Here is a 144,179-nt window from a genome sequence, read left to right on the forward strand (position 1 = left end):
TTAATAACTGGTTCGATATAAGGCAGTTCGGATTTGGGAAAGGTTATTCCACTGAAGCTTAACTTGTAGGACTCCAGCAGGATATAGCAAATATCTTGGATTAAGGAGGACACATGGACTGTATTGCGATTGACCTGTCTAAGGCATCTTATAGGGTAGATCATGGGAGACTACTGGCAAAAATCAGTGCAATTGGACTAGACAAAAGAGTGACTGAATGGGTTGCTATATTTCTACAAAATAGATCTCAGAGAATCACAGTAGGTGAAGCTTTATCAGACCCTGTAATAATTACGAGGGGAATTCCTCAAGGCAGTATTATTGGACCCTTATGTTTTCTTATATATATATATATGACACATGGGTAAAGAAGTGGAATCAGAGATACGGCTTTTTTCAGATGAAGTTATTCTGTATAGAGTAATAAATAAGTTTCAAGATTGTGAGCAACTGCAAAATTACGTCAATGTTGTGAGATGGACAGCAGGCAATGGTATGGTGATAAACAGGGTTAAAAGTCAGGTTGTGAGTATCACAAATAGGAAAATTCCTCTCAGTTCTAACTGCTGCGTTGATGGGGTGAAAGTTCCTTATGGGGATCACTGTAAGTACCTAGGTGTTAATATAAAGAAAGATCTTCATTGGGGTAATCACATAAATGGGATTGTAAATAAATGGTACAGATCTTTGCACGTGGTTATGAAGGTGTTTAGGGGTTGTAGTAAGGATATAAAGGAGAGGACATACAAGTCTGTGGTAAGACCCCAACTAGAGTATGGTTCCAGGGTATGTGACCCTTACCAGGATTACTTGATTCAAGAACTGGAAAATATCCAAAGAAAAGCAGCTCAATTTGTTCTGGGTGATTTCCGACAAAAGAGTAGCATTACAAAACTGTTGCAAATTTTGGGCTGGGAAGACTTGAGAGAAAGAAGACAAGTTGCTCTATTAAGTGGTATGTAAATACAAAGTATGAGAATTATAACGTATAAGTGGTATGTTCCGAGCTGTCAGTGGAGAGATGGCATGGAATGACATTAGTAGATGAATATGTGTGTAGGCTATATCTTCATTTTGCAATCTTTCCTACTTTTAAAGTTGGAATTCAAGAGGACAAATTGGGGCAAATTTTTGTTTATAGGAAGGGGATTTAGTGATTGGAATAACTTACTAAAGGAGATGTTCAGTAAAATTCCAATTTCTTTGAAATTATTCAAGAAAAGGGTAGGAAAACTAACAGACAGGGAATCTACCACCTCAGCGACTGCCTTAAATGTAGATCAGTAGTGAATGATACCGTCTGGCGCATTGCCGCGATGACAGCACTGTTTGGTCAGCTTTAGATTAGCCTATGCAAGGATGGCCTTTCTTAGGAACATAAGTTTGTACCGGTACATCCTTATCACAAATGGACATATTAGAAAGATGTTTCTGAAGATCATTTCTGCAGAAACAAAGAATACGATAAACCTTAATGATGGTCCTTGACTGAACGTAACTACTGGGCAATCTTTGTAGTGATGGTCAAGACAGTGTGGTAGTAGGGGAATTTAATGTTCTAATTGCAAGTGGATTATGGTACAAAAAGTATGTTAGTAGCTTTTCCTGTGGAATGGGCTCTTCCTTTGGGTGACTGGGTAACTGAGAGGTTCTTAGGATATATTCCCTGGTGCAGCTGTTTGTTTGAGAGTCACAAATAGTTCTTAACAGGACTCTATGATCCCAAGCAGAAGCTGACCTTTCCATGTTTATGTGGGACTGCCAGGGCACCCAGGGTGAATTTCAAACTTGGCCAAGCATTTTTAGACCAGATGCCTAGAGCCCTGAGCGTATGCAGATACCTGCAAAGTTGGTGTCTTGGCAGATGCAAACTGTATGACAGTGCGGATAATTTTGCTAGTAATGTCTAAATAATGTTTATTAATTTTCACTCAGATATACTCTTATTTTTGCTTGTGGATAGGCAACCCTTGACAGTGGTGTGGGAGAATGGTGATATATAAAGAGCCTTGAGACCATAAAGCCGTAAATCTGACCGCAACCTAACTGGCTCCTGCTTGCAGTTAATGGAAGGAAGGAACAAAGGTCAATACGTCGGTAGTTGTCACAAGAGAAAATCCCTCAAACCTGTGATCGTGGGGGTTCTGGTGCCAGGTATCCGACCTATTGTATTATGTTAACAGATCTATCTGTTTCAATACCTTGGGTGTAATATACTGTAGTTAAATATGTACAATATCCACGGATAGCTATTCGCGGATGTGGATGAAGGAAGTGCGGATGCAGAGCAGATAATATATATTTTTTTGCTATTGGCTTTACGTCGCACCGACACAGATATGTCTTATGGCGACGATGGGACAGGAAAGGGCTAGGACTGGGAAGGATGCGGCTGTGGCCTTAATTAAGCTACAGCCCCAGCATTTGCCTGATGTGAAAATGGGAAACCATGGAAAACCATCTTCAGGGCTGCTGACAGTGGGGTTTGAACCTACTATCTCCCGAATACTGGATACTGGCTGCACTTAAGCGACTGCAGCTATCGAGCTTGGTCGGATAATATTTTGTATATCCGCGCAGGACTCTAGGAGAAGTCCCCCTGCCCCTATCATGTGCTTATCTTAGTGAAAATCCCACTCAGAGTCATCATGATTCAAATTTGGGACAGTAGGGTTGGGAGTTGAACAGCAGCAGGATCTTCATTATCACAGATCGTAGAAAAAAAAAAAAAAAAAAAAAATGGTGTAATGCATAAAAGTTTGGTAATAGGTGTTTCTACTACTTCTGTTACATGAAATTTTGCACAGGATAAAATGTACACAACATAGATACTGTAGTTGAGAATTCAGTTATAGATCTTCCTCTAAGCTACCACTCCACTGCGCACTAATTAAACAGAATCAAGTTACAACTTGTACCGAGTTTTTAAAAATTACAGTCCAGTAATTTCCTGTGATGTCAAGAGAGTCATAACGGACGAGAACGCAACTGAACCTATTTTCTACTTTGTTTATCTGATCCAAGATAAAAATGAAGTGTAGGGCAGCTAGTTAAAAGGATCATTTTAGAATTAAATATTGAGCAATATCTTCAAATGAGAAAGAGGTTTATTTTCATACACCTTTGAACACAAAGATTTGATCACCCTCAAAACGTACAATGCTGTTTAGGTTACACTCACAGTGACATATATCCCAGTGGTTTCAGGATCAAAATTATGTTCCAAATAATTTATCTTTTGAACCTTCTTAGATATTTTACATATGAGGTGTCGAAGTTCAAAACAGAGTTTCAAACTGGACAGGCCCCGGTTTCAAAACCGGAGAAGTTCAAACTATCTTCCAATAAATCATCACCTAATTTGGCTAAATGAACACACATCAGTGTTATAAAATATTCTATGTTATGTGTCTATACAACATTTATCCATGTTTTCTCAGAAACTGGAAAGATAAATATGTCTAGTTTTGAAACTAGACACCTCACATAATCAGGATCACATACTACTAAATATTTCAGTAGCACACCTTTCAGACATCCTACTAAAGTTAACCAAAGTTAACTCTTCATTCCAGGAACTCTGTATAAAAATTCACCATCTTCATCATAGAAACAATCATCAACTCTAAACAAACTGCCTTTGCCTTTGCATGTATGAGGAATTTTTATCCATTCAGGAAGTTGCTTTGTTTCATGTCTAGTACTTGGGACACTTTCTTTATTACCCGGAACTTCTTGAAGAGTCTTTATCGAAAAATTATTTACCGGTACTTTTAAAGATGATGATTTTTCTTTCTCAACTAGGTCCACACTTTCTCCACACCTCAATGTAGCTTTGTCGTCATTTTTGGTAGATTCTGTTTCATTGGCACTTGTTCCCTCTCTACGATACCTATTCAAGATTGACAGCATATCATTCTTTTTATCATCAGGCAACAGAAATGTATCCACATCAGGTGGAACAGAAACAGTGGGTACCTTTCTGGAATCAGGAATTTTGGTATTATTTTCACCTGCTTTTAATGCTTTGTATGATTCAATAATATCTCCAAATTCAGAAGTACTTGCTGAAATTTGCATTTTCTGCTGTGCTGACCCTGAAAGGAAAAGGAGACATATTACAATTCTGTCATTACCCTTTCATTTTTTCCCCTGACAATTGGTAAGAAAAAACCAACAATGCAAAATGAAGACTGAAAGAGTCAGAAGAATACACAAAATTATAAAATTCACTTTTATCTAAGATATTTACAAGATTCGTGAGCACTCGTAGGTACAAAAATATCTTAAGTATTTAAAGATATTCTGATAAGCTATTACTCTCAAATATTCATTCCTCTAAAGACACTTCTTTCTAAGTTTCAAAAAATATAGTTAGTTTCTAGCATAATATTGACACAACTCAGCATGTCACCATAGACAATGAATTCAATGTCAATAGGGCTGAATGTCATTCTCTCCTGCATCACCCATCATGGTGTACATTGGACAAATGCACCTGTACAGAAAGTAGGGGATTTGGATTTGAGTTTCAAAGTCTTAGTTCCTTCACCTTTGATAAAGACGATTTTTAAATGACATTTTTCTATAGCAATTACCAAAAATAAAAAATATTGTAATTTTCTGACATGGTTATTAGACCAAGCAAATTCATAAAATTCAGACCTTGTCTGATTATCATCTCTATAGACATCCAATTCAACAGAGAAATATCCAAATGAGATTCTCTTGTCTGCCAACTTACATGAGTGAAATCAGTTAACACACTAGTCCAGAGAGACAATTTAATTTTCAGTCTCAAGGGTAGCAACATTTTCAGCTCTCTTGCTTTAGATAAAAAATGTGATTATGTTGCAAAAGTTACACAGCCTAAGCATGTGGGCACAATCTTTCAGGAAGAGTGTTGAATTTGTGCAAAACTACAAGCCTAGTAGTGAAATAGTAGCCGATATGTACCGGGACTCGGGAGGTAAAATGACGAAGTAGAAGAGCAATTGGTCAGGTATAGAACCATGCTATATAATGCAGATATGATTGGTAAGTTATACCACAAATGTGTCACTGAATATCAAGTTGGACATTGACACTGACAGCTCGGAACTTGCCACTTATTGCATAAGACCAATTTTATGTTTTTTGCCTGTATTGAACTTACTAATATTAGTTACAATTTCTTGTTATTATATCCACCTATTCAATACATAAAATTTTTTATTGTCTCTAAAAGGGCATTTACCACAATACAAACATTAAATGAGACATGTTTTGCTCGTTATGTCGAGCATCTTCAGCCATTTTGTACAATTATCTCAAGGTTGAGTTTTTATATTAAACCTTATTTTACAATTATTTGTTCATTAAAATGTCATTACCCTTTCATTTTTTCCCCTGACAATTGGTAAGAAAAAACTAACAATGCAAAATGAAGACTGAAAGAGTCAGAAGAATACACAAAATACAAATAAAATACAAAATACAATAAAATATCATTACTATATAAAAAGTAAACATGAGGAAGTAACAGTTAAAATGGATTTATAATAGACTAGATGTTAATCACAGGAAGTTGATGTCCAAGTCAAAGTAATGGACCAATTAAGTTGTAAGATTTGGCTGAAAATTCCAGTTTTTTCTAACCAGCTAATGTTAAGTTATTTATCAGAGTATAAATGTTCATATGAAGATTAATGAATTAGAAGATATTCTCATTAGATGAGATTTACACCATTACTAAAACCCCAAAATACCCTCATAGCTATGTGAAGAATTGCAACCTTTCTTATCAACCTTGTTAATATGATTACCCCTGTTACGGAGTTTTGGTGGATCAGCAGAGGTGAAAGAAGGTGCGGGCTGGAATGGGTCTAACTACAAGTTCGAAAGTTGAATTAAAATTTCAACAAAGGTTATATTTTCAAAACTTAACAATGGTGACATAGAATTTTGAGCGTACAACAAATAACAACCAGTTAAATCAGGTACACAATCTAGAAGTCAAAAAAAAAAAAAAAAATTAACCAGTTTCCACTAGGGAAATAACAAAATCAGGTACCAGAGTAGCTTTACAAGGAAAGCCCGATTTTCGGGTTCTTACCAGTTCTGGGATTTGTGCCCCAAGTTACAATTCCTGAGCCCTCAGCTCACAACCACACGTACCCAACGGGCAGAAAACCCTTCATTACATGGAGCTCTTGCTCCCACTTTACATCTCAAGCCTCTCTAAGGCCCATTCATCATAACACCATAAAGAGCTGACCCGCTCTCAATTTTACAAGCCTATCAAAGGCCACAACAAACTTCACTCCTAACTGCCCTCAAGGCACACATACAGTGAAACAGGGGTATCTAATACCCAACCTACAGGGCCTTTGCATGAAGAAAACAAAACATCAGGATGAGTTACTGGCCCAAAATACAGAAAGAACTGGAGGCGTGAGCTTGCACTCCTAAATACACTTTTTAAAACCTAAGTGGCTCTAGGCCGATACACAGGGGCTAATCCCAAGCTAGGGAGGTGACCCATATGAGAAAACTTTAATACATTAAGGAAAAGAAGAAACGGTTATGAAAACGTAGTCACCTCAATTTCAAAATGAAGGGGAGTTCGAGAGGGTAAAGCACTCTCTATCCCCGCTTTACAGTGAAAGAGATTTGTAGTTTTCACATAGACAGAAGAGGAATTTACATTTTAAAGTGGTAGGTTACATATTAAAGGTTTCGAACCCTCCCCGAGAGTTAAACTGCTCAGCTAGCAAGAAATAAAGATGTTAAAAGGCCATTACCTTGTTGAAGAGCTGCTGCTTGAAGAAAGAGGCGCTTCCCGCCCCCTGCTACATATCCACACACTAAGCTAGATGTTACTGAAGTGGCCAGGAGACCAGAAAATCAGCAGTTTTTATACCCTTGTGGAAAATTCGAGACCTTTCAGGAATGAGTAGACACCCCCCCTCAATTTTATTGGTAGACAAATAATTACACATGGAAATTCGAAGAAGAAAGCAATGATTGGATGAAAATTAATTACAGAAATTCGTGATTGGCTAAATTCAAAACAGGCGGATAGAAAGGATTAATGTTGCCAACCCACAAACCACAGAACAAAATTTAGTAAAGACAAAACTTATGAATACAAAATTTATTCAAGAAGGTACATTCCTTTACACCAGAGTGCGTTATCATAGTTTTTGGTAGAGACATCTGTTAGAGAATGTCCACACTTCTTGATCCATGAAAAACAAAAGCAAATCAAAAACGCTCAGTGACATCTTCTGATAAACCGTAGAATTAGTTCAGTTGTAAAGTTCAGAGCTTCTCCTGTAGAGGAGTTTCAATTGGCGCAAGATTTGAACTTGCGTCGTAGAGGTGTACCGCCCGGTACAACCCCCAATGAAGATCATTCCTTATATTCACACTTAGGTACTTACAGTGATCCCTACGAGTTACTATCACCTCCTTAACACATTAATTAAAACTGAGGGGACTTTTCCTCTTGGCGAAATTATAATCTGACCTTTCACCCCGTTTACCATAATACCACTGTCTGCTGTAATGGCATGGAATGACATTAATAGTCGAATAAGGCTGAGCGGTGTTTTTAACAGTAGGAAAGATCACAATATGAAGATAAAATTGGAATTCAAAAGGACAAATTGGGGCAAATATTAATTTATAAGAAGAGGAGTTAGGGACTGGATAAATTATTAAGGGAGATGTTTGATAAACTTCCAACTTCTTTGAAATTATATAAGAAAAGACTAGGTAAACAACTGATAGAGAATCTGCCACCTGAGTGAATGCCCTAAATGAATATCGGTGGTGACTGAATGAAAGTCTCATGATTTGTTACTTCTCTCTTGAATGGACACAGTGATATGGTATTACCAACTAATAAGCATTTTTTTTACGAGTTTTTTTACGTTGCATCAACACAGATAGGTCTTATGCCGATGATGGGATAGAAGTGGGAAGGAAGCGGCCATGGCCTTAATTAAGGTACAGCCCCAGCATTTGCCTGGTGTGAAAATGGTGAATCCACGGAAAACAGTCTTCAGGGCTGCCGACAGTGGGGTTCGAACCCACCATCTCCTGAATACAAGCTCACAGCTACATGTCCCTAACTGCACAGCCAACCTGTTCGGTTATTGTTTCTACTTCCCAGCTTCATTAGGAGGGCAGGCTTCAACACTCATTGAGGGACCATCTTGACAGATCTTCAGTCTTCTTATGGGAAATGTATAAGAAGAAAGCCATATGAACAAAGGGAAAAGGAAAGTAAAAGAAGATGAAGATGAACACAGATGGTAAAAGAATATGAACACAGGACAAACACAAAGAGGAGGAAAGGAACCCAACAGGTCAATACAAGTAGGTAGAAAGACAGGAAGAGTGAAAGGAACACCCAATGACATGTCAGCGTGAGAATGGAGAAACAGAGAGAAAACAAAACAGGACAATCTTCATACACTGCTTCTAGAGACAGATTTATGTAAGTAGGTAAAAATGACTCATTGGGTTCCTTTACTCCTCTTGTGTTTGTCCTGTGTTCCTATTTTTTTACCATCTGTGTTCATCTTTTCCTTTTTGCCTTTTCTCCTTCCTTTGAAATCTGGCTTTCTTCTTATCCTATACTAGCTGTAGTACTCGTCATTGACTGAACAATTACTTAGCATCTAGGCCTAATAATTATCTTTTTGTCCTCAGATTCTGAGGCGCATAAGTGGGCATGCCTCTCTCTCCCTGTCAGCGGCTGGCTTGCTCTCTGTGGCAGTTTGCATTTTCATAGTTTTTTGTATTATTGATGATCTTGATTATATCTCTTCCTTCTGCTATACAAGAAAGCCAAGATAGGGTTAATTTTCAAAAAATACCATAAGATGTACAAAGCCTTTAAAACATTACCGGAATGATCTTAAGAGCAACTCTCTTTACAGTCTATAGTTAGTTATCAGCTCTTCTTAACCTTTCAAAACTCCCACTGATATTTTCCTTACTTTTGGCTGTATTCGGAAAAATGGTATAGCACAAAAAATGCCATGAGCTATTTTCTTGTTAAACCAACTGTAAGAGCGATACATCGATTTTTGTGCTTTATGCCCCATCTGAAGCACACCCTCCTCCTGAAATTTTTGAACAACTTATAGCTAAGATCAGACTCAACCTTATTCTAAACTGAAATACCAAGTTTCATTAAAATCCATCCATCCATTTGCCCATGATGCTGTGACACCAGGCTTGATAGCTGCAGTCGCTTAAGTGCGGCCAGTATCTAGTATTCGGGAGATAGTGGGTTCGAACCCCACTGTTGGCAGCCCTGAAAATGGTTTTCTGTAGTTTTCCATTTTCACACCAGGCAAATGCTGGGGCTGTACCTTAGTTAAGGCCACGGTGGCTTCCTTCCCACTCCTAGTCCTTTCCTGTCCCATCATCGCCACAAGACCTATTGGTGTCGGAGTGACGTAAAGCAAGTTGTAAAAAAAAAATTTTTTTTTAAATGCTGTGACAGACACATACAAATATTAAACAATTCGATACAGGTCATTACAATGACGTCATTATCCTTGTCAGAATACAACGTTAAAAGACTGGAATGTACCAGTAGGCATCAGAACAATATGAACCAGAGGAATGGCATGCTAAAAAAAAAGTTATCTAACTCCCCAGCTATTTGCCGCCAATATTCAGGCAGGTTCTACTTGACACGCAACAGTAATATAACATCTATCGGAGATTAGTGGCAGCACAAGAGACAAAGCACATTACAACAAACAACAGTCAATGCAATGTTATTGTAGGACTTTCGATATCATAGATCTTCACATCTAGTTTTCTTCTGTGATATTAGGATATCCAATGCAAAGGGAATCCTTCTTCCACCTTTCATGACGTTCTTCCATGACTTTTTCTCATTTTGATAGTCTTTACAATTTCCTTTGCTGATATGGGCTGATGAGTACATGGTTTTTCACCTTAAGACAATCATAATGAAAACACCACTATCGTCAGTTAATACAACTGAACAATATGTGCATGTCATCGATGCACAGCGTTGCTCACAACAAAAGTCTAAATTATTAATATCTCTGTCATAGCCGGTATGGTAAAACTGCATAAGACCTAAGTGGTCTTTAATTGTATTAACTATAACTTTTGTTATATGTAATGTTTATCGATGGATAATTGAGCATTATATTTTAGCCCTATCCCTAAACTACCATTTCACCCAGCATGAATATAATTTATAGCCTAACTGGTAGTACCTTATATCCCAACTTTGTATACCAATTTTAATTAAATTCTGTTCATCCATGTACACTGTACATACATACATACAGACTGTCAGAGATGATGGAAAATTAGATATTGTACTTCCTACTTACTGTGGACACAACTGAAACAGAATTTTTTTTTTTTTTTTTAATTCTCAGTGATGTACAGTCAAATATCTTATTATATAGATTCCAAACATCAATACTAAAGATCTGTCAGGATGGCCCCTCAATAAGTGTTGATGCCGCCCTCCTTATGAATCTGGGAAGCAGAAACAAGCTAGTCGGAGGCTGAGAAGAAGTGCATGTGGAAGAGCTGGAATTGATTAGGGGAGAGCCAATCTGTCTCTAGATAGAAATGTATGATGATGTGGAGATTGTCCTTGTCCTTTTGTGTTTTCTTTCTATTTCTGCCTCTTCCCCAACTGACATGTTATTAAGTTTTTCCTGTTGTGTGTTTCTTTCGTTGTTATGACTTGAACTGCACCTGTTGTTCCTTTCCATTAGTTACTTACATTAACCCATTGGGTTCCTCTCCTCCTTTTGTTTTCGTCCCGTGTTTCTATTCTTTCAACATCGGTGTTCATCATCATCTTTTTGTCTTTTCCTTTGTATATCCAGCTCTCTTCTTAGCCTCCATTTCCCACATGAAGACTGAAAATCTATCAAGATGGTCCCTCAATGAGTGTCAAAGCCTGCCCTCCTGATGAAGCTGGGAAGCAGAAATAAGCTCATCATGGGCTGAGAAGAAGTCAATGTGGATTGAGAGGGGAGAGCCATCTTCCTCTAGACAACATTGCATGAAGTTGTGGAGATTGTCCTAGATCTTTTTTTCTTTTTTTTTTTTTTCTTTTCTATTTTTCCCTATCTCCACACTGATCTGTCATTGTGATTTTCCTGTTGTGTGTTCCTTTCATTGTTCCTCTCTTTTCATATATGACTGAGTAGCTCAGGCGGTACAGCGCTGGCCTTCTGAGCCCAACTTGGCAGGTTTAATCCTGGCTCAGTCTGGTGTCATTTGAAGGTGCTCAAATACATCAGCCTCATGTCACTAGATTTACTGGCATATTAGAGAACTCCTGAGAGGCAAAATTCTGGCACCTCGGTGTCTCCAAAAACCCTAATAGTATTAGTGGGATTATTTTCTTTTTTACAATCTGCTTTACGTCACACTGAAATAGATAGGTCTTATGATGACGATGGGTTAGGAAAGGGCTAGGAGTGGGAAGAAAGCGGCCGTGGCCTTAATTAATGTACAGCCCCAGCATTTGCCTGGTGTGAAAATGAGAAACCATGGGAAACCATCTTCAGGGCTGCCAACAGTGGGGTTCTCCCAAATGCAAACTCACAGCTGCGTGACTAACTGAACAGCCATCTGCTTGATAATTAGTGGGACGTAAAATCAATAATATTATTATTATTAATTGCACTTTTCTATTCCTTTCTTTTATCTACTTAAGTTTAGTCACATAATGTGGGTTGTTTGTGACTAAAATTAAAGTTCTCAACATTAATCTTACTGTAACTTCTGATGATGATAATACTCATTAAAATTTATCTGGAGAATAAATATTTACTCGCGTATTCTGCCTGCTGTCAGCTCTTGTTGGATACAGTACTTTTGAATCCATCTCTTGGCACAGGCCAGAGCAAAGTGTAGCTTCCACTTAAGTCCTAGTCTCATCCATGGCTTTGACAATACGGAAGCTGCTGGAGTATGGGTTGTGCTGAGTAATGACATTCAGGGCACATCCAGTGCATCTGAGGGTTGTGGAAGGTGCTTATAGGGTTAGTCATGCTACAATAGCACCGTCTAGCCCAGTGAGGAAAGCAATGGCAAACTACCTCACTCCTCGTCTTGCCTAGTACGCCTCATTTTGGTGCTGCCTACTTTTACAGCCAAAAAATGTGGGTCCAAAATGTGATAACCTCAAATTTTGTGCAGTGAACACATGCCTGCTAGGCTATAAAGAGCTATAAATTGTACATGTAAACATTCTACTCTATTCTTTAACAAATTTATGAATGTATTCTGAGTTTTACTGGCTATTTTCGTTCAAAGCCACTATTTATAAATTTAAAAAGACAATAAATGATGAACACAGGACTTTTAGGCCTACATATATTGTAAATATAATCAGTTTTATTTATCTATTAAGCAATATTAACACAAAATAACGAAAAAGAACTGAATGGCCAGTCACTACAGTTGTATCTGACAGTTCGGAAAACACGTGAACATCGCCGTACCTATGTTGCCAACACTCAGCTGATGCAATATGACCACGGTGCATAGCCCACATAAAATGTAATACTCAGGAAAGCTAATGAATCATGAGGGAAAATAAATTCACAAAATATACACTTGCTAACAACATCCGACACTAAAATGATAATACAAGAATAAAAGACTGAAGAAATAACGAATTACTTACAGCTAAGGGATGGCACAGGAAGTTATGGCCTACAAAGGAAACACTCCATTGATCTCGGTTACTTTCTTGCCAAGTGTCTTTCCCAAAATAAACTGAGACATGGTATACACAGACGAACTAGATACACTAACCAACACATGAATATCAATAAAACTACAGTTACAATGAACTATTAAACCTATTAAAAAAACTATATGCTGTGAACTACGCTATCCTAGTGAGATGAAGACTAGAAGTAACAATTTAAAAAACACAAATTACTGATGAAAATGCACAAGAACGTGAACCGTATCGAATACCACACACACGTCAAGCGAGGTAGCTTAACCACGTGGTGAATACAGGTGGCAACTAGGTTACGAGATCACGTTCAATATTAAAGTCTTTGCGCTCGACCAATTAAATCGTGCTTGATACCTCTTTCCATTGTGAATTCCTTCGAGGTTTAACCATTTATCCTCACTATACCTATAAGCCTCCTGTATATACTTTTAATCACCCTAGTCAGTTTGGGGTAATATGTGCCTTCTGTAAAGCCATCCATAGCTCTTCTCTCGGTACTCTGTCAAATGATAAGTAACTATTTTCATTTTGACTGTACTGAAATTCAATATATTAAATGTTTAACAATTAATTTAATGAAAACCACCTATTCAATGCTATAATACAATCGTTATATTTAAATATAAGTATTTATGGCTGATATTGCCTGCAATGACAAGCGAGACATGTACCATATGCTTAAACTTTAATATAATGACTTTAATAGTATTCAATAGGTGGTTTTCAATAAATTAATTGTCAAATGCCGACTTCAAATTGATCAATGCTGCAAATAGGTCTCCTTCCCGATTTAGGATTTTTCTGCTGCATTTCTCAAACAGAAGATCCATCTTGTGTTTGCCGATGGGGTCTAAACCCAGCCTGTTCTTCTTCCACTTGCTCTCTAAGTCTTATTATAGTTGAATATAAGTTCTGGAGAACTGACACGAAGCATATTGCTCTGTAATTATGACAGTCAGTTGAGCTTCCCTTCTTCCGCTTCCAATCTCCTGGTATTTTCTCAGAGCCCCAGATCCATTTCTCTAGTTCTCCCCTCCGAATTTCACAAACTCCAGGTGAATATTATCCCAGCCTGCTGCTTTACCAGCCTTGATTGCCTTAATTCCCTCATGCACTTCCGTCAATCCAATACCTTCTTCCTTTTCCCCTTCTCCACTGCTATCCTCTTCCAATAATGTCATACCCATCATTCTATTGCTTTCCTTAAAGGTTTCTGAGTAATATTCGCTCCACAGTTCTAGGATGTCCTTTATGTTGGTTTTCAGCCTGTATTTTTATCCTTAATGTTTCTGATTTTCTTTCCCCTTTTTACCTTCAAACTTTTCACCACATGCCAGAACTTCCTTTGATTTTTCTTATAAATTTCTTTTTTTTTTCCCCTTCCAAACTGTTCCCAGGATTCCTTTTTAGCTTCCTTGACAGTTCTCCCTGCTGCATTTCTTAGTTGTACATATGTTCCTTTGTCTTCCTCACTTTTGGATTTCATATATCTTTTCCATGCTTTCTTCTTGCCTGCAACCACTTCCTTTGTGGTTTTGCTCCACCATCTTGTCTGTCTCCTACTTCCTTTGACTCTGCCGATCCCGCACACCTGCTACCTGGTTAATCGTCTCTTTCATCACCTTCCATTTGTCTTCCACGTTCCACATACCTCTGTGATTTTGCTCCTTCTGTATGAGTTTATCACTCAACTTATTCTCATACTTCCATTGCTTGGAAATATCCTTTAAGGCAGATACTTTCACTTTGACATAATTAATTTTTGTTGATTCTGGTATATATCTGAACTGGGTTTCCATTACTAATAAACGATGTTCAGTGTTCAGTTCCGCACTGCGGAATAACCTCACATTCATTACATCATAGTGGGTATTCTTTGTGTACACATAGTAGTCTATTGTATTTCGTACATTTCTGCTTATTGCCTCAAAGGTAATTTGGTGGATCTGTTTATTTCATTATCTATGCAGAACTCAAGCCTTCTCTTCCCATTGCTGTTCAGACTTCTCTCTGCCCCATACCTTCCCAAGCTTCCATGACCAGAACTCATGTTATTCCCAATTCTAGCATTCCATTCCCCATTATAATCACCGATTCTACGGTATCTCTAGCTTTGTCCAATGTCCTCTGGAGGGCAGAGTAAAATATCTCCATTTCTATCTCATCACTATCTTCAGTAGGAGCATATATTTGTATCAGAGCAACTTTTCAGTTATTTTCCAGATCCAGATCTAATCTCATTATCCTTGGGCTTACTGCCTTCCAATCCACCACTTTATTACTTAATTGTTCACTTGCGATAATTCCAACTCCTTCTTTAGCTCTACTTCTCTTATCTACTCCTGAATATCTCAGAACATATCCCTCGTCCAGTTCCATCTCCCCTGTTCCCTTTTTCTTCACCTCACTGATCCCGAGAATTTCAAGTTTGTACTTCCTCATCTCCTCCACCACTTCCACTTCCTTGCCTGTCAGAGAGGTAATATTCCAGGTTCCGATTCTCATATTCTATTTCTCGCCAATTCGTCGTCTTGTGATCCATTCAGCTTCAAATCTAATATTTCTCTGATCTGTTTAGAAATTCACTCCATATGGGTAATTAACCCTGTGATGGAGCTAGGACAGTAAGAGGGCTGCTCCCTTAAAGCCTCTGTCCTTGCTTGATTTTTTTTTTCAGGGTTTACTCCCATAGCCTTTGCGTCAAAACCCTATCCACAAGTCAGTGGATTGTCTCAGTTGATTCAGAACCAGTCCCCAACCGGGCCTAGACAAGGCATGGAATGCGTTTCATTATCATTAAAAAAACTTAATTTTGTTCGTTGTCTCCATAATTTTATTAACGCATAATATGATTTGTCGGGTATGTTGATGAGTAAAATACTTTAATCATTATGATTAAATTGCTTTCATCGCATTTTAAACCTTGCTATATTAATGCAACATCCGTGAATATTTCTTAATCAAAGTAAACTTGTGTCCTCATCCTGAGGCGGTGAAGCTCATTTCAGGCACGCTCCTTAAAGAGATGAGTTGCATGTACCATTTTACTGCATACCAATCTTCCTGCTATTCTACAATCTCTGGCAATATTGGGAATCGAACTTGGGGACCCGAGGACGGCAGCTAATAGTGCTAACTGTTAAGCTACAGAGACAGACATCCCTCAATTATAAGACAGAATTATCACACGACTTTGGTGTGGGCTTGAATCGCACAGGTCAGATGGACGAAACTTGAACTCTCTCAGTGTAAGCTGCAGGGAATGGAGGATTGCACTTCTGCCTTTCTTCCTGCAGTGATGCCGACCAACCGGCAATGGAACCAACAGTAACAACATTCATCATATTGACATATAAAGTTAAGAATTCAAAGCATATTTTCATAAACCCCCATTTGAGTCATAAGTACTGATTATATCAGCTTTTATGGAACATTTTAAGTCGCATTTCATTCACTGATGTCCGACTGCGAGTTTACGGAAGAATACTCGTCACTTGCATTTTCTGACATGTTGATAATTATTTCATCCCTGGTAATTTTCCATGACACAATCGTGCCTTCAATAATAGTCTTCCCCGAGTACTCACCCTAAATACATAAGAAAAATACTGTAAAATCTATGCTCTAATAATAATCACAATAATGAAATGTGTTTAACAACACTTTTTTAGGCTCCTGTGATGGGCCTGGAATACCCTCAGCTCGTCGGAGATGTACAGGTTACAAAAGAAAAGGTGTATCCTCTGAACAGCAGGGACATTTGTTCAGCCTAAAAGTATAATTGAATATTAATTGAATGGAACTGAAGCTCAAAGTAGTTAAGTCCTTTAAATCAGTTATCTTACTCATAATTAATTCAATTCCTTAACACCTACCTTGATAGTCTATAGTTGGAAAGTCAAGAATAAAAAAGTAGTAGGCCATTTCTCCACTTACGGTAATCTACCTACGAACTCTGACAATATTCTGTGCTGCTTGTACTGCTGTAGTGGCTGTCGCAGTTAACCCATTCCGCTACAGTGACGGGTAAAACCGTCAAGAGTTCCGCATTCATTAACATGCAAAGACAGGTACAACCGTCCCCATGTATTCAAGTCAGAAATACGTCTACCTGACCATCAATTTATTTTGATTGAGATGTACTTTAGAATTACATTCTTACGTAGTGCTAGTGTGTTTACATGCCAATGTTATTGTCCAAAGGCCATATCGTCAATGTATATTTTTCTTCTAATGTTGGTCATCTTGTTCTTGAAATGAATGCTACTGAGCAAGATGTTGTGTAAACGTTCCTAGGAGGAAGAGGAAAGAATTCTGCAATTTCTTCTTGATAGTTTTGATGAAGATATCTCGGAATTATCTGATAGTAGTTTTAGCAGTGATAGTGCGTCTGAGAATTGTGACTCTGTTCATGAAAACGATACAGGATGAAGATATTTCCGTACATGACCTCACCACATCGAACAAATGGAACTGGAATTTGGCCAGTAACGTTCCAAAAAGCAATGTAGGTATGTGAAAGGGTACAAGAAATTGTACATCTGCATGATAGATGTGACATTGTAGAATTCTAGCTACATATGTACATGTCACACAGACCACGAGGAAAAAGAGACTGAGCTTGTCATCATTCCGGGTCAACGATGCGGAGCAAATTCTGGAAGATGTCACCCTTCCCGATTATGCCACTAGAGGATGTTCATCTCAAGGTAGCACACCAATGAGACTACAGGGAAGGCACTGGGGTCATTTTCCTGAGAAGATTGATCCTACAGCAAGTAAATCAGCCCTATCAAGGAGATGTAAAGTCTGTTTTGAGCGTGGAATCCGGAAGGAACCTTGCTTCGAGTACAACAAATGCAAAGTTGCCCTCCACGTGGATGGATGTTTTAAGGTGTACCACTTTAAAAGACTTCAATTAACTGTAGAAAGTTAAACTGTAACCTAAAATGTTGTTAGTTTGATGCTGTATGCTTTTTTAACCATCTTGGCATCCATAACTTAAAAAAAAAAAAAAAACCTGCACATTCCAAGGTACAATTTTCAAGGAAAATAATTGCATTGAATGGGTTAAAGTTGTCAGCTCTGCACACATCAGTCGAGCGGTCAGTGCAAAGTTCTCCCGGTAACTCGATTTCTTCTCAGGGTATTCTATCTATCGCTCATAAAATCTGAGATTTTATATGTGTGTTTTTTACGTGGTTTCGGAAGAGACTCGATCTGCTGAGACACACATCATGGGGAAACCTATTCGCTCAAGTAAGGACCTGCGGCCGAAAACCTCAAAATGAATCTCTCTCTTATGTCAAACTCATCAGTTACTTATATCTACAAGACTTATTAGCTAACTTACAAACTAGCTGTTACCCAAAAAGAATTCATAACACAGACACTTCCAAAAAGAAAAGTAAAAGAAAATTTATTGAAATAAATCATGTTCAATGTAAAGTTAAATGTGAATTCTGGGTAGTATTATCTTAATAACATTTATGTATAAAGGATTAGAGTCAGCGCTGGCTCAAATAAAAGTAAAATAATTAAGATTTTAAATTATTTACACTCATTCTCATTCAATGTTCAAGTTCACATTGGTTATTTACTCCTATATTCATAGCCATGTTCTGAAGTGTAATTGATTTACTTTAATTATATTTAAGAGATCGCTGAGCAATCACGGTCTCCATATAAATACTCGATGTGAATACTGTCACGATAATTATATTAATATTCTTACCACATTTAAGTCAATTCACTGTGATAAAAATGGATGGTTTTGCTAAATTGAAACGTAATAAAAATTAAATAGGATAAAGTCAGATTGCGAATGTAAATCTGATCATATCTTTGCGTATGTATCTCCTAAACAAACTCTTGCGTGAGTATGAAATCGTAAAACTGCTCTCCAAATTTTCCATTCATAAATCTGAACTCTGAATATTTGGTCCTTCATCTAGAATACTGATAAATAACAACTTACGGGCTAAGACAATACCTCCCTAAAACCTACGACATATGGCTCCTAACTAACCATTTTCCTATACTTTATATTTTAAACACTTCAACTCAAATCATATCTGCGTGAAAATAAATGAACATCTATCTAACTGTTTAAATAGTTTCCGAACCACACACTCCTCCACCAATGGCTCAATGTGCTTTAGCTATCTCATATTACTCAATATCTCTCATGTGTACGAGCTACTCAACTCGTATGGTCAGTACAGAATGAAATTAATACGTATTATATTGAAATGTCGCCGCACCAAAGAATATCACATGTGTACTTAGTCATGAGCCTAGTTAAACCGTCTGTTATAGAACTCTCTCGTATTCGGTACATATCATTTACCAATGTCAAATAAAAACTGTCACGATTCACAATTCTACCATAATACATGTCAATCTTACCTTAAAATGGGTCATCTGCGCGCTGTTCACTCTTTTGACATATTCTTTCCATATGACACAGAAACTCACCTCATGTTAATCTAACGCAACGTTTCCTCGACGAATTGCAATTCTTTCTCATACCGCAGCACATAAACAAACATTTTCATTTCAAATATTCCTTAATATACTCCAAGAAATAACCATATTTTAACACCATTCTGATATACATTATCATACCACCGGCATACTTATTGCCGTACGCATATAGCCGACTACAACCAAAGCTATACGCCAAACATTTTAGAATTGCCTTATTATAAACGCATTTTAATAACCTCTTATCTTTTAACAGCAGTTGGAGTTCAATGCCCTCTTTCTATAAAGAAAGGAATACGTAACTTAACTATATTCATCTGTGTCGCACAGGTAAATTCGTGACGTAATCATTGTACAAGTAATACGAGATTAATCGAAGTTTCACTAGTTATATAGACTCATTGCTATTAGATCTTCACACGTATCACTTCTTTCATTTACTCATGCTAGTTTCTGCTGTATGTATGCAAGTGCGGTAGCGTATATGATATAATAGAATTCTAATTCTACACTGCCATCTTATCTTATAGCCTTAAATATCTCACACTTCACTTTATGATTCACACACGTTCTTAATTAATTCATAAATATCACCAATTAATCAGCTCATGCCGAAGTTAGAGTGAGGGTGTAAATTGCAAGAAACTACTCTACTAAAAAAATGTATGGACTTAGCTCGTCAGATGTTATGTTTGGTCTGGTTGTCGCTCCATTCCTTGGTTGTGATTAGACCCTCTGTTAGGATCTGGATCTCCGGTTGGACAACGTCTTCCCGGTCATTGGCTGGTCATATGGCTGGCTGGTCCAATCCTCATCGTCTGGTCCTCTGGCTAGCCGGTGCCCATCCTCATCGGCTGGTCCTCTGGCTGGCCGGTCCAATCCTCATCGGCTGGTCCTCTGGCTGGCCGGTCCAATCCTCATCAGCTGGTCCTCTGGCTTGCCGGTGCCTGTCCCCAGTTCAGTCCATCATGTAGATTTAGCAAGCAGTCATCATTCCAAATCTGCAGACAGCGTAGAAAATTCCTTTTGCGGAGCAATCAGTCATGATATATTCCATTGTTCTACTGCTTATTCTTAACGACGAAATTTTCTTCGGTTGGGATTTCTCCGTATATATATATTAAGTTTATAACAACAGGGGTAACTTTATTCCCATACGAAATTATCGGTCCTCCGATATAGTGAGTCCTTCTTCTTCAATCGCAGAGTGGTTGCTCACCGGATCCAAGTCAGATGTATCTCACCGCGATTTACTTATTTTTATAATATCTCGTCTCTTTTATAATGTACGCCGGTGAATTATTTTGACAGATTTGATCGTCGATCGTAAAATAGTCAATATCTTCTTCAGAATTTTAGGATAATCTTCAGATGTAAAGCTTAGCTTGTACTTGCGTCTTTCTTCTGCCGTTGAAATTTTTAGAGTATTTTTTTTTTAACAATTAGTCCGCTGCTATATTTTTTTTATAAAACAATCCAACTGAGCCTCTACTGTCCTGCAGTGTCTTCCAAATCAGTCCGTTCCGTGACGTGCATGGTCTCCTATATACCACATTAATGAGAAGTTCATTGCCTCAATAGATCGCATGGGCCATACCTTCCTACGCCGCCATTTTGTAAATGGTCTACGAGATGCGAACGGGCACATTTACTCCCCCGTCACAAAGAAAATATATTGGTCACGATATATTTTCTCATTGATAACTTGAATCTCAAATGTGACTTTGCATCTCGTATATATTCTTTGCCATTCCAATACTGGGTATTCGATTATCGAATATCAGCAGATTGATATCGATTCTGTTTTTGTTGTACTAGTTTGTTTACTTCACCCATGACCGTGTACACAACAGCTGATTTTCTTCATTCCTTCCAGTCCTAATAAAGATATTTAATCATTCCTCCTGCCGCATTTTATAATGGTACGTCGTTTATTGGTTCTGGGCTTTGTTGTTTCTTAAGTTCTGATTTCATAGGCTCATTTTCTTGAAAGTAAAGCTTGATGTTGCATGCATTGTGTATGTTACGGTATTTCCCATTTAAACTTGCTATTTCATAAGCATTATTTCCAAGCACGCGCTCGATTCTGTAGGGACCATTGTATAGCGGCAGAAATTTAGCACATATTTTAGCTGGTGCATTTGATATTGGAGCAGTTTTGACTAGAACTAGATCTCCTTGCTTGAAAGGTGCATGGAACTTCTTATTCCGTACTCTTCTTAATCATTTTTGGGATTGATCCTTGAGCCTCTGTTGGATCTTTAGAGTTATTTCTTGGGGATCTGGCTTCTTCTCTAGCTGCATAGTAAAAATGCTGTGCCAAGTTCTCTGTGGGTGGACATTTTTATGGGCTACGCTAGGAATCTGGGCAATTGACTGGTTAACGGTATTGTTCAAACTTTCTGCTATGATGTCGAGCATATCTATCCATTTCCAGTGTTGTTGACTGCAATATATTCTCCCGAATTTAGCGATCTCCTTCATATACCTCTCTACGGGGTTCGCTGCTGGATGACGAACTGAGCATAACGTATGCTTGATGCCCTCATTTCTCATTCGTTCACGGAACATAGTTGAGGTAAATTGTGTTCCCCTATCAGTGAGGATCCTCTCAGGTTTTCCCATTTCAGAAAATGTCTTATTAATGAGGCCGTGTATAACTTGTTTGGTATTGGCTCTCTGGATGGCTTGCAATGAAATATATTTAGAGAATATGTCGATAACCACTAGTATATATTTCTTTCCCTTCCTAGCAGTGGGCAACTTTCCAAAGATATCTATTGCATAAATTTCCTGAGCCCTAGATGGTATAATTGGGATCGGTTTATGACCGCATACGTAATTGTTATGCTTTACTCTCTGACACACATCGCATGTTTTTGCTATGCTTCTGACTGATCTTCGTAATCCTTCCCAGGTGAATTTCTCCATTATCATTCCAATGACCTTGTCTATGCCAGCATGTCCGGTCATTTCGTGGGTATGCCAGATTAATTCTCTCTGTAGCTCTTCTGGTATTACAATTCTTTTACTGTGGTTGTTCTTGTCCACTACTTTCAGTAGTAACCCATCTACGATTTCATAGTTCCTTGTGAATTCTGGCGCTGATTCCCTGTTCGCCAAGTTATCGATGATGATCTTCAATTTCTCGTCGGATTCCTGGAATTCTCTCAGATTTTCCAACTTTCTTAGCAGTTGTTCGTCTCGAGTATCCAACTCAATTGCTAGAACATCTTCTTCACTTTCTTGCGGGTTTCTGCTTAACGCATCAGCTAGGATGTTTTGCTTTCCACTACAATGTTCGATCTTTAGGTCAAACTGTTGCGTGAATAACATCCATCGCGTGATCCTTTCGCTGATCATAACGGCTTTCAACCCGAAAGTCAACGCCTTGTGGTCTGTCCTTATCGTTACTGGGTACCCATAAATTATACGTCTCCATTGTTGTAATGCGTGCACTATCGCTAGAAGTTCGAGCTCAGTAGTGGTATAGTGTTGCTCGTATTTCCTGTGTTTCCTACTGGTAAACGCCAGATAAGTTAGTTTTTGAATCTCGTTATCTTCTTGATATAGGCAGGCTCCTATACCAACGTGCGATGCATCAGCTTGAATTATGAATCTCTGTTGATAATCAGGATATCCCAGTTTGATACTCCTCTTCATCAGCTATTTCATGTTGATGAAAGCTTGTTCGGCCTCATCATTCCACTTCCACTTGTTGTTGACCTTTAGCATGTCCTGTAATGGTGCAGCCGTCTCTGTGTAACCTTCGCAATGGTCTGAGAAGAATCCAGTCATCCCAAGAAACTGCCTTATATGCTTTACCTTTGTCGGCCTCGGGAAGTTGCATATAGCCTTTATTTTTACAGGATTTGGTCTTATCCCTTCTCCGTCGATCACGTGGCCTACAAAAAGCACCTGGCTTTGGCAAAATTTGGATTTTGACAGATTTATTTTGAAGCCAGTTTTCTGTAAGTTACTTAATAGCTTTTCCAGCTTGACACAGTGTTCTTCGAAGGTAGAACTCGCGAAGACCAGATCATCGAAATAGCAATTTACGAACTCCTTTACTTCACTCGTTAGGCTCCTGTCTAGTGCCCTTATCAATACTGCCAAGCTGACTTTCAACCCAAAGGGTAGCTGACAATAGGCATATGTTTGGTTATTAAACATGAAACCTGTTAACAACCGTGACTTCTCTTCAAGGACGATATGGTGAAATGAGGCCGTGCAGTCCATTCTCGTGAAGTATTTCTGACCTCGAAATCTCTTCACAATGTCCTTAATCTTGGGAGCCTGACTATACTCTGGAATTAGTCTGCCGTTTAGCCTACGAGCATCAAGGCACAGACAGAGTTTTCCGTTGTTTTTCCTTACAATAACTATGGGATTTAAGAATGGAGTGGTGGTCTTCACGATCAATCCATCAACTAACATTTCTTCGATGATTTGCTTAACTTCAGTGAAATATTTCTCTGGCACATCATATATTTTTCCCTTATAAGGCGTCCAGTCAGTAACCATCAATTTGTACTTGTAGTTAGGGATTTGCCCAGGTTTATCGCTAAATACTTCAATATATTTACTTATGATGTTGTACAGTGTTCGTTTTTCTTCTGCTGGGACCGCAGCTTGAGCAATAGCCTCCCAAATCTCAGGTTTTTCGCAGCTTTCCTCTTCAATTGCAATGATTTCCTCAATTCTCATGATCAATTCCGGCTATATTTCTGTGCTAAGATCCTTTTCTTCTAGTCCTTGGCTCTCTCCGTCCAATAGATCCACTTCCTTTCCCTCGATCTTCAACCATTCGTTCTCTTCAAGTGTGTCACTAAGTTGGATCCTTTCTACGGTTCTATTTCCATCATTTTCTACTACCGGGAATCGAACTTCACCTTTTTCCATGTCAATTGTCATCCAAGAACTTATCACGAAGTCTATCCCAAATATAACGTTGTATTTTATTTTTTTCATAACCATGAACGGGTGCTCGAATTCGTATTTTCCGATCTTTATACTTAAGTAAGCTTGTATCTTGCACTCTACTGACTTGTCTGGAATGATACCTCGGATTTTTACGCCAGATACCGGTATGGTCGGTATTACTATTTTCTGGCTTAGCTCTTGGAATAACGTATGTGACATTACACTTATGCTGGCTCCAGATCCACTAAACAGTACAGCCTGATGTCGAACACTTTCACGACTATTACTGGTAACTTGAATTTAGGTTGGGTTTCGTGACAGGTATCCTCTCTAATTAAGTCCTCGGGCTGGATGTCCCAGTGAACTACCCAACTGCGAATTTTGACAATATTTTCCAACGGTTCATTATTTACAGTTTCTTGACTTGTTAATTCGCCATCAGCGTTTTCTTTCCGCTCAGATGGCTGGGAGTTGTCTGTGTTCCCTTGGTTCTCATGCTTTTTCCAGCCTTCTTCTTGTCTCCTTCGTTTATAATTTTGGAGCTCGAGACTTTCTGCGCCTTCGAGGTCGCCGTTTATATCCTTGTTTTTGATGGCTTCCTCCCATCGGCTCCTGTTTTGTCTCTGCTCCCTGAGCTCTTGGACATATCGTCTATTCTCTTCGTTCTGATTATATTGGGTTGGTCCTCTCCTCTCATGGTATCGCCTCCTGTTCCTGTGATATGGTCCACTTCTATTGTTCCCATATCGAGTATTATTCCTGTACTGGAAACTATTTCTATTTCCTATTTGCCCATATATTCCATGCTGCTCTCCACTGTACTGGCAATAACATCTCCTCGACTCCTTATCTTGGGCTCTGATACAATTTTCCGCCCTAATCTCATCAGCCTTATCTACTCCGCGGTTGGTGATTTTGGGACTAATTGTATTAACTGCCTCTATTTGTCTAAGATTTCTGGGGTTCCTCTCTATTAAACACGTTGACGTTAGGTCAATCTGTCTCAATCGTCTCTCCATGTCAATGGCAGTTTGTATGTCAGAGGCCGCTAGTAATCTCTGTACTTCAAGTGGCAATTGCCTCTGAATGGTTTTAATCGCCTCCAGTTCGCTAGGCGGAGAATCCAAATCTTGAAATCGATGAAACTGGAACGAAAAGAAATCGCTGTAGCGAGTTTGGCCAGCAGTTGAGAACTTCCTCGAGTACAGCTCTAATCTTAGCTGTTGCTGGATCTCAGTATCCCAGAACTTTCTCAGGAAGGCTACCTTAAACTCATCATGGTTGTGGAAGGTATACTTGAAAGCCTGGAACCAAATGTTTGGGTTTCCGTCCAGATGTTTTTCAATAATGCGCAATTTCTTTTCTTCTTGAATCTTTCCTTCTTTAAAATATTCCTCAATGTCCCTAAGGAATTGCTTCGGTGAGGTCTTAGCCGAGCCGTCGAAATGTTTCGGACGGTCATCGTAGTTTTTAATGATATTAATTATTGTGCTTCCCTCACTCTGGTTACTTCCGTTTAACATCTCGATATCTCTCCTAGTTGGGTCGCTTATCCCTGAAGGTGCGTTCTCACTCTCACTAATTTGTACTTCGATTGCTCTTTGCCTATCGCTAGAGCTTGAAGCCATAGATTTCGCCGTGTGCGTTTCCACCTTCATCTCCTGTATTTCCCTTCTAATCTGTTTCATCTCTTCTTCTGTCCTCTCGATTTTCCGCTCCGATTCAACCTTGTTGTCTTCTATCTTCTGTTTCAATTCGTCTATTTTCTGAGCTACTTTGCTTGCAGCTTGGTCATATTTCTCATCTAAGTCTTGTTGCCTTAGATTTAATCCTTGCATGCCAGTTGTTATATCATTTATCTTCTCTTCTTCCAATTTTCTGATGATTTCTTGGCTCTCTGTTACCTTTTCATTTATTTTATTTATTTCCTCGTGCATCTCTCTATTTCTATTTTCCATGGTTTCGGTCAACCTAGTCTGCATATTTTGAATTTCATTCTTAACTTCATAAATTTCCGACCGTGTTTTCGCGGTTTCTTCAGTCACTTCTTCTTGTTTCTTGCTTAACTCATCGATCATCCCTTTGTGTTCATCTTCTATTTTCCTAACGAATTCTAGAAGAATTCCTTCTGTTTCAGCTGATCCTCTCTTCTTTCCTCTCTCATCTCAACGATGCATCTCTGGAATCTTGATTCCCGTTCCTGTTCTTTCTCTTCTTGCTTCTGTTGCCATTCTTCTTGTTTCTTATGCAACTCTTGCATCAATTCATAATGTTCTTTCCTTCTTTCTTCGCGTTGTTCTTGTTGCCATTCTTCTTGTTTCTTTTCTTGTTCCTTTTGAAATTCCCTAAACCATTCTTGTTGTTTTCGTTCCTTTTCTGTCCGTCTTCTTTCCTTCTCTTCTTCCAGCTTCCTCTCTTTCTCTTCACGTTCCTTTTTCTCCTTCTGTCTTTCTTCTTCCAACCTTCTCTCTTTCTCTTCTTGCTTCTTCTCTTTCTCTTCACGTTCCTGTTTCGCCTTCTGTCTTTCTTCTTCCAACTTTCTTTCTTTCTCTTTACGTTCCTGTTTCTCCTTCTGTTTTTCTTCTTCCTGTCTTTTCAAATATTCTTGGAACCATAATGGAGCTCCATCCTGTTTTTCTTGTGCTCTTCTCATTTCCTCTTCCTGTTCCCTTCTCGTCTGTACTCTTCCTTGTGTTGCCATCTTTTGTCGAGTTCAATATAATCGGTACGATCTCTCTAAATTTCTAATAAGTTCTCTATTTTGCTAAAAATTCCTCTAATTTGCCTAACAGTTCTCTAAGTTCATACAATATCACATATAATATCACACAAACAACAATTTCTTAGTCTAGCAAGTTCAAAACAGTTCAAAGTTTGCACCTTATGCACTATTTTAAAGTTTTTCTTATGCACTGAATGATAATATAGATGGACCTTCCTGGAGATTGGCACCATCCCACCAGATAGACCATCGACAACCGGACCACAAGTTCAGATTTATGATTTTGATCTCATTTCGGAACATGTTACAAGAGAAAGAAATTAAAATTCCGCTATGCGGCATCCAATATTTACATGTATGGCCATCAGCCTTTACCATAGTTAAAGTCAACTAAGTGTCAATTCATGTATACTTAAAAATCACCCTAACCTTCATTATTGTCGTTAAAAGAAAGCAATCATCTAATAAATAACAGTAATTCCTTATCATTATCTATTCCTACTGATAGACTTGTATCTATATCCACCTTCCATCTTCTTTTCCTAGTATCGTTCCTATTATGTGTCCATTAACTGCTACATTCCTGGGAATTCTCCTTGTTACGTCATTTCTTCATTATAACATCTCATGATCGGATAAGTTTCGCCTTAAACAACCGTATCAACTGCTCATAATACACAGTTCGCTTCTGTATAGCTTTCCCACGGTGTCTTTCTCTTCAACAGGTCCTACGATGTGGCAGTAATTAAATAAATTAATCAATACATTGTTGACTCTTTTTCTTTGCCCGATACCTACATTTCGAGCTTCAACACTGGACTGCCAATTAAGTAGTGTGGGTTATCAGACCATTTCTTACTCTCCCGCGGTGTCTTTCTCTTCGTCGAGCTTGACATTGAGGTGCCAATTAATATTGCCTTAGGCGGTCCTTTACTTGACGTTCCCGCGGTGTCTGTCTCTTTAATCGCCCCACGTTGGTGCGATATTAAACTTGCTTCACTTTGGAGACCATTTCCAGTACCTTTCTCATTAATTGCCCCACGATTGGGCAGCCATTTAACTTGCACCTGTCAGTCGTGCGGTCAGTGCAAAGTTCTCCCGGTAACTCGATTTCTTCTCAGGGTATTCTATCTATCGCTCATAAAATCTGAGATTTTATATGTGTTTCTTTTTTACGTGGTTTCGGAAGAGACTCGGTCTGCTGAGACACACATCATGGGGAAACCTATTCGCTCAAGTAAGGACCTGCGGCCGAAAACCTCAAAATGAATCTCTCTCTTATGTCAAACTCATCAGTTACTTATATCTACAAGACTTATTAAGCTAACTTACAAACTAGCTGTTACCCAAAAAGAATTCATAACACAGACACTTCCAAAAAGAAAAGTAAAAGAAAATTTATTGAAATAAATCATGTTCAATGTAAAGTTAAATGTGAATTCTGGGTAGTATTATCTTAATAACATTTATGTATAAAGGATTAGAGTCAGTGCTGGCTCAAATAAAAGTAAAATAATTAAGATTTTAAATTATTTACACTCATTCTCATTCAATGTTCAAGTTCACATTGGTTATTTACTCCTATATTCATAGCCATGTTCCGAAGTGTATTTGATTTACTTTAATTATATTTAAGAGATCACTGAGCAATCACGGTCTCCATATAAATACTCGATGTGAATACTGTCACGATAATTATATTAATATTCTTACCACATTTAAGTCAATTCACTGTGATAAAAATGGATGGTTTTGCTAAATTGAAACGTAATAAAAATTAAATAGGATAAAGTCAGATTGCGAATGTAAATCTGATCATATCTTTGCGTTATGTATCTCCTAAACAAACTCTTGCGTGAGTATGAAATCGTAAAACTGCTCTCCAAATTTTCCATTCATAAATCTGAACTCTGAATATTTGGTCCTTCATCTAAAATACTGATAAATAACAACTTACGGGCTAAGACAATACCTCCCTGAAGCCTACGACATATGGCTCCTAACTAACCATTTTCCTATACTTTATATTTTAAACACTTCAACTCAAATCATATCTGCGTGAAAAGAAATGAACATCTATCTAACTGTTTAAATAGTTTCCGATCCACACACTCCTCCACCAACAGCTCAATGTGCTTTAGCTATCTCATATTACTCAATATCTCTCATGTGTACGAGCTACTCAACTCGTATGGTCAGTACAGAATGAAATTAATACGTATTATATTGAAATGTCGCCGCACCAAAGAATATCACATGTGTACTTAGTCATGAGCCTAGTTAAACCGTCTGTTATAGAACTCTCTCGTGTTCGGTACATATCATTTACCAATGTCAAATAAAAACTGTCACGATTCACAATTCTACCATAATACATGTCAATCTTACCTTAAAATGGGTCATCTGCGCGCTGTTCACTCTTTTGACATATTCTTTCCATATGACACAGAAACTCACCTCATGTTAATCTAACGCAACGTTTCCTCGACGAATTGCAATTCTTTCTCATACCGCAGCACATAAACAAACATTTTCATTTCAAATATTCCTTAATATACTCCAAGAAATAGCCATATTTTAACACCATTCCGATATACATTATCATACCACCGACATACTTATTGCCGTACGCATATAGCCGACTACAACCAAAGCTATATGCCAAACATTTTAGAATTGCCTTATTATAAACGCATTTTAATAACCTCTTATCTTTTAACAGCAGTTGGAGTTCAATGCCCTCTTTCTATAAAGAAAGGAATACGTAACTTAACTATATTCATCTGTGTCGCACAGGTAAATTCGTGACGTAATCATTGTACAAGTAATACGAGATTAATCAAAGTTTCACTAGTTATATAGACTCATTGCTATTAGAGCTTCACACGTAACACTTCTTTCATTTACTCATGCTAGTTTCTGCTGTATGTATGCAAGTGCGGTAGCGTATATGATATAATAGAATTCTAATTCTACACTGCCATCTTATCTTATAGCCTTAAATATCTCACACATCACTTTATGATTCACACACGTTCCTAATTAATTCATAAATATCACCAATTAATCAGTACATGCCGAAGTTAGAGTGAGGGTGTAAATTGCAAGAAACTACTCTACTAAAAAAAATGTATGGACTTAGCTTGTCAGATGTTATGTTTGGTCTGGTTGTCGCTCCATTCCTTGGTTGTGGTTAGACCCTCTGTTAGGATCTGGATCTCCGGTTGGACAACGTCTTCCCGGTCATTGGCTGGTCATATGGCTGGCTGGTCCAATCCTCATCGTCTGGTCCTCTGGCTAGCCGGTGCCCATCCTCATCGGCTGGTCCTCTGGCTGGCCGGTCCAATCCTCATCGGCTGGTCCTCTGGTTGGTCGGTCCAATCCTCATCGGCTGGTCCTCTGGCTGGCCGGTGCCTGTCCCCAGTTCAGTCCATCATGTAGATTTAGCAAGCAGTCATCATTCCAAATCTGCAGACAGCGTAGAAAATTCCTTTTGCAGAGCAATCAGTCATGATATATTCCATTGTTCTACTGCTTATTCTTAACGACGAAATTTTCTTCGGTTGGGATTTCTCCGTATATATATATTAAGTTTATAACAACAGGGGTAACTTTATTCCCATACGAAATTATCGGTCCTCCGATATAGTGAGTCCTTCTTCTTCAATCGCAGAGTGGTTGCTCACCGGATCCAAGTCAGATGTATCTCACCGCGATTTACTTATTTTTATAATATCTCGTCTCTTTTATAATGTACGCCGGTGAATTATTTTGACAGATTTGATCGTCGATCGTAAAATAGTCAATATCTTCTTCAGAATTTTAGGATAATCTTCAGATGTAAAGCTTAGCTTGTACTTGCGTCTTTCTTCTACCGTTGAAATTTTTAGAGTATATATTTTTTTAAACAATTAGTCCGCTGCTATATTTTTTATAAAACAATCCAACTGAGCCTCTACTGTCCTGCAGTGTCTTCCAAATCAGTCCGTTCCGTGACGTGCATGGTCTCCTATATACCGTATTAATGAGAAGTTCATTGCCTCAATAGATCGCATGGGCCATACCTTCCTACGCCGCCATTTTGTAAATGGTCTACGAGATGCGAACGGGCACAGCTCCGATTACGAAGAGTACCAAGCTCTGCTCATCTGACACAAGGGAGCTGAGGGCTCAAGAAAATATGCACAAACTTGTACACATATTTGTACGACATCATCAAAGCTGCAATACGGCCTGTAGTACCCGCTATGAAGTGGAATAGTTGTTGTTGGTCTCTGCCAAATTACATTAGGGGGTCTTATACACGTATTTACTTTTTTCTATTTTCTTTGTCTCAAAAAGCCGAGGTGGTCTGATAGGGGAGGGGGTCTAACACATGAGTAAATACAGTAACATTACCAAATGAAGTAATACTTACATAAGTGTGGTGGAGGTGAAGTGACAGTACTTCGAGATGCAAATTGCGACACATGGCGTTTCAATTCATCTGACATACTGAGTGAACCTTGTTTAAATAATTTCCAGTTGTTCAAAACAGTTTCATTATACTTCTTTATCCTCTCTGGGCTTGCAGCTTTCCAGTGTGACTTCAAAACTTTCTGCAACATACAGTTATTTTAAATGGACTAATGCAAATTATTCATAAGACAATTCATATCATAAGTAGATCTAAAGAGAAATAACATGCTTAATATTCAGAAGAAAGCATTTTTACTTCTGAACTGATTCTCATTTTGAGTTAACAATGCAACAATCAAAGTAAATCAGCATACTTGGCACATAGTGCAGTTTAACACTTTTAAAGATAACAGACATAATGATTTCTGTGTGCACTACATATAGAACAAATGCATTTGAATACAAGACAAATCTACCACAATCATAAGCCAGCCCACTGGCCTCTTACCCAGAGGGCCCAGGATCGATTCTCAGCAGATCAGGGATTTGTTGGGATCTGAGGTCCATCCTCCCTACTTGAGAACAATTGGAAAGCTATCTGACAGTGAGACATCAGACCCTGTCTAAAAAAACCAAGAATAACAGCCAAGAGGATTCATTGTGCTGACCACATATCACCTTAATCTGCAGACCTTCAGGATGAAAAGTGACTTCTTGGTAAGCCAAGGTCCATTAGGGCTGTAGTGCTGTGGAGGATGGGAGGTTACCATCATCACCATCATCAACATTGTCTCATCAAGCAGGTGATATTGGAATGCCTGATATCTAGACAGTCATTTCAGCACTCTGCAAGTGGGTTTCCCAAAATTTCACCATTCCTGTAGGCAATATTGCTTGTATGACTAATAAAAATTTCAATAACCATACCAATCAGTAAGATAGTAACATCAGTAACCCACTGAATGAAGAAACTAGGAGCAGCACACAAGTTAGAACATTTATTATCTATAAATTTCTGCTCAGGGATCCAGTCCTGCATCTGTCACTGGGAAGGCCTATTTAAGATAACTGCTGCCCAGCCTGAATGGGGAAGGTCCTAGAAAAGGTGGTAGTCACACTTGAACCTGGCTGGAAATCTACACCCAGAAGGTCATTCCCAAGTTTTGCAGATGAAAACCAAGAATATACAAACATGACTACTGGAGTGAGGAACATCAGGATTCTACTCCTCAACAACAACAACAACAACAACAACAACAACAACAACAACAACAACAACAACAACAACAACAACAACAACAACAACAACAACAACAACAACAACAACAACAACAACAACAACAACAACTCAGCAACAACAACAAAAGACCAGAGTGAAAAACAGCTCAAATTACCCACTAACTAGCTAGACTGGATATCGAAGTTTTCGCCCTGAGTGAAACTAGGTTATCTTGCTGCTTGCTTGTTGTTTTAAGGGGCCTAACATCGAAGGTCATCGGCCCAACTAGGTTATCTAGTGGGGGATAAATCAATGAGACTATCTCAGGCTACACCATCTTTTGGAAAGGAAATAATGCAGGAGAACTACACATATGTAATGTCAGATTTGCAGTGAAAACAAAAATAGTGAAGAATATTGGCCCATCCTTACTGCAGTCAATGAAAGACTAATGACCCTTCGAATTACTCACTGGTAATAGTTTTATCACCCATCTCTACCTATGTTCCTACTTTCCATGATGATGAAGATTCCAAGAAACAGTTCTACCACCAACAAAACAGTGTTCTTACCAAGATAGCTACTAAAACTTTTGTTGATCTTCTTGGTCTCAGTAGTGAGCACGAATATGCAATTCTGCCTACCTGACCATTTTAAGACCACATGGATGAATCCACACTCCAAACACTGACATCTCATTGACTATGTCATTACTCGGCAATGTGACAAAAAAAATGTTCTGATTATGATTGCACGAAATGTAGATGCCTCCTGGACTGACCACAGACTTCTAGTTAGCTGAATAAGGATCTTCATGCTGAGAAATTGCATTCGGGAGATAGTAAGTTCGAACCTCACTGTCGACAAACCTGAAGATGGTTTTCTGTAGTTTCCCATTTTAATAATAATGTTATAGGCTTACGTCCCACTAACTACTTCTTCAGTTTTTGGAGACGCAGAGGTGCCGGAATTTTGTCCCGCATGAGTTCTTTTACATGCCAGTAAATCTACCGACACGAGGCTGGCATATCTGAGCACTTTTAAATACCACCCTATGAGCCAGGATTGAACCTGCCAAGTTGGGGTCAGAAGGCCAGCGCCTCAACTGTCTGAGCTACTCAGCCTGGCGGTTTCCAATTTTCACACGAGGCAAATGCTAAGGCTGTACTTTAAGTAAGGCCATGGCCGCTTCCTTCAAACTCCAAGCCCTTTATTATCTCATCATCGCCTATTTATGTCGGTGCGACGTAAAGTAACTTGAAAAAAAAAAAAAAATACATCATTATAGACCATTATGCCCTTCAGCGTTCTGTCTGCAAGCCTATGAGAATTTACTAAACGTCGCCACAATCCTCTATTTGCAACTAGTACTGTGGCCTCATTTAGTTCTATACCTCTTATCTTCAGATCGTTAGAAACTGAGTCTAACCATCATCATCTAGGTCTCCCTCTACTTCTCTTACCCCTCATAACAGAGTCCATTATTCTCCTAGGTAACCTATCCTTCTCCATTCGCCTCACATAACCCCACCACCGAAACTGGTATATGTGTACAGCTTTACCCATCGAGTTCATTCCTAACAGCCCTTCTCTAATCATTCTGAGTACCCTCCTGTCATTGTTCCCACCTGTTTGTACCACCAATCATTCTTGCTACTTTCATGTCTGATACTTCTAACTTATAAGAAATCCTGAGTCCACCCAGCTTTCACTCCCTTGAAGCAAAGTTTCCTGAAAACAGACCAATGTAAAGATAGTTTCTTCCGGGAGCTGACCTCCTCCTTACAGAATACTGCCGATCACAATTGCGAGCTCACTGCATTACCATTCCTCCATCTTGATTCAATCTCACTTACTATACTACCATCCTGGGAGAACACACATCCTAAATACTTGAAATTATCGACCTGTTCCACCTTAGTACCACCAATCTGACATTCAATTCTCTTGGATTTCTTACCTACCAACTAATTTTCATACCATACTTAATGCACCTATTTTCAAGTATCAAGATATTAGACTGCAGGCTTTTGGCACAATCTGCCATTAAAACAAAGTTGTCAACATAGGCCAGACTGCTTACTACATTTCCACCTAACTGAATCCCTCCCTGCCACTTTATACATTTCAGGAGATGATCCATGTAAACTACGAACAACAAAGGTGAAATATTACAGCCTTGTCTAACCCCTGTAAGTACTCTGAACCGAGAACTCATTCTACCATCAATTCTCACTGCAGCAAAATTGTAAACATAAATGCCTTTAATTGATTTTAATAATCTACCCTTAATACTATAGTCCCCCAGAATGGCGAACATCATCTCCCACGGCTTTGCTGATGAGACCTAGTGTTTACAGTGCACTAGTCTTCTGGTATGACCGAGCTCGATAGCTGCAGTCGCTTAAGTGTGGCCAGTATCCAGTAATCGGGAGATAGTGGGTTTGAGCCCCACTGTCGGCAGTCCTGAAGCTGTACCTTAATTAAGGCCACGGCCGCTTCCTTCCAATTCCTAGGCCTTTCTTATACCATAGCCGCCATAAGAAATATCTGTGTCGGTGTGACGTAAAGCAGGCTAGAACAATGTTGATAGTTTCATCGTCCTGTCTCAGTCTCATCCTTGGCTTTGACAATATGAAAGTGACTGAGGTACGAGGGACGCTAGTAATGCTATTCCTTATGCAGCCAGTCCCTGCTATGAATTATGAGAAAATGTTGCTCACAGGGTCGGTTGGTGCATGCATTTCAGTGGGCTTGGCAAACTGATATGTAATAGCAAATTACGGCTCAGTGAGGAAAGCAACGGGAAACTACCACACTCCTCATTTCCCTAGTACACCTCTTCAGTGATGCCTAAGCCATCTATGACAGATAATGGTGGAGCTGTTGAGGATTCAACCAGCCTTCAGGCTAAGGACCGAACATACATACATACACCCGTCATATGCTTTCTCTCGATCTATGAAATATAACTGTCTATTCCTCTTGTAGCATACTGAAAATCTGATCCTGACAGCCCCTCTGCAGTCTGAAACCTCACTGGTTTTCATCCAACTTCCTCTCAACCACGCACCCTCTCTTCCAAGATGCCAGTGAATACTTTGCCTTGTATACTGATCAATTAAATATCTTGATAGTTCTTGCAATCCTTCCTGTTCCCTTGCTTATAGACAGGTGCAATTACTGCTTTTGTCCAATCCGAAGGTACCTTACCAACACTCCATGCTAATATTATTCTATGAAGCCATTTCATTTCTGCCTTCCCACTATACTTCACCATCTGGTCTAATTTCATCTATTCCTGCTGCTTTATGACTCTGGAGTTTATTTACCATCCTTTCCACTTTCTTCAGCGTGATTTCATCAACATCATTTGCCACCTCCCCATGAGCTTGGTTGTTCGCGACATCATCAGGAAGATTTTCAAAATATTCCTTCCACCTGTCAAGTGATTCCCTGGGATATGTTATGAGTTCACCTGAATTACCCAAAACATTATTAATTTCCCTTTTCCCTCCCTTCCTAAGATTCTTTATTACTGTCCAGAAAGATTTCCCTGCTGCTTGACCTAGCCTTTCCAGCTTATTACCAAAATCTTCCCATGATTTCTTTTTGGATTCAACAACCATTTGTTTCATTCTATTTCTTTCAGCCCTTGATTGGAGCCATTTCTGATATGCCTTCATTTTATGTTTACAAGCTGCTCTCACTTCATCATTCCACCAAGATGTTCTCTTTTTCCCTTTTCCTATCTTTACACACAGTTGTTCCTAGGCATTCCCTTGCTGTTTCTACTACAGCATCCCTGATGCCACCCATTCTCTTTCTATATCCTGAAACTGCTTACTGATCAATGCACTTCTGTCTAATTTCCTCATCCTGGATATTTTCTACCCTTATTCGTCTGCAGACAGATTTTACTTTCTCTATACTAGGCCTAGGGATATGCACTTAGTTCACTACAGATCAGATAGTAGTCTGTATCACAAATAATCCCCGGAAAACCTGAACTTGAAGTTGGTTAATATATAGTCTATTATGGATCTGGTACCCCTACCCTCCCATGTGTAGTGGTGAATAGCCTTATGCTTGAAGAATGTATTCGTAACTTCTAAACCCATACTAGCACAGAAGTGCAGCAAATGCTTCACATTCCTATTAGCTTTCATATCTTTCCCACACTTACGAATCACCCTTTCATTTCCTTCAGTTCTATTTCCAACTCTCGCATTGAAATCGCCCATTAGCACTATCCTTTCCTTGCTGTTGACCCTGACTATGGTGTCACTCAGTGGTTCATAAAACTTGTCAACTTCATCCTCATCTGCACCCTCACATTGTGAATACACAGACAATTCTCATCCTCCAACTGCCAAATCTACCCACATCATTTGCTCATTTACGTATCAAACGGAAACTATGTTGCGTGCAATAGTATTCCTGATGAACAGCCTTACCCCACACTCTGCCCTTCCCTTTTTAACACTCATCAAGTATCCGTTATAATCTCCTATCGCCTCCTCGTTATCTCCCCTTACCCGAATATCATTTACTTTTAAATCATCAAGATGCATTCTCTTTGCTGACTCAGCCAGTTCTACTTTCTTTCTTCCCTAAGCCCCATTACTATTGATAGCTCCCCATCGAATTCCATTTAGTTCGCCAAGTTGTCTCCAAGGAGTCCTCCACCTTTGAAATGGAACTGGGACTCCATTACTCCCATAGGTTCGAATCTTGTTTTAAATGTTCTGAGTTTTGTAAATTGACTCAGAATACGCCTGAGATGCCCACTCCCATTCCATAGCAACTGGTATCCCGACTCTCAAGACCACTTACTAGGCCACTCAGCCATTGCCCATGGTTCATGAACTAGGGCGTGACTAGGGTAACCCACACCATGAAAAAAAAAAAGAATCTTCATACTTTGAAAACCACAATCTTACTTCTCAAACCGTTCCAGGAAAATTTGAACATCACCATACTTCAGAATACAGCTGTGAGTACTGGTTTCCAAGATGCTCTTATAGATCAGCTAACTAAAATTCTGGTGAATACAAAAGATGTTGAACTACAGTGGACTAAATTAAAAAATATAACTAAAGAGACAGCAGAGAAGGCCGTTGGTTTTGTTGTAAGGAATAGTTTCAAGATAATAAAAAAGTGATTCAGATCCTCCTCAGTGCCATGAGGACTTGTGCCTTGTTCAAGATCAATCTTCCAAGGAGAAGAAAGCATGGTTCGCTCCTCATGAGGTACCCAGAAAGCCACTGACAACACCGCCATCCTAACTGACAGTCTACAGTTCTACTGCTGCTGAAGACTTCCTCCATGTGTGCCACAGCATCCACCACAATAATGGATGGCAGTCCCTCCAACTTTCCAGGACTTTAGTAAGGCTCTCAAAAGTATGAAACCAAGAAAAGGCACCTGGATCCAACAACATTCCCCTTGTCCTCATTCAAAGTGGAGGCTTACCTCTCATAACCAGGCTCTTTTCCCTGATCCTTCTAATATGGGAAACCCTAAGTTCCCTGCTGACATAAAGAAATCAATCACTGTCACCATCTTAAAATTTAAAAAAAATGATCAACGCATCTGTGGCAATTATCGTGGCATATCCCTGCTCTCCACAACTGATAGAATTCTGTTGAATAGTCTCTAGACAGTCTCTGGGAAGGTACTTTCTGAATCTCTATGGGTTTCGTCCCTCCAGAGGCACTATTAGTATGATCTTCTCTACGAGACAACTACAGGAGAAGTGCAGAGAATGACAAAGGCCTCCCCTTTGAGGCTACCCCTTCTCCATAGGAACACTATCGTATGCCTTTGTTAGATCTATGAATGTCATGACCTGATCCTTTCCATAAACCCAACTCTCTTCTATTAATTGCCTCATGCTGAAGATTGGGCCCACCATATATCTTCCACTTCAAAAGCCATACTGTTCCTCTTGCAACTCTCCTTCTACCTTTCTTGTTTCTTCTGGATGTGTTATCAACTCCCCACCATCCTCTTTCAACAGCTTACTATAAGATCTTTCTTTCCTATTACTTTGTATAATTCCATACAGCATTCTTTTATTGCCAGCTCCACCTGTTTCCATCTTTTGTGTAAATTCTTCCCAACTTTTCTTCACTTACTAATTTCTTACATTTCTTTTTATTATCAAGATACTTCCTTTTGTATTCTTCTTTATCTCTAATCCAATCTTGCCATGATTTCTTCTTTTCTTTCACTGATTCTTCACCTTCTCAAGCCACCAAGCTGTCTCCTTTTCTATCATCCTCATTGATATTCTACCATAGGCACTCTTTGTCCCACTTAAAAATGCCTTTTGAAGTTGGACCATTTTCAACATTTCCTACTTTAATTGGTATTTGTTGTTTCAGTTTCTCCAGAAATTCTTCCTGTACATTCCACACTTTATTTTACTATCTCCTTTAATTTTTTCCATTCTCATTTTTGCTTTCACAACCCTACGATCTCCATCGAATGCTTCTCCTGGTAAAGCTGTTACATCCATCAACTGTCTGTGATTTGTCCTTTCCACTAGAAAGTATTCAATTACTAATTTTATTCTTCTATCATTCTAGCCATATCTTTATTTTTCTTTTACAACTTGCTTTACATCGCACTGTCAATCACTGTCACCATCTTGAAAAAAAAAAAAAAGAAAAAAAAAGTGATCAACGCATCTGTGGCAATTATCGTGGCATACCCCTGCTCCCCACAACTGATAGAATTCTGTTGACAGATCTTATGGCAACGATGGGATAGAAAAGGCCTAGGAGTGGGAAGGAGGTGGCCATGGCCTTAATTAAGGTACAGCCCAGCATTTGACTGGTGTGAAAATAGGAAACCACGGAAAACCATCTTCAGGGCTGCTGACAGTGGGGTTCGAACCCACTATCTTCCGGATGCAAGCTCACAGCTGTGTAACCCTAACCGCATGGCCAACTAGTAATTTTCCTGCTGTTTTTCTTTCAAAACCATGTGTTGCCTACACTCATTGCATTCCTCTCACAAAACTCAACTTCATTCCTTTTCCCACATCTGTATGGTACAATTACTGTACTTCTTTCTATCCTTGTTTTTTGTTTCCCACCTGTGCATTTAAATCTCCCATTACAATCATTTCCATATTAGTTATCTCCTTTTCTAGTTTCCTCAAGATTCTCCTGTTTACTCCCTGTCTGAGGTGCATACATTTCTATGAAGTCCATCACTTCGTTCCTCATCCACAGTCTAATTTTTATTATCCTGTTGCCGATGTACACTACCATATCCACATACTCTTCCACCAGTTTTTGAAATTATCAGGCCCACTCCATTCTTTGCCTCTCTGCCACCACTCCAGTATACTGTATATCCTTTTCTCATTCCCTTCTTTCCTTTCTGTTTCCATTTAACTTTGTTCAACCCCATAATATCTATACCCTCTTTCTTGATAACAACCTCCACTTCTTTCCTGTTAAGATCATAAAGTTGATTACGCTCACCTTCATCACTAAATGGCTTAAACAATGTTATGTACTTGCACTAACATCTTTGTCCTGTACCTGGCAGCCATGCTCCATGAAAAACTGTCTGCAAACAACAAAAGTTGTGGAATTTAAGTATAAATTTGATGGACGGCTATTTAATCAAACCTCGCTGGGCTGAGTAGCTCATGTGGTAGAGCGCCAACCTTCAAAGCTCAAGTTGGTGGGTTTGTTCTTGGCTCAGTCTGGTGGTCTTTCAGGGTGCTCAAATATGCCAACCTCATGCTGGTAGATTAACTAGCACATTAAAGTACTCCTGCAAGGCACAATTCCAGCACCTCGGCAGCTCCAAAAACAGTAAAATTAGTTGGAGGGATGTAAAACCAATAACATTATTATTCAAACCAGACTCCAATCCGAAAGGCTTACCAGCCTCACCCATGTAACTGAACTGCAATATGCAGCTGACAATGCTTCTTAAGTGCATACTGGGTGGTTTACCCACCCCTTGTGATCTAGTTTTATGCAACCACCGCTTTTCTCCTACATTCTCTAATACATCAGTCCCTCTCTCTCATCATCAATGTCCCACTCCAGTCGCCCGGGTGTGCCCTCTCTCTAAACTGGGATAATATAACGAGATGTGTGGTTACGGGCTAAAAAACAGCAGGAATTGTGAGCATCTCTGTTAATTCATTATAAGTAAGCCAAATAAACCCATAAATCTAGCCCAGACATGAAGAACATGTACCTTACAACACGAGGTATACACACAGAACAGATATTCTAGGATATAGGCTGGGAACTGCCCACTGCATGTCAAGCCTCACAATAGCTCATTTGGCGCCATGCAAGTTTTTTATTTTTTATATACAGCCAGTTGCCTGGGATGTGGCAAGATTGCATACTTAACAGTTTCCACAGTCTCTGGTTTGTTTATTTGACCCTGAAAAGGGCTATTGGTACAGTGGCATATGGTATGGATCTAGGTTGAAAGAGGCTTGGAAACATCTGATAGGATTTCAGTTACCTATGTTGTTTAAAGCAGCACCTGCTCGAACTGACGAACTCCGTGGTTGACACAGAGCAGCGCGTGATGTTGTAAAGACTGTCTGACACGTTGCAACAACTCCACCTCCAGTGTATGGGATTCACACCAGCATTACTTGATACAAGAACAGGAAAAGACCCAAAGGAAAGAAGCATGATTTATTCTGAGCGATTTCCAACAAAAGAGTAGTGTTCCTTCCTAAAAGAATGTTTTTTTGAGAGTCCACCTTTTCAATACATCATGTTTTTTTAATTGATTTTCATACATATTTTTACATTATTGTTGTGTCTTACGCGGGACATGTTTCACCTAATTTTTAGGCATCTTCAGCTGCTGTTCCTACTACCTAAGATCAAAACAGCCAGGATCCTGGGTTTTATTTAATAATAAAATACTTAAAATGGTTAAGCTGACATGAATTATTTTAGCTAAAAAATACTATATGTTCTGTAGAAACATCCAGCTGGTGTGAATTGTTATGACTAGAGTTGTGTTTACATGTGCTGTATACTGTACAAAAAACATTTAGCTTGGATAAAATTGCTCTGTCTAAAAAAGGTTGAGCTTACAGTAAATTATTATACAAATGATAAAAACATATTTGATGTGCTCCAAAAACTTGTGATGACGTTGGTTGGTTTGGGTTATTTAGTCTGTGAAATCCACTGTGCATGCTCTCACTGGAATCTTCATGGACTTGAGTATCTCCTTGGGAGTACAATTTGGTAGTATTTTGCAATACCTCAACTCGTTAGATCAAAATATAAAATTCACAGCTAAAGATGAAATCCATAAGTCCATAAATTTTTTAGACATTACCATCACACAAAAAGACGACAGTTTCGAACATCACATTTATAGGAAGCCAACCTTTTCACCAAACACAATCAAGAACATCTAATTACATCCCAACACTAAAAAAATGGGCGGCCTACTATACTTTAATACATCGAGCATTTAAAATACCCCTCACACCAAAAGACCTCAACAAAGAATTACAATATATAAGGAACATAGCCTACTTCAATGGGTTTAACATAGAAATGGTCAATCATATAATAAGAAAAATTAGAAATTGACAAAGTTCAAAATTATTTCCTGAAAAACAAAAAAAAAGTCTAAATTTGCTACATTCACTTACAGTAATCCCAACATATATAAAATTTTGAACACGTTCAAGAAACATGACTTCAAAATTTCATTCAAAACACAAACCAAAGCATGTTCCTAAATCACAATAGCGTCAACTCCAACAAAGGATCCGGGATTTACAAACTCACCTGTACCCAATGTTTCATCTCATACATAGGACAAACAGAAGGAAGTTTCTCAACGAGATACTTAGAACATTATATTGAAAATAAACATCATAAATTCTTGCCAATGAGCGTACATATGAAAGAAACTGGACAAGCCTACACGACCGCAGGACAAGATTTAACTATACTAAAGAGGATTTCAAAAAGGCAAATTAATGGATGAATATGAAAACATCTACATTTCCATAGACCAGTTTTTCAACAGAAATCACAATTTAAATGACTTTATAGAGATTAAAAATCCTTTATATCATCAAATCCCAAAATGATTAAAATTATTTAAAATATCAAAAATAAAAGAAAACATGTTCAAAACTCAATAAATTTCCAAATGTAAAATCTCCGCCCACAGGAAAACACCTCCTCTGAGAACAGCCAATACCGCATCCGCCCACCCCTCCCCAACCCACATCCATCTGCGCAACACACTGTCATGACTGTGTGTCGTGACGTGCCTCTTTCATGTCTCAGTGCCGAGCGAACGGATAAGAGCGAGTCTCGAATCCACGACCTCCGAGACTAAGGATAGAGAGTATCGATCTAGAGTTTATATGATCATGTAACAGTGCTTCGAATGTTTGAGTGATAATTTTATTAAGGGAAAAATTCAAGTGTTCAGGGCATAAGATTTCATGTAAGTTTTACATAAGGCAAGTTGGTGCAACGCATAGCTCATGCATGTGTAATGTTGTGAAATAGCCAACAACACGGTGTCAGTGTGAGACAGAAGCACCGTAGAAAGTCCTGAGAGTATTTCTAGAAGCTAGTGGAAGGAAATATCACATAGATTTTTGATGCAGTAAGAAGCCACTTGTTCGAGTAGATTCTATGATACTCCCCATCAGCTAGTGGGAGGAACACGTGAGCCAATCAGACTTAAACACAACAGACTTCTGGAGGAGTAGAGGGGAAAATGTTCGAGAAGCCCCGAGTTGCGAATATAGGGAGAAGTTCTTCGAGAGACGGGAGAATCTAGCTAGCCACTGTGTAAGCAGGGTGTGTGTGACTGTAAACCATAGCAGTGCAGTAAGCTGCAGAATAGTTGTATGTGGCCAGGCAAAATCAGTCAGATATTGTGAAGGAAGCGCAAAGTAAGAAGAGACTACTGTTGATGCAAATCAGCAATCAGTAACGACGAGAATTTTCTAGACTGAATAGGAAGGAGTTTTGAAGGTGCCGGTTTGAGTTCTGGGTTTGCATCTCCCTTTAACTAAACGTCGTATCGCTCAGGAGAAGAGGTCAAGAAAGAAGACGGTTGCTGACGGAAGGACAAACCTTCGACACAAGCTAAGTAATACCAATATAAATGGTCCGTTATTAGACATTATAAATTTTCCAGCTAACTCATTCCTGGCTGCCAGTATATCGCCCCCATGTGCTAGGCTGGGCTCATCAGTTGGTACCTAGCACATCCACCAAGACGCATGGCTGGCAACCGAGCTCGATAGCTGCAGTCACTTAAGTGCGGTCAGTATCCAGTAATCGGGAGATAGTGGGTTCAAGCCCAACTGTCGGCAGCCCTGAAGATGGTTTTCTGTGGTTTCCCATTTTCACACCAGGCAAATGCCGGGGCTGTACCTTAATTAAGGCCATGGCTGCTTCCTTCCAATTCCTAGCCCTTTCCTATCCCATCGTCGCCATAAGACCTATCCGTGTTGGTGCGATGTAAAGCAAAAAAGAAAAAAAAACCCCATACTTAGTGATATATCATCTGATGGCCAAGCAGTCATCAAATTTTAGTGATGGGACAAAGTCTCTCACAGTGCATTGGCACTGCCAGTGGCTCCAATTGACCTACGCAGTGGCCTCCACGGTATGCACTAGCCATGCGTCTTGGTGGGTATGCTAGGTACCAACTGATGAGCCCAGCCTAGCACACGGGGCCGAAATGCTGGCAACCAGCAATGAGTTAGCTGGAAAATTTATAATGTCTAATAACGGACCATTTATATTGGTATTATACATTTACTCATTCGGAACAAATATTTCATATTCCCTATGGGAATCAACACCTATATCACATGCTAAGTAATCACCAAGTTTTGCAGGGTTTGATATTATTGAACTGAAGAGTGTAAATAAACTGGATAGTCAAGGACTTGAGAGAAACTATCTCTAACCAAGAGCTATAAATATACTCGTAACTTCGTTTTTTAATTTGTATTTGTACAGTATGTTCTTATTTTAGATAATACAGGTGAAGGGAATTGTGTGTGTGTTGTAAAGTTGGTCTTGTCATTGTTTATTAACAGCTCCCGAAAATTCCGAACCCAGTCCCTAACCTGTCCAATCCTTAGGATAATGACAACACACAGACACAACACGAGGCGCACGGACTTAGCCATCGCCAGTCAGACAGAAGGTGTCTCAAGAGCAAGCCAGCCGCGAGGGGGTGAGTAAGAGCCCACTTAACACCCCCATTTTATAGTTCAGTTCACTCAAACTTCACAACTAAGACACATTTTTTCGTTACAGACCCTCAAACCTTCAATATCAACCCTTCAAAGAAGCAACAAGACCGCAATAATTGTCACAACGACCTTGAGAAGTCCCCTCTTCAAAACCCACACAGCGAAAGGCAACAAGATGTTACATCATTTTAATCACCATAAAACAACATTCAGACAATGGATCACACATCATCTTACAAAGTCGTTACCAAATTTAATCCCAAGGTGACACTCAAGTTCATGAAGATTTCAGTGAGAGCATGCACATTGGATTTTACAGACTAAATAACCCACACAACCAATGTTCTCACAAGTTTTTAAAGCACATTAATATGTTTTTATCATACGTATAACAATTGTAAACTCAACCTTTTTTAGACAGGACAAGTCAATCAATCAATCAATCAATCAATCAATCAATCAATCAATCAATCAATCAATCAATCAATCAATCAATCAATCAATCAATCAATCAATCAATCAATCAATCAATCACTACTGATCTGCATTTAGGGCAGTCGCCCAGGTGGCAGATTCCCTATCTGTTGTTTTCCTAGCCTTTTCTTAAATGATTGCAAATAAATTGGAAATTTACTGAACATCTCCCTTGGTAAGTTATTCCAATCCCTAACTCCCCTTCCTATAAACGAATATTTGTCCCCAGTCGCTCACAATCTTGTAATGTATTTATTACTCTGTACAGAATAACATCATCTACAAAATGCAAAATATGCAAAATGCCTTATCTCTGATTCCATTTCCTTACACATATCATTGATATATATAAGAAAACAAAGGTCCAATAATACTGCCTTGGGGAATTCCCCTCTTAATTTTTACAGGGACACATAAAGCTTCACCTACTCTAATTCTCTGAGTTCTATTTTCCAGAAATATAGCCACCCATTCATCATTCTTTTTTCTAGTCCAATTGCACTCATTTTTGCCAGTATACTTAGTCTCCCATGATCTACCCTATCAAATGCCTTAGAGAGGTCAAACGCAATACAGTCCATTTGACCTCCTGAATCCAGGATATCTGCTATATCTTGCTGGAATCCTACAAGACGGGCTTCAGTGGAAAAACCTTTCCTAAACCCAAACTGCCTTCTATCAAACCAGTTATTAATTTAGCAAACATGTCTAATATAATCAGAAAGAATGCTTTCCCAAAGCTTACATGCAATGCATGTCAAACTGACTGGCCTGTAATTTTCAGCTTTATGTCTATCACCCTTTCCTTTACACACAGGGGCTACTGTAGCAACTCTCCATTCATTTGGTATAGCTCCTTCATGCAAACAATAATCAAATAAGTACTTCAGATCTCGTACTATATCCCAACCCATTGTCTTTAGCATATCCTCAGAAATCTTATCAATTCCAGCTGCTTTTCTAGTTTTCAACTTCTGTATCATATTGTAAATGTCATTGTTATCATAGATAAATTTTAATACTTCTTTAGTATTAATTACCTCCTCTATCTGGGCATTATCCTTGTAACCAACAATTTTTACATTCTGCTGACTGAACAATGTCTTTTGAAGATCCTCACATACACACTCCCGTCGTTCATTAATTATTCCTGGAATGTTCTTCTTGGAACCTCTTTCTGCCTTAAAGTACCTATACATACTCTTTCATTTTTCACTAAAATTTATATGACCGCCCATTACGCTTGCCATCATGATGTCCTTAGCTGACTTCTTTGCTAGATTCAATTTTCTAGTAAGTTCCTTCAATTTCTCCTTATTTCCACAGCTATTTCTAACTATTTATTTCCAACATGCACCTCCTTCTTAGTCTCTTTACTTCTCTGTTATAATATAGTGGATCCTTTCCATTCCTTGCCACCTGCATGCAAGCTAAACGTTTTCTATATATACCACATGTAAACATTTTTTTATTTTTTTTTGCTAGGGGCTTTACGTCGCACCGACACAGATAGGTCTTATGGCGACGACGGGATAGGAAAGGCTTGGGAGTTGGAAGAAAGCAGCCATGCCTTAATTAAGGTACAGCCCCAGCATTTGCCTCGTGTGAAAATGGGAAACCACGGAAAACCATTTTCAGGGCTGCCGATAGTGGGATTCGAACCTACTATCTCCCGGATGCAAGCTCACAGCCGCGCGCCTCTACGCGCACAGCCAACTCGCCCAGTGCACATGTAAACACAACGCTAGTCATAACAATTCACAACAGCTGGATGTTTCTAACGAACATATAATATTTTTAATTAAAATAATTCATGTGAGCTTAACCATTTTAATTATTTTATTATTACATAAAACCCAGGATTCTGGCTATTTTGATCTTAGGTAGTAGGAACAGCGCCTGAAGATGCCTAAAAATTACTTGAAAAATGTCCCGCTTAAAATACAACAATAATGTAATAATGTGTATGTAAATCAATAAAAAACACAATGTATAGAATATGTGCTCTCTCAATAAACATTATTTTAGAACATTATACATTGCTCAATATGGACCCAACGATGAGATTTTTAACTTGTAAGAGAGTAGTGTTACGAAAATGTGTAAACTTTAAGCTGGGAAAACCTGGGAAAAAGGAGACGAGCTGGTTGACTACCGTGAAGTCTTCTGATTATATTTGAATAAATAACTGAAATAAATGAATAAGAATAATTAATTGAAATGTCTGTAACATGGACACCAAAGTTCACCTAAAGGGATCCCTTGAATTTTAATAGAGCATGAAAATTCTCTCTCCCAGGGCATATACATAAAGCTGCGTACTAGTACATCTGCTTCAGACCTTACCTAACCTTCTGAAAATGAATAAATAGGTAGGAACTGTACCTAGGTTCATCAATAACTCCACTGATTTTAAAATAACTATATTCTGAACAATATCCATGCGTGAGCACCTCATCAACACACCAAAATATACATAGAATACACTCACAAAATACCGCTGGAAGACTCCATATTTACACAATTATCCAACAACAACAACAACAACAACAACAAAAATGGTGGGAACCAAAAGCGAGGACCAAGCTATCATTTGTATTTAGCCCAATGAACACTAATTATAAAACTTACATACAGTACATACATTTGGATAAATACCCTTCACTGTCTCTATATATCAACACCACTTGCAGATTCTCACTACTGCCACTAATTATATCACACTGATATTTTACCTTTATAATTCTAGGTTCACTAATTCTAACATTTGGTTTAAAGATACTTTCACTTAAGCAACACACACTTGTTGTTCAGGCCATGAATTATGGAAAGTCTGAAATACAGTATCCCCATAGTTTTCACCAACATACAAGACACCAAGCCGCCACAAGTGATGTAATACTAAGAGCCTAAGCACTCCACACTTCACATTCCACAAAAATTTCAAGACGACTATGTTCTACAAAAATTTAAAGGCAAGTCACCACTGTTTTCTCACATGCCTATACAGACCTCAGCTTCCCCTTACTCTCACATGGTATGTCTAGACCGATCCTTGCCATCCAATCATGAGTGGAAGATCCCCTTGCCATACCAAGACCACACCCCGAACCTCTTCCGGATCCCAAGACAATAACAACCAGGCCCCGTCATCGGATTCTGGGCTGTTCCACATGACTCACGGAATCGTTTTGAGTTGTAAATAGCACTGTTTTTCCATCTGCTTGTACAAAACAAATTACTCATATCACATATGAAGACCTTCCAGCTTAAAATATTAAGAATAAATATACAAATGAAATAATAATAATAATAATAATAATAATAATAATAATAATAATAATAATAATAATAATAATAATAATAATAATAATAATAATAATAATAATAATAATAATAATAATAATAATAATAATAATAATAATAATAATAATAATAATAATAATAATAATAATAATAATAATAATAATAATAATAATAATAATAATATAATAATATCTCTTAGTTGGGAATACAGTGCAAGGGTGTGATATATGTGCTATCGCAAGCGGTATGTTCCAAGCTGTCAGTGGAGAGATGGTGTGAATGGCATCAGTAGACGAATAAACTTGAGTGGAGTTTTCTAAAAATAGGAAGGATCAATGAGGATTAAGTTACAATTCAAGAGGACAAATAGGGACAAATATTCATTTATAGGAAGGGGAATTAGGGGATGGAATAATTTATAAAGGGAAATGTTTGGTTAATTTCCAACTTCTTTGAAATAATTTACGAAAAGATTAGGTAAACACGTGATAGGAAATCTGCCACCTGGGCAAGAGCCTAAATGCAGATCAATGATGACTGACTCAATAATGCAGTACCCAAACCTCCCAGTCTAACTGCTAGCAGACATTAGTCTCTATAGCTAAAACATGCACTGAATATTCACCCAGGTAGTCAAATCATTTTCAATGTCACAGAAGAAAAATATTTAGAAGGAAGGAAACGAAAATGGGTAAGCTTTCAGAATTTGAGGGGAATCCTTACATGGGGATTTAAGATGCTACTGAGGGTTTCCAATGTGTTATGATATATACAAAAAACAGTGTTCTTTGGCAAAAAGTTACTGCAGAAGGTGTCTCACTGTTAGAGCAGGCATGTTGCAGACAAAAAATTGGAACCCATGTGTAGGCTACTTGGAACCACCGGCAGTGCCAATGCACTATGAGAGACCTACTCTCATTACAAAAAATTGATACCTGCCTGGCCATCACATGATATAGATTCCTATAGGGAACCTGAAATATTTGTCCCGAATGAGTAAATTTATAATACCAATATAAATGGTCCGTTATTGGACATTATAAATTTTCCAGCTAACTCATTCCTGTGTGGTCGCATGTATCACGCGCAGATTGGCTTGATCAGTCATTGCGACATCTCCACAGAGCCAACAGATTTTAAGACTGGAACCGCGGCTGAGTCATTTGTGACCCAGCTGTTAGTTCTTTCTTTTCTATTCTCTGAAAAAGAACTATTTGTATCAAGTGTAGAGCCAATGAACATACCAGTACCTGCATTGGATATATATATATTTTTAATTTAATACACATAGTGTATTTTGATGTAGAATATTAACCATTCAAATAAGGAATATGTGGACAATAGCATACCTGCCAACTTTACAAAACCAAAAATCAGGAGATTTTGATATGAAAATCAGGAAAAATCAGGAGATACAATTGGTCAAAACGGCTTAATCTACATGTCTTGCGCAATACAACACTATGATACATTTATAACACTTATAGTCTCAAAACCCGACTGTTGCTATATGAGACTACAAGCTGAAAATAACACATCCCCCTCTGGGTGGGGGCGGTAGAATAACACCCAAGCTATCCCCTGCCTGTCGTAAAAGGCGACTAAAAGGGGCCTCCGAGGCTCTGAACTTTGGAGCGTGGGTTGGCGTCCACGGGGTCCTCAGCTGAGTCCTGGCATTGCTTCCACCTACTTGTGCCAGGCTCCTCACTTTCATCTATGCTATCCGACCTCTCTTGGTCAACTCTTGTTCTTTTCCGACCCCGACACTATTAGGTTTGCGGGGCTAGGGAGTCTTTCATTTTCACGCCCTTCGTGCCCTTCTCTTACTTTGGCCGATATCTTCATTTTTCGAAGTGTCGGATCCCTTCCATTTTTCCCTCTGATTAGTGTTATATAGAGGATGGTTGCCCAGTTGTACTTCCTCTTAAAACAATAATCACCACCACCACCTAAAAATAACACACCTCTATTCCCTCACAGGAAGTATGTGAGTGAGATTATCAGTCTCTGATAAGCCTTCTGAAAATAGTATGAATTCATGCTCCATATGTATGTATCGGTCATGCACTAAAATGCCATTACTTAGCAAATGCATAGATTAATATATTACATCAAGCCCCGCGCGATTATGCGAAGCACAATGCTATTTGTATCAAATAACTAGCGGTTGTACCCATCCTTTGCTATGGAATTTTGAGAAAGACTGTCCTTATAGTTTTCCCAACTGACGTCAACATAGGTCGTTACAATGATGTCAGTATGAATATCACAATTAAAAGTAATATTATCTTATGAAATATTTGATAACATGAAAAACAGCACATTTTCTCACTTTTAAAGTAAAGCACCACAGTTTCGAACTAACATTCAAAGTTTCAAAAGTAGAATGACCAGGCTGCAGACAGCCACTAACACTCTTGTGTCATTATTCCACTTATGATGATGCTTGTTGTTTAAAGGGACCTAACATCTAGGTCATCGGCCCCTAATAGTACAAAATGTGATGAAATGTAATGACAATTTAAAAGTCCAAAATCATCCACTGACCAGAATTCAAAACGTGCTGTTCCTCACATAGTGGCTACTAACCATAGGCAAGGCACACGCATGGTGTCGCTCATAGAGTGGTACTAATCACAGGTACTGTAAAACTCACCCTGATTCACACGCTGTTGCTACTAATCACTAATATACTGTGTACTTAACATAGTGGTACTACGCGCAAGTAAAAGCGACCCAGCGTGGTGGTACTAATTATAAGTAGTCTCATGGTTCTAATTTAAACATCCGTAGGTTGCCCCTTTTAGTCGCCTCTTACAACAGGCAGGGGATACCGTGGGTGTATTCTTCGCCTGTGTACCCCACACACAGGGGGTTATTTTATTTCGCTCAAGTCCGCCGGCAAGCCGGTTAGGACCCCCCTATCCCCCACCTGGAACGCGCCACGTTGTAATATTACCTCCCTCCCTGCTACGCCAACGTAGTAGGTTCGTGGTTATTCCATTTAAGTGTGCACACTGCTCATTCCAATCACTGTCTCAGAGTAGGGATTGAATAGCTGGAATACTATGATGATCCAGTGTGTTACGTACCAGTAGTATCCGAAAATTTATGAACCAGAGGAATCACATGCTAAATGAGAGAGAGAGATCTAACTCCCCAGCTACTTCCCGCCAATATTCAAGCAGGCTGTTATACTAGGTACGCAGCAGTAATCTCATCTATTGGAGATAAATGGCAGCAGAATACACAAAGCACGTCACAACAAACAATGGTCAATGTAATGTTATTGTTGATCAATTTTATGAGCTGTCTATATTATAGGCTTTCACATTTAGTTTTCTTCTGACTCTGTGATATTAGAGCATCTGATGTAAAGTGAGTCCTCCTTTCTTTTATGACTTCCTTTTGTGTTATTATTCAAGCGATCGTTCCTTCATGACTTTTTTCTCATTCTTATAATCATCTTCACAATATTATTATAGTCAGTACTGGAAAACTGAATAAGACATAAATAATCAGAAATTGTACTCTCTATAACTGTTGTTATGTAGTACTTTTCGATATGACCAATTAGATAGGTAATTAAAAAATAAATTTTGTCACCTTCCCCTAAACTACAATTTTGAACAGGGTGAATAAAATTATTTGTAGCGTGGACTGTAGTTCCTTACTGCCCGACGTTACATACCGATTTTCATTAAATTATTCTCAGCCGTTTTGTCGTGATGCGCGTACATACTTATATACATACAGACAGACATTGCGGAAAATTAAAACGTGCATTTCTCCTTGTTACTGTGGTCACGACTGGTACAGAAATAATATTCTTTATAAATTCTGAGCAATGTACAGACAATCTTTTTTTAAAGTTATATTGAGATAAATGAAAATTATTCAGAATTGTCTCCAAAAGGCTCATAAAATCTCTAGAAAAGTCACTAGTCGTTATCACTGAAATTCTATCACTAAATTACTAAAAAAGACTCCATATCTAGCGCCTAGTCTCTAGAATCGAGTAGACTGATGTGCCAATATAATGGTCCGTTATTGGACATAGACTGATGTGAACGAACACGAACATAGTACGCGAGAACGAGAGACTGACGATCGATATACGCGTCACGATATACAGGTTTCAATAACATCGCATATTCACACACATTTCTCGCATTAATAAATGTAGATATTTCGTTTGAAAGCAGCCAATGAGCGAAGGACTTCCAGCCATTCATGTAAAAAAGGTGAAATGGCGGGATTTGAAAACAAATGTTTTAAGTCCACCAAGAAATAAGCTAAAATCGGGAGAAATAATAGAATAATCGGGAGGCGGGAGAAAACTGTCGAAAGTCGGGAGTCTCCCGCCTAAATCAGGAAAGTTGGCAGGTATGCAATAGGATTGCTCCACTTCGCTGACCCACAACGAGTCCAGTTTTAAGCCGTTACTCCTATGGCACCGCGAATACACAGTAAAGCAATAAAGGCTTCCATCTCCTCCTTTTTTTTTTTAGAGACCAATCATCTGACATCAGTACACACGATGTACGTACATTATGCTGCATATAGCTTATTTGTGGGAATGATACTTCACACGACACACGCGTTGAGAATGCATAATATTCCGTGGCTGTACACGCTAAAAATATTTTTCCTTGCAGAAGGTAGGGAAGAAAGAAATAACAGCTAGGCCACAAATGACCCAGCCACGGTTTGAGTGTTAAGAAGAATTTCAGGAGAGAAAAACGTATTCTCGGAAATGAGTAGCGGCTGACGACGACGATATATGCAAGAAAAGTACACTTAAGTGCATCGAGGTCAATGTTAGACTTCACTCCACCCCACTGTCGGCAGCCCTGAAAATGGTTTTCCGTGGTTTCCCATTTTCACACCATGCAAATGCTGGGGCTGTACCTTAATTAAGGCCATGGCCGCTTCCTTCCCACTCCTAGCCCTTTCCTGTCCTATTGTCGCAGTAAGACCTATCTGTGTCGATGCGACGTAAAACAACTAGCAAAAAAAGAAAAAAAAAAAACTAACTTCACTCCAAGGCCCGGTTTCATCAAGGAGGGTTACATATACTCCAAATCTGGTTTGTTAACTTCGGGTTAATATTTTAACTTGTTCTTGTGATTCACGTGTTTCACCAAGCCATTTTGGCAGAGGGTTAACTAACACCGTATTAACCCTCACTTGAAGCAGTTACCATGCCTGTCAAAGAGGCTGTGACTGAAAATGAGAGTTTATGAACACACTTCTTGCACGGATCTTTTGTTTCATCTTTGCGCAGTATTTTGTTTTTAATATCAATATAAATGATCCGTTATTGGACATTATAAATTTTCCAGCTAACTCATCCCTGGTTGTCAGCGTTTCGCCCCTACATGCTAAGTTGGGCTCATCAGTTGGTAAATAGCACGCCCACCAAGACGCATGGCTAGTGCATACCGTCTAGGCCACTGTGTAGGCTACTTAGAACTACCGGCAGTGCCAATGCACTACGAGAGACCTAGTCTCATTACCAAAAATTGATGCCTGCCTGGCCATCACATGATATAGATGTTGATTCCCATAGGGAACCTGAAATATTTGTCACAAATGAGTAAATTTATAATACCAATATAAATGGTCCATTATTGGACATTATAGGTTTTCCAGCTAACTCATTCCTGGCTGCCAGCGTTTCGCCCCGTGTGCTAAGTTGGGCTCATCAGTTGGTAAACAGCACACCCACCAAGACGCATGGCTAGTGCATACCGTCTAGGCCACTGTCTAGGCTACTTGGAACTACCGGCAGTGCCAATGTACTATGAGACCTAGTCTCATTACCAAAAATTGATGCCCGCCTGGCCATCACATGACATAGATGTTGATTCCCACAGGGAACCTGAAATATTTATCCCGAATGAGTAAACTTATAAGACCAATATAAATGGTCCATTATTGGACATTATAAATTTCCAGCTAAATCATTTCTGGTTGCCAGAGTTTCACCCCTGTATGCTAAGTTGGGCTCATCAGTTGGTAAATAGCACACCCACCAAGACGCATGGCTAGTGCATACCGTGGAGGCCACTTCCACAGTTCCGTGGTAGCCTGAGTTATTCTTTTGTAATTAGTAGTGTTCTGTGTTCATAATAGATTTGATAACATTAATCGAAAAAAAAAAACGGTAGAGAAGAGAAACTGATGTACACATTATTGTTCTTTAGAAAAACATTACTCACAGAGTTAGTCGCTAAGTATCAAAGCATCATAGAATGCAAGAAGACTGAGTGTGTGAGATTAAAATAAAAAGAGGACACTCAGAAATAAATTACAGGGTAATTTAATAGTATTGCCCATGTGACAGTGTGAGCTAGCAAGCAAATTAATCAGTTCTACAAAAATATTAATGCTGTAGCTGGTGACACTTTAGAGACCATTCTGTTGACAGTAGTTTTTGATACCCTAACGTTGTCTCCGACCAATATATGAAACTACCCTGTGGCGTAAAACCTTAATGCAATCAATACCTGCAGTATACAAGAGAGACTTGTTTCTGTTTGTTGGGGTTCCAACCTCCCGCAAATTTTGTCGACGATCTTACGGATGTTTTGTGACAGTTTATAACTCTTCAGAAATTATTCCTTGGATGGATTCTGAAAACAGTTTCTCCTTATAGTCCTATTTCTGTTAGGAACACCATTTAACATACCTAAATAAATTAATTCTGCACCAACACATGATTAACTACAGCCATTTTGCTCTTAGTCTCGAGTCAACAGTTTAACCCAGGTGAAAGGAGGGTTTAACTTAACTCCGACCTTAATCTAGAGTTAAAACTAAGCCTCCTAGATGAAACAGAATGAATAGTCAAATTCAGAGTTAAAACTGTGTAACACGAGGTTAAGCTTTAATCCCCGCTGATGAATCGGGCCTAAGACATTCTAAAAAGGGAGCCACACTGCCTTCATTGCATGACCAAGGGTGAGAATATGCATTTTTTTCTTACAAAACTGTGCAAAAAACTGTATAAACAAAATTGTACAAAATGCCAGGTCGAAACATGTCTATTTATGTGCGAACTTTCATCTTAATTGGACGTAAAAATATATAGTATTGACTACGAGGATTAAAATAGTTTTGTACAATTTTGTAAGAAGTTCAACCGTCAATACGGATTCAACAATGAGATTCATAGTCTGTGTCACCGGTTGGTGGGACGGAGAACTGAAACTACTGTGTGTTTGGAAATGTAAATTTTAATTTTTTTTATTTGTCTGAAGGATTTAATTTTTTTTTGCAACTCTGGACTCTACTGGAATTTTGTGTAACTGAAATATGTTTGTAAAATTTTTTTTAATTATGGAAACATCAAGAAACATTGAACTGTATGAACATTTCAACATGCAAAAGTGTTTTGAAGTGATTTTTTTTTAAAATGTAGTTTATATGTAATCTGATGTAAAATTTGTAAGGTGATTTATTTTGGAGCATCCTGTACCTGTACCACACGTGTGGTTTCCTATGATGAAATTTTGGGTGTTGTAATCATAATGTTCCCGAACTTGTGCAATTGCAAACGATGTTAAAATTACCATATATGGTAACGAGATTTCCTATTGGCAAAAAGGTCCAGGAATCTAGGGTAAGTTTGATCTTATTGGTTGATTGTAATCGGGCCATTTCCGGCCTTGTGGCCGGCTTCGGAAAATGATGCGTGTGCTCGGCGTCATTTTCCATCCGACCGCCCTCGCGAGCGTTCGCGCTCGAGGGCTACCCTCGGGAACTCCTGCCTTTCCGAAGTAAGTGTTATTTCAGTGTTTTTGCAATGTTATTCTCAATGCTTTCTGGTTTCGTTTCATTTAGTTTAATTCCTTTAGTGTTTCATTATTTCTTTGCTTAATGTCATTTTAAAAGTTTAATTTGATGAGTCCGAGTTTACCCTAGGTTCCAATTGCCGTACTTTCAATTCTTTCATCCATTAAATACTTTCGCTTTAAACTATACCTTTAATGTAGCATCACCTTCATTGTTAAATCAAGTTTTATGTTAAGTTACTTAAGTATGTCTTGTTTCCTTGTCGTGGAACTGTATTCTGTAAAACTCTGTCATTTTTAATATAGTTGAGCTAGAGGGTGTTTCTTATAAGTCTTTTCTCCCCCATAACGTCATACGTTCCCATGGACCTCGATAACGGCTTCCCGCTGCTTCCACATCCTGTCTTAGTTGTCATTTTTAGGCCTGTAAGTGTTCCCTGTATTTGGTTTATATGAATTCTCCGCCACTGCGTCATATTTCTACCTCCTTATTCATATTATTTACTACAAGTATTATTATATTATTTCTATATTGTTATTATTATTATGGTAACCGTAATTGTCCCGAACAGCGGTAACATTGTTATTATTTTTATTCATGTACGCGCTCCAAGTCGCGCGGTTACATTTGGTAGCAGAGCGTGGTTATGGAAAGGAGCGAAGGCTTACAATAATCATCCTCGGCTAACTTTTCTAAAATTAATTTTAAATTTTTTAAGTTTGAATATAGGTTGTAAGTGTTTCGTGTGTGTTCTTAATTCCCGCTTTTGTTTTCGTGATTCTTGCGCGAGTTCATCTCACCACGTGTTTTCGTTCCGCGATGTGCAGTCTTGTTTTACGGTACTGTGTTTCTCTTGTAATTAACGGTTGGAGGAAATAGTGCGTCACTATTTGTAACAAGTTTTTTGGTTTCGTTAATTTCAATAAAATTTTTCTGTGTGGCAAGATTTCACTTGACCACGTGTTTTTTTAGTAAAGTGATATCTTCACATGTCGTGTGCTGTGTTCGCGTTCCGAAAGTCTTCTCTGATAAATTTCAATATGTTTGATTATGTCAAGTTTTTTTTTCTTCGATTCGTGTGTTTTTATCGTAACACCTGTGGGATTGCTTGTTGCTTTAGGCTATGTGTTTAAATTATGCTAAGTGCTGTACTTCAGTGCATGACCTAATGTTATCTCCCAAACAGCTGAGTTGCGTATTGTGTTGAAAACAGATGATTGCTTGACTAACTTCCGAGATTATGAGCGCTCAATTCAATCTTATAAAAGTTTCTCGTGTCGTAATCATCTTCTTTTTCTTCTTCCAGATACGTAAATTGTAGTGTGAATTGTCAGAGTGATCATTGTGTTCTGATTGAATTTTAGCACGGAGTTTCCTTAGTTTTTCTGTAATTTCTCTTTTGGTAAATTTTCGGCAACAATTTTAAGGTTATGTTGTGAATTTTCGTCTATTTCTTCGAGTGTTTTCCTGTTTGTAAATCTCGTGTTTCGGCAAATTATTTTCAAAATTTTGTTTCTTGTCGCCTGGTATGTTATATTTGGCAGTATTCCACGTGTGTGATCTTTTAAAGGTAATTTTTACGTCATGTTGTAGCTCTGTATGTACTTAAATTTCCGGTCATGTTGTGTTGTTTTTGGTCTTTTGCTGGATCTGGGTTCGTTTCCAAGTAGGTATGGGACTATTTTGGTGACTGTTTCCCAATTAGCTGCTAAATTACGAAAGTTTCCTAGTTTGTCTTGTGCTTTTCCATCGTGTGTCGGTTTCCTTGTCACGTATATTTATTTACCCGTGTATTCCTATATTTGCTAGGGAGGGTTCTATGAGGACTTGGATAGGCTCATAGGGTGACACGTGTTCACCATATCTTTAGACCAGGTAATGCTGAGGCTCATTTTGGGCAAATTTGACGGGTTACGGATCTGCACTTGTGATTGTGACAGGTTGGAAATCTAGTGTATCTGGTATGAGATTCCTCGTAATCTTTTTTTGGTATTAGGTGCCTAGATGGAAAATGATGTCCCTTGTTATTGTAGAATGAATACTAGGAAGATTTTCTGCAAATGTTCATTTTGGTGTCCTTACGCTGAGCTATAAATTAGTTAATTCTTAGTAGGTCTGCACGTTGTCAAGATTTAACGTTCTGTTAGTTTAAATTTGTCACTAGTGAAATTTTGAAGGTATCGTGATTTAGCTAAGCCTTTTAGTTAATTTTCCTGATTGTTTTGTCTTGTTCGATTTTATCAATGTTAAAATTTCTTGCATTACGGGTTCGTGTCTTCCAAATTTATGTACTCAATTTGTAGAAGTATGGGATTCTGTAGACTGAGTACGGTTCTAAACTTTGTAGCTGTGCTGTATCTGTCCTACGATTTTGAATATAATTGTGCCTTTGGTAGGCATATGTGTGTGTACTGAGACTTAGGGTTAAGGTGCTGAGAGGCCGTTCCTCTTCTAGGAGTACAAAATTGGTCCTAAGAGTCTCATTGTCGTGTGATAAGTTCAAGGGTACTTGAGGTCATGTTCTGATGTTCTGTCCTTTTATTTGTGGGTACTTCTTGATGTGTCATCGCACGGGTGTTTTTGTGTGTGTGTGTGTGTGTATGTGTACTGTGTTTGTATGTCATGTGATGAGAGTCAGTATTGAGGTCGTCCGTGCCTTTTACCATTCGTTGGTTATGCTGATTCAGCGATCGTCGCACTTGTTTTGGTGGTTTGATGTTGTCTGTGTGTATGTCGAAGGACAGATAAGCTTGGTAGTCTTGTGTGTCGTGCGGTTATCTGGTAATCTCTGGTATGAAGGTTGTACTTGTACCTTTTTATTTCTTATATCGCTTTTGTTTTTCATTTTTGAGTTCCTGTTGATAAAGTAATATGATTTTCATTTGGTATTCCTGGCTTGATTGCGCCTTAAGTTGACTGGTGTGACACGTAATACGTAATGTGAGTCTATCTATGTAAAAATTTCATGAGTACATGACAGGGTAAATAAATAGTGACTTACTATCCTCAATTCATTGAAAGTGGTTGCAAGCTAACGTAATTAATTATTTCTCGGTTTTGAGTTCCCTTGTAACATTCTAAATTCTTCCTTTCATTTGTTTCGTTCTGTTCCTTAATGTTGGGTGATTAAGAATGCACACGGTAACTTAATTTGGTAGTTATAAGGAATTAGTTGTAAGCAAATTTTAATTAATTGGCGCGCACCATTTTTCGGGTTTTGTAGTTAATAATTTAGCTAAGTCACTTTAGTTGTAATGGGAAGGGTTATTTATAATCATGTTAGATATAATTTTATGTAATGTCTGTTGGGGTAAGTTTAGAAGTTTATTCATGATTAGTTAGGGATTTTATAATGTTTTTGGCACTAGGGTAAACTCTGGCAAATTTTCTTTTAGTTTTTTTAATTTTCCTAAATTTTGAAATTCTGAAATAGCACTTGCCAGGAGGGCTGGGGTTTCCCAGAAACATGAGGGGGAATCTCCCTAAGGAGGCTTGTTATTGTTAATGAAAAAACACAAAAACCCACCCTCGAAACTCAAGACTCAATAGTTCAGGCCAGTGACCTAAGTTCTTCAGTTCCAAATTTCTGCTGCATATGTTTATGTTCCAGTTACTGCTATGCCACTGACTTTTCGACCTGGGATATCTATTTGGAGTCTGCAACGCACCTATTGGCCACTAATGTCTGATGGTGGAATGGAAAGCTGTTTAATGGTGACAGTAGTCTGTGCTGTGCCATCTGCCTTCGCCAGTTATGGACCTGTTCACTAAGTTGGGTGGGCTGTGCTGAGGCTGTATGTGAGCAATGGTTGGACTGCAATTAGGATGGAGACGTTGGCAACGGCCGCGGTCAGCGACTTCGTTTGACAGCGATACCAACGCTCTACTGGTTTTTGCTTGTATGGACGTTCCTGAAGAGAACGATGATAAGAAATTGTGGTGTGGTGCAATTTGTGGCGTTGTGAAAATATTCTGATCTCCATTAAGCCTCCCATTTTAAGTTCATTTAGATTTTGTTATTTTTGGTAAATTTTTTTTGTCGAGCAGAGCTCGATTTTGGGAGGAGGAGAATGTCACCGGTTGGTGGGACGGAGAACTGAAACTACTGTGTGTTTGGAAATGTAAATTTTAATTTTTTTTATTTGTCTGAAGGATTTAATTTTTTTTTGCAACTCTGGACTCTACTGGAATTTTGTGTAACTGAAATATGTTTGTAAAATTTTTTTTAATTATGGAAACATCAAGAAACATTGAACTGTATGAACATTTCAACATGCAAAAGTGTTTTGAAGTGATTTTTTTTTAAAATGTAGTTTATATGTAATCTGATGTAAAATTTGTAAGGTGATTTATTTTGGAGCATCCTGTACCTGTACCACACGTGTGGTTTCCTATGATGAAATTTTGGGTGTTGTAATCATAATGTTCCAGAACTTGTGCAATTGCAAACGATGTTAAAATTACCATATATGGTAACGAGATTTCCTATTGGCAAAAAGGTCCAGGAATCTAGGGTAAGTTTGATCTTATTGGTTGATTGTAATCGGGCCATTTCCGGCCTTGTGGCCGGCTTCGGAAAATGATGCGTGTGCTCGGCGTCATTTTCCATCCGACCGCCCTCGCGAGCGTTCGCGCTCGAGGGCTACCCTCGGGAACTCCTGCCTTTCCGAAGTAAGTGTTATTTCAGTGTTTTTGCAATGTTATTCTCAATGCTTTCTGGTTTCGTTTCATTTAGTTTAATTCCTTTAGTGTTTCATTATTTCTTTGCTTAATGTCATTTTAAAAGTTTAATTTGATGAGTCCGAGTTTACCCTAGGTTCCAATTGCCGTACTTTCAATTCTTTCATCCATTAAATACTTTCGCTTTAAACTATACCTTTAATGTAGCATCACCTTCATTGTTAAATCAAGTTTTATGTTAAGTTACTTAAGTATGTCTTGTTTCCTTGTCGTGGAACTGTATTCTGTAAAACTCTGTCATTTTTAATATAGTTGAGCTAGAGGGTGTTTCTTATAAGTCTTTTCTCCCCCATAACGTCATACGTTCCCATGGACCTCGATAACGGCTTCCCGCTGCTTCCACATCCTGTCTTAGTTGTCATTTTTAGGCCTGTAAGTGTTCCCTGTATTTGGTTTATATGAATTCTCCGCCACTGCGTCATATTTCTACCTCCTTATTCATATTATTTACTACAAGTATTATTATATTATTTCTATATTGTTATTATTATTATGGTAACCGTAATTGTCCCGAACAGCGGTAACATTGTTATTATTTTTATTCATGTACGCGCTCCAAGTCGCGCGGTTACAGTCTGTAATGAAAATATGCAGATTTGTTTTCAAGTGATGTAATAGTTAGATGCATGTTAATGCTGATCTTAAAACTTTGTTTTGTGGCATATACAAGAAATACAACTGCATATTCCTAATATTTTATCCTCCTACCATCCACCATTATGAAATATCATAATTTAAGGAATACCACTAAAAACTCAAATACTGTATCACCAAAAATTTAGACTTTTGGGTATTGCATTAATGGGTTAACGTTGTAAGTTTATCCGTATGACTGATTTCCGCACCAATGAGTTTCTGGCACTACAAACGCTTCGAGTTCCCAAGTTCATTTCCTCCCTACAATTTTCAACAGCCTTGTATTTTTCACATTTTTCATTTCCCTTCAAAACAGAATAGTAATTTTAATACGTGACTGAAAAACATAAGTATCAAAATTGACCAACAACAGTCGTCAATCTGAAGATTAGGACATGCTGCAGTGAGTTTCTAGAAACATGGAGCAAAGGGTGCAACTGTGTCTACAAGAAGGAAGTAATTTCCAAAATCTACTGTGATAGTATGCTATTATCCCAGCGATACATTACATTTAGAATGTATTTACAAGTTGGTAGTTGTTGTGAGACAATAATGGGGTAACTTTAAAAACTATCTAATTTATATCAATCAAATCAGTCACCACTGATTTGCATTTAACCCGCGATCACTCGCGCTATAAGGTTCAATCTAACATTTTTACAAATTTTGCTACAATTCTCGTTTGTCCTTAGCATTGAATCGATGTCCATTTGAAAATGCCTCACTTGATCCTTTGAGCACGCCATGATGTATTTGTGTAGTAGCTGTGGTATTTGGGAGGGGAGAAAAGAGTGAGGGAAAGAGCGCTCACGCGTTGTGTTAGTTTCTATCTCACAGCGCGAGCAGTCGGGTGTGTCTAACGAGTGAGTACGTTAGGGGAGACCTAACAGCGCGAGTGATCATGTGTGTGTGTGTGTGTGTGATTTTCTACAATTTGATTGATTTATATTCTTATCGCCGGCAATATGAGTGTAAATCAAAGCCAGCAAATCATTAGCTGGTTGTTAGAAGAAGAATGCATCGAGGAACCATCTCCATTATCTGACACAGATGATGCAAGTGAACACAGTGAACACGACACGGCTTCGGAACAGTCAGATGAAAGTGAAATATCTACTGAGAATATTGAGTTTGGAGGTGAACGGTGGAGAATAACCAATGCTTTTTATACTGGCAAAGATGGAACCCGATGGAACATTCACAAATGTCCACAAGCAAAACAGTGCAAAAAAACCTGGTAAAGAAATTGCCTAGTGTAGCTCAAGAATTTGGGGATCACGAAAATGTATTAGATTGATGGAAGATTTTCTTCCCTGATAATTTGATTATGGACGTTGTTGTTTTTATAAACCAGCAGCTACGCGTAATGCATTCACAATATACTCATAAATGAGACTGTCAGGATATTGATTTTCAAGAAATAATGCTTTCTTAGGGCTTCTCTATTTAATAGGTGTCAAGAAAGGTCAACGCCTGAGCACAGATGAATTGTGGATCACAGATGGAACAGCTCCAGATATATTTGTTTCAACAATGTCAAAAAAAGACTCCATACCTCAGTGCAAGCAATCCAGTTTGATGACAAAGCTACAAGAAATGTTGATAACATTGCTCCTATTCATGGAATATTTGAAACTTTTGTAAACTTATGCAAAGTGAGCTATAACATTGGTGAATATGCAATGATTGATGAGATGCTTGAACCTTTTAAAAGTAAATACAAATTCCAACAGTTCATTGCAAATTAATGCTATTTGCTTTACGTCCCACTAACTACTTTTATGGTTTTCGGAGATGCCGAGGTGCCGGAATTTAGTCCCACGTGAGATCTTTTACGTGCCAGTAAATCTACCGACACGAGGCTGATGTATTTGAGCACCTTCAAATACCACCGGACTGAGCCAGGATCGAACCTGCCAAGTTGGGGTCAGAAGGCCAGCGCCTCAACCATCTGAGCCACTCAGCCCAGCAGTTCATTGCAAATAAACCTGCCAAGTACAGAATAAAAATATATGCACTTGTTGACTCAAAGACATATTTCACTAATAACATGGAGATATACGCTGGCAAACAACCTGATGGTCCATATAAGATACCTAATGATCCAAGTAGTGTTATGAAAAGGTTGATAACAAGTGTTGACAACAGTGGGCAAAACATAACAATGGACAATTACTACACTAGTGTTCCTCTTTTAAATGACTTGTACACAAATCACAGACTGAGTGGTGGACACAATACGTAAAAACAAACCACAAATCCCACCAGAGCTACTAAATGTAAAAGAGCGACCTCACTGCAGTGGCATGTTTGCATTTGGAAAGGATCCTAACAAGTGTACTTTAGTATCGTATGTGCCAAGGAAGAAGTTGAAGAAGAATGTATTACTTATCTCAACAATGCACGCAGATGACGAAATAGATGAGAAATCAGGAGACGACAATAAATCAGTAATAATAACTTTCTACAACATGACTAAAGGATGAGTCGATGTTGTTGATAGGATGAAAAGCGAGTACAGTGTCACCCGAGTTAGTAATCGATGGCCATTTACTATTTTTTTGTGGGTTACTGAATGTTGGAGCAATAAATGCCCAGATAATCTACAAAGCAAACACAAATGTAATGGTGCTAAGAAGAAAATTCTTGACTGATATGGCCAAGGAACTGGTAAAGCCTCACATGATTCGTTGATCTTCCATGGAAACGCTACCTACAACACTGCACCAAAAAATAAGGCAACTAACAGGACTTGTGGCTCGTCTTCCAGAACCAAAACCATGGAGAGAAAACAAGGTGTGCTTTCTGTCCACTACGGAAAAACCGATTCACCCTGCATATGTGCAGTGGCTGCAATAGGCATATCTACAATGAACATACTGATTCAACCATTCACATATGCCAGGCGTGCGCTGTACAACCAGATTCAGAAAAATAAACAATGACAGTGATTCAACAAAATGTTGATAAAGACTTAGTCTGCTTTTATTTTCATGTTATTTCATTTTCTGGTATTGTTTGTTTGGGAACAACTATGATTCGTGTTAAATGAAATTTATGTTGATCACGTGAGTTTTGTTGGGATTAATTATGTATTGCTTGTGTGAAGATGCTGAAAAGAACACTAATACCTTAGGAAAAAGTAATCTAACTTTTAAACCGTAAACCAGTATAGACTTCATTAATATTCAAAATTGTAATTGTGATTTAGTAAGCAAGCTGACAAGTTTATAGGCTACTTTTATCAGATGGTGCTATTTCATTTGAAATAAATGTAATGTTTAATTTTAACTGTAGGCCTATGTCGTATTCAATAAAAATGTTAAAATTATCAGTATGCAATAAAAACATTAAAATAGGATAAAAGCAAAAAAGAAACATACAAAATCCATGATTTTATAAGAGAATTACAGATGTTAGGCTCCACCTAACAATACAAGTGATCACATGACTTGCCGAAGCGCAAGTGATCGCGGGTTAAGGCTGTCGTTCAGGTAGCAGATTCCCTATCAGTTGTTTTCTTAGTTCATATTATGATTTTGCCTACTTTTAAAATCTCCAATCAAGTTTATTTATTTATTAATGTCATTCCATGCTATGTCTCTGTTGACAGCTCAGAACATACCAGTTAGCTCAGTAGCACAAAGTTTACATTTTTGTAACACTACTCCTTTGTCCGAAATCACCCAGAACAAATCGTGCTGCTTCCCTTGGGATATTTCCAGTTCTCGAATCACGTAATCCTAGTATGGGTCCCATACAATGGAACCATACTCTAATGTCTTAATATGCCCTCTCCTTTACATACTTTCTGCAACCCAAAAATACCCTCATAACCATATGAAGATATCTTGTAACCTTTAATTACAATCCCATTAATGTTATTTTGGTACCCCAATAAAGATCTTTTTTTATGTTAACACCTAGGTACCTACCTAATAAAATTTGAAGCGACGTTTCCTCTTGGTGAAACTTACCACCTGACTTTTCACCCTGTTTATCATTATACCATGTCAGCTGTCCATCTTGCAACATATAAATGTTTTCTTTTGATTCAAGGCCTAGTACAATGATCAAAGTGGTCTCTAATAATGCATTCAACTATTTACCTGAATGACTGATTCTGTAGCTGGAAAACTGACAGCTAATTTCTCCACAGACCACTCATCAGGATCAGTCTGATGTAAGTATCTAATATGCTCCTGCTCTTCCCATGTCAACAGGTTTGGTTCTCGAGGCTCTTTAAAATATTTTCTACCTACCATTTTCAACTGTCTTTTGTCGTTCTCTTTTTGCATTTCCCTTTAAAAGAAAGAAATAACAATTACATTAAATACAGAAATATCAAGGTAAGACATAAAACATAATATTTTTCACTATAAGTTAATAAAAATATTTTTATGAAATTTTGTATAAAAATTGGTGTTCATATCATCTGTATATGTAAAATAAGAATTTTGTCTGTACATTGCTCATAATTTAAAAAGGATGGTATTTCTCTATCAGTCGTGTCCACAGTAACAAGAAAATGCCCTTTTTAATTTTCCATTAATTTCTGTCTGTCTGTAAACGAATCACGAGAAAATGGCTGAAGAGAATTTAATGAAAATCGGTATGCAAAGTTGGGGAATAAGTCACTGAGTGAAATGGTAGTTTAGGCAAATGCCTGAAATTTAATCCTCAAATATTTATGTTATTAGTAGTCGTATCTTAACGAAAATTGGTAGTCGAAGTCGGGGAATAAGTAGCTACAATTTAGGCCATAAATAATTGTATTCACACTGAGAAAAATGGTAGTTTAGGGGGAAGGTCTAAAATTTAATTCTCAAATCTTTGTTATTAGTGGTTCTATCTTAATGAAAATCGGTATGCAAAGTCGGGGAATAAGTTGCTATAATCTAGGCTATAAATAATTTTATTCATACTGAGTGAAATGGTAGTTTAGGGGGAGGCGTAAAATGTAATTCTCAAATATTTATGTTATTAGGGGTTGTACCAATAAAGTTATATAGCTTTAAATTTCAGATAATTTATGTCTTATACGGTATATTGTTACCGTACCAGCTACGATCACAGAGATTTTCATGAATTTGGATTTTTGTTACTAAGTCCATATCAGCACCGAGTCACGAGAAAATGGGTTAACAGAATTTAATGAAAATCGGTATGTAAAGTTGGAGAATAAGGAACTACATTCTACACTATAAATGATTTTATAAGATGCCCTCATATCACCGAGTCGAAAGAAAACTAAATGTGAAGGTCTACAGTATAGAAAGCTCATAAAATTCATCAACAATAACATAACATTGACCACTGTTTGTTGTCAAGTGCTTTGTGTCTTCTATAGCCACTCAACTCCAATAGATAGGATTACTGCTGCGTACGAAGATTTTTTTTAAAAATTTGCTTTATGTCGCACTGACACAGATAGGTCTTATGGCGACGATGAGATAGGAAAAGGCTAAGAGTGTGATGGAAGCAGCCTTGGCCTTAATTACGGTACAGCCCCAGCATTTGCCTGGTGTAAAAATGAGAAACCACGGAATACCATCTTCAGGGCTGCCGACAGTGGGGTTCGAATCCACTATCTCCCGGATACAAGCTCAGAGCTGTGCGCCCCTAACCACATGGCCAACTCGCGCGGTCGCACCGAGTGTAACAGTCTGCCTGAATATTGGCGGGAATTAGCTGGGGAGTTAGATAACTTTCTTCTTTAGCATGTCATTCCTCTGGTTCATAAATTTTCTGATACTGCTGGTATGTAACACACTGGTTCATCATAGCATTGCAGCTATTCAATCCCTACACTGAGGCACTGACTGGAATGAGCAGTATGCATATTTAACAGAATAATGGCAGAGGAGTGTTCACGGGTCTCTGCGGTCTGGTCATTCCAGCTTTCAAACTTTGGACTGTTAGACCGGCACCATAGTACTTTTAGTTAAAAACGTGAAAACGCGCGGTTTTTCATTTGATTAATTATTTTATATGATAACATTGCTTTTAATTGCTACTTTCCTACTGATGTTTTTGTAATGACCTATGGTGACTTCAGTTAGGAAAACTACAAAGTCAGTCTTTCTGAGAATCCCGTAGCGAAGCATGGGTACATCAGCTAGTCATTCATATTCATGAACCACCATAGATTCCACTTTATTTATATATTTGTATAAAATTATATAACAATTGTGGTAGACATGATATGGGCTTTTGGGCTTATGCCATGTCAAGAAAACAAGGTGAAACTCTTTACGTTTTGCAGAGAACTTTGCTCTGCGTCTTCGGAAGAAAATCTTTACTGTTCATGAGGAAGCCTACAATAATGAGTGTTTGAATTTAAGAATGCTTTACCGTTGGAGAATTGTAGAGATATGCTCATTTGTCACCAGGTGGCTTGCTGCATGCTGGCACAGTGCTCCAAGCAAGAGCTGACAACAACATTAAGCTCCGATTAAGATGTTCTGTCAAACCGTGTGTGCTTGAGAAGTATCAGAGGGGATATCAGACGAATCAGGGACGAATGTGGTAGAAGAAAATAGAAACTAATAAAATATAAAAAGCAACAAAAGACACAAGGGCAAAATAGAACAGAGCTGAAGAATGGCCAACAGAATACTCCTCCTGCAAGAAAACTGGAAAAAACAGTCTGGGTAGCTTATACAGGTGCACAAAGACTTAGAAGCAGTAGGTGTCAAGGAGGAAGACACACAAAACAGAACAACATTTAGAAAAAAAACAAGTTGCAGGAATGAGGGATACACCAGAAAAGCCACTGACCAAGCCACAAATCATCTCGACGGAAGAACAAGAAAGGAAAATCTGAAGGCTTCAAGAATCTTTGCGGAGAGTGCCTGCAAAAAATATTGTATAGCAATGTCAGTATTCATGAACTTCTTGTCTCTTCATCTTCTTAAAATTGTACACTTCAATGTTAAACTAAAAAGGATTCATTTCTGGTTTGTTCAAGATCTAGGGAGTTTAAATACCATACATTTAGTTCAAAATTCTGAAATATCCTTGTTACCTGCTACATGAGCATGGACGCTAGGACCACATGTCACCATTTATTCAACAGAAGTGCCATGTAAATACTGGTAAAGGGCATCACAGACCTGTTATTGCTCAAACTCGTGTGGCTAGAAGCCGCCTGTCCCTCTAAGAAGATGTATTGTCGCCGGTAGCACGAACGGATACCGGATGCGAATATTTAGCAGGCTACAGTCTCGTTCGTTATCGGAATTAACCAGACAAATGGCTCCACCAACTAAGAACGGCCATGCACCACCAGCCACCAAATCAAGAAAGAGCTCTCAATCTGTCAATCCTTCCGGTGTCCGGGCCTGGTGAGGTTTCACATGTTGAGTCAAATTAAGCCGCAGGCTCCACTCCTGGTGGTGCCCTTCCGTCAATTCCTTTAAGTTTCAGCTTTGCAACCATACTTCCCCCGGAACCCGAAAGTTTTGGTTTCCTGGGAGCTGCCCGCTGAGTCATCGGAGAAACTTCGGCGGATCGCTAGGTGGCATCGTTTACGGTTAGAACTAGGGCAGTATCTGATCGCCTTCGAACCTCTAACTTTCGTTCTTGATTAATGAAAACATACTTGGCAAATGCTTTCACTTCGGTCCGTCATGCGACAATCCAAGAATTTCACCTCTAATGTCACAATACGAATGCCCCCGCCTGTCCCTATTAATCATTACCTCGGGTTCCGAAAACCAACAAAATAGAACCAAGGTCCTATTCCATTATTCCATGCACACAGTATTCAGGCCCAGCCGGCCTGCTTTAAGCACTCTAATTTGTTCAAAGTAAACGTGCCGACCCACCTCGACACTCGATGAAGAGCACCGCGGTAGGATTTCATCGGGGTCCGCCTATGGCGCGCAGGAACCGCACGCGGATAACCACGGCGGCTGCACGCTTTCGACTCGCCACCACCGGCAGGACGTCCCACGAACCATGGCAGTTAGACACCAACGAGCGATGTGTCCACAAATCCAACTACGAGCTTTTTAACCGCAACACCTTTAATATACGCTATTGGAGCTGGAATTACCGTGGCTGCTGGCACCAGACTTGCCCTCCAATGGATACTCGTTAAAGGATTTAAAGTGTACTCATTCCGATTACGGGGCCTCGGATGAGTCCCGTATCGTTATTTTTCGTCACTACCTCTCCGTGCCGGGAGTGGGTAATTTGCGCGCCTGCTGCCTTCCTTGGATGAGAATGAGAAAGAGTTTCAAACTCAACATGGTAGGATTTCAGTAACCAGTACAAGGCGGGAAAGGAGACTGGTGCTCTGTTGCTCTCAGCAGCTTAGTAAGGTCACCAGACAATGGTACCAACTGCTGACATAGACACAGGCAGCAAGTTGTAGTTAATTTTTTGCCACTGGAAGAAAAGGAACACAAAATAGGACAACCATAAAGGCAGGTCAGTGTGTGAAGAGGAAGTAACAGAAAGAGGAGACAAGGACAAATACGAAAACACAAAATGACAAGGACAATCTCCATATCTTCATACACTGCCATGAACAAATCAAGAAGCTCTCTCCTCATCTGCCTTGGGAATCAGCAATGAACTTATTGGAGGCAGAAAGAGATTAATGTAGAAGAACTGGGATCACTAAGCCTTCAATGGTTAATTTTTCCAGCTTGGCAACTGGAGCCATGTGTCATCTTTAATATAACAATTCATCACAGGTAGCCCATTCTCACAGACCCACAGGTCACCTGTAGGCATCAATTCAAAAGACCTGCACCAGGCTTGTCCCGAAAACATACGCTAGCCTATATTATTACTTGGAAATAACACACTTTCACCTTGAGACTGACAATGAATAGAGAGTCATGGTTTAGGACAAGGAAAAAAGTGTATCTGTCTTATTTCTGAAAACATTTCCAATATATAGGAAGCAAAAGGAAATGACAAGTGTACCATTTAGTGCAGTTTATGAAATTGGTAAGCAATCTTCTGGCCAAGGGAGAATTAACACTTTGAGGTGACTGTTGATATCACGATCATGATCATAGAATTTTCAGTTTTATGAAGAATCTGCACCATACATACATTGGTGGCGATTTGAATTGCTGTTGTCACAGTAAGAACCTAGTAGTGATGTCACTCAGTTATCATGCTCCAAATTTATCAAGAAATTGAAAACATACATCTGTATGTGATGATGTAGGCATGCTGTGTGTGCTGAACATTTGTTTGGTCCTAATTTCTTTGAAGGATTAGTGAATCAAGAATAAGATTTTCACAAAATGAGTACCCGACTAATTATGTCTGGAGCTGCACACTGGAAAGACCTCAATTAGATTACTTTTCCAGAGTATGAGACCCACAACAAGGTTACTAGATACAAGAACTGGGGTTACGGTACATAAGCCCGCTATCTCCAGTTCACTTGTAGACGCCGTCATAATGTAAAAGGTACAAAGGAAAGCAGCACAATTTATTCTGGGCTATTTCTGACAAAACAGTAATGTTATATGATAGGAATCAGTTGAGGGATGTTCCACCATTCAACACTTTATACAATCTGTATCATTTATACTTTCAATAAGAGCTGTCAGTGGAGATGGCAGGGAGTGATATTAGTAAATGAATAAGCTTGAGTGGAGCTTTTAAAGGTAGGAAAAATCATAAAATGAAGATAAAGTTGGAATTCAAGAGGACACATAGGGGGAAATATTCATTTATAGGAATTGGAATAATTTATCAAGGTAAATGTTCAACGAATCTCCAAGTTTTTTTTTTTTTAAATCATTGAAGAAAAGACTAGGGAAACAATTGATAGGAAAACTGCCACCTGGGTGACAGCCCTAGATGCAGATCCATGACGACTGACTGAGGCAGAATACATTAACTCACAGCTTTGACAACAAAATGTATGCTGGCACACTGTAAAGTTGCCATCAGGAAATGGCACAATGAGACAATTCCACATAACTTAACTCAATGCAGAACTTGACAGACATCTGCACCATAGCTTGGCCAGACCTCCCAATGCCACTGTGGGGTTGGGTTTCGTTAAGAAGACAGTGTTACAGCATGGATATTTTTCTTCAAAGATGTAACCTTCAACTTGTAAGATAGAATTTTCTGCAACGTACCTATATTGTGAGATGAAGTCGCTGAAATCGTCAATGGATTATTTATACTAACAGCCAAACAGTAAACAATGAATACATTTTATATTTTCAGAGTTCAGTTCATCTGGCACACGATACGAAAGTAATAAGTGTATCACACGGCAGTGAGGTTCAAACTGAGGTACCGCCCGACTCATTGGCCGAATGGTCAGCGTACTGGAATTCGGTTCAGAGGGTCCCAGCTGGGTCGGCCTAGGAGCTGGGTGTTTGTGGTGTCCCCAATATCCCTGCAACTTACACACCACACATAACACTATACTCCACCACCATACCACGCAGTTACCTACACATGGCAGATGCAGCCCACCCTCATCGAAGGGTCTGCCTTACAACGGCTGCACTCGGCTAGAAACAGCCACACGAAATTAAAACTGAGGTACCGCCCGAAAACTTCGTGCCTTAATAATATAACAGCGCACGAATGTGCATGAAGTTTTAGGGAGTCAGATATCCTTACTGTACTCGTTCAATGATCTAGTTTGATTTTTTCAGTACGTGAAGTGATATCTTTCACACGGTTTGTCACATAAGTTGCATATGCACTGACTGTTTGGTTCATAGAAGTGTTTTATTTTACACAGTTTGTGGTGGAATCCATGAATAGCGAGTCTTGTGATGGCGCTTTGCATGCTCTGGTTGGGTTTGGTCCAGCCTCTGTCAATCATTTTATCTGTACTATAGAATTCGATCCAGATTTCTTCTCCTTTGCGTTTTCTCTCATTGAGCACATCTTCTGCTGGTCTAGTGGATGGGAGTAGGGATGTCTTTAAGTCTACGATGAGGAAAGTATTGTTGGCTAGTTCGTATATTAGTCTTGATGGTGCATATTTTGAAGTCCCTAATGCTGCTTTCAGGAATCTCGCTTTCACTGATTCCATTAATCTTATGTCCTTCTTTGTTAGTTGCTGCCAGGTGATTGATATTCCATATGTCAGCATTGGTATGATTTTTGCCTTGAATATTTTTTTAGCTGTTTCCAATGAGAGGTTTGTTAGGTTTCTAATTTCATAGATGGCTTTGATTACTGCTACTGCTCTGTCTTTGGCGTGTGTACTGAAATTGCATCCTGAAGGTTGCAGTGTAACGCCTAGGTACTTGAAATTGTTTACTACTTCTAGTTCTTTGTTGTTTAGAACTATGTAGTCCTTTCCGGTAATCCTCCCTCCTTTCCGAAATATCATTTGCACAGTTTTTGTTTCATTTATATGAAATTCATATCTTTTTCCCAATTCTCTAGTTTGGTGATTGACCCCTGTAGTGTTCTTGAATTTGTTGCTCCAACTACCATATCATCTCCATATACATATATGTATATATATATATATATATATATATAGAGAGAGAGAGAGAGAGAGAGAGAGGTGTTTGGGTTTTGTATTGCTCTCGGTATGTCCGATGAAATAACGTGAAAGAGTAGAGGGATCATTGGGTCACCTTGGAGCACTCCATTGGATTGTCTTATGGTTTTGGAAACTGTGATCGAGTCATCTATCGGAATTTCATTATATGCCAGTATGTACTTGCTGAGAGCTGTGATTGGATTACAAGTGCCTATTGTGTTTTCTAATTTTCGTAGCATGAATTCTCTGTTTATCTGATTATTCGCGCCTTAATTAGTTCCACTTTTCACAATAGTACTGTACATAAAATACATGGTGGACTGGTGGTGACAATACTGCGCCTGTAACTGTTTCCCTTCCCAAAACAAAAAAGTAACTTCGCAGCAGCGAAAATTTTTAAATAATAATAAACCTAGGCCTACTTACCTTTCATGCGACGTGTATTCTCTGTTGACAGTCATGAAGTCCGATTCTAATTCATCTATTTCATCGACTGAATCTAAATTCTCCAACGATAATAACGTCAATCGTTTCTGAATACCTGGATTAGTTTTTGATGAACCACGGCACCTAACCTGAACGAAATTGCACACACGGACAGGACGCAACCAGAAAAAACTGCAAAGTTTCATGATTCTGATGCCTAAACACGAATTAACACAAACCTGACCATTCGCTATAAGAATCAAATCAAGGTATACAGAATGTTCTTCTTCTCTTCGTAGTTTATTGCGGTTTATAGGATTTCGCTTGTAGCGCTACGACCAGATGTCCATTTTTGTTTTTATGTCATTTTGTCTTCTTCTTCGTTTATACACGGCCAACTGGATCCCTCGCTGCGCTCCTTATACTGCCTTTGACAATCTTCTTCTTCTTCTCCTCTTGTCTTGTCTTGCGGATATTTATTTGGGACTCAATATATTCTTTCCCAGTCACGAGTCCAATGGAATATTTCACTTATATCACAACAGCACACGGTTACATAATTAATGCCCGGTTTTAGCACGATTACACTTAAATAGATGAACTGAAAGAAGCACTATTATATCGTGTATATGTAGGTTCATGAAAGTATTAACTATTTGCACTGGTCGAATACACATATAACCTATTAATCTTGGACAATAGAATCGTGTTGCACTGTACAAAATTGGAGAGTAATAAAACCCTTGGTGCGAGATCCACTCACCCGGAACATATAGAGATGCCACTTCACAAACATGTCGGGAAAAAAACAACTGAAAATCTAGATCGTAATTACAATTTGATGTGAGTGTTATCAAGGTATTCGTTTAGGATGGCAATGATCATAGGCGAAGGTTGATACAACAAAGCTGAAAGTCGTGTAGGGAAAGGTACGTGGACGTTTTCTGCATTAAAATGGCCTGTTGGCGTGCATACTGGGGGCCATGAAAAAACAAATGGTCACTATCGCCCTGAGGTTCTCCAAAGGAACAAGTTGGGTCGTTCGTAATATGAAATCGAGATAAATATACCGGGGTTAAGGCATGATTAAAACGTAGTCTGATGATGTTAGTAATGTGACGTCGTGTATACGTACCATTTGTAAACCACGGAAGTGTGGGAATACTCGGTTGAATTTGATAGTAATAGTGGCCTTTCGTACGAGCTGATAAACGCCATTTTGTGCACCATGTGTGTTTAGCTTCATTTTTGATATATGGAAAGAAGTCAGAAAACGGGATTTTGATTTGTAGTAAGTTCGTGGTATCTGCACTGGCTTCTTTTGCTGCTATATCGGCCATATCGTTGCCTACGTGTCGGTTATGCCCTTTAATCCATATTAACGTTATAACAAAACCGGATGTTTCGAGTTGAAAAATAAGGTGTTTAACTTCGTAGACATATGTATTTTGACTATGGGCGAAGGATTGGAGAGCTTGTAAGACACTTTGAGAATCGCTGAATATATTTATTTTTTGGATTGCAACTGTTGGACATATAAGAGAGCTTGATATATGGCATATAATTCTGCTGTAAAGATAGTTAAATTATTAGGCAACGGATATTTAAAGCTAGTTTGTGTTTGTGGATCATAAAATGCTGCTCCGACACCAGTAGTCGATTTTGACCCATCGGTAAAAGGTGATAATCTGGTGAGGTTATTGAACTTTTAAATTCCTTAAGAGCGTATAATTTGGGATGAGGCGAATATAGTGATGGTTTTAATGAATCAGAAGGGGCAATGATAATAGAAGGACGGAATGTTTGAATATCGTAGTCATATTGCAAGTTATGAATCTCATTCCGTATTGACGGTTATCACTTTACAAAAGAAAATATTTATAAAATCCTCCTATCAATACAATTCAAGTCATCTGTTAGATGAAGCAAAGTCTATACATGTTTCAGCCTAATCTCAAGGCCATCTTCAGTAGTAAAACAATGATTACATAATATACAAACAAATTAAAAAACGTAATGATGTGAAGTGACAGTGATCATGATTAGTGAGTTAAAACACATTGAGGTGCAAAGTCCTCTCGTCTAATAGATCTTGCTGACTGTTAAATAAAACACTATGCTGAGGAGTGTAGTGAGACCGTCAATACTACGAATAAAACGTGTAACATTTGTAACAAAAAAGTTGTCGTCTCGAATGGAGATGACCTTGTCGGTCTCAAGTCACATTGACAACTCAGCATAGTGTTTTATTTAACAGTCAGCAAGATCTATTAGACGAGAGGACTTTGCACCTCAATGTGTTTTTAACTCACTAATCATGATCACTGTCACTTCACATCATTACGTTTTTTAATTTGTTTGTATATTATGTAATCATTGTTTTACTACTGAAGATGGCCTTGAGATTAGGCTGAAACATGTATAGACTTTGCTTCATCTAACAGATGACTTGAATTGTATTGATAGGAGGATTTTAGAAATATCATAGTCATATGAATACAAATTTACGCGTGGTGTGCGAAGTATAGTCTCAGTAAGATGGTGGAGTTCAGCATACGCCATATATATGGCGGGGTACTGATGATGAGGTGGAGGACGCTGTTGATAATATTCATATAATAATTTTAATTTAGGGACGATAAGGGAGTTCGATCTGCTAATATGTTTAAGTAAGATTTTTTTGAAATTTTTATCCTGCGAATATACAGTGGTTCTTCTGTAGTTTCTACTAGTAAAGCGTTAGTTGGTGTTGTTCGGAGGGCACCCTCACTGATACGTAGTGCTGAAAATTGTAGACGATCCAAAGCTAGTAAACTGTGTTTAGCGGTTAAATCAATAATATGGGTGCTATAATCAAGTATGGACCGAATGGTTGCACGATATAGTTGTAATGCTGACAAGAGGTCAGCACCCCATGCACGTTTCGTTACCGTTCGTAAGATAGTAATATAACGATCAGATTTCCGGATTAAATACTGTATTTGGGGTTGTCATGTAAGTCTTTGGTCGATATATATGCCTAAATATAAGTGTTGTGGGACAAAGGGGATGCTATAGGTATCAAAGTTAATAGGGCTTTTATCAAAGGTTCGTTTATTTGTAAAGATCATCGCGGCACATTTGGCGATCGAAAGTGAAAGACCATGGGTTGTTAGCCACCGAAGGACTAAACTTAAAACGAGAGATATTGTGGCTCTACAATGGTCAATATTGGAGTGAGAACAATAAATAACATAATCATCCGCGTAAGCGAGAATTCGAGCGTGTGGAGTCACAATAGATTCGAGATCTTTCATATAAAGGGCAAACAAAATTCCACTTAGTATCGAACCCTGTGGTAATCCTTGTGATGTGTAGCGGCTTTCAATTGTGTGTTGAGTTGATTTAATGGTTAACCGGCGATTGGTAAATAATTGATTTAAAATAGAAAGGAATTTGATGGGAAATCCAGAAATAAATAATTTATCCCAGAGAATATGCAATAACACAGCATCATAGGCACCTTTAATATCCAAAAAGACTGCCACGGTAGATTGTTTCCGCCATTTTGCCAATAAGATAGGTTCCTGTGTACTATTACCACGTCTAAAAGCGAACTGATACTTAGGTAATAGCGAGTGATATTCCAATAACCACGCCATTCTTTTCATGAGGATTTTACAGAAGACTTTCAATATACATGATCCTAAAACTATACCACGAAAATTTTCAGGGTCGGTAGGTCGTTTTGTTGGTTTAAAAATAGGAGTTATGAAAAAATCGTTCCATGTTGTTGGTACGTGGAATGTCTCAAGAATACTATTATAATATTGTAGTAAAATGATTTGGGCATGAGGGGGTAGGGCACTGAGCATGTAATAAGTAATTGCATCAGGTCCTGGGGACGAGCTATTAACGGTACATAATACAGATTGTAGTTCGTTATATGTAATTGGCTTTAATAACGAAGTAAAAGAACGAGAATTGTCCTGTGAGGTGAGTAGAAATGGCGGGTTTACTGATACTGGGGCGAGGGTATATAAAAAGTATTCTAAAACTTGTCGCGGATAGGAAGTATAAGTTTGGTATTGGAATGTTCGCGGTATCATGCGGATCACGTTCCAGAATTTTGCTGCTGGTAATTGAGGAGTTATTGTAGAAATAAAAGACTGCCAAGCTTTTCGTTTTTTAGCATTAAAGACAAGCTTTGTTTTTGCAATATGATTTCGCAATTGGAAATAATGCTGCTGAGTCATTGATTGGCGGTATTGTTTAAATAATTGTTTTCGCTGATGAATGAGATTGTGACATTCTTTATCCCACCATTTTATTTCGTATTCCTGTGGGTGGGTCGTCACTTTAAGCGGTCGACACGGATGAAACATATTTAAATATTGAATTAAATAAGGGAATAAGGTTAGAAAGGTAATAGGTCACTCGTGTTCCTGCTGCAAGATATGATTGAGATATGATTGATAGTTTGAAATATTGAAATTTTTATAAGATCGGACATTACTTATACATGAAGGTGTCTTAAACGGGGAAATTATTGGGCGATTACTATATGTTATGATGATGGGGAAGTGGTCACTGGTGTAGGTATCAGATAATGTGTGCAGGTGGTGACAGGGACCATGGTTGGACGACATAATGTAAGGTCTACGGCACTGGGTGGAGATCCAGATGGAGTTAAACGGGTCGGGGAACCATCGTTTAAAATAAACAGATTCTGATGATTTGAGGTAGCAAGTAAATTGGAGCCTTTTATTGTATCTATGATACACCCCCATTCAGTGTGATGGCAATTGAAATCACCGAGAATGAAAAGGTGTTGGAATGTTGCAAATTGTTGGAAAAATTGCGTCCATTGATTCTGAGTAATGTAAATGTGGGGGGGGGACAATAGATATTTATAAAACAAGTATTATGGTGTACTATCCCTACTGCATAAGTGTGTGGGATAAAATATTGCAAAGGTAATTGTGTAAAGGGTAATGAAGTTTGTACACATGTGGCGACTCCATCAGAACCATTACCATCGTATCGGAATACTTGATAACCTCTTAATCTGAAAATGAAATGTGGTTGAAACCACGTTTCTTGTAAGCAAATAATATTAGCTTGCGTTTCGTTTATTAATATTTGTAACTCGTGTCGTTTAGAGGTGGCACTTCGACATTTCCATTGGAGTAATGTAATCATGCAAGAATGTTCATGATAGAATCTCGTAGTTTATATAATACATGGTGAATCTGAGGCTCGTGGCTCATACTTTGGATTAACATTACCAGCAATTGCTGGATTTCTTGTTGAATTCGTTCCTTGGTAGGAGGATAGCTTATGTCTTTGGGGGCTGCGGAAGGTTGCTGCCCATTAGATGGTGACGAACTTGATGGGTATGATAAGTGCAGAGGTTGTTGCATGACACTCGTTGACGGGAAGGAATTTACGGGAACCGAAGGCTCATTTCGCAGGATGCCCATGTGTCCTTGCAGTTCAAAGCCGGGCTCGGGTGTAGGAGGGGGAGATTGCATGATGACTTGAGTAAACTTACGTTTACGAGGATTTGGTGTCGGAGGAGATGAGGGATTCGATGGTAGAAGAGGAAACTGTTGTTCTTGTTGTTCGGAATGGTAAATTGGAAGGGCAATTCGAGCTTTAGCTTCGGGAAAAGACAGGTATTCAGTACTCATTAACCTTTTAATGTTAACTTGATACTTGTGTTCAGGACAAGTTGAGGAACCCGTAACATGATTTTTCTTACAGTAGGCGCATTGCGTGAATTGCTCAGTACAAGCCTGGGTTTCATGCTGCTGCGAACATTTCCCACAACGTGCGTTTTTGGCTTGACATTGCCGAATCGTATGTCCATAGCGCTGGCATTTGCGACAGCGAATAGGTGAAAAGATGTAAGGTTCAACTGCCATATACACCTTATATAAGGCTACATGGGATGGGAGCGTTTGAGCCCTGAAAACTATTTTTATAGAACCGGTAGGAAGGTATTGGGTTTCGCCATCTTGAATTGCACGACGATTAAGACGTTGCACGCTTTTAACTGGTGCCTCAGATTCCAGATACTGTAAGATTTCATCATTCGATAGGTCTTTTTCAACTCCACGAATAATTCCGACTCGTAACACTTGTGAAGATGGAATATAAGCTTTAATTTTTAGGGTCTCAAGAATAGGGTTACTCAAAAAGGCATTGGCTTGAGAAGCGGTATGGAAAGTGACTTGTAGTCTATTGCGTCCCTTACGTTGAATAGATTTGACGTTGAACTTAGTTTCATAGAATCGGCGACCAAGTGCCATAGGGTGTAAACTGCCTATGTTTTGATCGTTAATAGATTCAACGAATACAAAGAAAGGTCCATGATGAAAGCGATTATCATATACCGGGGGAGAAGCTACTGGGGACACCTCGGATTGATTGTTAAGTTGTTCTGGATTAGAACGGTCTGCCACTTCCGTACTACGCCTCTGTACATTAGTCTCAGATGACTGAGAACCTTGCTGTTGTGACGTATTACTAGGTAAATCAGTTATGGATTCCTCATCCATGGGTACGACAATCTCACGTTCCACTCTGAGATTATGCCCAGCCACTTTCAACGTTCCGCCACTGCCGGTCTCCATAACTTCTCACTCCTTCACCACACTTAAGCAAAACACAATTGATTACCACTACCGCGCACCACTGACTCGCACAACTAAGGTAGTGTACCGTACAACGATCACTGCGTGACTGTTCTTCTTCTTCTTCATGAAATGTTGTGTTCGGCCGTTGCCTACGAGATATATACAAGACCGGGACATAGATACTAAGCAACGAGCTAGAATAACATAGAAAGGCGGAAGCGCTGCCTGGGTGAAGCTAATAGAACGAACGTCCGCAATGTATCCTGTGGTCACACAAGCAAGGGGGCATGGCCTTTAAATGACAAAAAGTGTAGAAAATACGCATTTTAGAATCACTGGGGGGAGAATTAAAGACCGTTGCCGAAACCTTGAAGCATTAAAGCGAATACCGCCCCTTCGTCATATTGCGGCACAAGACCAACATCACGATCAGTTGATTGTGGGGTAGTTCGAAATCATCGCACAGTGACATACGAATAGGCCTCGAAATCGGAACAAGAGCGTTACCCTGCTTGGCTGTTGTGGTTAAGCGTAAATTAGAATAAAAACGATGGACATAAATATTTGACAGGAAGCTTTAAAATCATAGGGACCTACAATATGTTACAACCTCATTCTGTTCATATTTTTAAAATTAATTCATCCTCATGAGTATTGTGTTTCTTTCTTAGTCTGTTTACCCTCCCGGGTTTTCCCACGGACTCAGCGACGGATCCCACCTCTACCACCTCAAGGACAGTGTTCTGGAGCGTGAGACATTGGGTCGGGGGATACAACTGTGAGGGAGGGCTGCACCTGCTATGCTGAACAGGGACCTTGTGGGGGGAGAAGGAAGCGGCCGTGGCTTTAAGTTAGGTACCATCCCGGCATTTGCCTGGAAAAGTGTGAAACCACGGAAAATCACTTCGAGTATGGCTGAGGTGGGAGTCGAACCCACTTCTACTCAGTTGACTTCCCCAGGCTGATAGAATCCCATTCCAGCCCCCGTACCCCTTTTCAAATTTCGTGGCGGAGCCGGGAATCGAACCCGGGCTTCCAGGAGTGGCAGCTGCTCACGCTAACCAGTACACCACAGAGGCGCCCATGAATACTTTACCACAATAAACGTTTAGTGTAACTATTTATTATAATATAGGGGGAATATCATGTTTCTCCCATTACCCTATCATACTGGGATTACTAGCTGAAAGTTAAGCTTGAAAGTTGTCCATTATGAAGTGTGGAATAGTTTTAAATACCAAGGCAACAGACATCTACAATAAAGGTTGTATACAAAATAGCAGTAAAATAATGTATTTACCACACTTGATGTACGTTTGAAATAAATAAGTGATTTTTGTGGTTACGTTTTCTTGGTGGTGGTGGCCGCTCCATTTCCTTTATTTGTGAATGAAAATTAAATAGGGCTGGAAATATACAGAGCATAAGCAACTGAATTGAGTGGGATACCATTTATCTCTTTTCGCCCTCACAACGCATTGTTCCGTTAATTCCTTGTTCTTTAAACGAAATCTGAAACAAAATTCGACAAATAATTACCGTGGCTATCCGTACTTTCGCTAAGTAAACAATAAAATGGGTTTAATTAAAACAGAAATTACAAAAAGGAATCTCGGCTATAATTCAGTAATACTTACTTAAAGTACGATATATCCTTGGTTGTATTACTCCGATTACTACAACCATACGCTGAGCTTACGGCTGGCATTCTTGAAAGCGAGAATCTATGTTTTCACTTCTTAAAACTTAGGGAATTAAATTGGCATGCACGATCTTCCTTGTCATCTCAACATATGCTCTCGCGCCAATTCGCTTTGTTTTGACAACGGTTGACATGGCTGCCCCTTATCAACTTGCTTCAAGCAGGGAGCGTTGATGTCAGGCCTACAGCCCCTCTATGTTATTCTAGCTCGTTGATACTGACAAATACAGTAGAGACAATACGCGACACTTACGGAATTAGCCTTGTTAAAATGGGAGACAATTCAAGGGTGGCGCTCCTAGTGACTTGAGATGAAAAGTCGCGCTAAATTCAAATATCAATGGAAATGCATATACGAAAATGGATAAATAAATTACGTCTAGAAAGAAAGTATTATTGAGATATTAACTTCGAAGTTGCTCAAGCAATTCTGGATAAACGAATGAAGAATTATTTAAAGACTGAAATTAGACACGACATATAAACAAGATGTGAAATGGACTCCTGTGAAATGGCTTGATCTTTCATTTATGCATTACTTTTGTTTTTTTGCTTTAGCATTCCTGTCTGAACTTTTACGGTTAGATTTGTCTTTTTTTCTCATTAAAAAAACATTGTATCATCACATTAAGACACTTGTCAATAAAAATATCGGCGCATTCCTTACACACGTGATGCAATGACTTAATATTTAAAAGCTCTTTCCTCTTAACATAAAGCCTACTAACAGAAAGAAAGTCTATAAAATCCCGGCTTTAATCTGAGAAGAGGGATAAAAGAATGAAAAGTACGAAAATGTTATCGATAGTGATGCCTTGAGGAATATTTACGTATAATTAGAGTAAAAATGTAAGATACCCTTGGCTGTATAGTCCAGGATTTCTAAAGTCGCTGGCCTGGAAATGATCTGAACAGATCTTATAATTCTTATATAAGCGTAACGTCCCTTCTTTCTTGTACAACTTTTCCAAATCACTTCTGTGACATTTCAAAACCCACAGATCACACCTACGACAACACATCGGTATTGAAGGTTAACTGCTACACTATACAATAAAATATGCGTATTATATTTTAATCCAGTTAAAATATGGGTCGAGCAGGTCAGAAAATTATGAAGTACTATAAAAATCCCTTTGTCACTGGAAGAATATATATACAAACACAATATTACTTACATTTTCTCGTCACTACGGCAGCAAAAGAAAGATCGCGCATTCTTCTCTACTTCATAGTTACTGCAGACAAACACAGCACATATCTTTCCCCTCATGTTGAGAGGAGATATCAAGGAATGACACACGCTACTATTTAATTATGTCAACTCACTGAAAACGCATAAATAACACCAAAAACTTCACACACACAAATACACTTGCTCTTATGACAGAATCAGTAGTTCTCAGGTCTACCCGCTAGAGAGAGTTCTAGCTGAGTGTCGGGTATTGTCTCTACTGTATTTGCTACCACTGCCTTCGTAATATACAGGCCGTACAGTAGAAAGCGCGCCAAGCCCATCAGTTGATCAATTGAGGTAAGCTAAGCGAATGTTACAAATAGTACTTGTGTACGTAATCTATAAGGATTAGGGGCATTCTTTGGATAATTGTGACCGTTGAGAGACAGAAATTTATATTTAAGTGTATTGCATGTTTATTCTTTAAACTTATCACATTGGAATTTACGTAAACAGCTGTTATTAAGATAATGAGACCTCATAGTCTAGGTGAGGTATGATCTTCAAGTGGTGAGTAATGTAAATTCAAGGGTCGTGGAATGTGTTCATTTAATTGTTATCGTATAACACGTTTTCTGGTTATATAATGTGCTGCAAATTTAAATATAGTGTGTGAAAGTTCGCATTTGCTACAATGCTAAGAACTTGTGCGTACCACGGCGAATATACACCTATAATTACAAGTAAATATACATTAATATTTTTATTTTCTTCGTACGAGAGCAGGTTACCTTTATGTAAAACGAAAATCCCAACCGAAAAAATACCCGTTACTAAGACTAAAGGTGTGCGTTTCACACATTTTCCAGAGCTGATGATGAATTCTGCTTTTGACTTTCTTGTTACATAGATTTACAGCAGGGCGTTTTATTGTTAATACAGAACAAACATAAAAGTGGATAGTAACCAATTGAACCTACATACGGTTATTTCTTGGGTTAGTACTGTTGAGTACGCGCTGCCTTTCTCCCCAAATGAATGCCAGTAAAAACCATTCCTCGGCAGTTTCCGTGAATGTGGGGAGTAACTAATAGTGCATTAATATTTGGGAAAACCTGTGCTATTCCTAAACAAAAAATGATACAAATGTTTGGGTGGAAGAAAGGATCTCAAGAAAGGCTTCGAAGGATAGTGCCAGAAGTGTCAAGAAAGAGAAAAACGAAGAAAGCTACTGTATTTATGGCCATCTAGAGGTATGGAAGTAAAGTTTATTATTGTGCATTTGTTGTCTTCATATTTGTATTAATTCATAAGAATTATTTGTTGTGTACACTGACGTGTAAAACACTCAAGCTTTGACCTCCTAGATCGCACTTCAAACCTACTTCTTCTAAAATTACATACACCTGACTTACGAGTTTTATGCGATTATATGTGTTAGTGATCTCACCTGTAATATTAAAACAACATTTGTAAATATTGTAAATATTACAAAAGGTGCAGGCGTATCAAGTTCTTGGATTACACGGTTCGGACGGAGATAACAGTTTGCCTCTTTGTGCGACGTCATTAGAGCTACAGTACGGCCTGTACATCACGAAGGCAGTGTTGCTACTAATTCGCCGCTGAAACGACGGCCCGACCGTGCTCACGGTTAGGCCGCTAGGTGACCGGATTCTGTTCTGCTCTTGGCGGCCTTAAACATTGTGATATACGGAGTAATTGCGAAGTTGTGTTAATTTTATGCAATTCATTGTACGTGTTGATTCTGTCGGTGAGTGTCCGTGAGGTTGAAAAGCCTGGTGCACTGTTGTGTACCTCTATGTACTTATCATACCGCTAAAAGGCAAGAAAATGTGGCATTCCATACTTTTCTTTTGTAGCGTTATTAACAAATACGCTACCTGTGATATATGTATGTACATATATATATGTGAACTATCTACTGTCTACGCAACATATATTTATTTGGTGTCTCTCATCGGAACTGGTATATTGGTAAATTAACTAATTCCTCTGCGGACATTATGTTCACGGGCTAAGTACTTGATTTTCCCGTTCATATGGAACTGTTATTCTACTCTATGGAAAGACTAAAACCTTGAGTCTGGTAGACTTGGTTATTTTAATGCATGAGCGCTATGAACTGTTGGAATATTGGTCATATTTTCTGTTTAAACGTGGCAATTGTGACTTTTCGGAACATTGTTTATTGCTTGGTAATACTTCTACGAGATATTATTACATAGTGGAACGATACATGGACTCCTACGCCATCTGTGAGAGTGGCTAGCAACTTATCTTGGTGGTTCGGCGGTCTCCGCCAGAGCGTGTAGCGGGGTTGAGACTGTGTCGCGCCTAGTGACAATGTGTGAAAGGCGCATTTTAGTAGTTGGACGCGCTCGTGACTGGAAGCTAAGCCATGTCTAACGGCTACGCTGTTACTCAAATAATTATGATTGCCGGTATGGAAGCTGTGGGAATTGGGTGATAAAGGAGAGTATACCTCCCCTAGCGAGGAAGAATAAATTGTGTTGTACAGTATTTAAGTATATTTGTGTTTAGTATGTAAGTCATTCTTAAAAATTCTTATTTGTGAAGTGCCGTAGTTGTTGGATATAGCACGAGGATGTTACCTGGGCATTACTGATCACCACAAAAGTTCGCCTTTAGGTCTTATTACTGTGTATATATCTTTTTTGGTGTAGATTCCGTATTCTATGAGTGTATTTATTGTAAGTGAAGTTAAGCTACTGCTTGATGATGGTGTTCATATTTGAAGTGTGTGCTGCGTAACGGCGAAGTGCAGTGTTTCCTCTAGGTAACAGTCAAAATTCGTTCGTGCCTTTTCTAAATTTTGTGATTCCCTTTGTTAATTCTTGTTTCTGGTGTGTCTACGTGTGTTTTCGTGTATTATTTGATTCATGTGCTGTTTCTTTTGGTAAATTGCATCTTCATATTGCCGTGTTTATTGTGGTGCACACTACCGTCTGTTCTCTCTGATATTTTAGTTCCCATATTATTGTTTTGTGATTCGGTTCGTATGTTTCGGCCTCCCGTTACTCGTGTTACGACCTAACTACTGCGATTGCGCTGAACACCACCCATTTCTTTTAAAGGGCATTATTATTATTATTATTATTATTATTATTATTATTATTATTATTATTATTATTATTATTAGTTGGATTTTTCATTGATTCTTATTTGATTCATACGTATGACTAGGGAATAGAATTGTATATTTCTTGCATTTCTGCGGGTGGTTTTGTTTTTTAATGCCTAATGATATGAGGATGCCTACATTTATTACAACGATGAAATTCATTAACAATGTAAAAGTTTGAAGATTTATTTGAGGGTTTGGGCACCCCTAGTGTGGAGTGGTTGTTGCTTGGGGCTCATCTACTCTTCTCTGTATTGTTGCTTATCTTATCTTATCGCCGTGTGGCAGTTACGAAACTGTCATTGGTCATTATTGTCTGGTGGGCATTAGCATCCGCTGTTGTGGGCCGCTGTAATTATTATGATGTTTTGTTTTGCGGTATTGAGGCAAGATCGTGTGTTTTTCTATCTTGTAATGTGGGTTCCGCCTCATTAAATTGTGCATTTCAGGTCGTGTTGTTGCTAATTACCACATCTACTATGTGGAGTGATTTTATTTATAATTTATTAGTGTTGATTTTATTTTAACTACTGTACGGTATGTGTTTTCATATTGGTCGGTTGTAGTGTAAAGTCCCTTTATTTTCATGCATTGTTTGGTTTACGTTATGTGAGTTTTGTGGGGAATGATCCTTCCACTAGGATGTGTCAGAAGCCCTCTATTAAATAATTTGTTATAAATTTTATTAAAATTTTATGTTTGTTCACGAACACTTATCAGTAATTTATTTAGTTTGCTGTCTGGTGCACCAGAATTTTATTTTACAAAGGAAGAGACTTATTTTAAATAATATTAATTTTATTTATATCTAGATTAGTTATCTGACTTATTTTCAGAGATGCCAAAAAAATTATTTTCTCAAGTTCATTATATTAATTGGGGTCTAATGATTTTTTTATATTTTAAATAATATGTAAAAACGAATTTTCTTTTAAGTATAAATTTAATCTAAAATTTTATGTTGGTGTTATTTGGGCGATGTCTGTCGCAATTCCTAATGATCCCTTCCTCTAATCTTATTTCTTTTGGGTTAGGTCCTGCACTCTTCCATTTTTCCTTGGATGATGTTGTTTACTGTGTGCTTCATTCCCCCTTTTTTCTGTTTATCTTGTATGCGCACGTCCCAATGACGCTTGTCATTTTCTTGTATTGTTTGAGGGCGTTGCACTTTCGGAGTGCGGTTTAAGACAGAAATGCAGGCAAGCTATTTTGAGTCACGAGTATGTACGCAGTTTGCATTATAATACATCAGATTTCAGTTTAAGCATATCAATCAAGCGAATTCTCCCCAACGAAGGTCCATCTGTTTTTAGTGTATATCCTGTTCACAAGAGAAAAGTGTCAAACGCAGGAAGGCTCCAGCTCCAAGAAATTACGTATGGCGATCAAAATTTAGTAAAATTTCTGATTCAGATAACGATGAACATACCATATCTTCAGCATATACCTAATCTACGTCATCCACAAACAAAGAAGTACCTAAAAGTCTCGTTTCTATATCAAGGAAAGGCAACGAGTATCTATGTTAAATCTAAATAAATATATTGATGAGATTTCAAATGACAGATTACAGAAAACAGTCTTATATTGAGAAGTAGGAGACGGTAATGAAATAAGAAAAAACTTGACCAAAAAGTAAATCAATTTGAAAATAATGGTACAAATGATCATTTAGGAGCCTTTATTTCTGTTAGAACAAATTGAATCTTACCGGAAGAAAAAGTGAAATACGGAAAAACGACGCTAAAAATTTGCGTCCTCTGGCATAGGAAAAGCACCTACCGGCTACAGATTTGAGAGCCTTGCACTGATTAACTGTACCATATCAGAAGGTGCTGAAAAATAATAAAGGATATTCTAATGGCGAAACGGGCATAACATCGCTCTCCAAACAGCGGCTTCAATACAAATGCCGCAACATCAGGTCTGTGGAGGAAAAGGTAGGATAGCTGATAATTTATAAGATGGTGATTAAACTCAAAGTTATTTATGACCGCAATCTCGATCAGTTTATCGGATACACTGCGTCAGAATTAGAGACAACGGGAAGAAGTGACAAACTCGGTAATAGACTTCTCTGCTTCTTTCGTGAATTACTTACTTCGTTTAAGCAAAGTGTAAGAAATACATTCTCAAATCTCTTTCGTATCTTCCGAAATTTATAGTTTTAATGAATTTTTATAGGGTTTCGTCCTGGAACGTGTTGCAATGAGCGGGCGAGACAGCTCAGTAAAGAGAACTCTAGTGGATCTTGTCAGAAGTATCTCGATGCTGAGTCTAGTGTGCTCTATTTCCCGGCCTTATGTATCTCGCAGTCAACGATTGGGCTTATTGTTGTTCAGCAGCCATCTTGGAAATATTCGCGAAAAAGTATTCTCCCAAATAAATCACAAATAATAGTAACTAAGCCCAACAACATACAAGAAAAGTCCGTCCGTGTGTCTTGTACGGTGCGGATCGTTCTTTGGTTGCAGTCTGATGTTTGCCTGCGGTGATAAGTAGTGTGTGAACGTTTGGCGAGTGTGTGTCTGTGTAAGCTTTGGCGATGGATACTGATAGTGGAGGAGATGAGGCACCGGATCCCTCATCCAATGCCAATGTTGGTCGTGAAGAAACTGTGCCGATGCAAACCAATTTGATTAATCTCACTTCACATATGAATTCATTACAGCAGTCTTTACAACCTCAACAGTCTAATGACGCTCAGCCACCTCCTCCACCTCCTGAACGGTTTGAGGTTTATCAACAGGCTCATTTTGGTCCATTTATTGTCTTTGTTGAATCAACTAAGTCGAAAAATATTGGTGGGCTACATCCCATGGCGCTTGGGCGTTTGTTTTACGACAATTATATTTTTGTGAAAGGTATAACGCCCAAAGGACGAAATAGATTATTGGTGGAATTTAGTTCCGCGATCCAAGCTAATTCCTTTCTACGTCATTCAATACTTGCAACTCACTCTTTGAAAGTATATATTCCCAGTTCCAATATCTTTCGTGTTCGACTTATACGCGGTGTGGAAAAGAATATTTCTGATTCTGACATTCTTAAATACCTCAAATCTGATGTTCTGGTCAAATCGGTCAAGCGGCTTAACCGTAAGGTTGTGGAGCCCAGTGGAGTGACGTACGTTCCTACTGGAACAGTTAAGATTGTTTTTCGCTCTCAGACTCTTCCTCAATACGTCTCTTTGTTTCAAGTGCATTTAGAGGTTCACCCTTTCATATTCTCTCCGATTATATGTTCAAAATGTCAGCGATATGGACACACGATCAAAAACTGTCAGGCTAAGTCACCCCGATGTGGGCATTGTGCGTTACATCACCTTACATCTGAGTGTCAGGAAAATATTCGTCGATGTGTTCACTGTCAGCAGGAACATTATACTGTCTCATCAAACTGCCCTACTCATCAACAGCAAACTGCTCTTAAAAAGCTTATGTGTACAGAAAATCTATCCTTTTCCAAGGCGTCTGCTAGAAAACACTCGACCCAATTTGACATGTCCAATAATACCCATCATTTTCCACCTCTTCCTTCTACTAGTTCCTCTTCACCTGTGGAAACCCCCAGGAAACGTAAATTTACTCCGGTGGATATGAAAGAGTCCCGTCCTATTCCAAAACCTGGTTTTGATAAGTCTGGGTATCTTAATCTCATCAGACCCACTCCAGTGTCTTAACATACCTCGGTCTTTCCATCCACTTCATCATCATCCTCCCCGTCCCCAATTCCGTCTACGTCCTGTAATTCTCAGTGTTTGCCTTCAGCTTCTTCTCAATCATCTAGTTCCCCTGTGCTACGCCAAAAGGCGCATCTCCAAAGTGGTATTCATCAACTATTTCTACAACTTATTCAATTATTAGGAGACCAGCCATATGTTGCACATACACTTTATAAGCTTCGTGACTGTGTGCACACTATGTTCTCTTTAGATGCTACGTATCCTGCAGTGGAATGCTAGGAGTATTCCTTCTAAACGGTATGAGTTACAATTTTTGATAAACGAAATTTCCCCTTTCATTATAGCCTTACAGGAGACTTGGTTTTCCCCATCCACTGAGTTTTATTTAAATGGCTTTAATGTTGAGCGTTGTGATGGTATTGGTTATGGTGGTGTTGCTTTATTTATTCACCATAATTTATCCTATCAACGTCTTCATATCTCGTATTGTCTACCCCATACATTTGTTATCGGTATCTCATATAATCGCCTTTCCATTATTAACCTTTACTGCCCTCCAAATATTACTATTTCCCATATTCAATGGTGTCGATTCTTGTAGCAATGTTCTTCTCATAACGAGCTTCTCCTCTTAGGGGACTTCAATCTTCACCATTCTATGTGGGGAAGCAGTAGTGATACTTCCCTGGGTTCTTATTTCCTCACGGCTTCCCAATCGCACGACTTTGTCATCTTAAACGATGGTTCTCCCACGCGCCTCACTCCCCCCGGCTCTCCTCCCAGTGCTGTGGATTTATCATTATGTCGTCCTGCAATGGCTTCGGTTGTAACTTGGTATCGACTTTCTGATACACATTCTAGCGACCATTTCCCTATTATTCTTACGTATGGTCTTGGTAGGTTTCCTAGTTCTTCTTCCACTCCTACATGTATCAGTAATGTTCGCTCCCTCCGTCACTTTGATAGAGTATCTTTTATTTCTTATGTTACCCATCGTATTGAGCTTATTTCGGATACTATTTTGTCCTTTTCTACTCTCTTTCAATTTATACAAGATTATCTCGATCTTTACCATCCCTATAAACCTATTTCTTCTCACTCTTCTCGTCCCTATTCCTTTTTACGATGGTGGGACTCAGAGTGCCATAATTTGGTTCTTAAACGACGTCGCTTATTCCGTATATATATACGAAAACACTAGCCCCCCATCATTATTTCCGTCTTAAACAACATATTGCTTACGCTAGACGAGTTTTTCTTTCTAAACGCCGTGCTGATGGCGATCCTTTATTTCCTCCCTAAACGCCCGTACTTCGTCTTCTCATTTATGGAGTGCAATTCGCTCACTTACCCGAGCTTCTCAATACATTCCACCCTCTGTAACCCCTCCACAGATTCTATCCATCCTTCTTAACTCACTCACTCCTGATTATGTTGTCCCCGACTTTACTATCCCCCTGTCTCCATGCTCTTCCCCTTTTTCTGCATTACTCCAACCTATACACCTTTCTGAACTTGAGGCCACCTTGTGTAACGCAAAGAGTTCATCTCCAGACCCTGATTATATATCATATGATATGCTCCAGATCCTCCCTCTACGTGCTAAACAAGCTTTATTATCTCTCTATAATAATATACTTCTCACTACTTCTGTTCCTATCTCTTGGAATGAACTTTTTGGTGCCTATCCCCAAACCTGGTCAACTTCACACTGACTCTAACAGCTTTCGAGGGATTGTCCTTGGTTCGTGTATTCGCAAGACGTTTTTAAAAATTCTCCTTCAACGAATCCTATGGTCTCTTGAATATTATATTTGGTTCCCAAATATTAATTCGCCTACCTTAAAGGTCGTTGTGCTCAAGATGCTATTAACATTTTAATTATAGATATCTTATTAGCGCAAATTCGTAAGGATTGTATTATTGCTATTTTTTGGACATACGAGGAGCTTTTGCCTCTATACCACTTCATCTTCTCTGGACTAATCTCGCACAGAAAGGTTTTCCTGCTCATTTTCTCCACATCTTGCGTAATTTGTTTACGTATCGGAAACTTTCACTTAAATCCACTTATTCTTCTCTTCCTTGTCGTCTGTCATCTGTCGGTATTCCTCAGGGGGACATTTTAAGTGGTCTGCTATTCGCCCTGTACATGAGTAATCTTGAACAATTGGTTACACAAAAAGCTCGCATTTTCTTTTATGCTGATGATATTGTTCTTTATTATTATCATAGTAATGTCGATGTGTGTCGTCATCATATATATCAGCTAATGTAGCAAGTCATTACATGGCTTACTTTTCATGGTCTTCAACTTTCCACCTCCAAATGCTGTGCAATGTTTTTTACCTCTAAGCGTAGGTTTAACTCTGAGCCACTTGTTTTCGATTCTCATGTCATTCCTTTTTGTTCCTCCCATAAATACCTTGGTGTCATGCTAGACCGCTCGTTATCTTGGAAACATCATATTACTCAGTTACGTAATTCTTCTGATACGCATATTAAAATTCTCCAAGTGGTTACTAGACGATCATGGGGTGCGGACCCTGTCACAGCTCAGTTGTTATATTCCGCTACTATTCACTGTAGACTCGACTATTGTACGCATGTTATAGATACTGCGCCGGATTCTTTTCTTAACCACTTAAATACTTTACAATTTAAAGCCCTGAGAACTTGTGTTGGAGCATTGTTGTCTACCCCTACTAATGCTCTCCTTGTCGAGACCGGTGAGCTCCCTCTTCCAATTCGCCGTAAAATGATAACATCTAAATATTTACTTAAAAGATTTGCCCTGGCTCAACACCCATTGCTTCCTAAATTGCAGTTATTAGATGAATACTCTCTTCTTTCACAGGCTCGCCGTCGTAAGATGCCTGCTTTGTTGTATGCATATCAATTTCTTCTCTCCTATAAAAATACTATCTTACGGACTGCTTCTTCTCCCTTCCATACAGTACATTTTGTCTGTTTATTTTTTGTCCCTTCTATCATTATCTCCAGTACATCTTCTTTTTCTTCTTCTATTCCTGGTTTTTCGTTGACTGGCCCTCCTTTTAAAAAACTACGTGTTGCTCTAAGTGATTCTGGTGTCAACGTATATACAGACGGCTCAAAAAACTCCTTTGGTGTTGGAGCAGCGTTCTATATTGTCAATATCAATGTCGCTGAACTCTATCGTTTACCCAGTGACTTTTCTATCTACACTGCGGAAATTTTTGCTATTCGTCAAGCTCTCATGTACATTAAGCATCATTCTATACCTAAAGCAGCTATTAATACGGATTCTCTCAGTGCCGTTCAATCGATCATGTCCTCTCATCTTTCTTTTAACTGGTATTTGTATCATGTTAAAAGTCTAATTTATTCCTTGCATCAATCTGGGGTGGTTCTCACTTTTGTCTGGATCCCTAGACATATAAGTATCTATGGGAATGAACAGGCGGATTTATTTGCTAAGCGAGCTACTCGTGATGGAAAATCCCTACTTAAAGTTGCAGTTCCTCTACCCGATTTTTACCCTGTTATTCAACATTCCGCTTTTCGTCAGTGGCAGGAAGATTGGACTCGATCAGCTTCTTATTAAGGCCGCTATTATTACAATATTCAGCCTTGTATTCCTCCCTATCCTTGGTATTTGAAGGGTAACTATTCTCGCCGTCACATTACCAACATTATTCGTCTTCGCTTTAATCATGCCCTTACTCCTCTGTATAAACATCGTTTTAACCTCTCCCCCACTCCTCCTGTCTATGTGGTACTCCGAATGCTGATGTAAATCATTTATTATTCCAATGCCCTGTGTATGATTCTTTTCGTCCGGCTTTTATTTCTCGTCTTATCAGTCTTCAGAAAGTTCTCCCCACCAATGTCTCCTGTTTGCTTACCGATATGTCTTCTGCTATAATACATGCTGTCAATCAATATTTGGATGACTCTCATATTCATTTGTAAATTACTGTCTTTTTATGGTTCGCTCGGTTACATACTCCTGCTTCCACTGTTTTTTACTTCTATGCACTTCCTTTGTTATGTTACGCGCCATTTAAAATGTGTACATAGACATGATGCTCAACTTTGTTCTTGTGACCTTTGTAGTGAGACTCATTGCGTGTGACCTTCGTAGTGTGAATAATTGCGTGTGATTTCGCATATTAAGTGTAATATCACGATAATAAGTGTAGTGGCTGGGTGAAAAAACAGAGCCCATAACCTCTCCAACAACACCAACAACGATTGGGCTTCCTTGTAATTTTAGCCCAGTCAATATTCTTATGAGAGTTATAAAACATACAGATATGTGTATAAAATAAATAAACAAATGGGAGCACCGTCTTATACACACGGCAGGAAACAGATTATAGACTTGATCTTGTGGTGGCTCCATCTACATTAAAACGACTCGAAAGACTTAGTGATCAATCTTTACATTCTATCTTTGCTCCTTTTAAGTTTGTATAACCTCCTTGTGGAATGTATGTTTATATCGTTGCCTACGTTATAATACAAGGCCTGGAAATAGGGCCCGCAAAACGCTATAGAAGTGGTTACACTGAAGTTCAATGCCGGGCCGCTAGGATCGCCATCTTGCCCCCTGTCTACCAGGCTCGCGCCTTTAAACGTGTTCATTAACTGGGTTGGTTGTGAATGTATTATGTATTTGTCTGATGTTAAGCATTCGCAGTTCCAGTCATGGTTTATTCACGAGAAATTAAAGGTAGTGGAATTTCGTTTCACAAGTTTCCAGTGAATGTTCAATGTTCGAAACATTATACAGAGGAAGTATTACGCATGAGATACGACTTCAAGCTGATCGAAGTAGGCCTCTGTTCCTAAGTTTTGATCCGAGTTACGTCATAAGAATCGGGCGATCCCAAAATTTGTCACGGGACTTTTTTTAAACTACGCTACCGTGACCGGCAATCATTTGAGAGGCATCTTCAAACTCACAAATCTTAAATTAGGAAACCAACGAGGAAAATAATTTGCCCAACAAATTTCACGAAAATGAATGTAGCAAGAGCTAAAAATATTGTATTTTCCCCTGAAACAATCTCTGGTTTGTAAAGTATGGAGGTGGTTTTGTCCCGAGAGCATAACATACAGTTTAAAATAAGGCATTTGTTTTATGGAGCATTTTATTAAATTGTCCAATGCGCATAACGTCTGCAACACCTCACATGGGACATATTCAGGAACGAAAACAAACGAGCATCTTTTAACCGGGCGAGTTGGTCGTACGGTTAGGGGCGCGCGGCTGTGAGCTTGCATCCGGGAGATAGTAGGTTCGAATCCCACTGTCGGTAGCCCTGAAGATGGTTTTCCGTGGTTTCCCATTTTGACACCAGGCAAATGCTGGAGCTGTACCTTAATTAAGGCCACGGCCGCTTCCTTCCAACTCCTAGGCCTTTCCTATCCCATCGTCGCCATAATATCTATCTGTATCGGTGCGATGCAAAGTCACTAGCAAAAAAAAAGCATCTTTTAGTACTGAAGATGAACTCCTCAGTTGGTTAATTAATGATTTCCTGCCATATATTAAGAGACTTAAAATGCATTCAGAAAATGAAAAAAAGAATCATGAGAGAAATGTATGAGGCATAGATCTTGACTACCCAGTCCATTGTGGCCTGCGTAAAATACCTCATAAGTATACATTTGCATTATGCATCGATGAGGAATCTAACGAGCTATGACATCGAGCTCTTCTTCAGCTACCTAAGACGCCAAGCGGAATACAATGACATTACGGTTCGTGTGGCAAAAGAAAAAACAGACTGTAAAGGCTGTTTAGAACATACCTGTTATCCAGCTACTCAAAGTCCAACATTGTGTCTTATTCATTTTCAAGATCGAGGAGCCCTCAGATACCGAAAATCGTCTGTGGCACTTCTGCAGTGAACGACGGAATTTGTCATTTCCGCTACGCAGTACTTGTCCCGAAGAGAGTTACTAAAAGGTGTACGTTTATTTTTTCGAAAGACATGATCAACAGTGAAATTAAGTGTGGAAAGTGTAAAGGCGACAAACCACCTCTTTTTCTACTATGAAAATTTCTGAGACCTCTGTTAGACAACATTGCTTTGAGCCACTCAAGTAGAAGAGAGAAAGTTTTGAAACTTGATAAGAAGCCCCTCAGAAGGAAAGTTTTGAAACTTCAAAGACATATCCAAGCCAATTCAGCACCGCTCTATAAATATAGTGCTGTAAATACTCGCAAAAACATTCAGTTCTTTTTATTTAGGATATAATTTACTTATTGACATATACGGCCATGCGAATACAAGGAGGCAAGACCGCGATCCTAGCGGCTGAATGGTGAACTAGGAAGCAACCCGTTTCCACGAGTGCATTTCAAGGCCTTGTATTATAGCGTAGGCAACGGTTTATATCTGGTTGTTACTTGTGCGTGGTGCTGTGTTAACAATTAATCATTGCGTTTTACAGTTTTCATTCTTGAATAGCAATTTAAGAGCACGAATCAAGTTAGCTTACTCTAACAGTGGTGACCCCGACGTGATTTGAACGACGTGATGAAATAAAAACGTGTGTATACGAGTGTTGTGCAGTGTAACCGTTGACTATTGTGTTTCTGTAAACATGCCTAACGCTGAGAATACGGAAGGAACACTATCAACAGACATTTACGAGAACAGAAATGCACATATCGCACGTAAAATTATGGCTAATGCAAATCGAAGGACAATTCGCTACGGCCGGTATTACGGCAGAATTGACAAAATTTAATTAAATAATAGTGTGACCTCCCCTCTTGGAGAACAATCATTGAACGAGAAATGCAACCATTCAAGCTAAGGGCGCCAATCTTTAAGTTGAGGACTTAAAGATAAAAATTTATAATCAAGCTTGGACGGACTCTTATCACAGGGGTGGGGTGATAGTGCACTAATCATTAAGCAGGAGAATTAGAAATCAAAAGGCTAATTAAGGCAGATTGATTAAATTGAACTAGAAAAATACTATTTATTATATTGAATATAAATGACGACGGTTTAACGAGAACTGAATTTAAAATAGAAAATGAATTTAACAAAAAATTGAATGACTCTACTTCGCGAAAACTTGCAATATCTTTAACTCGCTTGCTCACCATGTTGTCTTGTTCTGCTGGTCCTTGGAAAGCTTCCATCCTTGTGGCGGGAACATCACCGGTCGTCTTTGAGATCTCTTCATCTGCAGCTAAGTACCATTCCTACCTTGCAAACTGCACCCACCACTAATTGGAAGATGACTTCAAAACTAACACTCCCTATTATGCTTTATCCCATATATTGGAGATAAGCCCTAAGTCATAGTTAGAAGAACCACCTTGGGTTATATGGAGAGGATACTCAATTAAGAATCCTTCCAACTTTACTGAAAATGTTCTCTGAAGTTTCATTTCTATCTAGATTAATACTACCTATTGACTTAGACTGGTTCAAACCGGTCTTGTAGCCGAGCTGTACGTACTTCCTGATGAGAGTGGCTATACACCCCTCATTCAGAATTTCTAAGTATCGAGACGAAGAATCGAGTAGAGAATCAAGTAGAATAATGTAGAATAATATCGATCAGAATCACGTAGAAGTCTCCGAAGAAGATCCGTAGAAGATGAAGCCAAGAGCTCCAACACGCCCTTTTATAACCTTCTCTGGCGCTAATTACAGGTCGCTACACGTGGTCCAATCAGATGACACGTCTCTCCCCACTCCAGATATTAGAGTTGACGGGTCTTAACCCTGATATCAACTGTTCTTCTATTAGTCCTTTCACTCAGTATCCATGGCAACATGACGCTCCTTTGAAAATATAGGCGGTGAGCAGTTTGAATAATTCTGGTCGAAATACGGTAGCTTACGTTAGGACGCGTGAACACGTGCTCGCTTTTCCCAGAACTTGGTGTCTAAATTTGTCCTTCCTTCTTCCTCGGTGATGTGGCAAGATAGAGGAAATCTCCTGCAAGTTAATTTTAAACGAATGTCGCAAGAATCTAAGTGAATATTAGGATATTCAGCCCTCGTTTACAAGTCGTAGTTACAAAGTAATGAAATGATAGTGAGAAAATGATTAAACATGAATTATAATACAATTACATACCAAAATAAATATCATGACGTTAAATTTCTGAATTAATTACACATAATAAAATTAACATAATTACACTGTAACGTCTGGAACGTTACAATAGGATCGCTCGAGCCTGATTTCACAGAGCTTGTAAGTGACTTTCTGAATAGACCATTATCCAATACACCTTTTGCAGACCTCAAGTCTCGTCTTATAACTGAATTCGAGGAATCAGAAGGACGAAAGGTTACCAAACTTTTAACAGAAATCGAACTTGGTGATAATAAACCTAGTCAGTTACTCAGAGAAATGCGAACCCTTGCTTAAACACAAGCTCAGGAAGACTTTTTAAGAACTATTTTCTTGCAAAGGCTACCAATAGATTTAAGGTCTATATTAGCATCTTCCAATGTTACACGGGACAACCTAGCAACAATAGCAGACCGAATATTGGATTATTCGAGCCCTAGCATATCTGCTATTCAACCGCAACCGTCAGCATCACTCACCGATAGGATTTCTAGGCTTGAACAACAGATTGAACAATTAACATTATCAATAAATAGTGTTCTGAATCTACCACAGTATCGTTCTCGCTTTAAGTCCCGTTCACCTCACCGTAAACATTACCAACCACGTGGTTCATTATGCTGGTACCATTTCACATACCGACAAAAGGCGAAAAAATGTACTCACCCATACAGTTTTACTCTTACTTCTTCTGATTCGGGAAATGCTCAGGCCCCTCGCAAGAGGCGGCACATACTGACGTGGGCCATGTAAATTCTCGCCGCTTATTCATTACAGACCGCTCCTCTGGCAGGCGATTTCTGATCGATTCAGGACGGATTTGTCCGTTCTTCCTCCCACAGCACAAGATAAAAGCGTGCTTGCAAACGCCTGCTATATGCAGCTAACGGGACACCAATCAAAACATATGGCGAGCGCTTAATTCCACTTGACTTTGGTTTGAGACGATAATTTTTGTTGCCGTTCACAATAGCTGATGTTCAGCAATCTGTCCTCGGTGCTGAATTTCTTAATAACTATGGGTTGTTAGTTGATATAAAACACAAACATCTCATAGATGGCACAACTAATTTATCAACCCACGGACTACCAGTATCGTCCCCTGTCTCAGGAAGTGTTCATTTGCTTAGCCCTCACAACAAATACTCTGTTCTACTCCAAGACTACCCAAGCCTACTTCGAGACAATCCAGCATTTACTGCAACCGACATACATTTTTTCAACACCATCTCTACAATCGGCCCACCAGTCGCTGCCAAAGCGAGAATACCTCCCGATAAACTTGCTCAAGCGAGGGTGGAGTTCCAGAAAATGATCGACTTGGGTATCTGCAGACCTTCGAAGAGTCCTTGGTCCAGTCGTCTCCACATGTTACAGAAGGAAGATGGGTCATGGCGACCCTGTGGGGACTACAGGGCCCTCAATGCCATCACAGTTCCAGACGTATCCTGTACCTAATCTCCAAGACTTCAATACCAGACTATCAGGTAAAACAAATTTTCTCGAAGATCGACTTAATCAGAGGTTTCCACCACATCCCACTCGCTGAAGATGATGTGGCCAAGACAGCTATTATAACCCCGTTTGGTTTATTTGAAATTGTCAAACTTCCATTTCTCTGCGAAATGCTGCCCAATCTTTTCAAAGGTACATGGACTCCATCTTGAGAGATTTGGACTTTGTGTTTTTCTATCTCGATGATATCCTGATTGCATCGCAAAATAAAGAAGAGCATGAGCATCACTTAAAAATCCTCCTTGAACGACTGCATAAATACAGTATCAATGTGAATCTTTCAAAATGTGCTTTTGGTGCCTCAGAAATTTCCTTCCTAGGCTACAGTGTGTCATCTCCGGGCAATAAAACCACTCCCCGACCGTGTTGATGCTATTCGCTCATTCCCACAACCTCGTACTATTGGTGACTTGAGACAATTTTTTGGATTAGTAAATTTCTATTGCCGGCCCTTACCAGATACAGCTACTACTCAACGCTTACTCTTCAGTCTTTGTAAAGACACACGCAAGCGAGATCGCAGAGAGGTTAACTGGACACCTGAAGCAGTACAATCCTTCACACAATTAAGGAACAAATAGCAAATGCCACCCTTCTGGCACATCCGGCAGGTGACTTACCGTTAGCATTGCTGGTTGACGTATCCGACTTAACAATGGGAGCTTCATTACATCAAATCCGTGACACAAAGATGGAACCACTAGGATTCTTCTCAAAGACTTTCTCCAATACACAGAAGAATTATAGCACGTATGACCGTGAATTATTGGCAGTTTATTCAGCTGTAAAGTACTTTCTTCACTTACTAGAAGGCAGAAATTTTACCATCTACACTGACCACAAATCTTTGATGTTTGCTTTTCAACAACGCCTTGATAAAGCGTCGCCCAGACAACTTCGCCATCTAGACTTCATTGGTCAGTTCACGACAGACTTACGGTACCTACGTGGGAAAGGCAATATTCCATCTGACTTCTGTTCACGCATCTCATACATTTCCATTCCATCACAACTATCACATGATGAAATTGCCCAAGCACAGGCCTCTGATGTTGAACTTCGCCAACTACAACAATCCACAGAGACAACACTCAAGTTCAAGACCATTACATCACCATCAAGAGCTGAATTAATTGTTGACGTTTCTACAGGAGAACTCCGACCATTTTTGCCAAGTCAGTTCCGTAAATTTGCAATTAATGCATTACACAATATGGCTCACCCAGGTATTAATGCATCTACCAAACTTGTACAACAACGATATGTATGGCCGTCAATGAAACAGAACATTAAATTGTGAACCAAATCCTGTGTATCCTGCCAGCGTACCAACGTCACGAGGCACACTACCACTATAGGCAGCTATGAACCTGTGGACCGCCGTTCTTCTCATATTAATGTAGACATTGTCAGACCAGTTCCTCCATCTGAAGGATTCACCTACATCCTTACTATAATTGATCGTTTTTCAAGCTGGCTGGAAGCTACGCCCTTCATGGATATAATAGCTGAATCAGTTGCATACGCCATGCTGCACTCATGGATAGCTCGATACGGCATACCGTCTGTTATCATCACTGACCGAGGCAAACAGTTCGACTGTTCTCTTTTCAGTAACCTGATGAAACACCTAGACATTCACCACATCAAAACAACTGCGTATCTCCCTTCTGCTAACGAGAAGATCGAACGTTGGCATCGTCAACTAAAAGTTGCACTGCGTACACAACTCTCCAGCAACTGGATGCCCCAACTTCGGCTAGTTCTTCTTTGTCTCCGGTCTATCATCATACCTCACTTAGGTAGTTGTGTATGGAGAACCAGTGAGGTTACCAGCAGACTTCGTGGAGGAGACGCCACCAATGACAGATGTACCCTACTTTGTCTTGAAACTCAAAGAGCACATCAAGTCCTTACGTACAGTTCAACCAGTGCACCACTCAGTGAGAAAGACATTCATTCCCTCTGACCTTCTAACTTATTCCCATGTATTTGTTCGTCATGATGCAGATCGGAAACCATTACAGACAATCCACGACGGACCCTTCAAAGTGCTTACCAGAAGAGAGAAACAATTTGTGATTCATTTACCCAATGGTGAACAAACTGTAACAATAGACAGACTGAAACCTGCTTTCCTTCTAGATGAAAAATTTCCTTCACAAAATGAAAAACAACAGCCCCCCTACCCAGAACTACAGACCAATCCTCCATCTCCTGCAGTAGAAGAGACGTGTACCCGTTCTGGGCGAACTGTTCACTTTCCAGCTAAATACCTTTCCGTTATCACTGGGGAGGGAGTATGTGGTGGCTCCATCTACATTAAAACGACTCCAAAGAATTAGTGACCAATCTTTATATTCTCTCTTTGCTCCTTTTAAGTGTGTATAACCTCCTTGTGGAATGTATGTTGCAACCCGATAGAGATAAAACAGAAATGATAATCAAAACTCATAAATAACACAAAATTAGTACAAGAAGCAAACAACTTACCATTGAGCAGCAGCAGCATGAAATATACCAGCTTGGAGGGCACAGAACATAAAGGAAAAAGGGCAGGATCATAACTAGCTACTTGAGGTGTTGCCAGGTCAACATTACTAACTACTAAATTAAAGCAAGATTAAATTTCAATAAATTGAACTTTACTTAAAAATGAGGAAAATTTAAAAATTGATGAATGAAACCTGAAGAACAAATAATTGAATTTTAAATAACCTCTTTGAATTATGGATAAAAATCAATTTTTGAAGCAATAAAACTATGAGTGCGCACTCTAATAACAACCTAAAAATATTTGTATATAGTAATAAATAAGTAAATAGAAGAACATATACCCCATAAAAGAAAACAAATTATTTAATTCATTAAAATAAGAGACAAATGTCTATTTTTAAAATAATTAAAATCGTGAAAACACACTCAGATTACAACCTACAGCTTGCATTAAAATCAATAAATGACAAATGTTAGAACGGATCCGTGCTTTAGAAAATTCATTACACCAGTGACCAGTGCTTTTGTAGGCGGGTGTACTACAATAAATCTCACTAAACTGAAATTTGTTTCCAGGCCCTGTACACAAAGATTTCAATCATCCCAGAAACACACCGAATATAAAAGGCAACGATAGCCGATCAAATATTCCACACGTAAATAATTAAAAGAACACAAGAGAGAATAGCACGAACCCGAATAAAATATATGTCTCAAATAATTTACAAATTACGAAGGCAAATACCGGTACTTAAAATTCTACAGAAAACGAACAATGGTACACGCGAAGCATGCAGCTTCCTTAATCCAAGCCAACATCCAACTTAAAAAGAAGAGGCAAGGCCCACAGAAAATTAGCGTGCCGGAGATAAGATAAAAATATGACACGCAATAATGAAAGAAAGAAAACACGGACACGAATTGTCTGAGGAGGGTTAGTGTAAGTATCATCAAGAAATGGCAGAAACAAATTTCAGCTTCCTACAACCTCGATATTACAATGATATAATTATAATGTTTTGAATTTAACATTTCCTCCAACCAAATATTAATAGAGGATTTAAATGCCGGTTATTAAATTTTAATTTTAGGAGGCTCTGGAAAACGGTAATGGCCGAATAAGACTGGAAATAAACCATCCTATTAAGTAATTAAACAATGATCCATTACGAAAACAATACTAGCACACAACGTCTTTCAAAACATTGATAACAGTCCAATGGATACCACAAATATGAACCAAGAAATGTAGAAGGAAATCCACCGATAAAATTAAGAATAGTAATAATAATAATAATAATAATAATAATAATAATAATAATAATAATAATAATAATAATAATAATAATAATAATAATAATAATAATAATAATAATAATAACAATAACTTTAAGAAACAGAAAAAGGTAGCACAACGATAATCTCAGTTAAATTAAAGGAATGGAATAATTTGCCTCGCATCTGCGCATATACCAAATTCCAGAATTACTCCAAAATTTGGGTATAGAATTTTACAAATGTCTAGTTAGGTTACATTTTAATAGTTTGAAGATCCAATTTATATCATTAAAATGTCCGATGCAGTGGGAAAATGATCGCTGGTAAACGTATCCACGCCGGGTTGTGAGTGGTGCCGTAGAACTACGGCATAGAGTTATATCTACCGCACTGGGTGGGGAGCCTGGAGGAGTCAATCTTGTAGGAGAGGCATTATTGAGTATTATAAGGTTATATTGATATGACGCATCTAAGAGATGGGTGCCTTTTGACAAGTCAGAGTCACTACCCCATACTGTATGGTGACAATTCATATCGCCGAGAATGAGGATTTTTTAGGCATGTTCAAATTGAGCGAAGTAGTTCGACCATTGTTCTTCTGAAAGATAAATATCTGGGGGGCATTAGATATTGATAATGTATATGTCACGATAAAGTATACCAATACTGAAGGTGGAAGGAAGTTGAGTAGTAATGTGTAATGATTGATATGACATATTATTTTGAACGAGGAGTGCTAAGAATCATATCCTCGCCCATCATATCGTTCAATATTATAACCTGGAACAGAAAAAAATGACTCGGCAAAAACCATGTTTCTTGTAAATCTACAATCTGGGGGTGTGTTTGTTGAGTAAGTAATTTTAGTTCATGCTTTTAGTTAGGATGCTCCTAGCGTTCCATTGCCAGAGACTGACCATAAAAAGAAAATATAGAGTATACACTGTCTTTTAACATGTGAAGAGCATGAGATACTTGATGGTTATCACCCAGTGGTTGGATTAATTGTGATAGTTTATTGGTAATATCATGTCGTAAATGTAGACGTTGTCGTTGGATATTGTCTACCAACGGTGGTTGTGACACACTTCCGGCCACAGGACGGGCGCCGAAAGCGGGAGGTACAGATGGGGCAGTTGAATGGGAAGTGGATGGCAATGAAAAGTGTTGAGAAGCTGGCGCCCGAGGAGCATGGATGAGATTTAGATAACCAGCTCGGTTATGGTGACAATTCAATGTAGGGCAAATACTACTTTAACAGTGGCAGTGAACACATTGAAAGAATGTTTCTTGACAGTCTTCAGTAGAATGGCTTAATAATTTGAGATGATAGTTATGGGCTAGTGAGTTTTTTTATTGTGTAGTGTGGTGATTATATTTTTTAAATTGTTTTTATAACTCTTGGAATTTGTGACATTATTTTGCGCCTTTTTGTACTTCGAGTAGTAATTTTCTGCAAACAAGAACAAATGTAATGGATGGCTTAAAGTGTTTTCTCGCTGTAAATTCGTCCTAAACAGGAATTTTAATGTATGCGCTAATTTGGATAAAAGGATCCCTCTCTACTCAGCAGGAACTACGGCCTTGAAAATCGTTTGTGAGGTTGATGAGAAATACTTTGGGTGAATTTGCGCTTTCTGGGTTGTTCGGCAGGCATAGGAGATGTAGTCTGAGGTAGAGGGGGAAATTGTTGCTGATGCCGGTCAGGGGAATAACTTGGAAGTTGAAGCTTAGACAATGCGTCATTAAAAGAAATATTTTCCGTGCTCATTATTTTCTTAATTTGGAGTTGGTGTTGTTGTTCGGGACATGAGGTCGAACCTGTCAAATGGGGTCCTTGGCAGTGAACACATTGAAAGAACGTTTCTTGACAGTCTTCAGTAGAATGCGAAAGGGAACATCGACCACATCTAGTTGTATTTACCCTACAATTCTTGTCTCTATGGCCATACCTTTGGCATTTGCGGCAAAGAATAGAAACAGAAATAAAAGGTTCAACCTCCATATAAACACTGTAGTGGGAAACATGCTGAGGTAACGCCTGACCACGAAATACTACTTTAACAGAGCCCGTGATTAGATATTCTGTGCTACCTTGTTGCGTGACTCGACGGTTATGGCGTTTAAGAGATTTAACTGGAATCGTGGATTTTAAGTTTTTTAGAATCTCAGATTCAGTAAGTGTTTTGTCAACATCACGGATGATACCCATACGCATAATATTGGAACTGGGTATGAATGCTTTAACATGAAGGGTAGTGAGCAGATGATTAGTTAAGAAAGCATTGGCTTGCACTGCATATGAAAATTCAATCTGAAGGCGATTACGCCCTTAGCGAATAATGGATTTTACACTTAAATTATTGTCATTAAATTTTCGCCCCAAAGCCTTCGGGTGCAAATGACTGATATTTTGTGGATTGGTAGACTCCACATACACAATATATGTTCCACAGTGAGTACTAGGATATGTTTCAGTTACAACAGGCGGAGTAGAATCAGAATGGGGTGGATCAGTAGATCCTTCCCTATTTTGAGAAGAAGAATTGGGCAATTGATCGGAATCAAGTAGTGAGGTATCATCTTCTATACGGAGTTCTATTTCCCGTTCGACTTGTAGCTGTGACGGATCAGGTGATTCGGCACCCCCACTATGCTCTGCCATATCACTCACACTACACTGTGTGGCACACACTGCACTATACTACACTCGGCCGTACGTTACTCGCAAACCGCACACACTATTCAAGACAACCGGTCACGTCCGCTGCCAAGCAGCAACTACGGCCTTGACAATCGTTTGTGAAGCCCAGCATAAAGATGTAATAAAGCCGCTGGAGCGCTGGCCTACTACTCACTGACAGGAAGATGTGTACTGCAAATTGCCGCATTTCCTTCTTTATTTATATTGTTTTGCTGTCTTAAATACTGGCAATGTGTTCGCAATAAGGTGCTTGTTGGCTTACTAATTTAAGCTGATAGTTATGGGCTTAGTGAGTTGATTTTTTTTATTGTGTAGTGTGGTGATTATATTTTTTAAATTGGGTTTAGAACTCTTGGAATTTGTGACATTATTGTGCGCCTTTTTGTACTTCGAGCAGTAATTTTCTGCAAACAATCACAAATGTAATGAGTGGCTCAAAGTGTTTTCTCGCTGTAAATTCGTCCTAAACAGGAATTTTAATGTATGCGCTAATTCGGTTTTTTAATGGTGTAGTGATTTGCTTTTCTTTAACTGTGTTTGGAAATATTCAAATATGTGTTGCTGTGTGATTTTTGTATTCAGAACAGGAAAAAAGAGCAAAGGGACAATATCATTTCACGAATTCTCTGTAGACCAGGACAAAACTACGGAGTGGCTCAAAGCAGTTAGCACTTTCACCTTACTTTTCCGTTTCTATTTCGGGTATTTATCTTCTTTATTTCTTAATCTGATTACCCCTCCAGGGTTGGCTTTTCCCTCGGACTCAGCGAGGGATCCCACCTCTATGACCTCAAGGGTAGTGTCCTGGAGCGTGAGACTTCGGGTCGTGGGATAAAACAGGGAAGGATGACCAGTACCTCGCTCAAGCGACAGCAACAGCTATGCTGAACAGGGGCCTTGTGTTGGGGATGGGAAGATTGGAAGGGATAGACAAGGAAGAGGGAAGGAAGCGGCCGTGGCCTTGATTAAGGCACAGTCCCAGCTTATCCAAGGTAATCTGAACTTTAACAATTAAACACTGACAAGTAAGAACCATTACTGTTATAACGGTAAAGCCAACGTCAGAAGTGTTGTTACCTGAGCAATGAACAGTTAACAATGTATTTAATCGAAATACTTCTCTCTCACTGAATTTTTTATTTAAAATTATTCTCCTTCTTCTTCTTCTCCTTCTTCTTGCTATTTGTTTTACGTCGCACCGACACAAATAAGTCTTATGGCGACGATGGGATCGGAAAGGGCTAGGAGTGGGAAGGAATCAGCCGTACAGCCTGATGTAAAATGGGAAACGGTGGAAAACCATCCTCAGGGCTGCCGACAGTGGGGTTCGAACACACTATCTCCCGGATGCAAGCTTACAGCTGCGCGCCCCTACCCGCACGGCCGACTCGCCCGGTATTTTTATAGTGAAAGATATGAATGAAATGTAATCTGAAACTATATATATATATATTGAAATTAAAATTTAAACATGTTTGAGTCAAAATACTTATGTTATCCATACAACGAATATAGAAAGAAAGTATTTTTTTTTATATTTTGTCCAGCCATTTTTCTGAGAGCAGCACTTGAAGAATTTTAAAACTCTAATTGAACAATGATTCTTAATCTCAAGGTTAACATCAGAGGACATAAGTATTGTGTAAGTTCTGCTATGTATCTAAATGACGTGATAATAAAAGCGATTACAAATATTCCTCACAGTTAAGGAACGTCAGTTGGACTACTCCATCCCTCTGCAGTTTCATTTCACGATGTTATTTTGGCACATATCAATGAAAGTAGCATTTAGGATTAATCATTTTAACAGTATTAGTCAATGTAACATACTCCTTTATTCCCTAAATTAAGATAAATCGGCAATCAGAACCAATATCAGAACGTCAGATGGACTGCTCCATCTCTCCGCAGTTTCATATCACGGCATTATTTTGGCAAATATCAACGAAAGTAACCTTTAAGAATACTCATCTTAACAGTATTAACCTATCTAAATTTATCTAAATTACGATAAATCGGCAAAGTCAATATATTTTCCATTAAAAAGTATGCATTTCTATCGCAAATAGATAGGCCGCCAGCGCCACGTGTCGAGCTGTGTAACTACTCCGATTACTGTGCGTGGACCCGATTGTCAAGGCCGGTAAGGAGCTAGCTAGAGCGATGCATCAAGTCGGCCGTGGTTTATATATACTTGGACTGTGCTCTTCTTCTTCTTCTTCTTCTTCTTCTTCTTCGTCTTCTTCTTCTTCTTTTCATCTCCTTCGATGTAATTTAATGGGCTTCGCTGAATAGCGGTTTATCCAGTCACGAACCTTATGAAGGAGACGAAAACACAAGTGATAAAATGGAGAATAGAGGAAATTAATTCTACTACTAATCGACAACACACAGGAATATCACAAGGATACAAGGTACAAAGCTTCCGCCAGAGTAACCGTTCTCGGCGACTTGCTACCACACGAACATGCCCGGGTCATCATACAAGGGCGATATAAGACAAGGGGAAATAATTAAAGGAAAGTGTTGGTTTCCGAAAGGAAATTAGATAGGGCTACAATCGTAGAGGCAAGACCAACTACAATATATCAGACCTTAATTCAGCTATGGATAATGGCTAAAATGGCGCCGAGATCGGTTTGTTGAAATGTAAACATGAGAACGTGCGTAGCGTAGCGCCAGTTTAGTTCTTTCTGTTGCTTTGGTTTGATTAGGAAACGTTAGTGTAGTGATGTATTTCTTGAAATTCGGTTTTAAAACTACTTTGATATATTAGTTAATCACATATATTATATACATATATTATAATTATAATTATAATTAATATATATATTATACAATTCCATAGAATATTGTGTACCATATTACAGCAGATACAATCACATTTAAATCAAGTGTACTTAATGCATCGGGATGATGTCATAGTTACAAATATTTTATTAGGGTGGATTAAAATATTCGAGGCTTAATATGCCAATAGAGAGGATGTCTTCCGTGTACTTCATGATCTATTTTTTCCGGATAAAGCCAAAACTCTGTGTTGGTGCCTATCCTGGTACATGTCTCAATGACTATACCTTTGGGGGTTTTAAAAGTGGCAACACCTATGGACTACATCTGCACGCTTGAAGGGAAATTTCTATCATAGTCGACAACCACTATACATCTGCACGCTTGAAGGGAAATTTCTATCATAGTCGACAATCACTACTACATCTGCATGCCTGAAGGGAAATTTCTATCATAGTCGACAACCACTATTACCTACTACGTACTGGTATCGTAACGCAAACTACACCCGTCCACATATCATTATTTTATCTGTGAAAGAATATTATATTTTGTTTGTCAAATTAGAGGACAAGGTATTAACTGAATATACTATCAGTTAAAGTACGTATTTATTTGAGTCCGTATCCCCATTTAAATCTGAAATCATTCATAGTCATGTGTTACCATATTACTCTGTATCATATGAAGTGTTTCAGTTCACTCTTTCAATTATTTTTTCTAAAGCTTCCTCCTTCGCAATGCTCCCATATCGGCTTTCATATTTTCCCCTAAAATCTCAAAAGTTCGTATATCATCTTTTCACGCTTGTAACAACTTTTGTCCTGATGGATCCAAAAATTATTGTGGTGTCGGAGCTGCCTTTTACTACGAACAAACCCAGTATGTTTAATTGTATCATTTAGCGTTACATTTTTATATTTTTTCTGAAGAACTGCTTGCCATACGACAAACGTTAATCTACATAAAATATTCATCGATATATTCTGCCAACATATTTACTGACTCCCTCTATGTGCTCAAATAATTAAAATACAACAAGTTTACTTTCAACTGTTATGTATATCATGTAAAGCACATCCTATTTAATTTACACCAATTAGGTGTCCAAGTTACACTCATTTGGATACCTGCACATAAAAACATACCAGGTAACGAACGGGCTGATCGATTAGCCAACCTACAAACCCGACCACATTTTCTGCTCCAGCATCTGACTTCCTTTCTCTGCTAAAATCCCCAAAAAAACACTCATGGCAACACCTATGGACTACATCTGCACGCTTGAAGGGAAATTTCTATCATAGTCGACAACCACTATTACCTACTACGTACTGGTATCGTAACGCAAACTACACCCGTCCACATATCATTAATATCTTAGGCCTTCGCTTTAATCATGCTCTCACTTTTACTTACCCGGCGCTAGAGTCCTTGAAGGACCTGGGCCTTGTCGATCACTTGTCTCCTCCAGTCGTCTCTCGAAGCGGCCAGCGTTCTCCAGTTCCGTATTCCTAGTCATCTCAAGTCCGCCTCTACATCATCCAGCTATCGTAAACTTGGTCGTCCCACTGAGCGGCTTCCTTCGGGCTTGGTGTCTAACACCTTCCTTGGCACTCACTGTTCCTCCATTCGCTGCGCATGTCCCAACCACCGTAATCTTCTAATATTTATATCTGTAGTTATTGACGGATTCTTATATAGTTCATGCAGCTCTATTGGTCCTAATTCTCCAACCACACTTTTCGTATACTGCACCATATATCTTCCTCAACACTTTTCGTTCCCATGCATCCAAAGTATTTCTGATTTGCTGTGTAATTGTCCATGTTTCCGATCCATACATAGCTACAGGTTTTATAATCGTTCTATACACTGTCAACTTCAGCTGCCTTGAGATATTTGACGATCGTAACAAGTTATGGAAGCTATAATAGCATATGTTGCCTGCCGCTATTCTTGCCTTAATCTCTACTGGTACTACATTATCTTCTGTGACTATTCCTCCCAAATACTTGAACTGATTTACTCTTTCAAACCCTTCAAACTGCTCTGCCCCCCTCCACCTGGTTTTATTTCTGGTGTTGATCATGTATTTTGTTTTCTCCAATCATGCTCTCACATCCCTCTATAAATTTCGATTTCGTCTACAACAGCATCCTCTATGTGGTTGTGGCTCAGCAGATGCCGATATTAACCATCACATGTTTCAATGTCCTTTGTATAACTCCTCTCGACGCCGCCTGTACTCGAGCTTAATAACTTTAAATTATCCTCTGCCAACGTCAATTGCATGTCTGGTATACAATCCCTCCCACACAATACCCAGTATATTAAATCAGTTCTTTGATGACTCTAATATACAACTCCAGTCATTCATTAGAAACATTACTTGACATCATTTCAATTGTTTCGTAATATTTTCCCTTACATTGTGTATACTTCATATTATGCATCTACTTTTTGACACGCCTTCCCTCTTACACCCCCTTTTAACCCACTACCGTCTATTGTCATCTTTCCCCCTACCCCAATCGTGTTTACACTTTCATTGACGTCATACTATCACACCGTTACGAACCTTAGATGTTTGTTTCCGACATCAACAACACTTTCCTCATTCTATCGCTTCAATATCATTTGTCCGGTTATTAATTTCCCTCAGTCCAGCGTCCCACATTCTTTCATGAATTCAACCCCTCAGTAGTTCCACTTCCCTTTCCTACTTAACCTTAAATGTTGACCTGGTTTTGTTCGTTTTGTAAAAAGTCACTGAGATGGGTCACTCTAGCGTGAAGATTAGTATACCTTGTGTCCTTCTGATTTTCCTATATATCCTAAGCATTATATAAGTAATATCACCATCAGTTGCATATATGCTACGTTTTCTAGTGAACTATTTCAAGTGCTTTGGAACCATTTTATGTGTCAACTGCACTCTCTGCACGTCCATGTCAATCAGATAATCTTGCGAACTGTTGTGTGTGTCCTCCGCCGTCTGCAAGCTCCGCAACCCGCCCAGCCTCCGATGCTTCTAGATACCATGAGGCGTGGACTCCAGCGCGCTGACGTAATCGTGAGACGTCAGTCAGCATGTATAAATTGGACGACGTCTTCTCCACTGTAGGCAAGCGGCCACTGTGGATCAGTGGTAGAGTGTCGAGCCGTACCACCCCCAGCCACTGGGCCCCAATGTGGAGTGTGTTAGAGGCATGGCCATCCAGAGGTGGGGTGCCGACTGGAGCCCAGGTGCCGCAGATGCGCCGCCTCCCACTTGTCCCGCGATTGCCCCTATGGCAACGACCCTGCGTACTCCAAGTGAGCCAACTGCGGGGGGGGGGGGGAAACACGCGGCTAATTTCAAAAAATTGTCCCAGCCGCAGAACTTTCGAAGCCGCCAATCAAGGCAAAGGGCCAAAGGGTAATAAGCGTGGCAACCCTAAAGCCCAAGCAGGCCCATCAGGCAAAGGCGCATCACGCAAAAATAAAGCAGGCCAGTCAGGCAAAAAGGACCCTTCAGGTCCTGCAGGTCCCTCAGACACAAAGGGCCAAGAACATGGCCCTTCAGGCATGCAGCGCCCTTCAGGCGTAAGAATATTAAATTTTAAACCTCTACGGACGGTGAATGAACACAACCCCGGGCCCTCAACCCAACCAGCCCCCACCACCGTTCAAACCAAGACCTCCAATCAGAACAAAAAGAAGGCCCAGACCCAGGCAAGAAATCAAAGGCAGGCTAAGCCCACGCAAGCACATCTCGAGCTGCCACAGGCCACCCCATACCAGCTCTACCCCCGCAGCGAACCTGCCACTAGTAAACCGGCATTCGCACCACCGCCCCCAACGCCCGCCCCCCGCACCACACCAACCACAACACCTACACAAGAACAGGCACAGCAGCCAGAAGGGGGAATGGCAGTAAAGGCGTTCAGGGAAAGGATAGAAGAAATCCTGAAGACCTTCTTCCCAAACCTGAAGCTCACGCCAGCCATAACCACTGGGGTTATGATGGCCAACATGCTGCCATTCCCCTGGCTGAAGGACCTGGTTAATGCCATTGTTGACCTCCTAACCCTAGATGGCTGAACAACCAAACGAGGACGATAATAATAATAATAATAATAATAATAATAATAATAATAATAATAATAACACGCAGGAGCTTCGAGTTATAATATGGAACTGCCAGGGCGGCAGGTCTAGGAAATATGAACTCGAAGCCTTCCTAGCCGGGAACACCATACATGTAGCTCTCCTAACAGAAACCTTCCTCCCACCGGGGAAGAAGTTCACCATAAGGGGCTATAAACTACACAGAAGCGACAAGGCTAATAGAGTCGGAGGGGTAGCAGTTCTGGTAAGGAAGGACATTAAACATATGGAACTAGACTTACAAGAGCTGATCGAACTGGAGACATGCGGAATTGCCATGCCAGTGCGAGGAACACTCATCAATGTCATATCGGCATACGCCAGGCCTAGAAGCCTTAACACACAAGACATTGAAATGGTACTAGGGCTAAATCGAAACACGATCCTAGGAGGTGACCTAAATTCGAAACACGCCAGCTGGGGCTGCCTGAAACCTAACGCAGACGGCGAAAGGCTGTACACCCACATGCTATCCCAGGACTATGTGGTAACAGCCCCCAGTGAACCCACGTTCCTAGCGCCAAACGAGCAGGTCGACGTTATATTGGACATAGCCCTACTGCGAAATATTCCTCAAAGACACAGCATAAAAGTCATTAACGACCTAGGGTCGTGGCATCAACTAGTAATATTTACACTGGAAGCGAATCCGGAGGAATATGACAATAACCCCAACCACAGACTCAACTATAAAGCAGCCAAATGGGGTAAATTCGAAAGAAAACTCGATTCACTCCTACAAGGGACTGAGGACATACAAATAATAAACCCAGCCCAAAAAGATGAATCCCTAAAAACACTCATAAATGCGATCCAGGCAGCCACAACAGCGAGCATCCCGGTACTCAAACCTAGAAAACTCACTAACATCGAAATACCGGCCCACATTAAAGATCTAATACGCCAGCGTAACCGACACAATTGCAACTGTACCCGACACCACCGCGATGAAGACCGGATACGCAAGAATGAACTCAGAGTCGAAATCGAAACCGAACTAATGGAGTATAGGTCGCGGATCTGGAATAACAAACCGAGTACGTTTGACACTAATACCAGACTGGTATGGAACTTAGCGAGATATTTCACGCGAGAACCACACGTGATCCCAACAATTAAGGGACCTAACGGACCAGTATACGAAAACCAAGATAAAGCCGAGTTGATAGCCGACTCACTGCAAGAGGCCTTTACACCCAATGACGAACCGTCAGACCCCGCCATCATTAGGCAAACAGAGGCCAAAGTAGCGGAATTCCTAGCAAACGCACCTAAGCCCGAGGTTAAGAAGACTAATATCCACGAAATTAAGTGGATAATAGATCACCTTAACCCGAAGAAGGCACCCGGCCCAGACGAGATTCAGAACAAAATACTCAAAACGTTAACTCCGAAAGCCCTCGCACTACTCACTAAAATATACAATGCAATGTTCCAATTGCAGTATTATCCGGAACAGTTGAAGAAAGCGAGAATCCTTGTATTTGGCAAACCAGGCAAGGACAAATCAAACCCTAACAATTACCGGCCCATCAGTCTCAGTCTCCTGGACGCCCTCAGCAAACTATTCGAGAAAATACTGCTGAAAAGGCTAATAGCACATATCAAGGAAAGAGGAATTATTCGAAATGAACAATTCGGTTTTAGGAACGGCCACTCCGCCCCGCAACGAAATTAATTGCATTTAATCAGGTAAAAGATTAACCGAGTGGAGGAGCAACGCGTGTTAACTCGTTACCTGTATGCATCCGGGAGACGCATGGGTTCGAAGCTCACTATCCTCTGTCCTGAGAATGGTTTTCTGCGGTTTCCCATTTTAAATTCCAGTAAAATACCGGGTCAGTTCCTATTATGAGGGCACATCCGATTCTTTCCACCTACATACCCAATGTCATTCAACATCATTCATTTCACCTCCTGCCGTAAAAGTATGCCAAACAGATTCAGATTCATCTCATTCTTGACGTAATATGACGTAATATGAAGCGGGACTCAATGTGTAGACACACCATCGCGTTACGTGAGAACAACAAAGTAGAGTTTTCTCCAAGACCAGGAACCAGGATTACGTAAGTATAGCAGTTCATGCATTCAGCGTATCACAGGTGAAGAAACAGTACCTCGAATGAACATGATGGATGAGGTGGTACGCATAAACCCTCTTCGACGTTGAAGTCATGTGAGACGAATGGAGGAGGATAGGCTTCCCAGGAGAGTAATGAACTCCGTCATGGATGGTAAGGGAAACAGGGGGATACCATGATGACGATGGTTGTCACTATGGAACAAACATAAGAGAATGGAATGTCAGGTTGGGAATACAAAACTTAAAGAGATAGATCATTTAATGCTCTTATGATATATGTTCTCTCAGGGTGGTAGTATAGAAAGTGCAGCAAAGCTAATACAGTGAACTCGCAATGGCCATCGAAGGTATTCTCTAAGAAGGAAGTCAGCTCCTGGATGAAACTTTCTTTACACCGATCTATTTTCATAAAAACTTCGCTGTATGGGTGAAAACGATTGGTGGTGTAAGGAAAAACTCATTCGTAAGTTGGAAGTAACAGACATAAAATTTAAGACAATTATCGCTGGTACAAAGAAGTTGGAACCTGGCATGAGGGTAAGCAGAATGAAGAAATGAAGGCTAAGTTACGAATGAACTAGGTGGATGAGGTGGCACGCATAAACCAGCTTCGATTTTGGGGTCGTATCAAACGAATGGAAGAGGATAGGCTACCTAGGTGAGTAATGAACACCATCATGGATGGTAAGAGAAATAGACCAAGATGGCGATGGTCAGACTAATAATTTAACGATTGATTTATTCATTTATCGCATGGCTTTCATTGCTGGGAGTGTCCGAGAATATCTTCGACCCGCCAGTTCTATAGCTTTTTTGTTCCAGCACAACTTCTGGGGTTGAGCTATATGTACCACTGTGTGCGGGTGTTGCCTACTGGTATAGGTTTAATTATACGAGCTAAGAAATGAAATGAAATGACAATAGTGAAAGGGCAATGAAGGGAACTACCTACGTAAATCCTTAATGGCTGGCAACAACGTATTACTTAATTGATAGCCAGTGTCCCTGTTGAAATTACTAGGATTTCTACGTATTTCTACAGCTTCCCGTATACTCCTTGACATGTAGTATCTAGTGTGGGTAAGAGCTCAAGCTTCTTTTAACACGACATCATGACCCGATGTTAGCGCGTGCTCAGCTATTGCCGACTTTTCTGGCTGGTTGAGACGAATACTTCGTTCATGTTCCTTGATACGAGTACCAAGGGACCTGCATGTTTGGCCAAGGTATACCTTGCCGCAAGGACAATGAAATTCGAATGCCCAAGGTTGTAAAAGTTGGGGCAATTAGTCCTTGGTTTTATCAGGACTCTGAGGAGTTTTAATGACGGTGCCAAACCCGATTTTTATAATTTGTTTGCGGAAGATCATGGCAATGCGAACTGTAGTGTTATGATTCTGAGGTAGGTAGGCAGTTCCCATCATTTCTTCCTTCTGAGAGATATGCTTGGTCGTTTCTTTGGGATGCAGGGCTGTATGAACCTGCACATCACTGTAACATTACCCCTGAATATGAATTTCAGTGTTTCGAGCTCCACCTGGATATTTGATTGCTCACAAAATTCGTATCGCCTTATTGGTGAATGTAGTGAGAATGCCTTATTTTGTGCTGGATGGTGGTGGGAATCTGCATGAAGATAACGATTTGTGAGGGTGGGCTTAGGTTAGACGGCATATCCTAAGTAGCCGTCCGGTTTCTTTCTTGCTAGAAAATCCTAGAAAGGATGGCTTCCGTCCGACTCCATCCCCATAGCGAATTTAATTGAAGGTTGTTGTTGATTTAGGTGGTTTAGAAGTAGATGGAGTTTCTCAGAATTTTCTGTCCAGAAAACAAATGTATCATCAACATACCTCCGCCAAGTAAGTAGTTTGACGGGCCTGAAGCAATAGGCTCCTCCTGAAAATGATAAATAAAGGAATTAGCTACTACGGGCGAAAGTGACTTTATGAACAGACGGACGGGTTGGCTATGGGAAGTCCACTTAGGACATACCGTCTATCGTAATCCTATCCGTACGCTATCTTCCTGCAGATTCTCACCACCATCCAGAACAGAATCAAGGCATTTTCACAACACTCCCCAAGAGGGAAATACGAATTTGTGAGCCATCAAATATCCAGGTGGAGATGGATGAACTTAAAATCACGGTCAAGTGTAATTGTTACATCGACATGCAGATTTATAGAGCCCTGCATCGCAGAGAAACGACGAAGCAAAGCTCACAGAAGGAAGAAGTGGAGGGAACTGCCTTCACAACACCACAGATCGCACTGCCAAGGCCCTCAGCAAACACATTAAAAAACCGTGTTTGGCACCGTCACTAAAACAGCTCACAGCCTAGATAAAACTAAGGACAAATTGTACCCACCTTTACATCCTTGGGTATACGAAATTTACTGTACTTGTGGCAAGGTAGACATTGGCCAAACATGCAGGTCCATTGATACTCGTATCAAGGAACATGAACGAAGTATTAGTCTCAACCATCCAGAAAAATCAGCAATAGCTGATCTAGCTGATCTGATCTGTCGTCGAGTCATGATGTCGTGTTACGAGATGCTCGAGCTCTTACCCACACTAGATACTACATGTCCAGGATTACACGAGAAGCTGTGGAAATACGTAGAATTCCTAACAGTTTCAACATTGACACTGGCTATCAATTACTGTAAATAATACGTGGTCTCAACCATGAAGTATTTACGTAGGTAGTTCCCTACCCTGTCCCTTCTCTACTGTTTTTTCGTTTCGGTGTTTTCCAAATTCGTACGTTTCTCATCTCCAGATATTTCATTGCAGGCTTGTGACAATGTCATACTTTCATTTATGGGTACAACTGTTATGTTATGTTATGTTATGTTATGTTATGTTATGTTATGTTATGTTATGTTATGTTATGTTATGTTATGTTATGTTATGTTATGTTATGTTATGTTATGTTATGTTATGTTATGTTATGTTATGTTATGTTATGTTATGTTATGTTATGTTATGTTATGTTATGTTATGCTACAGATCTAGCCACCACCGGTTATCAAGCGAGGAAGGTTTGAGATAAGAAATACATCAAGACGAAGGCAACTCAGCCTTAATAAGGGACGACCCAATCCACCCCCGCCCCCTGCCAGCGACAAGGGAGTGGACAGATAACCCACCCCTGATAATACCATTTAATTATACGATGTACTTGTTTTACAGGACACGAGAGCAGAAGAGAGCGGCCCGCACTCTAAAGTTTTAAATGTGTATATGTACAAATTGTTGCAGAGACAAGTGTGTTCCAACAACACCGCATAGAGGGACATCGACAGGCGGAAGAAGATAGCCCCTTGCATTACGTAAGGCTTGGATTTAATTCCCCCCTCTCCAAAAGGAGACTTGGCACCAGGGACTGCTGGCTGCTGGGCAATGGGACGAACCGGTGGCCCAGAGCCCAGACGCTACCAGACCCGAGCCGCACCAGGCAGTGACAAGAAGGACTGATCCCTCAATAACAGAAAATGGCAAGGAAATTGTTATGTTTGCATGACACATAATCCTAACACAACCTCTGGTCTATCTCCAGCCCACATCCTTGCATGTGCTATCAAAAGTAGTCAGGTATTACATGTAGGCTCTTTCTTCTTTCTGCCTATGTGGTTTTCCCTGACCCTTCAATACCATACTTCAACACCATATACCTAACACGCCTGGTAACGTGTCTGACATGGAAACAGGCAGATACTCCTTGTATCACTTCCCACTCTACCCAGCTATCTCTTTTCTACTTATAAATTAATAGCATGTCGGAGGCCATGTAGATTGAGTCGATGGTCACGGCGGGGGAGCGGGCTACGGGGACCCCCGTAAAAAAAATCCACTATAGGCACTCCACGGTGTCCAGCGATCAGACTACACGTATGTCAGACACGGAGGTAACCTCTTAAAAAAGTGTATTGAACAGGTGGACTAATTCTGATCGGGAGGTCTCACCTCAGGTCATCTTCGCCTCAAGTTATCTTGCCTCCCGTATCACCGACATACGTCTTGCCTAGCATTCTGCTACTCATGAACTTTACCACAAGTTCCCTGCAAGTTCTGCAACTTCTGCCTATCATTCTGCTACCACAAACTTTACTCCAATTTCCCTTTATAATTCTCCAAACTACAGATAGTCATCGGCTATCACAAACATTAATTCCTTCGAGCATCCTATCTTATCAAGATAGATATAATGGTACATATAAAATAACAAGTGTATAAATGTACGTATTTCTCAGACCATCAGTCAACTAGTTTATATTGTTATTTTACGTGTACAGCACTTCAAACAGCAAGTCAAATTGCGTTCATATTTGTATATACTGTGTGATTATTTACAAATCAATAAACTTTTATGTTGTGCTCTGTATACCGTGATTCTTGTATACAACATGAACAGCATTGGTGTCCTACTTTATAGGAATTGTGTGCGAGTGTATAACTAGTACAATTATTTATAAGTACTGTGTCTGGGTGACATAACGTGCCCAAATCCATTTCAAGAAGAAGAAGAAGAAGAACAGTACGTATTCACATTGCCAACGATTTGGGTGTCAAAGTGCTTTATGCGAAAATGCATATGTTACCAGAGAAATTCTCCTATTGATTATCTGAAGTGAAACAGATGTAGTGTAGCAGTTTGGTAAATCATTATCTGGGTCATTGTTATGAAAGAATTGAAATTCGTGGCAAGGTTATGTTTTTAATAAATTTCTTGAACGATGTAGGCTATTTTATTTAAAAGCGTATGGTAATAGAAAGGCCATCCGAATAAATGTATTTCTAAAACACGTATTGATTTATAGGAAGAAAAATTACGGTCTGGAATAATTTACCAAGGTTTCCTCCTTCTATATCTAAACCAATTCAATAAATTACCAACTGATTTGAAATCATTTAAGAAAAGACTAGGTGAACAATTGATACGTAATGAGCCACTTGGACGAAAGCCCTAAATTCAAATAATTGATTGATTGATTGATTGATTGATTGATTGATTGATTGATTGATTGATTGATTGATTGATTGATTGATTGATTGATTGATTGATTGATTGATTGATTGATTGATTGATTGATGTAAAGGTGGTACGTATGATAGAATTGCGAAGGGCAGTTCCTCGTTCCTGATAGTATCGTATGAGTAAGGATAATTTGGGAAGGAGGGGGTGGGAGGTGAATGAGAGAGTCCTGAGTATATATTTGGAGGCAAGCAATTTTCCCCTCAAATATAATGGAAATTACACAACCTCAACCAAGGTCGCGTTATTGGGGGAAGATTGCAGAGCCCCGATACATAGTTTAATAGACTGTGCCTGAAGCGAGTCCAATCTAGGAAGCTTCGTAGTAGCTGCATATCAATGAAACTTGAGCCATAATCAAACTTCGAACGAAATGTGTTTTGATACAACAGTAACATGGTACTTCGATCGGATCCCTAAGACCTGTGCCTTAAGGCAAAAATAATGTTTTTCTCGTCAGAGATCGCCCTGCAAGGTATTGAATGTGAAAGTGCCATAATAATATCCTGTCGAGGTGAATGCCTAAGTATTTACTCGACGGGAAAATCGGGATCGAAAAACCTTGAAAGAGGATAAGTGGGTAAGCAGTACGCTGGGACCAAGAGAAAATAACCGCTTAGCATTTTTCGCAGGCCACTTCTAAGTGATGATCTTGAAGGCAAGTAGCCAAATCCAGGAGAGTCGTGTGTAAGGAAGCGTAGATTGCTTCGATAGACGGAAAACTAAGATAAATAACGAGGTCGTCGGCAAAATGTATCAAACGAGCCCGTTATAATTTTCTCAAGGGCCAGCGAATAGAGGGTAAATAAAATAGGACAGAGATTATCCCCTTAAGGCAGTCGCGTAGACGTCATTCGTGCCTTGATATGGGGGAAATATTTTAACTGAAGTGTTCTGTTCGAAAACATGTTCAGGAGAAGAGTAACAAATAGGGGTGGAAAGTTGTAAAGGACACGTGGAGGTCAACGTTGACATAAGCCCCACGTAAGTCAAAAAATATAGCCATTAAGGGTTCTTTCCGACAGCGGGCGAGACTAATGTCGGTTAACAACGAGTTAATAGCGTCAGTCGCAGAACGACCCAGTATAAATGCGAATTGGTATTTGGGAAGGAAAGAATATTCTGAGGACCATTTGAGGCGTTCATGAAGAATTATTTGGAAAATTTTCCGTAGACATTGTGCAAGGTAAATGCCCCGGTAACCCTCAGGAAGGAGAGGGTTTTTACCTGGTTTTAAGGGGAACCAATAAAATTCGTTCCATGTAGGAGGAATCTGAGCAGATTCGAGGCAACGATTGAAAATATGTAGTAAGGGCTGTCGCGCAAATGTATGAAGTTGTTTTAATACCGAGTACGATATATCAACCGGGCCGGGGGCCGATGTGCGGGACTTTGGAATAGCCAGATTTAATTCGGATATATCCACGGGACAAAGGAGCGAAGAAAATTTGTTGGAAATAGGAGGGATATGGAAGCTATACAGCGGGCAGACAAAATTCGGGTTAGTCAATGAAAGAAAAGCATTATAGCCGCCATATTGTATTGAACAGTAAATGGTGTGCGAATAAAATGTTTTGACCGGTGTGCAATCGCTCTCCAGATGTGTTTTGACGGTTATTGTCTATTAAGGGAGGAAATAAAGGATTTCCAAGCCAGACGGCCACCAGAACTTTATAATGTATGTATGCTTGGAAAGTTCCAAATCGTCGAAAGGAGCGAAGTGCTGCTTTCCTTTGTGAAATTAAAGTAGCACACTCATCATCGGCGTGCGTAGTGGATAGTGTTGGGAGCAAAAAAAGTGGCCTTATAGAATGGTACAGGTCTAAGTACTTAGTGTTTATGGAAGTAAAGGTAGTATAGGCCACCTGTTAACCGTCAATACCAGGTAACTCATTCACCAAAAACTGTTGAAACTGGGTAGAATTAAAGTGCAGCATTCTCCTACCCACTTTGACTTCGGCTGGATGACTATCAGCAAGGACAATAAGTATGGGGAAATGATCACTCGAGTGGGTGTTCTTTATTACCTCCCATTCAACTCTGTGTGCCAGGTCACTAGTACATAATGTTCAATCAACCGCACTTTTCTTTTGAAAAGGTGACATCACCCGAGTGGACGAACCGTCATTTAAGATTCGGAAATTATATAGTGCTGTTAATTTAACTACCGTATCTTATTCCCTTTAGGACAAGAGACCTCGCATCCCCAGCTATGATTGTGAAAATTCAAGTCCCCCGCCCGAGGATAAAAGGGCGCAGAATTTGTGAGAAAAAATGTGTCCAATTAGAATATGAGCCTTCAATTTTCGGTGGGCAGTAGAGAGAAGCACATGAAAGTTTGAAACAGTGATTGCGACCACTTGTGTACCAGGGATTCTGTATGGCAAAGGTGTAGAATGGAACTGTAGTTGGGTGGAGACCAAAATTCGGGCCCCATCATAACCATAGTTATTTTGTCGAAGACAAATATAGTTCGGAATATGTTTGGCTGGAGCCAGACAAGTTTCGCTGAGCAAAATTATGTGCGGTTTATAGGAATCAATAAAAAAAGTTCGTGTCGATAACTTAAAAAAAATATGTGCATTCCACTGTAGAATAACCATAATTTGAGAACAGACTGAGCGAAGGAGTGAAGAAGTGACATGATTTTCTCCTGCTTGGTTAGACGCATCTTAGACCATTTCAAGTCATTTTCCGCTGCCCGAGTACATGCCGATTACCGTCCTAGGAAGAACCGGTGTGCGAGTCAGAGAGACGGAAGATATGGAAGTAAGTTCACTCCTGGAGGAGGAAGGCATGTGGAGAATCTCACGGTATCCCCGTACATCGAATCCTGGGAAGGATGGTGTTTAGGCGCTGATGATTGGAAACCGCCGTGAATGTTCTTCTCCTTGACGGGGAGATCGTGGAACTTGAGAACTAGTTCGCGGTAGAGGGGGGAATTGTTGTGGGGACATGAGCAGGCAAAATCGATTTTCGAATGGGGCAAAAAAAGACTCCGAAGGTGAAGTAGTCAATTCTATAGCAAGCTTTTTCTTCAATTCCTGTTGTCGTTTATGCTCGGGGCAGTGAATGGAGCCGACCTGATGGTCCCCAGAACAGTTGAAACATAATCGCCGAGAATCAGTGCACTCGTGTGTCTCGTGATTTTGTGAGTAATGTGAACATCTAGGGCTTTGAGCTCGACAATTTTTCCTAGTGTGACCATGCCGTTGATATTTACGGCATATTGTGGGTTGGAAAACAAAGGGTTCAACTGGGGATTGAACCCTGTAAATAGAAACATATGGAAGTATTGTCTGGCTGCGAAATGTTATCTTAATCCTTCCTGTGGGGACATAGGCGACCTTGCCATCCTGCATGGAACGCATGTTCATACGCTGAGCTCCAACTATAGGTACAGACGATTCAGCGTATTAGCAAGTTTCCTCTTCTGTCAAGTCCCTATCCACCCGTCTGATCACTCGAAAGTTATAGATACAAGCAGAAGGAATAACAGCTTTAAGGTGCTTTTACTGTAAAATTGGACTGGACAGGAAAATAATGGCCTTGGTACGGGAGTGAAATTCAATTTGAAGTCTATGTGTACCTCTTCGAGAGATTTGGGTAACACCAACAAATTTCCGTTGATAAAAAAGTTTGCTTAGCCCTTTCACTCCCGACATATATACTATGAGAATACGGGTGCGTAATTGCCATTTTCTAAGTGATTATGGTCTAAACATTAACAAAAATTAAATTTTTCCCATTTACAAACGCCACTAGGGGTATTTTTTGACCCCTCACAATTGTGAGGGTCAGTAGTAAACCATGACCCTCACAATTGTGAGTATCAGATTCACTAAGGCAATGAGGATGGTTGAGATCTTGCATTTGTCATCCTAAAATGTGTTTCGTGAATGAAATATCAATTTTTGCCATCATATCCTTAATTAAACTAAATTTTTAATAGTTTGTAACCAGAAATATAACAAAGTATAACATAAATATTGATTACAGCAGGATAAGTGTCACTTTAGGATTTGTCTTCATAACGGAATTTCTGCACTGCATTAGTATGTCTACTTCACTGTGTGGAACAAACGGAAACAGTTATTGTATTTATTGAAAAAGAGGTAAACATTGCATTTCATGCATCTTGTACGAGACCTCCGTTGGCAGTCAAGTGTGCAATATAGTGGCGTCTTCAAATTATCTACAACTGGATAATTTTCAAAACTATCAAGTCGTTTGTCTTTTCCAGGCATCCGTTCAGGTATTTCTTGTGGGGGAGAAAGTTCCCCATTCTTCCCATTGAAATCGTCATACCTTTTTCTCTTGGGTCGACCTAGAAGGCCAACTGGAACGCTAGTAGGTCCATTCTCTCTTCTGGTACCTTCCCATTCAATTTGCATTCTGTAAATTTGACTCACCGAAACTGGATTTCCTCCTTCTATAGAAATAAATTCAGGACCAGGTTTACAGTTAAATGTTTTCTTAGACCATGAGACACTTGGCGAAGGAACTGGGTTCACTGGCACTTCTATTTCAGATTCTGAACTAGAACCATCTGCACAAGGTTCTGGTTGCCATGCTGACTGGCCATCACTGTCATCAAATTACTCAATATCTGACGTGTCTAATTAATCTTGAATAGACCCTGGATCATCTAGGAGGTTTTCTAGTACACGTAGCTTATCTCAAAGCTACAGAGACCTTGAAGTACCTTTTTTAATTAGGGGTAGATAATACAGACTGTAATGTAAATTAAAACAGTTATAACTACGTGAAAATATACTGCCAGCAAGCAAAAATACGATTCGACCCTGTAATTAGTAATAGGAACAATAGAAGGTAGCTAGATCTACTTTAATAGCAATAAATGCATGTCTGACGAACTTAACCTCAAAGCTGAGACGTACACGTACACTCCCAACACTCACAAACGTGAGTGCATAATTCATAGATGAATTGAATATCCCAAATACTTTTGGATTGGAAATAAACGTATATAATTTAATTCTAGAGAGTATTACGTTAATAATTTATAACGATATAATAATTAAAAGTACAAATTGACTAAAATAGAAACACAATTACCTCTTTGTGCCATCTTGTCACAAAAGAAGCAAAGAGACTCCTTGTTTTCAACTTTGATTCTGAGGTATACCGCCAGACTGCAGTGGTTTAGCATAAACCAGAACCCTCACTTTCATGTGAGAGCGGAGTAAACGAAGTCAACAAAAAAATCGTATCTAGGCAATGTTAAATCTACACTCACAATTGTGAGGGCAGGGAGCGAAAGTGTTAGGGCCATGGGATGCATACTAGCCACTTTTTTGTCGTCAAGAGATTTCACAAAGACGATATATGGGCCGGTATGGTGTGCAGCGTATAACTTGGCTTCCGATTCAATAGCAGAAGGCCCGTTATTGTTAGTTGGGACAGAGTTACGGTCAGTTAGTGAGGGATCAGTAAGAACGAGAGTCTCCTCCATGGGTATTTCTTTGTCAACTACAACTGTCTCCTCCTCCATATTATTAACCCCACTCGACTCCGCCATGAGGCCAGGTGTGAGGGAGAAAATCAACACATAGGTCAACTACTAGTCTGACTCACCACTCCCAACGAACAGATAGTAAAAATAAAACACAACACCAGTCCGAACACGAATTGCACAACACTCACAGAAAACCGCTAGCACCTCGGTTCACCACGTCCGTTCACCACCGGTAATCAGCACGAACCTTGGACTCTGCACAGTCGTTACCCAGACCGGGAAATACAGCACACTAGACTCGGCCTTGAGATACTTCCGACAAGCGCCGCTAGAGCTCTCTTTACTGAGCTGTCTCGCCCACTCTTTGCAGCAAGTTCCAGTACGAAAACCTATAAAAATTCATTAACACCAGCAACTTCAGAAGACACCAAACATAGGTGAGATAAAAATATACCAAGAGCAGTTGTATGACTTACATTCTAAAACGTGTTCTTACATTTTGCTTAAAGGAAATAAGTAATTCACAAAAGAAGCAGAGAAGTCTATTAGCGAGTTTGTCACTTCTTCTTTTCTCTAATTCTTCCTCAGTGTACCGATAAACTGATCGGGATTGCGGCCATAAATAATTTTGGCTTTACTCAACATCTTATAAATTTTCAGCTATCCTACATTTTCCTCCATACATCTGATGTTGCGACATTCGTATTGAAGCCGCTGTTTGGAGAGCGATGTTATGCCCGTTACGCCATTAGAAACTCCTATATAATTTTCAGCATCTTCTGATATGGTACAGGTAGGCAGCGCAAGGAACTCAAATCGGTAGATGGTAGGTGCTTTCCTATGCCAGAGGACGCATATTTTTAGCGTTGTTTCTCCGTATTTCACTTTTTCATCCCATAAGGTTCAGTTTGTTCTAATAGGAAATGAAGCTAGTAAATAATCACTTGTACCATTTTCAAGTTGGTTTACTTTTTGGTCAAGTTTAGATACCTTAAATCATTTTTCTGATTTATTACCGTATCCTGCTTCTCAACATAAAGACCATTTTCCGTAATCTGGCATTTGAAATCTCATCAATATATATTTAGATTTAACACAGACACTCGTAGCCTTCCCTTGACATAGAAACGAGACTTTTAGGTACTTATTTTTTGTTTGTGGGTGACGTAGATCAGTTATATGCTGAATATATGGTATGTTCATCGTTATCTGAATTAGAAATTTTACTAAATGTTGATCTCTATACAGCCCTTGGAGCTGGAGCCTTCCTGCGTTTGACACTTTTCTGTTGTGAACAGGATATATAATATAAACAGAAGGAACTTCGTTGGGGAGAATTCGCTTGATTGATAAGCTTACACTGAAATCAGATGTATTAAAGTGCAAGCTACATACTCGTGCCTCTAAATAGCTTGCCTGCATATCTGTCTTAACCCGCACTCTGAAGGAAAATTATGGAACGTCACATTTTCGTGCCTTTTAGCGGTATCCGAAGTACTTAGAGATACACAACAGTGCTCCATAACTACGGACACTCACCGACACAAACAGTACGCTCAATAAATTGCATAAAATCAACACAACATCACAATTACTCCGTACATCTCAATGTTAAAGTCCGCCAAGTGCAGAACAGAAACCTGGCATCTAGCGGCCAAAACGTGAACACGGTCTGGCCGTCTTTTCAGCAGCAAATTAGTAGCTATATCCCGGCCTTGTAAATCTCGTAGGCAACGGTACAGCGCACTACGTCCAGTCACTGGGTTGATTTAAGCATTACTAATCAAAGGAACTGTACAAGGGGTAGTGAGAAACTGAAGTACGAACTATTTTATTAGGAGATGTTGCTTATGAAAGATACGTTATGAATATTCTAGGCGTCTATCATACTGTTATGAACAAGAATACATTTGTTAGAGTAAGGTATTTAGCACAGGGACACAGGGTTCTACATCCTCACGCCAGTGTGATCTATCACGGCGGCTTACTACCATAGACAAACATGACCATATCACAAATAAGAGAGTAAGGATCGTCCATATTAAATAGTGATGTTACATTCTTGATAAAAGTTAGTCAGTAACTCTGATAAATGAACTGTCGGATGGTATACTAAATGAGAAATATTGAGAGGAAGTTGAAACCCGAGTGATATTAAGTTGGGAATGAAACGTTGTGCTGTCTTGGATATTTATTACATTGAAACAAGATATGATTTATAGTGCCGACATACAGTAATTACCACAAGTAGACAAGTTGTTATCCTTAATCTTTAAACGATACAGATGTTCCGTTGTAAAGGCATGATTCAAGCCAAGTCTGACTAGGGTAGTTATATGACGTCTAGTGTTCTGACCTTTTGCGAACCATGGTATAATAGCAATTGTATTTTGGGTATTGTAGAAATGTTTACCTTAAAATTGTGCAGATTGGCGCCATTGTTCAATCCACTTTTCTCGGATAACCTTCTTACACAGTGACCATACGTCATTATGTGGGATTGCAATATGATATCGTAGGCCTTGTCCTTCAGCTGCCTCGTTGGCCAGTTTATCGACCATGATATTACCCTCTATTCCAGAATATCATGGAGTCCACGTAAATAGGACAGAACGATTTAGAGTAGTTAAATCATACAGTAGTTTCCGTAGGTTTTCTGTATAGCAATATTCCGCCTTTGTCGGATTTTCTCATGCTTTAAGAACACTGAGAGCACCGGTACATATGAGAGCTTTTTGGATAGTGGAATATTTAATATATATTAACACTTGACGAAATGCAAATATTTCCGCTGTATAGACAGGTGCCAAATGGGGTAATATGAATTGTTTGGATAATTGCAGCTGAGGGGATTAAAAAGCGGCTCCAGCTCAGCGAAATGTTCCTATCGATTCTACAGAGACGGTAATTTGAAATGTAAAGGAAATTAACTGCGCCATCAAAAAATGCTTGGTAGCAATATGATAAATGGACATTGCCCAGCGTCAATTGATGTTACATTTCATGTATCAGGAAAAGTATCATTGTCGTACTGTAAATCTCATGTCGGTCACCAGGGCGAGTTAGGTCGGTTGAGACTCTCTGAATCAAACAAACAGGAGCTGGCAACAAAATTTGCCAAAAAATTCCATTCGATAATATATTGGATGGAATTAGGGATTCTGTCGGTGGTACTGACATAGAGCGTGTGCACTTACTCACTAGAAAGTATCTTTTAAACACTGAGCAGCACTACAATTTAAAGTCCGAAGCTGTACGCCATGGTAACGGCTGTACGAGTGTTGAATCGTGGAACCAAGGGATGCAGGAAATCGGTGGCGTAGTTCGCTTCTACAAAGGACAGGGAATACCTTCTGAAGCAAATCCTGAGCTAAACGAGGAAGATTTTGTCCTCATTATGAATGAAGCGCAGAAAGAAATATTTATTTATTTATTTATTTATTTATCACAAGTCTGTACAGAGTTCTCCTCCATTTTCACAGACACTATACATGGGTGTACATAAATGCATGAATGAGGTTTTTTTTAATGATTCCATAACCGAGTAATATTGTCATGCATGCATGAATAAATGAACAAACACCCCTCTCCCAGCCACGGATAGCCACCAACTGAGGAGAGAGCATTCGGTTGGCAGGATAAATGCATGGATGGGATTATGTATGACTACTGCCCGGTCGTGTTATCCACCCCTGGTGAGAAAAAGGAGCCACCTTCCCAAGGATAACACGTCCGGCCCTTTCCCTTGAGGCCCAAACGGAAGACCCCACCTGATCTAATAGCTGTCAAACACTAATTTCTCACCATTCCCTAATTTCTGCGAGGCACACGTAAACGGAAATCCCGCACTCCATGTGCCCCCCTCCCTATTCTTCTTTCTCTGTTGCATTTAGATCACTCTACATATTCGATTGGGATAGGCCCGTCCTATCCCGTCCTACTTCGGTTATAGCCTTACATAAGTGTATGAATTAATGAATGAATTAATTAATTGGCTATGATTCCCTATCTAAAATAGTGCCCTTTGCACAGGCGGATCGCCATTCCACATGCAAGGGCCATGCCTACGATTATCTACATGAGTGTATGAATAAATGAATTAATTAATTAATTACCAATTCCCTAACTGTATTGAGAAAACACGTATGGATGGATTTATGAATGGGTATATGGATATTCATGCATGCATGTTAGGAAAAAATACTCATCCCTCCCAGTACGGATAACCAGTAACTGGGGAGAGAGCCCTTATTGTGAATTAAATAAATGATTGAATGAATAATATATGTGGAATGAGTAGTGAATGAATGAGTGAATGTTATCAACCTACAGCCACGGATCACCAGCAGCTGAGGATGAAACATTATATCCATTGGGCCCTGTCTCATTACAAACAGTTTGACAGTTAATTACGTTATGGCTTACTAACATATCGACTTTACAGTGCTATATATACTAATATTCCTTTTACTACATAGCCCTATTGGCAATTTCTTAACTAATCGGTTCGCAACACAATCATCCATCCGTAATATGACCTACCCTCATTGTAGGCTCTTTCAACACTCTTCTACATGAATTTCTAATTACAATTAACAGTTTACTGAGATTACCAGGTTTATACCATTCTTTGCTTATCATCTTAATAATCCTATAGCCATTCTCATCCTCATTTATCATATATTGTTCCTTGTTATTCAAAAATTTCCTTCTCACCGCTATGGTTTCTTTACATGATTTCAACATGTGAAATTCTTCTCTGTTTTCACCACAGAGAAGGCACCTTGTTGCATCTTTCACTTTAATCCATCCCCTATTCTTGTAAATTCCCATTAACCACCATATCAAACCCCTGATTTCTCTTCTATTTACACTCACAATATTTATGTTCATATCCTGCCTTATCCTAATAAACTCTGAGAGGGTCGCCTTGCTTCTACACTCGGATACCAACCACTGTCTTTGAATATCTCTGAGTCGTCTAATGATTAGTTTATTCGTTGATCTTTCCAACCTCTCCCAATAACTTCCATATCCCAACCTATCTAATATACTTCTGATTTTCGTTAACCAATACTCTCCCTGGATATTATCTCTCTGATGTTGATATGCGATCTGTAGAAGCTCGCCACCCTCTCTTCCTTTCAATCTCAACAGATATTTCAGAACTCTCTTAAGAACATCTACTTGGATATTTTCTTCACATATTAATCTTACTCCACAATTTGCTGTACAATTTGGTAACCCCATTACAATTTTACAGAACTTACTTATAACCTGATTCAGCATCTCACACTCTTTCTCTACACCCCATAGCTCAGCTCCATAAAGCATTCGATTTTTAACTACGGCTTGCAGGACATTTCTCTGAATCTTATAGTCTATATTTGGGAATTTATTTTCAAGAATTCTAATTACTGATAATGCTGCAAGACCTTTCCATTTGGCTTGTTTTATTTGATGGATCCACTTCCCGTTGTTTGCTATATATACATTCCCAGTTACTCTAATCTATTTGTGACCTCCACTTGACAACCATCAATCGTCCATTGTTCATTCTTCGCTCGTTTACAGCCTTTCTTACAGATCAGAACTTTCGTCTTGGAAATGTTGATTTTTAATGACCACATTTTAGCAAACTCTGTCACAGCATTAATGCTTTTTTGCATGCCTCCGGCCGTTAACGTCATCAGCAGGACATCGTCCGCGAAAATTAGGCCTGGTATTTCTTGATTTACTAAAACTGGACTCATCCAGTTATCACCTCCATGTCCATTTAATATATCGTTTATAAATAACAGAAATAAAATAGGAGATAGCTTACATCCTTGTTTCAAACCCAATAAAGAATCTATTTGACCACATGCTACCCCGTCACCTACCCTTATACTGCATTGCACCCTTCGGTAAACTGCCTCCAATGCTTGCACCATCTTACTAGATACCCCTAATAGGCGTAATTTTGCGAACAATGCACCCCTGCTGACTGTGTCAAAGGCCTTTTCAAAATCTATAGCCGATATATATAATTTTCCTGCTTTCGGTGTTATATACTTATCTATTATTGTTTTTACAATCATGATGTTATCTATTGTTCTTCTGCGTTTTCTGAAACCACTTTGATATTTCGAGAGGATGGAGAATTCTTCCGCCCATTTCACCAGTCTATTTGCCAGAATTCCTGTATATAATTTACTTAGGGAGTCCAATAGTGTTATACCTCTGTAGTTGTTTGGATTACTTCTCTCCCCACGCTTCTTGTAAATTGGACATATTATACCTGTCTGCCATGCCTTAGGAAACTCCAAAGAATCAAATATCCTATTGAACAATTTTACTAATATTTCCAGCATTTGTTGACTTTTTACTGCTTCTTTTCAAAATTCATTAGTTATACCACTGAAGCCACCCGCTTTCCTACATTTGACCTTTCTAATCATTTCTAAAACCTCACATTCTGTTATTTCTTCATCTAAGCAGGGGATACAAATCTCTAAGCCCCTCGAGATATCCATACATGTTCTATTATTTATCCAAGTATCCTGTCCTCCTAGCAATTTATTAAAATAATCAATCCAGACTCCATTCTCAATTTTAACATTGGCATATCCTCTCTCACCTCTACTTATTTTGTTAATTCTATTCCATACCTTATCACTTTGATTATTCTTACAGTCTATGTTTATTAATTTAGCCTCCTCTTGTTGCCATATCCTCTTTTGCTCTACTAACAACACTTTATATTCTTTTCTTAGTTTACAATAGTGTGGCCGAACCTTAGGGTCCCCCTCTTTTCTATATGCCTTTAGGGGTCTAATCACCTCCATTTTCTTTGTTTTACACACATCATTGTACCATCCTTTCCTTTTATCTTTACTATTATTATTCTGTTTCCTTTTCACATGAGCTATAGTTTTAAAGGGTTTCTCTACCAGTTCTACCGCTAAGTCCACCTTACTACTCAGTAACGCAACCTCTATTCCACTCTTAATTATCTGGAATTCTTCTCCCTTTAAATATGACTCTACTCTTTTTGGGGTATTCTCGCACCACTTGTATTTATTGATTATCCTAATATTATCTTTTTCTGTTACAGTGTTACGTTCCTCCTGTTCTTTCTCATACACTTCTAGGGTAACAGATACCGGGGAATGATGTGATTCGGCCCATTCTAATACCTCTATTTCCTTTACCATCTCTAAAATATCTCCCGTACACACAACCAAATCAATTACACTACCTCCCTGCGCTGTAATATATGTTAGCTTTCCCGTTTCATCTCCCCGCCACCATCCATTTAGAATATATAAATTCTCTGCGGTACATAGTTCTAGTAGTTTATCCCCATATACATTACGTTCCTTATCCCGACTGTTTCTGCTACCTCTCACTGGCTCTATTCCTTCTTTACTATATGCTGGAATTGACTCTCCAATTCGTGCGTTCCAATCCCCCAACATAATGATTCCTGCTTCTTCATATTTACCTCTCATTAGGTTAATCTCCTCTATTAAATCCTCAAAAAAGTTCACATTGGTATATGGTGACCCCATCGGATGGTTATATATAAAGGCTAAGCACATGTCTCTCTGTTTACTCCCTTCCAGTTTAAGTTTAATCCAAATTACATCTTGCATATCGTTAGGCAATTCTTCTATCTGACTACTAAACTCTTCCTTTATCAGAAGTGTTATTCCTCCCGGAATTCTCCCTCGAGTCCCTCGTTTTCTTTTTATTACACTTCTCGTAACATAGCCCTTCCATGTTAAAATCTTTCCTTCCGGCATCCATGTTTCTAAGAAAGCAAATATCTCAAAATTTTCCACAAGCTCAGACACTCCATCATTCCCCAGTTTACTTAATATGCCTTCTATATTTACAAAACCAATTTTCAATGCTAGTTATTTCACTTTCCTATTATCTGAGACACTACCTGTTTTACTACGTGTGTTTATTGTTTTATCAATTTGTACTATACTTCCATGAGGGGAACTATAAATTTCCCCTAACTTCTTTCCTTCCCGTTTATTACATTTTCCATCTGAGAACACTCCCTTCTTAGCCCATAAGTCCTTCAAGCTCTGTCCCTGCTTCTTTTTCTTATCGTCCTCTGTCCTGCAGCTGCTTTTTTCAGCTACCGGAGTAGTACACGAGCTATTACCCGGTTCCTCATCAGGTGTTAAACATTTACTTACAGGTCGTCTCTCCGTAGTAGTGGCAACGCCCTCACTGTCAGTAGGTGTCAGCAACCTTGGCGACACGAGCTCTACTCCTGTTTCCTGCACGTCATCATTCTTTCTTCCGTGTTGCGCCGGTACCGCACTTCCTCCTCGCGCCAGGGCTTCCAGCTGGGATGGCGTGTAGTTCTTTCTCCAACCATCGCCTGTGATGAATAGTCTCTTGCCTCTAATAAACGCTGTAAGGCCCTCCCTTCTTGCTCTTCCCAAGTGAAATCGTAGTATTTTAATCTCTTTCCTTTCTTCAACTCCCAGGTCTCTCTGGATCCAGACTTCCGTCCCTTTTAAATTCCTGGCATTCCGGAGAATTTGGTGGGTTTTCATTCCAGATACCAATTGTACTTTAATCGGCCTGTTCCCTTGGATCCTTCCTATTCTCTGCACGTCGTCCACATCGGATTCCGTGCAATTTACTTTCACTCCTTGTGTGAACACTTCCAACACAGCATCTAGTAACGCCAGTTTGTCCTCGCTTCTATTGTCCTTAATCCCATGTATGACCAGACATTTGCTACGTTGGGCAAGCACTGAACTCCGGACCTGCATCTCCAGCTCCCGTGTGCGCTGCTCCAATACCAGTCGGTGTTCCTTAGCAATTTTCATTTCTTCCTGGTATTTATCTAGAGATTCTTTTATACCTGCCATATCACCCCGAAGGCTGTCTTTCATATCCTGAATATCTTTATTCTGTGCCATAATGAGCTCCCTCGTTGTGTCTGTTTGGCTGCCCTCTTTTATCACCTCCTTGATCTTAGCTATATCTTCCCAATTCAGTGGCCCAGGGTTGCTTTCCACTCCTCCAATTATTAATAATGCAGCAATCACTAACGCTGCCAGCACAATTTCAGAGTATTTTATATCACATTTTAAACCACATACCTGATATTTTATTCGATTGTTCCATCGGCCGATGACCGCTCGGTAGAGTTCTATGCTTATTCCCATTATGCTTACGCCACAACACTCAGCACTCCGCACACACGTCTGCTTCGTTTGCAGGGCTCCAATCGACTGGCAGAAAGAAATACATAAACGTTTTGGAAGGAATATTGTTTGTATTGATGGTTCCCATGGTCTAAGTAAGCTTTCGAACTGACTACTCAATCGCACCATATCATTTTATGGTACGCTTGCCAGTTCTGAATTCTTCACGTTCCTAGCGAACTCTTGTATCTATTGTGAGTTGTTAATCTTTCCCATCATGTGTTTTTACCACTACGAAATCTTTCCTTATTCTGGTAGATGGCATTTCATACGTTAGCTTAGGTCAAAGCATTTCCTTTCTGCCCCGTCCTGTTGAGTTATCTTTCTGGTTGGTTGTGTGCAGAGTTTTGACTTGAGAAGATGGAAGGATTGGATTTCCAAGTCGCCTTTGTGCCATATAAAAGATATTTTAACAGATTCAAGATATCTTTGTACATATCTCACCCTTTCGAGAAAGTTAACTGCCTACATATCTCGACCTTTCGAGAATGTTAATTGCTTATGTAATTGAGGTATTTTTAATCTCTTGGTTTTATTAATGCTCTCCTCTGTGCTCACCATGGTTGGGTTAGAAGGGTTTCTCTCATTACACGTGTTTCTAATTTATTTGTGTGTTAACTTTGCTTTTGCACGCTTCTTTCGATATTTTCCTTTACCGATCCGCTATGCTTGTTTTGAGAACAGAAGGTGACACGGATTCATGTGTGTGTACATGAGATTGTTTGCTGTGTGCCGTCCGAGACCTTTCACTCATGTCGCTTCTTTAACATACCGCTTGAGCTCATGTTGTATTATTTTATCGCGTGTTCTGTATATTTCATGCCCAGTACATTTGCGTGGTATGAATAAAAGCTAACAACATGATTGGACTGTTTCTGTGTGTTTTCTGTTTGAGTTCGAGAGCGGAAGTTTATTTTGTTACGTGCTGCGTGTTGTCGTTCTTATACGTCCTTTTTTTCGGCGACCTTACCTCTATGGTCTCAGTGTGAGCGTCGATGGTTCTGACCATTGGATTCGTGATACCTTTTGTGTCTAATTTATTTATTGTTCGTTTCACATTGTCGTCATTGGCTTTCTTTACCTATTTCCTAGTTTAATTTGTTTTATTCTTTTCTGGACGCCTCTCCATTTTATCTCGGTTGTTTTTCGTGAAACCATGGTAACCTCCCCTTTTCTCTTTTCTCTTCGCTTTAATTTTATGACCGCGGTGCACCCTTCCCTCTTCTCCCATTTTAAGCTCTTTTGCTTAATGATCTAGTATTCTCGGGGGACGTGAATTTTTATTGTTGAGAGCTTTATGTCTTACCTTATGTATTGCATGGGAGAATGTTATGATAATGTGCTGTTTCTCCATAAATTTATGGTTGTTTACACCTGATGTGCATAAAGGAAATACTTTGTACCCACCTGAATTTATGTTCTTCATTTAATGATGATAGATGCCCAGCCCTCGTACCTAACTTTTCATCACGTCTTTTATCAAAGTAAGCGACTGTGAAGGTGCGATAAACAGTGAATCTTCTGTATTTTGATTATGGGCCACGTATGATTAATATTATCTATTTGATTTGTGGCTCCATTGTTTCACCTATGCAAACATTTTTATTTTTCCTTCATAATAAATTTATGTTTTGCCCTTATTCCTGTCATACTTTTATTTATTTGCGTCTCTTATACGTGTGTGTTAACTGTAAGAGGCCCGGGTCCAGTTCCTGGCAGTCTTTGCTAGTTTCGACCAATTCCACCGCACTGGGTCTTCGTCGTGTTCTTAGTGTCAGTTTACTACCCTCTTAGTGATAGATGATAAATGTCAGGGTTTCCCTTGCGCTTTCATGTTATCAAATAGATCCGACACAGCAGTATTTGAAATTTTATTAGAAATTCTTTTCCAGACGCGTTGATCCCTAAAGTGTTCATGTTGGACATGGCTGAAACATTTTATAATGCATAGCTTGCAATCATGATGCTCCCCAAGTTTCGTTTATTTTGTTCGTGGCATGTAGATCGGGCAAGGAGAAAAAAACCTCCGCAAAATCAAAGGGCGCGAGATACAAGTTGAGATCTGCGAAGAGCTTAGAGTACTACTGCCTAGGATGCTTCGTAACTTAACAGCTGACCTGAAAGGTGACCCCGACACCAAGGCATTCGGTGAGTACTTTGAGGGTAACTACAAACGCACGGTGACTAATTGGGCTTATTGTCATCGCCTTCTTGCAGGGATCAACACTAATATGCACCTAGAGCTTATGCATGGATTAGTTAAGCTCATTTATTTGAAAGGCAAGAATCACAAGATACTTGGCCTAGTTATCCATACTCTTATGAGATTTGTCCGAGAGAAACTGTTCTATCGCCTCATTTTTCTTAATAAAGGAAAGCTTACGCACAAATAGTCTGCGCTGAGAAAACGGCACCTGAAATCACTGTCACTCTCTTCCGAGGGAGTAAACTACGACGACGGCGTATGGAAAATTCCTTCTGAAAAGCAGACTGAATTTTATGAAGTAAGGAAGGTGGATGGCGAAAACTGTGACTGCAGTTTAAAGTGTACCGAATGCAAGTTCTGCCTCCATGCTTACATTTGTACATGCATTGATTCGTCCTCCAGATTTAATATGTGCAAACACATTCATCTGATTAGAAAGAGTTTGATCAGCATCAGAGACGGAAGTGGTAGGAATGAAAGTGTCAGCCCAGGGGATGAACTCGCTATACAAGAATCGCCCTCTTTTGACGAAAGTGCAGCTGTTTTCAAGGAATTGCGGAATCCTCTCAAGAGAAAACTTGACAGTGAAGTAGAAAAGAGAAAGTTACAACTCCGAGAACATTTTGTAACAATTCTCGCAGAAATCCAGTCACCTGAGCATGCAGACATTGTTGAAATTCAGCTTAAGCCCATAATTTCCATTATCCATGCCCTAAATAAAGGAACAGTACTGCATCGACTTCATCACCTGGAGCAATCAAGTTTCAACTTCAAAGAAGACTGTTCTCCACGAAGAAGGCCCATAAAAAGACGCCGCTGAGTTTACCAAGACCTACCGAAAGCGAGCAAGAAGCTATTGCTTCCAATTTATTGCTACGCTGATCGGTTTAAAGTGTAAATACGGGAGTGTACATAGCGTATGTTAGTGTACATATGTGCGTGTACATAGTGTATGTTAGTGTAAATACGTGAGTATACAGAGTGTATATTATCGTACTGTAGGTGTGTGTCTTCATGCTTGAGTGGGTGACATAAATATAATTTAAGTAAGAATAATCATGTGTACGTGATAGTTGAAGACGAGAGTGAGACTCGTGTGTAAATATCGTACTGAATCATTATCACTTTATTCTGTTATTTTCAGATCAGAAGTGCTCCTGAAGTATACGAGGAGATGTCTGGAGGACAAAAAAGGACTATTATGTAAGCTCTTTATTACGAAAGCCATAAAAATGTGTACTAGTTAATAATTTTGTAGTTACGGTATTGCTAGTTTAGTTACGCTATTGCCTTGCACGACCAGATTATTTTATTATTTTAATAGGTTGAAGTGTTGTTTAAGTTTAAAATTTACTAGGAGATGTCTTGAGGGAGCAAATTAGGTCAGCTCTACATTACAAAAGCCATACAAATGTAGGTTACTACTTAGTAATTATAGTCTCGGTACTGCCTTGTCATTTGGTATTTAATTTTAAATTACAATAAAACAACGTAATATTTGAATACCGGTACTGCCTAATATTTGGACGCTCATATTCCATTACTATCGGAAGGCGCCCCCACTACTATTTGAAGGAGCGCTAGCAGAGCAGCCGAATGACTTCACCCGAGCACAGCCGAGTATAGTCGACGGATCTCACCCGAGCGTAGCCGAGTGGCTGCACATTGTCAGGCGCTACACACAACTGTTAACGCATGGTTGAAACGGAGACGGATGATATTTGTGATGTGACGTCTTATATAAGATCCGTAGAAGTACCAAGGTTTTAGGAGGTATTATAGGTTGGAGTTGATAACAAAAATCGCCCTTTGTACGGGAAGAATTTTGCCATTCATGTTGTCATTTCTGGAAGGCTTCAGTGTGAGGTACGGATAGATAATGTAAAGGAGGAATTGCAATGGAGAGTGGTGCAGTAGATTGATTGCTGCTTGTATAGCGGCAAGATTAACTTTATCGTTGCCAGGAATTCCTACATGACCATGTATCCATACTAAGCTTATGTACGCACCAGCCTGGTTAAGAGAATATAATAAATATTTCACATTATATAAATACCAATTAAATGAAGTCGATGTAGAGAGTAAAGCATGTAAAAATTTTTAGCATCGGTATATACATTAGCTTTTTTATAAGAATTGTTCTTAATGAGAAGGAGAGCTTGACGTACTGCGAATAATTCGGCGGTAAATATAGAACAATGGTAGGGGACATTAAACTCCGTAAATGTATATGGATGGGGTATACAAAGTGCTGCTCCGGTACCGTTTACGGATTTTGCACCATCGGTATAAATGCTATCTTCAACATCAGATACGGAAATTTTAAAGCGTTTAAACTTAGAGGAGGGATGATAATAATTGTGTGTTTAACTTGGAAAGGTATCATTCGAAGAAAAAATAATGGATGTTATAAAACACAAACTCGCATAAGGTATGGAATACATAGGCATACGTAGGAATTCAATTCTCTGTGTACTAATGGACTTATATGCGCTCTATAGGTGAGGAGTTCGATCACCACGTAGAGATTGTTGTGAATAATATTCATACAATAGTTCCAACTTGGGAATGAGTGGAAACTGTGTCATTGTAAAATGCTTGAGTAGATACTTATTAGCGAGAGTCTGTCTACGTATCCATGAAGTATATGCTCCCGTTTCAATCAGTAAGGCGTTGGTAGGGGTAGGTATGAGTGCGCCTATACATACTCGTGATACTTGGAATTGAATAGTGTTTAAGTGTGCGAGCGTTGTGGAAGATGCCACATCCATAAAAATGCACAGTAATCCATTATAGATCGGACGGTAGCACGGCATACAGTAATATCAGTTTTGGGATCAGCACCTCAGCGTCTACGTGTAATCATGTCTAATATTTTGATAAAGCTATCAGTTTTTTGCCTAATCATCGATACATGTTGTTTCCACGTCAATTTGTGAACCAGTATTATACCAAGATAAAGATGTTGTGAAACAAAAGGTACTGAAAATCCTTCGAAAGATAGGGGCAAACTATTAAATGCACGTTTATGCGTAAACAGCATAGCTGCGCATTTAGTAATATAAAGTGTAAAAGCATGATCTTGTAACCAATCTATGACGTCACACATTACCTGAACAATAATCCTCCGACATTCATCTATATTTTTATGGGAAACATATAGAACAAAATCATCAGGGTAATGATGTAATTAGGCGCTCTAGGTCACTCATAAAAAGCGCAAAATATATGCCGCTTTGTATATCTCCCTGAGGAAAACCCCGTGAACATTGTCGACCGGGAATTGATGGGTGGGTTGATTTAATAAGAAGAGTACGATATGTATATAACTTTTACAATAATGTGATAAAAGTGTCAGGGAATCCTTTCGAATCCAGGTATGTCCACAATAGACTCAAGGGTGGATGTATATTGTGTGTTTAGTCCTCAGCCCGAATGCTCGTTGGATCCTTAACAGCTCCACCATCAGCTATCATAGATGGCCTAGGCATCACTGAAGTGGCGTACTAGGAAAATGAGGAGTGATGTAGTTTCCAGTTGCTTTCCTCACCGAGCCAGAAGTTGCTATTACATATCAGTCGGCCAAGCCCACTGAAATGCATGCACCAACCGACCCTATGAGCAATATTTTCACACCATCCATAGCAGGGACTGGCTGCAGAAGGAATGGCATACAGAATCATATGCACCTTTAATATCAAGAAAAACGTAATGGTACTGTGCTTTCTATGACGCGCTAAGAGCAGATCAATGATCAAAATGTTTATGGGATCTTGCATGCTTCTCCCCTTAAGGAAGGCATACTGAGTTTTTGGAAGTAGGTTTTAGTATTCCAATACCCACACTAATCTCTTTAAGAGATTTTTCAAAAACAATTCTGATACATGAGCTTAATACAGTGCCTCGATAGTTTGTAGGTTAGTCGGGGCTTTTCCTGGTTTGAGAATCGGTACTAAATGGAAAATATTCCATTGTGCCGGTATATGTAAGGTGATTAAAATATCATTAAAATGTAAGCAAGACCGTGTGGGCTGAAGAAGGTAGCAATCGTAGCATAGTGTAGGTGATGCTATCGGGCCCAAGGGAGGTACTATTGACGGAGTCGAGTACAGATTGTAGTTCACTGAACTGGACTGGATTTAATAGTGTGGTGTATTGAAAAGATGTGTTGCGGAAATTATGGAAAGGGCGAGGAACTGTGAAATCCGGCATTAGCGAGTTAAGGAAAGGTACAACCGAACGGGTATTATTAGTACGTGCAACCCGTGTAAGAGCGCGAATGGCATTCCAGAGACTGGACGCGGATGTATGTTGATTGAGCGACGAACTGAATGATCGCCAGGAAATTCGTCTTTTTTCATGAACAATTTTCGTGATGCGCGCATTATATGTCTTTTCAAAGCTGTGTAATACTCTACTAGCATCTCCTTTCCATACTGTTGGAATAAGAGTTTCCGCTGAAGTGTCAAAGGTCCGAATTTTGAATGTCGGGAGCCGCCTGTTGCGAAGTTGTTCATGGACAAATGTGCAGTAAATTTGTTCGTCAAAATAACGAAAAGACCGCACATTGCCGGTATGTTGGTTGATATTATATGTCAAGCGGGAATTAGCTTTCCCGTATGTGACGTACATGGAATAGTGGTCGCTAGAATGAGTGTCGCTCAGCGTCTGCCATGTTGTAATGGGGGTCATATGATACCTACAAAGAGTTAGATCAACTGCACTTGGTGGTGCACCCTATGGAGATATTTTCGTTGGGGAACCATCATTTAGAATAATTAAGTAATGTAATTGAGGCTCAAATTGAAATGTGTTCCTTTAGCAGTATCCCGCTCACATCGCCCAATGTAATGACAAACTCTAACCGATCAAATTTACCGAAAAACCTGATCAAATTCAAATTGTTGTGAATGATGCCAAGAACAAACGTGTTAGGAATTTAATATGTAAAATTAAAAAGATCATAGGAAATATGCTTATGAATGAAGATCGCTACTCCTGTACTGCCATTATTATCTTGTTGCTTGAGATTAAATCCTAGAATATGAACATTACTGACAGCAGAAAACCAAGTTTCTTGTGTGACAATTATGTTAGCAAGAGTTTATTTTATCAATAACTGCAATTCATATTTTTTATATATTAGGCTCCTTGCGTTCCACTGTAAAATGCGTATCATAAAGGGCCAACATACAGTATGAGTAATCCTCTCTGGTAGTTGATAAATCACGGGGGAAATCGACGATTCACCTCCCAAATTCTGAAGTAACAGGAAAATATTTTTTGAATTTCCTGTTGTAAATGAGTCCTTTGCATATATAAATGCTGTTCTTGGTGCAGGGTTAGGTAATTAGGACCCGTATTCGACAAAGTATTAACGGTAGAAGTAGAAGGTAGAGCTGTGTTTTTGTGTCTGAGGCGGAACAACTGCTCGTCCCGAGGGGATGTTCTCGTGACGTAGAAGTGCCATATAACCCTATTTATCAAAATCTGGTGCCGGCATGAGTCTTGAGTCTTTCTGGACTACCTGTGTAAACTTCATTTTCCGCGGATATTCGTGATAATTGGAAGTAGAGGGAGTATCTTGAGAGAGGGGTTGAAAGTCCTGACGATTTTTTGTGGGTAATACTCTGGAAATGCGATTTTCGCTTTAGCCTCTGTAAATGAAATTTGCTCTACACTCATCACTTCTTTGATCTTCTGCTGATATTTCTGCTCCGGACATATCGATGCTCCAGTTAAATTGTTACCCTTACATTACGCACACTTGTGATATTGTGCCATGCACTGCTCAGTAGTATGCCCCTGTGTACATGTTAACCAGACATGTTAACCAGACATGTTAACCAGACTTATCCGGTGGCTTTTAAAGTACAATAATATATATCCTTGTTCTATTTCTGTTTTCGAACTGACCGGGCGAGTTGGCCGTGCGCGTAGAGGCGCGCGGCTGTGAGCTTGCATCCGGGAGATAGTAGGTTCGAGTCCCACTATCGGCAGCCCTGAAGATGGTTTTCCGTGGTTTCCCATTTTCACACCAGGCAAATGCTGGGGCTGTACCTTAATTAAGGCCACGGCCGCTTCCTTCCAACTCCTAGGCCTTTCCTATCCCATCGTCGCCATAAGACCTGTCTGTGTCGGTGCGACGTAAAGCCCCTAGCATCCATCATGTTTTCGAACTGCGGCCGAAGATGTCCGTATGAAGACGAATCATGTACCAATAAGTTAATGTTATTCTGAAGGGAATAAATGTGATTTGTATTGTAAAGGTGGAATTCTCCCAAAAAGTACCATAAGAAGATATACAAGAGCATTTACAATAGATTTAGCCATACTGTGGAAATATCAAGCTGTGAGGACATCTTAGAGCGCAGGATCTGTGCAAGTTGTTTTTATTCTTCCTTTAAGTTCTGGGTCTAGATATGCTGAATTACATTTTAGTAAAATCTACTGTCATTTATCAGTGATACAATCTCGCAAGAAGAACGTCTTACACTATGTCAGCAGTGCCATATGCTTGACGTGGGCTACCACTAGACTTACGTTAGGTACCTCCTTTTCGATAGTTGGTTAAGTCAACGTCAAGCCTTAAGCAATTTAAGCCACCGGAGTAGCCTGCTGTGTTGTATAGCGGCAAGATTAACTTTCTCGTTGCCAGGAATTCCTACATGACCATGTATCCATACTAAGCTTATGTACGCACCAGCCTGGTTAAGAGAATATAATAAATATTTCACATTATATAAGTACCAATTAAATGAAGTCGATGTAGAGAGTAAAGCATGTAAAAACCTCTGCCACTGCCAATTCTCAACGCTTGATCAGTGGGAAAGGTAGCCTAGGATCTAGCAAATTAAAGCCTGGCTTTGTGGCTAGATGGGTAGATTACTTGGCTTTGGTCCAATGACCCCGGTTCAATTCTTGTAGGCAACCTCCTCGTAGTATTAATTTCTGTGGCTTGGAGACTGGGTGTTTGCGACATCTTCACCATTCGTTTCATCCTCATTAACTTACCACTGCCTGGTGTCATTTCTTGATGGATACAGTACTTTTGCATCCATCTCATGGTGCAGGCCAGAGCAAAGAGCACGATCACTGTTACTGAG

At 39.3% G+C, this 144,179-nt stretch overlaps 1 protein-coding gene and 1 long non-coding RNA gene across 2 annotated transcripts in view; both read right to left on the reverse strand.

Moving 5' to 3' along the window:
- Positions 1-3,089: 3,089 nt before the first annotated feature.
- On the reverse strand, positions 3,090-74,068 carry LOC136858361 (neugrin). The gene is made up of 4 exons (XM_067137843.2): positions 73,656-74,068; positions 65,839-66,031; positions 31,312-31,492; positions 3,090-4,097 (listed from the first exon to the last, which is right to left on the reverse strand). The coding sequence occupies exons 1-4, from the start codon at positions 73,859-73,861 to the stop codon at positions 3,559-3,561; spliced, it is 1,119 nt and encodes a 372-aa protein (XP_066993944.2). The 5' UTR covers positions 73,862-74,068; the 3' UTR covers positions 3,090-3,558.
- A 34,315-nt stretch (positions 74,069-108,383) lies between these two features.
- The window catches only part of LOC137501876 (uncharacterized), a 72,475-nt gene continuing 36,679 nt past the window's right edge, over positions 108,384-144,179 (reverse strand). The window contains exon 3 of the long non-coding RNA XR_011018666.1: positions 108,384-108,413. This is a non-coding gene — a long non-coding RNA (uncharacterized lncRNA). The remainder of the gene's footprint in view (positions 108,414-144,179) is intronic.

Source organism: Anabrus simplex, chromosome 1 (genome assembly GCF_040414725.1).
Source record: "Anabrus simplex isolate iqAnaSimp1 chromosome 1, ASM4041472v1, whole genome shotgun sequence".
Classification (NCBI taxonomy): Eukaryota; Metazoa; Arthropoda; class Insecta; order Orthoptera; family Tettigoniidae; genus Anabrus; species Anabrus simplex.

Excerpts from the sequence above, each read along its gene's own strand:
- LOC136858361 (XM_067137843.2), bottom strand. The coding sequence starts at position 73,861 with ATGAAACTTTGCAGTTTTTTCTGGTTGCGTCCTGTCCGTGTGTGCAAT. Across the intron at positions 31,493-65,838 it reads CTACAGAATCAGTCATTCAG|AAAGTTTTGAAGTCACACTG; the intron begins GTAAATAGTTGA and ends TGTATGTTGCAG. Across the intron at positions 4,098-31,311 it reads TTCACCTCCACCACACTTAT|GGTCAGCACAGCAGAAAATG; the intron begins GTAAGTATTACT and ends TTTTCCTTTCAG.